Raw genomic sequence first — 144179 nt, 5'->3', positions numbered from 1 at the left:
TTAAGACACGGGTGATTCAAAGCAATAGTCTATCGTTTGACATAAAAAACAATAATACTTCAAGCCTACTAATAAAGCAATCATGTCTTCTCAAAATAACCTGGCCAAAGAAAGTTATCTCTACAAAATCATATAGTCTGGCTATGCTCCATCTTCACCACACAAAATATTCACATCATGCACAACCCCGATGACAAGGTAAGCAATTGTTTCATACTTTTGACGTTCTCAAACCTTTTCAACTTTCACGCAACACATGAGCGTGAGCCATGGACATAGCACTATAGGTGAAATAGAATGGTGGTTGTGGATAAGACAAAAAGGAGAAGATAGTCTCACATCAACTAGGCGTATCAACGGGCTATGGAGATGCCCATCAATAGATATCAATGTGAGTGAGTAGGGATTGCCATGCAACAGATGCACTAGAGCTATAAGTGTATGAAAGCTCAAACTGAAACTAAGTGGGTGTGCATCCAACTTGCTTGCTCATAAAGACCTAAGGCAATTTGAGGAGGCCCATCATTGGAATATACAAGCCAAGTTCTATAATGAAAATTCCCACTAGTATATGAAAGTGATAACTCAAGAGACTCTTTATATGAAGAACGTAGTGCTACTTTGAAGCACAAGTGTGGTAAAAGGATAGTAACATTGCCCCTTCTCTCTTTTTCTCTCATTTTTTTGTTTTTTTCTGTTTTTTTGGTGGGCTTCTTTGGCCTTTTTTTATTTGGGCTTATTTGGCCTCTTTTATTTTGATAACCTCACATCGGACAATGCTCTAATAATGATGATCATCACACTTTTATTTACATACAACTCAATATTACAACTCGATACTAGAACAAAGATATGACTCTATATGAATGCCTCCGGTGGTGTACCGGGATGTGCAATGATCTAGCATAGAAATGACATAAAAAATGGACAAGCCATGAAAACATCATGCTAGCTATCTTACGATCATACAAAGCAATATGACAATGAATGCTCAAGTCATGTATATGATGATGATGGAAGTTGCATGACAATATATCTCGGAATGGCTATGGAAATGCCATGATAGGTAGGTATGGTGGCTGTTTTGAGGAAAGTATATGGTGGGTTTAAGGTACCGACGAAAGTTGCGCAATACTAGAGAGGCTAGAAATGGTGGAAGGGTGAGAGTGCGTATAATCCATGGACTCAACATTAGTCATAAAGAACTCACATACTTATTGCAAAAATCTATTAGTCATCAAAACAAAGTACTATGCGCATGCTCCTAGGGGGATAGATTGGTAGGAAAATACCATCTCTCGTCCCCGACCGCCACTCATAAGGAAGACAATCAATAAATAAATCATGCTCCGACTTCATCACATAACGGTTCACCATACGTGCATGCTACAGGAATCACAAACTTCAACACAAGTATTTCTACAATCCACAACTACCCACTAGCATGACTCTAATATCACCATCTTTATATTGCAAAACTATTGCAAGGAATCAAACATATCATATTCAACAATCTACAAGTTCTATGTAGGATTTTATGGCTAACCATGTGAATGACCAATTCCTGTCATCTCTCTAAATAGATATAACTGAAGCAAGAGAGTTTAATTCTTTCTAGAAAAGATATGCCCATGCTCTAACAAATATAAGTGAAGCAAAAGAGCATTCTACAAATGGTGGTTTTCTATGTAAACAGAAACAAGCAATCCAAACTTCAAATGATATAAGTGAAGCACATGAAGCATTCTATAAAGCCATACTCAAAAGATATAAGTGAAGTGCATAGAGCATTCTATAAATCAACCAAGGACTATCTCATACCAGCATGGTGAATAAAAGAAAAATGAAAACTAAATGCAAAAGATGGTCCAAGATTGCACATATTGCGTGAACGAAACGAATCCGAAAACATACCGATACTTGTTGAAGAAAGAGGGGATGCCTTCCGGGGCATCCCCAAGCTTAGATGCTTGAGTCTCCTTGAATATTTACTTGGGTTGCCTAAGGAATCCCCAAGATTGAGCTCCTGCCTCTCTTCCCTCTTCTCACATTGAGACCTCCTCGATCTTCGAACACTTCATGCACACGAAAATCAACAGAAAGCTCGGTAAGATCCATTAGTATAATAAAGCAAATCACTACTCTAAGTACTGTTGCAAACCAATTCATATTTTGTTTTTGCATTGTAGCTACTGTAATATAACTTTTCCATGGCTTAATCCACTGATATAAATCGATAGTTTCATCAAAACAAGCAAACTATGCATCAAAAAGAGAATCTGTCTAAAACAGAACAGTCTGTAATAATCTGAACATTCACCATACCTCTGGTACTCCAAAAATTCTACCACAATTAGGAAAATAAACAATTTGTATAGAATGACAGTGCAAAAAGAATCAGAACCATTTGACGTTCCAGTAAAAAAAATGTAAAATCGCGCACTACAGCCAAAGTTTCTGTCCTGCACCATACAAACCAACAAGCATCTAAAACATCCTAAAGGCAAACCTTGGCACATTATTTTTATTCTAAACTTCATAAAAGCACATAACAGAAATAATTGACTCTCTAAAACTTCTGGGTTGTCTCCCTGGCAGTGCTTTCTTTAAAGCCATTAAGCTAGGCATATAGTGCTCAAGTAATGGATCCACCCAGATCCCACAGTATATCAAAGCCAATTTTAATCAACAATGATTTGTAATTTAGTAGTGAGCAGAAAGTAACGTATATCATGCAACAACGAAGTCTAACTCTCTTCCTATGCATCGGCATGTCATAAAAGAACAATTCATGCACACATAGTAAAGACCAATGCATACTATAAATAGTTTCTTGCAATTTTATCATATTGGAAACATAGAGAGGGTGAGATATAATTCCTCTCTCATAATAATTGCAAGTAGGAGCAGCAAGCACATGCATATTATATTTATCATAATCATCATGTGTAGTAGTAAAACACAACCCATCAATATAATCCTTAATAAGAGCAAACTTCTCCGATATAGTGTAGTCGGGAGAATTCAAAAAGATAATAGGACTATCATGCATGGGTGCAATAGCAACAATTTCATGTTTAACATAAGGAACTATTGCAAGTTCATCTCCATGAGCATAATATATTAGCATCTTGGCCACAAGCATAGCAAGCATCATCAAAAGGGGATATTTCAAGAGAATCAATGTGATCATATAATCATCATAGCAATCATCCTTCAGTAAGCACGAAGGGAAATTAAACAATGTATGAGTTGAAGAGTTACTCTCATTAGAAGGTGAGCACGGGTAGCTAATCCGCTCTTCCTCCTTTTGTTCTTCGCTCTCGTCATCATCTTTTTCATCCAATGAGCTCACAGTTTCATTAATTTCTTCTTCCATAGACTCCTGCAAAAATATTAGTCTCTTCTTGGACAGCGGAGACTCTCTCAATTAACGCATCAATATCAGAGTTGAATTCATAATTCTCATACCAATATTTAAGGATAGCTAAATTTTCAGGTCTATAAACTGAATCATCCAAAATTTCACACTCTTTAAACAAAGATTCAATTTCATAAGCACCCATAAAAGCAAAAAATTCTTCTATTTCTTCCACATCATAGTAATCATATATACCATTAGCATAAGAAGCCAAGGTTTTATCATCATTAAATTTGCATGAAAAGGGAAGGTGTGGAGCCTTCATCCTAGAGCAACAAGTATAGTCATGTCTCAAGCAAAGTTGCCGAGCATACCAATCCAACATATGAATTTGATCCCATAATAGTTTCCCTTTTTGTGTCAAGCGATAATCCCTAAAGTATTCACGTTGATCCAACGTGTGTCCCATTATATAATTGAATGGGGTTTTCTCAGGATTATCAAAGTAGTACATGATATCTTTCACATAATGAGCATCAGGGGTTTTAGGAGGTTCCCCATCTCCATGATTAGCAAGTAAACCAAATTTTTTTGGTATGTCGTGTTCCATATCCATAACTAAAGATAGAGAACAACTTAGAACAGCAAATAAAAATTACTTAGTGATAAAGAAAACAAGCACACACGAGAATATTCACCCCACGCTATGACTCTCCGGCAACGGCGCCAGAAAAAGGTCTTGATAACCCACAGTATAGGGGATCGCAACAGTTTTCGATAAGTAAGAGTGTCGAACCCAACGAGGAGCTAAAGGCAGAACAAATATTCCCTCAAGTTCTATCGACCACCGATACAACTCTACGCACGCTTGACGTTCACTTGACCTAGAACAAGTATGAAACTAGAAGTATTTCGTAGGTGTTTTTGGATAGGTTTGCAAGATAATAAAGAGCAAGTAAATAAAAAGCTAGGGGTTGTTTAGATAAAGACACGACTAAGTTAGGTTTAATGCAGAGCTTGTTGTTGCAAGAAAGTTATTTGTCCCTAGGCAATCGATAACTAGAACGGTAATCATTCACTAGTGCAGAACCGGGCAATAGCACCGGTTCATAATGCCCTTTAGTGTCGGTTCGGTAACCGGCACTAAATTGTGGGCACTAAAGCCCCCCCTTTAGTACCGGTTCAGCACGAACCGGTGCTAAAGGGCAACCACGTGGCACGAGGCAGCTCCGTGCGCGCGTAGGACATTAGTACCGGTTGGTAACACCAACCAGTACTAAATGTTTGGGTGTGTTTTGGTTTTATTTTTTATTTTTACTTTAATTTTGTGTTTTCAATTTAATTTAGTGATTGTTTTACATTATAATGAGTTGTTAAATCATTAGGTGAATGTACCGTAGATTAGTTTGACTGGATGCGTGGATCCTAGCTAAGTCATCAAGTATATGTCATATCCATATTACATATACTTGATCACCTAATTAAGTGATCGAGGTAATATGGATATGGCATATACTTGATCACTTAGCTAGAATCCATCCAGTTGAAACTAATATGCAGTTTCTTTCATAAATGATATAATAACTCATCATCATATTAATATAAAAACTCTTGCATCATATATATCATCACCAACGGTTTTCATAGCAAAGATATCATCGAGTTCAACATGGTAATGATATTATAAGTGTTCATAACACCACAAAAGCAAATCACTCTTTGAGATTAAGTTTAGGACGAAGAACACGGACATGAGAGGACAAGTACTAAGAGCATGAACTAGCTAATTAATCACTCCTGCTGCTCTCTCTCAGGTAAAATAGCATAGAACATGTATGGCTTTGCTGATTCATCATATTGGAGCATGCAGATGAAACTGTCTCCTAATCGTGGGTTGCGCTTCTGATTGCTGCCCCCTAGTACTTCTCTGTGATCGTTCACAATTTTGCTCCAGTCTTTTACTATTAAGCATTCCTCGCTATTAGAAATCCTGAATGCACTAAAGTGCATTGTAGGATATCTTGGCCGTAAGCTAACAATATTCATGGTACCTTTAGTCTCGATCCAATCAGGCACAACATTCATCGGGAGTCCCTGTTGAAGAACATCGTATAGTAACATACTTAGCAATGAAGTTTAGCTTAAAAAATAATGTATGCAAAAGATGCACTGAGGAGAAATAGTAGAAATCTTACCATCTTTCCTAAATATATGTGACCGTAGTTCAGTACGAACACTATTGGTCGCACGTTTTGAGTACTAACATTTCTAAGTGCAGGAAAGAAATTTGTCTTGACAGCATCAAGATCCTCAAGCCATGAAACATAATGACTTGTCTCCTCGCAGTTTAGTTCAGCCCCGGGACAGTGGACGGTCCTGTCTACCAAGCGCCGGACATGTTTGCTTGATTGGAAGTAAGCTGTCAATATAAATTGAGATCTATTAATTATTCAACTGGTTCAAATAATCTCATATCGAAGACATAAATATGGTTGAGAAACTCACATAATGGTAGAACTGGAGGCGTCTGCACATCGACCCAGATGTCTCTATTACCTTCAATATCATCTTCCGGACGAATATCAAAGGTGATAACCATATCAGGCTCAAATGCATAAGCCTTGCATAGTGCTTGCCAAGTTTTGCATTCAAAATAGGTGTATGTGTCTGCATTGTATAATTTGACGTTGAAGGTATAACCATGCTCGGTCTTCAAGTAAACTCTTTTTACCTCCATAGTTTCGTTAGGACTGAAACCTATCTTATCCAAGACAAAAATTCTTGCATGGCAGGGGATACGCTAGTAGAATAGTGAAAAATTAAAATTAAAAGTTGAAGCAAATGAAGCATAAGTCATGCTTAATTACGAAAAAAGACTTGTCGTTGTGACTTACTGTATCCACTTCGAAGTTCTCATCCAGCTTGATGCTGAAGCGTCTATCATCAACTAGAAAATTTCTGCCGCACAGGCCGCGCTGGTCTTCGCAGTATTCGCACATAATGAAATCGTGTTCGTCGTCAGACGACATTCCTATGTTCATAGGTGAAACATTAAACACTTATTAGTTCTATTAATTCAACTAATTCTGTTAATTCAACTAGTTCAACTAATTAATTGAACTAATTCAACTAAGCACTTACGAAAAATATACCTAATTAATTGAACTAATTCAACTAACTAGTTCAACTAATTAATTCAACTAATTCAACTAAACTAGTTCTATTAATTTTCTTACTAAAAATAAGGTAGCTAGTTCTATATAATAAAATGTTAATTAGATAATGAAATCTCATATAACTAAATTAAATATATATCTAACATATAATTTATATCTAATTCATCTAACATTTGACATTAATATCTAACATATGTTCATATATAGGTGAAACATTAAACACTTACTAGTTCTATTAATTCAACTAAATAAACTAGTTCTATTAATTCAACTAAGCATTTACTAAAAATAAACTAGTTCTATTAATTTCTTACTAAAATAAAGTAGGTAGTTCTATATAGTAATATTTTGATTAGATCATCAAATCTCATATACCTAAATTTTCTTACTAAAAATAAACTTGTTCTATTAATTTTCATACTAAAAATAAACTAGTTATATTAATTCAACTAGTTCAAATCTCATATATATACCTAATTAATATCTAGCTATACTAATTCAACTAGTTCAACTTGTTCTAATTCATCTAAAATTGACATTAATATTTAACACCTTTTCCATATAATTCATCTAACATTAACATTCTAACATTATTATCTACGTAATTTATCTAACATTAATCCAAACAACAGAAAATAGAAAATAAGTAAAAACAATGTGTGTGTGTGTGTATGTGTGTGTGTATGTATGTGTGTACGAGCGGGGGGCGGCGGCGTACGGGCGGCGGTGGACTATGCGACGGGGACGGGCGGCGGGCGAGGCGGCGGCGACGGGCAGCGGGGGCGACGGCGGCGACGGCGACGACGGGTGGTGGGGGCGACGGCGGTGACGGCGACGACGGGTGGCGGGGGCGACGGCGGTGATGGCGACAACGGGCGGCGGGGGCGGCGAGGGCGGCACGCAATGGGCGACGGGCGCGGCGAAGAAGTTGGATCGAGAAGAAGTGGTGGTCGATGAAACTGATTTTTTCGTAAGTGCCATATATATAGGAGGGGTCTTTAGTACCGGTTGGAGCCACCAACCGGTACTAAAGGCCAATTTTCGCCAGGCCAAGGGGCGGGAAACGGCCCCTTTAGTACCGGTTCATGCCACAAACCGGTACTAAAGGCCCAATCATTAGTACCGGTTGGAGCCACCAACCGGTACTAATGGTTGTGCGCTGCCACTAACGGTGCACAATGTTTAGTCCCACCTCACCGAGCGAAGGGCAGCCGCACTGGTTTATAAACCCAGTCGCGGCTGCTCCTTCGAGCTTCTCTATATATCTGTCTTCCGGGGCCTAACTAGGGCACGCTGCCCTGTGAGTCTGCTGGCCCTTCTGGGCATGCATTTGCACACCCTAGGTCTGGCAGGCCAACTCGGCAGCGCCCCAACAAATTTTTTATATAGTATTTTCTTTTCTGCATTATTTATTTTCTTCTATTTATTTTTGAGTAATTTTTTATATAGTTTTTTTTCTTTTCTGCATTATTTATTTTCTTCTATTGTTTTTTGAGTAATTTTTTATATAGTTTTTTTCTTTTCTGCTTTATTTAGTTTCTTCCATTTATTTCTGAGTAGTTTTTTTGTGACCCTCTCTACTCTGATACTCCCAAATTATAATACCATTGCAAGTTTCAACATTTTCAGAATTCATTTTGTAGTGATTTTCAATTTCATGGTCATTTAGCTCTCTAAACAATTAGGTAAATGACCGAAAAACAACAAATGATGTCAGAACATGTTGGAAATTGATGACGTCGCTTTGAATGCTGCATACTGAACACAAAAGAAGTCCGGAGTTCAAATAAGTTTAAAAAACATTGAAGTGCCCGTGTAACAGATGAGTTCTCGTCCGAAACCCTGATGCTCCGAAAGAGTTTGTCCAGTTTTTACACGAAGTGCGTCCAGTTTTTGCCGTGACCCTCTCTACTCTTTCGCACATGCTATGCGGGTGAAATGATGATACCATGCCAAGTTTCAACATTTTTAGAGTTCATTTTGTAGTGATTTTCAATTTCACGGTCATTTAGCTCTCTAAACAATTAGGTAAATGACCGAAAAACAACAAATGATGTCAGAACATGTTGGAAATTGACGACGTCGCTTTGCAAGCTGCTTACTGAACACAAAAGAAGTCCGGAGTTCAAATAAGTTTAAAAAACATTGAAGTGCCCGTGTAACAGATGAGTTCTCGTCCGAAACCCTGATACTCCGAAAGAGTTTGTCCAGTTTGTACACGAAGTGCGTCCAGTTTTTGCCGCGACCCTCTCTACTCTTTCGCACATGCTATGCGGTTGAAATGTTGATACCATGCCAAGTTTCAACATTTTCAGAGTTCATTTTGTAGTGATTTTCAATTTCACGGTCATTTAGCTCTCTAAACAATTAGGTAAATGACCGAAAAACAACAAATGATGTCAGAACATGTTGGAAATTGATGACGTCGCTTTGAATGCTGCATACTGAACACAAAAGAAGTCCAGAGTTCAAATAAGTTTAAAAAACATTGAAGTGCCCGTGTAACAGATGAGTTCTCATCCGAAACCCTGATACTCCGAATGTTTTTGTCCAGTTTGTACACGAAGTGCGTCCAGTTTTTGCCGTGACCCTCTCTACTCTTTATCACATGCTATGCGGGTGAAATGATGATACCATGCCAAGTTTCAACATTTTCAGAGTTCATTTTGTAGTGATTTTCAATTTCACGGTCATTTAGCTCTCTAAACAATTAGGTAAATGACCGAAAAACAACAAATGATGTCAGAACATGTTGGAAATTGATGACGTCACTTTGAATGCTGCATACTGAACACAAAAGAAGTCGGAGTTCAAATAAGTTTAAAAAACATTGAAGTGCCTGTGTAACAGATGAGTTCTCGTCCGAAACCCTGATACTCCGAAAGAGTTTGTCCAGTTTGTACACGAAGTGCGTCCAGTTTTTGCCGTGACCCTCTCTACTCTTTCGCACATGCTATGCGGGTGAAATGATGATACCATGCCAAGTTTCAACATTTTCAGAGTTCATTTTGTAGTGATTTTCAATTTCACGGTCATTTAGCTCTCTAAACAATTAGGTAAATGACCGAAAAACAACAAATGATGTCAGAACATGTTGGAAATTGATGACGTCGCTTTGAATGCTGCATACTGAACACAAAAGAAGTCCGGAGTTCAAATAAGTTTAAAAAACATTGAAGTGCCCGTGTAACAGATGAGTTCTCGTCCGAAACCCTGATACTCCGAAAGAGTTTGTCCAGTTTGTACACGAAGTGCGTCCAGTTTTTGCCGTGACCCTCTCTACTCTTTCGCACATGCTATGCGGGTGAAATGATGATACCATGCCAAGTTTCAACATTTTCAGAGTTCATTTTGTAGTGATTTTCAATTTCACGGTCATTTAGCTCTCTAAACAATTAGGTAAATGACCGAAAAACAACAAATGATGTCAGAACATGTTGGAAATTGATGACGTCGCTTTGAATGCTGCATACTGAACACAAAAGAAGTCCGGAGTTCAAATAAGTTTAAAAAACATTGAAGTGCCCGTGTAACAGATGAGTTCTCGTCCGAAACCCTGATACTCCGAAAGAGTTTGTCCAGTTTGTACACGAAGTGCGTCCAGTTTTTGCCGTGACCCTCTCTACTCTTTCGCACATGCTATGCGGGTGAAATGATGATACCATGCCAAGTTTCAACATTTTCAGAGTTCATTTTGTAGTGATTTTCAATTTCACGGTCATTTAGCTCTCTAAACAATTAGGTAAATGACCGAAAAACAACAAATGATGTCAGAACATGTTGGAAATTGATGACGTCGCTTTGAATGCTGCATACTGAACACAAAAGAAGTCCGGAGTTCAAATAAGTTTAAAAAACATTGAAGTGCCCGTGTAACAGATGAGTTCTCGTCCGAAACCCTGATACTCCGAAAGAGTTTGTCCAGTTTGTACACGAAGTGCGTCCAGTTTTTGCCGTGACCCTCTCTACTCTTTCGCACATGCTATGCGGGTGAAATGATGATACCATGCCAAGTTTCAACATTTTCAGAGTTCATTTTGTAGTGATTTTCAATTTCACGGTCATTTAGCTCTCTAAACAATTAGGTAAATGACCGAAAAACAACAAATGATGTCAGAACATGTTGGAAATTGATGACGTCGCTTTGAATGCTGCATACTGAACACAAAAGAAGTCCGGAGTTCAAATAAGTTTTAAAAACATTGAAGTGCCCGTGTAACAGATGAGTTCTCGTCCGAAACCCTGATACTCCGAAAGAGTTTGTCCAGTTTGTACACGAAGTGCGTCCAGTTTTTGCCGTGACCCTCTCTACTCTATCGCACATGCTATGCGGGTGAAATGATGATACCATGCCAAGTTTCAACATTTTCAGAGTTCATTTTGTAGTGATTTTCAATTTCACGGTCATTTAGCTCTCTAAACAATTAGGTAAATGACCGAAAAACAACAAATGATGTCAGAACATGTTGGAAATTGATGACGTCGCTTTGAATGCTGCATACTGAACACAAAAGAAGTCCGGAGTTCAAATAAGTTTAAAAAACATTGAAGTGCCCGTGTAACAGATGAGTTCTCGTCCGAAACCCTGATACTCCGAAAGAGTTTGTCCAGTTTGTACACGAAGTGCGTCCAGTTTTTGCCGTGACCCTCTCTACTCTTTCGCACATGCTATGCGGGTGAAATGATGATACCATGCCAAGTTTCAACATTTTCAGAGTTCATTTTGTAGTGATTTTCAATTTCACGGTCATTTAGCTCTCTAAACAATTAGGTAAATGACCGAAAAACAACAAATGATGTCAGAACATGTTGGAAATTGATGACGTCGCTTTGAATGCTGCATACTGAACACAAAAGAAGTCCGGAGTTCAAATAAGTTTAAAAAACATTGAAGTGCCCGTGTAACAGATGAGTTCTCGTCCGAAACCCTGATACTCCGAAAGAGTTTGTCCAGTTTGTACACGAAGTGCGTCCAGTTTTTGCCGTGACCCTCTCTACTCTTTCGCACATGCTATGCGGGTGAAATGATGATACCATGCCAAGTTTCAACATTTTCAGAGTTCATTTTGTAGTGATTTTCAATTTCACGGTCATTTAGCTCTCTAAACAATTAGGTAAATGACCGAAAAACAACAAATGATGTCAGAACATGTTGGAAATTGATGACGTCGCTTTGAATGCTGCATACTGAACACAAAAGAAGTCCGGAGTTCAAATAAGTTTAAAAAACATTGAAGTGCCCGTGTAACAGATGAGTTCTCGTCCGAAACCCTGATACTCCGAAAGAGTTTGTCCAGTTTGTACACGAAGTGCGTCCAGTTTTTGCCGTGACCCTCTCTACTCTTTCGCACATGCTATGCGGGTGAAATGATGATACCATGCCAAGTTTCAACATTTTCAGAGTTCATTTTGTAGTGATTTTCAATTTCACGGTCATTTAGCTCTCTAAACAATTAGGTAAATGACCGAAAAACAACAAATGATGTCAGAACATGTTGGAAATTGATGACGTCGCTTTGAATGCTGCATACTGAACACAAAAGAAGTCCGGAGTTCAAATAAGTTTAAAAAACATTGAAGTGCCCGTGTAACAGATGAGTTCTCGTCCGAAACCCTGATACTCCGAAAGAGTTTGTCCAGTTTGTACACGAAGTGCGTCCAGTTTTTGCCGTGACCCTCTCTACTCTTTCGCACATGCTATGCGGGTGAAATGATGATACCATGCCAAGTTTCAACATTTTCAGAGTTCATTTTGTAGTGATTTTCAATTTCACGGTCATTTAGCTCTCTAAACAATTAGGTAAATGACCGAAAAACAACAAATGATGTCAGAACATGTTGGAAATTGATGACGTCGCTTTGAATGCTGCATACTGAACACAAAAGAAGTCCGGAGTTCAAATAAGTTTAAAAAACATTGAAGTGCCCGTGTAACAGATGAGTTCTCGTCCGAAACCCTGATACTCCGAAAGAGTTTGTCCAGTTTGTACACGAAGTGCGTCCAGTTTTTGCCGTGACCCTCTCTACTCTTTCGCACATGCTATGCGGGTGAAATGATGATACCATGCCAAGTTTCAACATTTTCAGAGTTCATTTTGTAGTGATTTTCAATTTCACGGTCATTTAGCTCTCTAAACAATTAGGTAAATGACCGAAAAACAACAAATGATGTCAGAACATGTTGGAAATTGATGACGTCGCTTTGAATGCTGCATACTGAACACAAAAGAAGTCCGGAGTTCAAATAAGTTTAAAAAACATTGAAGTGCCCGTGTAACAGATGAGTTCTCGTCCGAAACCCTGATACTCCGAAAGAGTTTGTCCAGTTTGTACACGAAGTGCGTCCAGTTTTTGCCGTGACCCTCTCTACTCTTTCGCACATGCTATGCGGGTGAAATGATGATACCATGCCAAGTTTCAACATTTTCAGAGTTCATTTTGTAGTGATTTTCAATTTCACGGTCATTTAGCTCTCTAAACAATTAGGTAAATGACCGAAAAACAACAAATGATGTCAGAACATGTTGGAAATTGATGACGTCGCTTTGAATGCTGCATACTGAACACAAAAGAAGTCCGGAGTTCAAATAAGTTTAAAAAACATTGAAGTGCCCGTGTAACAGATGAGTTCTCGTCCGAAACCCTGATACTCCGAAAGAGTTTGTCCAGTTTGTACACGAAGTGCGTCCAGTTTTTGCCGTGACCCTCTCTACTCTTTCGCACATGCTATGCGGGTGAAATGATGATACCATGCCAAGTTTCAACATTTTCAGAGTTCATTTTGTAGTGATTTTCAATTTCACGGTCATTTAGCTCTCTAAACAATTAGGTAAATGACCGAAAAACAACAAATGATGTCAGAACATGTTGGAAATTGATGACGTCGCTTTGAATGCTGCATACTGAACACAAAAGAAGTCCGGAGTTCAAATAAGTTTAAAAAACATTGAAGTGCCCGTGTAACAGATGAGTTCTCGTCCGAAACCCTGATACTCCGAAAGAGTTTGTCCAGTTTGTACACGAAGTGCGTCCAGTTTTTGCCGTGACCCTCTCTACTCTTTCGCACATGCTATGCGGGTGAAATGATGATACCATGCCAAGTTTCAACATTTTCAGAGTTCATTTTGTAGTGATTTTCAATTTCACGGTCATTTAGCTCTCTAAACAATTAGGTAAATGACCGAAAAACAACAAATGATGTCAGAACATGTTGGAAATTGATGACGTCGCTTTGAATGCTGCATACTGAACACAAAAGAAGTCCGGAGTTCAAATAAGTTTAAAAAACATTGAAGTGCCCGTGTAACAGATGAGTTCTCGTCCGAAACCCTGATACTCCGAAAGAGTTTGTCCAGTTTGTACACGAAGTGCGTCCAGTTTTTGCCGTGACCCTCTCTACTCTTTCGCACATGCTATGCGGGTGAAATGATGATACCATGCCAAGTTTCAACATTTTCAGAGTTCATTTTGTAGTGATTTTCAATTTCACGGTCATTTAGCTCTCTAAACAATTAGGGAAATGACCGAAAAACAACAAATGATGTCAGAACATGTTGGAAATTGATGACGTCGCTTTGAATGCTGCATACTGAACACAAAAGAAGTCCGGAGTTCAAATAAGTTTAAAAAACATTGAAGTGCCCGTGTAACAGATGAGTTCTCGTCCGAAACCCTGATACTCCGAAAGAGTTTGTCCAGTTTGTACACGAAGTGCGTCCAGTTTTTGCCGTGACCCTCTCTACTCTTTCGCACATGCTATGCGGGTGAAATGATGATACCATGCCAAGTTTCAACATTTTCAGAGTTCATTTTGTAGTGATTTTCAATTTCACGGTCATTTAGCTCTCTAAACAATTAGGTAAATGACCGAAAAACAACAAATGATGTCAGAACATGTTGGAAATTGATGACGTCGCTTTGAATGCTGCTTACTGAACACAAAAGAAGTCCGGAGTTCAAATAAGTTTAAAAAACATTGAAGTGCCCGTGTAACAGATGAGTTCTCGTCTGAAACCCTGATACTCCGAAAGAGTTTGTCCAGTTTGTACACGAAGTGCATCCAGTTTTTGCCGTGACCCTCTCTACTCTTTCGCACATGCTATGCGGGTGAAATGATGATACCATGCCAAGTTTCAACATTTTCAGAGTTCATTTTGTAGTGATTTTCAATTTCACGGTCATTTAGCTCTCTAAACAATTAGGTAAATGACCAAAAAACAACAAATGATGTCAGAACATGTTGGAAATTGATGACGTCGCTTTGAATGCTGCATACTGAACACAAAAGAAGTCCGGAGTTCAAATAAGTTTAAAAAACATTGAAGTGCCCGTGTAACAGATGAGTTCTCGTCCGAAACCCTGATACTCCGAAAGAGTTTGTCCAGTTTGTACACGAAGTGCGTCCAGTTTTTGCCGTGACCCTCTCTACTCTTTCGCACATGCTATGCGGGTGAAATGATGATACCATGCCAAGTTTCAACATTTTCAGAGTTCATTTTGTAGTGATTTTCAATTTCATGGTCATTTAGCTCTCTAAACAATTAGGTAAATGACCGAAAAACAACAAATGATGTCAGAACATGATGGAAATTGATGACGTCGCTTTGAATGCTGCATACTGAACACAAAAGAAGTCCAGAGTTCAAATAAGTTTAAAAACATTGAAGTGCCCGTGTAACAGATGAGTTCTCGTCCGAAACCCTGATACTCCGAAAGAGTTTGTCCAGTTTGTACACGAAGTGCGTCCAGTTTTTGCCGTGACCCTCTCTACTCTTTCGCACATGCTATGCGGGTGAAATGATGATACCATGCCAAGTTTCAACATTTTCAGAGTTCATTTTGTAGTGATTTTCAATTTCACGGTCATTTAGCTCTCTAAACAATTAGGTAAATGACCGAAAAACAACAAATGATGTCAGAACATGTTGGAAATTGATGACGTCGCTTTGAATGCTACATACTGAACACAAAAGAAGTCCGGAGTTCAAATAAGTTTAAAAAACATTGAAGTGCCCGTGTAACAGATGAGTTCTCGTCCGAAACCCTGATACTCCGAAAGAGTTTGTCCAGTTTGTACACGAAGTGCGTCCAGTTTTTGTCGTGACCCTCTCTACTCTTTCGCACATGCTATGCGGGTGAAATGTTGATACCATGCCAAGTTTCAACATTTTCAGAGTTCATTTTGTAGTGATTTTCAATTTCACGGTCATTTAGCTCTCTAAACAATTAGGTAAATGACCGAAAAACAACAAATGATGTCAGAACATGATGGAAATTGATGACGTCGCTTTGAATGCTGCTTACTGAACACAAAAGAAGTCCAGAGTTCAAATAAGTTTAAAAAACATTGAAGTGCCCGTGTAACAGATGAGTTCTCGTCTGAAACCCTGATACTCCAAAATACTTTGTCCAGTTTGTACACGAAGTGCGTCCAGTTTTTGCCGTGACCCTCTCTACTCTTTCGCACATGCTATGCGGGTGAAATGATGATACCATGCCAAGTTTCAACATTTTCAGAGTTCATTTTGTAGTGATTTTCAATTTCACGGTCATTTAGCTCTCTAAACAATTAGGTAAATGACCGAAAAACAACAAATGATGTCAGAACATGTTGGAAATTGATGACGTCGCTTTGAATGCTCCATACTGAACACAAAAGAAGTCCGGAGTTCAAATAAGTTTAAAAAACATTGAAGTGCCCGTGTAATAGATGAGTTCTCATCCAAAACCCTGATACTCCGAAAGAGTTTGTCCAATTTGTACACGAAGTGCGTCCAGTTTTTGCCGTGACCCTCTCTACTCTTTCGCACATGCTATGCGGGTGAAATGTTGATACCATGCCAAGTTTCAACATTTTCAGAGTTCATTTTGTAGTGATTTTCAATTTCACGGTCATTTAGCTCTCTAACAATTAGGTAAATGACCGAAAAACAACAAATGATGTCAGAACATGTTGGAAATTGATGACATCGCTTTGAATGCTGCATACCGAACACAAAAGAAGTTCAGAGTTCAAATAAGTTATTAAAACATTGCAGTGCCCGTGTAACATATGAGTTCTCGTCCGAAACCCTGATACTCCGAAAGAGTTTGTCCAGTTTGTACATGAAGTGCGTCCAGTTTTTGTCGTGACCCTCTCTACTCTTTCGCACATGCTATGCGGGTGAAATGTTGATACCATGCCAAGTTTCAACATTTTCAGAGTTCATTTTGTAGTGATTTTCAATTTCATGGCCATTTAGCTCTCTAAACAATTAGGTAAATGACCGAAAAACAACAAATGATGTCAGAACATGATGGAAATTGATGACGTCGCTTTGAATGCTGCTTACTGAACACAAAAGAAGTCCAGAGTTCAAATAAGTTTAAAAACATTGATGTGCCCGTGTAACAGATGAGTTCTCGTCTGAAACCCTGATACTCCAAAATACTTTGTCCAGTTTGTACACGAAGTGCGTCCAGTTTTTGCCATGACCCTCTCTACTCTTTCGCACATGCTATGCGGGTGAAATGATGATACCATGCCAAGTTTCAACATTTTCAGAGTTCATTTTGTAGTGATTTTCAATTTCACGGTCATTTAGCTCTCTAAACAATTAGGTAAATGACCGAAAAACAACAAATGATGTCAGAACATGTTGGAAATTGATGACGTCGCTTTGAATGCTACATACTGAACACAAAAGAAGTCCGGAGTTCAAATAAGTTTAAAAAACATTGAAGTGCCCGTGTAATAGATGAGTTCTCATCCAAAACCCTGATACTCCGAAAGAGTTTGTCCAATTTGTACACGAAGTGCGTCCAGTTTTTGCCGTGACCCTCTCTACTCTTTCGCACATGCTATGCGGGTGAAATGTTGATACCATGCCAAGTTTCAACATTTTCAGAGTTCATTTTGTAGTGATTTTCAATTTCAGGGTCATTTAGCTCTCTAACAATTAGGTAAATGACCGAAAAACAACAAATGATGTCAGAACATGTTGGAAATTGATGACATCGCTTTGAATGCTGCATACCGAACACAAAAGAAGTTCAGAGTTCAAATAAGTTATTAAAACATTGCAGTGCCCGTGTAACATATGAGTTCTCGTCCGAAACCGTGATACTTCGAAAGAGTTTGTCCAGTTTGTACATGAAGTGCGTCCAGTTTTTGCTGTGACCCTCTCTACTCTTTCGCACATGCTATGCGGGTGAAATGATGATACCATGCCAAGTTTCAACATTTTCAGAGTTCATTTTGTAGTGATTTTCAATTTCACGGTCATTTAGCTCTCTAAACAATTAGGTAAATGACCGAAAAACAACAAATGATGTGAGAACATGTTGGTAATTGATGATGTCGCTTTGAATGTTGCATACTGAACACAAAAGAAGTCCGGAGTTCAAATAAGTTATTAAAAATAAAAAAGAGGTGCAATGCTGGGTAATTTGCTTCAAGCCTTTCGGAATAGTGTAGACTGCACTGCACATAGCTCAGTGCAATCTATGCTATTCCGAAAGGCTTGAAGCTAATCAACGTGCAAGTGAGCATTGCACCTCTTCATCATTGTCTCTGCACTCACGGCTTATAAACCGCTCATACTGCCTCTCTCTTGGCGAGGTGGGACTAAAAATCAGCTTACTAAGAAACTCTAGTACCGGTTCATGCCATGAACCGGTACTAAAGGTCTTCGTGGGGGCCCCAGCCTGACCACAGCCGCACTGGCCTCATTAGTACCGGTTCGTGGCATGAACCGGTACTAAAGGTTTCCCACGAACCGGTACTAATGTTGCCCGCCCGCCTAGCCGTTGGAACCGGCACTAATGGTTACATTAGTGCCGGCTCAAATTCAAACCAGCATTAATGTGCTTCACATTTGACCCTTTTTCTACTAGTGATTATTGCAATTTTATATGAGGGAGAGGCATAAGCTAACATACTTTCTCTACTTGGATCATATGCACTTATGATTGGAACTCTAGCAAGCATCCGCAACTATTAAAGATCATTAAGGTAAAACCCAACCATAGCACTAAAGCATCATGTCCTCTTTATCCCATACGCAACAACCCCCTTACTCGGGTTTGTGTTTTAGTCACTCACACAACCCACTATAAGCGAATCATGAACGTATTGCAACACCCTACAGCGGAGATCCCTCACGCTTGCGCGACATGGAGAGAACCTTAGGACAACACCAATAATAAAACATGCAAGTCAAACTAATCTTGATCATCAAATAGCCCATAGGACAAAACGGATCTACTCAAACATCATAGGATAGCCATACATCATTCGAAAATAATATATAGCATTGAGCACCATGTTTAAGTAGATATTACAGCGGGTAAGAGAGAGGTTACACCACTGCATAGAGGGGGGAGAGTTGGTGATGATGGCGGTGAAGTTGTTGGTGAAGATTGCGGTTATGATGATGGCCACGGCAGCGTTCCGGCGCCACCGGAAGAGAAGGGGAGAAGGGGCCCCTTCGTATTATTCTTCCTTGACCTCCTCCCTAGATGGGAGAAGGGTTTCCCCTCTGGTCCTTAGCCTCCATGAAATGGGATGGGCGAGAGCCCCTCCGAGATTGGATATGTCTCTCTCTATTTCTGTGTTCTCAGGTTCTGCCCTTTCACCGTTTCTTATATTCCCAGAGATCCGTAACTCCGATTGGGCTGAAATTTTAAGACGATCTCTATCCGGATATTAGCTTTCTTGCGGTGAAATAAGGGAATAAACCGCCTTACGGGGTGGCCACGAGGCCCCAGGGCGCGCCACTGCCTCGTGGCCCCCTCGAGCATCGTCTTGCTTTGAGTTTTCTTCCCAAAATCACATATATTCCAAAAAAAATCTCCGTCAGTTTTCATCCCGTTTGGACTCCGTTTGATATGGATTTACTGCGAAAAAAAAACATGCAACAAACAAGAACTTGCACTGGGCATTGGATCAATATGTTAGTCCCAAAAATAGTATAAAAAGTAGCCAAAAGTATATGGAAGTTGTAGAATATTGGCATGGAACAATAAAAAATTATAGATACGACGGAGACGTATCAGCGAGCAGTGGGCGGGGGGGAATGGTGTGTGGCCGACGATGGGGAAGAGAGGAGGAAGAAGAGTGAAAGATAGGGAAAAAAGTGCATTAAATCTCAATTCTACTAGTACTACTACCAGGATATACCATCCTTCGGAGTGTAAATAGTTACGCAGATGACATGTGGGTCTACCTCAAGAGGGCCCATATGTTAGTTAATGGAGGAGAGAGGTGCGTACACTACAAAAAATACACTTCCTTGATGATACGTGTTTGTCACAGTAGGTCGCTTTTTTTGTCATGCATGTACATCCATGACAAATTTATGACAGAATCAAGATAGTCATACCCGTGCTGTCGTAGAAGTGTTCCATGACATTACCAAAATTATCATCATGGAAGTGTCCACTTCCATGACGATAAATCGCGCGTCACAGAAGTGCTTTCATCAAGGGTGACCGACACATGGCATCCACCGTAACGGAACGTCGTTAAGCTATCGGGTCGGGTTTTGTATCCGATAACCCGTCAACAGCCCCGACCAATGGGGATTTACCACGTGTAAAATCATCATTGGCTGGAGGAAACACATGTCGGCTCATCGTTTGGACAGATGTCAACCACTCATTGGACAGAAGGCGCCTATGATACGTCGACATGTGGCATGGCCCAACAGAGGCCCATTCCTGTGAAAAGGCCGACCCGTTTGACTTGGTCAAAAGGTGGCGGGCCGGCCCATGGAAAGCCTGTTAACGGCCTGTTCGCATATAGCCCATTTACAGCCCGCTAACCCAAGGCCCGTTACGCCCTATCCGAATTAGTCCCAGTAGCGTCATTTGTGCCATCCAATATGATTCCAGCCCGTTTTCACTTCTGGGCCATGTATGGCCCATGACGTCTTTCGGCCCATATGAGGCCCTATGTAACTCTTGGCCTATTAACGGCCCGTGGTGAAACTGGCCTGTAATGAACAGTGTATCACTTTACACCCATTAATGGCCCGTGGTGAAACTGGCCCATAATGAACAATGTATCACTTTATACCCATTAACAGCCCGTTATTCCGTTGGGTCGTTTCCAGCCCATGTTATCTTTCGGCCTTCTCAAAGCCCATTTATTCTTGGGATCATTTCCAACATTCGTTTACTTACGGCCCGTTACTGTCATTTTCTCCTTGTGGGCCAAATTCAGCCCGTGGTTACAGTCGGCCCGTTTGTGGTCCGTTAATACGTTGGGCCGTTTTCATAGCGTCATCAAATACGACCTATTAACGATGGCCCGTTACGGTCGGCCCATGAACGGACGATTCCAACTCTAGCCCGTTTACGACCATATTGCAGCCTGTTATTGGCCCATGTTTGGCCAATCGATCATACGGCCCGTATAAGGCCCATTGATGATACGGCCCGTAGAAGGCCCATTGTTTCTATGGCCCGTAGAAGGCCTACTGTTTCTACGGCCCGTAGAAGGCCCACTGTTTCTACGGCCCGTAGGAGGCCTAGTGTCACTACAGTAAATAATAGCCCATGGTTATTGTGGCCTAGTTTTTAAAAAATAGGTTATTGCAGCCACTAGTTAACCGCGGAAAAAGAACTGCAATGACTACAAGCAAACAAATAAACAAGACAACAAGAAAATAAATAAGCAAGCAACTAACGCTAGGCTATCACGGCTATTACACATATTACATCCACTGGGCATCAAAGTTCGCCACCAGTGCAAATATTGGGAACAAAGCAGCATATCATATACACTCGCCGTCAAAATTGGCCACCAGTGCAAATAAACGCGGCAGCAAAACAAGAGCATAACTGAAACAACTTCAGAAGAGCTCAAGAAACGTTATCCTAGATATCCACCATGCTGGCAATAAGCTTAGCAAGCTGATTAGCTTTGTCCTGTTTGGCGCTAAAATCCTCCAACGCTTGCTGTTGCACCAGAAAGTATGCATCTGAATGCTCCAGGGACTTCCGCAGTCCTTCCGCTTCTTGTCGCAGCACAGCTGATCGTTGTCTTTCAGCTTGTAGTTGAGACTCAAGAAACTGAACTGATTCAGACAGTGAGTTTGAATAGCTTGTGCAAGCGGTAGTGGCCAGTAACTCCAACACTAAGCCAAGACAGGATGTGTCACTATCCTGAACCTCATCTGCATTACTTCCTTTACCGTTGCTTAATAAGGCACTCTTTTATCAGCATTCTAAAAGAACAAACAAGCAGACACATAACAAGTTTAGCATGTACTAGTATATGAAACTCATTTCGGTGAACCAGTTCATTAGTAAGGTGGACAGAATTAAACTACCAAGTCTTCTATTGCCAAGTACTAGTACATAATAAAAGCATCAAACAAACATATATCTATGTCCTATGGTAGCAATGGAATCTTAAATTAGAACAGTTGTTCTTCAGGTTTAGGCACTTGTTCTACATGAACAGAGTACAGTAAGACACAAGAATATAATACTTAAAAATAGAAAATGGGCTCATAGACCTTACCACATTCTTGGTTCGGGACCAGTACAGAACAAGGTGTTCCCAGTCATCGTCCAGTAAATGTGTCTCAGGAGAACGTAAGGGAATTTGATGAGTTTCTTTGCCAGTGAAGTATGTTTTCTTCAGGTAATTCCGATACTGCCACCAAGCATTCTTGAAGATAGCAGTGGTATTAGCACAGGTTACCTCATCCCGAGTTTCCAAATCAGTCCTTCTCTATAGAGAAAAATGGGAAAATTTTCTGTATTATAACCATCATGGAGGTAGGATGTATGGGACGAACCAAAGTAATTGCCATGAATAACATTACTTACACATAACTCCTGGACAAACACCTGCAACTGGCATTTTCCTTCATCTTCAGTATAATATTTCCAAGATGGGAAGATACGCACATACGATTTAACAACATCAAATGCGATAGATGCTAAACTACGACTAGCTAGTTGTGCTTCCTCCACAGGAATAGGCGTACTAACTGGTGGAGTTGGGGTTCGCCGTGATGGTACTGGCCCTTTGGGCACTGGAGCTGCCTTACTAACTTCTCTTGTTTGGGAGCTCTGTGGTGGAGATGGTGCTGTGTCAACAGGAACCGGGTTACTATCGGCTAGGGTTGGGGTTAGATTGGGTGAAGCTGGTTCTTTGTCCATCGTAGTAGGGGTACAATCTGCGAGAGTTTGGGTTATGTGTGGTAGGGCTGGTTCTTGTGCATGTACAACCGGGGTGCTATCTCCACCAAGAGGTAGCACTATTTTATTTGAAGACCGTGTTTTTAGTTCGCTAGATACTGGCATCACCCGCTCCAATTCAAATGGCTGATAAACAGGAAACATAGTTGAATGTACAGACATTGTATGAGAGACAGATGCAATAGATAGTGTGGAAAAAAGAGGGCATGAAATAGTTGACATGTATATTGTTTAACTAAAACGGATAGCATGACATAATTTCACATATATGATGTCTATCTAAACTGGATAGCATGGCATAGCATAATTCAAAGATATGATGAATAACTAAACAAGATCGCATGACACAATTCACCTACATGTTATCTAAGTAATCAGGATCGCATCATTTAATTCACATATGTGATTTATATGCTAAGCAGAGGGCATTCGATATGATGTCTAAACTAAGAACATGGTGTTGAATATTGTGAATATGATGTCTAAACTATGCAATGCATGACACCATATGCATGATATGAGCATTATAACCGTGCCAAGTTAGAGCATACACCTCAGTGGGGGAATAAGACTGGTCATCTGTCTCTGAATCCATCTCTGAGGAGCTATTGGGACCCAACAAGAGATCTGCTTCGACAGGTAGCACTGTCTGCTCTGAAGGCCTTGTTTTCACTCCAGATTTTTCCATCTCCCACCTAAATGGCTGATTCACAGGAAGCGTAGTTTAATGTACAAACATTGTCGACAAATGGAAATGTAATGATGAAAAGGATGGGCAAGATATCATTCAAATATATGATGCCTGGTTAAACAGGATGGCATTGCACATTTCACATATATTATGGCTGGCTAAAAGACATGAGACTGCATAATTCCCATATATGATATAGAAACTAAACAGGTGCATTACAGAACATGTCTAAACTAAGCAGATGACATATATGATGTCAAAAGTAGGCACTGTAAGGCAACATATGCATGATATGACTAACATCATCATGCCAAGGTAGAGCAAACACCTTGGGGGGTAAATAGGAGTGGTCAGCGGCATCTGAATCCGCCTCAGAGCAGATATCTTCCTCTGGATTACAATCTGGAGAGGGGTGGGGAGGGTTTTCCATTGAACCCACCATGGAGCGATGCCTGCATGACATTGTATTGCCGCGAAAAACTCAGCATGACTGTGTACAATATCTGACATGCATACGAAAAAAATATGGTGAGATTATGTAAGGAGAGCATGCAGAAATTTAGAGTGATGGTAACAACCACTGGATCGATGTTTTTCCGTTGAACCAAAATAGCCCTAATGGATCGACGTGAATGTATAGTAATAAGTGATGCAACAAGTGAACAACCTCTTTGCTGTAGCCATGTCGACCTCAGCATCATTGGGTTGGTCGCTGAAGCAGTTGAGGCAGAGGTGGCTGTCGAAGGTGTGGAGGAAGATCTAAGGGCGATGCAGACGGCGTCCAGGGCACTGCTCTATTGTGACGTGTCGTTCTGTCATTGGAGCAGCTCCGGTGAGCCGTAAGACGTCAAGGCTGAAGCAGCACAAGACAGACATCATCAATCTCAAGTGGGATTCTAATAGCATCTCCAATAGATGATGTAAAATGGATGTAAAATTAACATCACCAAAAACCACCTGACTACAACAGATGAGGTAAAAACTGTTGACTCTGAACTTAACTGTCGAAACTGAAATTTACTGTGGAATCTGAATGCTACTGTCGAAACTGAACGCAATGGTAGCAGAGAGGCACTTGACATGTAGTTTAGGGAGGGCATGCAGTTCATCTTCAACCTGCACCCCCCTGAGCCGCCAGCCACCACCTACCGAACCGCCGGCCCCAGCGCCGCCTCGCCGCCCCGAAACAACTCGCCACCACCGCCCCAGCCAGCCCTCTAGGCCCCCCGCCCCCACCCTAAACCCTAAGATAGATAGTGGGGTACCTCTCCGGCGAGCCCCCGTCCCCGCTGCGGGTGGTTCTTCCTTAACTCCGTGAGCCCCCCCCCCCAACCCCTGAAAATCGACTGACCCAAAAGTCAATTCAGTCGACTGAAGTGTGGCTTAATCGGAGCAGAGCAGCAGCATGAGCGAGGGGAAGAGCAGCAGCAGCAGCTGGGCGAGCGAGCGATCGAGCGAGAGCCGGAGCAGCAGCAGCAGATCCGGCTGGTATGGACGCCGCCGCCGAAGGGGCCTCGCACTGGGGGAGAGCCGCCATGGAGATGTTGCCCGCGGCGCCGACTTCAAGGTAGCCGCTCCATGGGGGTGCGGGATGGAGCACCGTCGGCACCGAGAGGTCGAGTTAAGGAGAAGGTGTGATGCGATGAGTGTACAACCTCTTTGGTGGCGCCGAGTAGGCCTTGGCTTCGTCCGAGGAGTCGGTGAGGATGCTGCGGTTCTGGTGGAGCAGGTTAAGGCGGCGATGTGGGGATGGAGCAGCCGCGATAGACGAGGCGATCGTCGGAGCGGCTCCTTGGAGGTGGAGGATGGGGCGGCTGAACCGGCGGGACGACGAGATGGACGACAGATCCTCATCCGGGGAGGTGGACGAGGGACGTCGAGCTGTTGCGGTGGACAACGTCGTCGGGGAAGAGGCTCCGGCTGGGCAGCGGTGACATGGCGGACGAAGGAGGGTGGGGTTTCGCGGCTGGAGCGGAGGGGTTATGGCGACCTGGGATTTCGAATGGCGAAAAGGGGGCGATGGGAGGGGGTGAAGCATGACTTAGGAATGCGCTTGTCCAAAATGTAGGGTGTGTTACAAAAGTACCCCCCACCGATTTGAACTAGCGGCCCTTTCGGCTCAGGGTTAGAAGGGGGATTTCGCGTGTCGGGATTTGGCAGTTGGAGGGAGTTTTCGCGCGCGTTGTAATTTCGGGATAGCAAGGCGCGGGTTGTGAAGGCGCCAGTTTTGGGAGCACGATATCTGAATTTTCGGGATATAACAAGACGCGGGTTGAATTTTAGGGACAAGCCTAACGTGTAGTAATATTGTACTTGTACATACCAAATCAATTCGCACCTCCCTCAACCAGAAAGAAAACAAAAAAATAAAACTATTCACACCACACAAAGAGAGAATCTTGCCCCTTTTTACTATACAAATGCTATTCAAAGCTACTCCCTCCTTCCATCTATATAGGGCCTAATGCATTTTTGATGCTAACTTTGACCAAATATTAGAGCAATGATATATGACATGTAACTTATACAAAGCACACCGTTAAATTCGTTTGTGAAAGGTTCTTTCAATGATATAATTTTCACATTGTGCATGTCATGTACTATTAATCTTGTCAATAGTCAAAGGCGGTCTTAAAAATCTCATTACGCCCTATATAGATGGAAGGAGGGAGTATGAATCCATGTTATGTCCGATTAAATTTTTTTGCTTGATGTATAATGCATGTAACCTACTCATACCAACATTTTAGTGCATTCCAAATGTCTATACTACCGCTGCAATTCGAACTAAATTTGAATTCGTTTCTCTATTTCAATAAGAATCTACAATCATGATTGTTGCCAACTTCAACCATCATAGTTTCCTTGCTATCCACAGATATAAATCAGACGGCCTATAATGCAGGATGGCAGGCACACCATCATCAACAACTCCATTTTTTATAAGAGTAGAGATAAAATATATTAAATGTAGTATACCATGTACATAACCACACCATGTGTATCACCGTTATATATACTAGATGATACCCCGCGCGTTGCCGCGGAACATGTAAACTCTACTTTTCGCAAACAACTTGGGAGGAGCGCATTATAGTACTGCAAAAGTTGGCATCTAATAAAGATCTGATGGTCTATTGTTATTTCCATTTGTAATGGTGAATGATAAATGGATGCATGGAACTTGGACTTAGCACTAATATGACATAGTTATGTATGTCTGTCCATGGTAGTCAAGCTAGATTTTGTAAGAGCATTGAAACAATTGAAGTTTGTGAATGGTATTTTTAGTTTAGACTATATGTTCAAAAAAGGCACTTAAATTCATGTGTAGAGAGTTAACCCTGTTGAATTAAAGAAGAAAATAGGGCCATATGAAATTGGAGATTGCTTTCCACTATTGGGTGCTCTGAAGTCAAAAGAATTAATTTAAAAATCCAAATAATTCACCATGCAAATATTGCAATACCATGTTTCAACAACAAACTATAATAATAACACTAAGCGAATCATTGCTATTTGGTATTGAGCTGCCTATTTTCACAACCCACAAATGAATGCATACTTTCCACCAAAATAAAATGAATGCATATATAACAAAAACTATAACATGTATTATTTTTCTTAGAAAATGTACGGTGCTAGCATTACCACATATGATTATTTGAGAATGCGAAATGATAGGAAAGGACAAACACATGAGAACGTTTGACATGAAGCCACCGAGAGAGGCATGAGCAGCTAAATGTATGATTTAAACAACCAAAGGAATCATCAATATGTAGCTGAGCTATTTACCTCTGAAAGCTGCAAAGGCAGCCTGATTTGAAACCTACATAATTTGCCGAATCAGATACTTATCTAATTTGTTATATAGAAAGCAATGACTAAAAATCATAATAACCAGCAAAGGGAAGAACTTGGTATGTATTCCAAATCCAGTTAGCTCATATATGATTATGATGACAACATGGGGCTAGCGCTCCTGCTATGTGCATGGGATGTGATTGACACTCTTGGAGAAAATGTTGGTGCACCTTGAAACTAAGATGATATAAGAGTAGACTCAAAAAATAAAAAAGGGAAAGGATAAACCAACACAACACAAATGGAAAAGAAGATCTTCATGTCAACTTTATTAGGTATGAATTGCAATGGAGCCTGCAGTGTTTGATTTCTCTCGAAAGATGCCCGGCCTTCACAAATGCAACGAACTAATAAAACAAAAGATAAGAACAAATCATAACATTGGTATCGATTTTTTTCTTCAAATTATCAATCTGCAGAAAGAACAACTATATATAATATAGTAAATCATGGAAATATAAACATTCTAAATCCAAATTCTTCAAATATTTTGGTTCATAACCATTTAACCGCATCGTCAATGTTACCAGCATAATGTCGAGACTGCGATATCTACAGGTGAAGGTAAGCCCATGACAGCAAGGCAATATGTAGTACATGTGGGGTGATTTTAGCAGCACATGAACAAACCCCCGGTCTCGAGAGTAGACATATATGTCATGGCGCATAGTATTGTTTAACGCAGCAGGCCCGGCGCATGGTGGACGTCGGCAATAGCAGGGCGTGGCGAGACGGTATGCATGGCCGGCGGCAGCAGCAGGGCATGGCCGGCAGTAGCAGCAGGGCATGCCGGCATGGCCGGCAGCAGCAGCACGACCACATGCACGGCCATGGCTAACAGTAGCAAGGCATGACATGCAGCAATAGGGCACGACCAGACCAGTCACGGCCAACAGTAGCAGCAGGGCATACCCACCTCACCGCCGGCGCCCGCGCACGTCGCCCACCGCGCCACGACGCTCGCACATGTTGCCCAGCTCGCCGCAACATCTGCGCACGTCGTCCAACTCGCCGCCGGTGCTTGCGCACATCACTGCCGGTGAGGGTTGGCCGGTCCTCTAGATCCAGCCCGGGCCAGAGTGTCGCCTCTAAAATCCATTCGCCGGCGGGCCGTACCGGACCAGACCATGTCCACCCTGCGGAAGGACGGAGCCAGGTCCAGGTAGTTACGGTCCCAGGATAGGCATCGTCTACTCGGTGGATGGTACCTCGAGGAGTGCCGTGGATAACATATCCGATGAGGAAATAAGAGAAAAAGCTGATTAAAGATCAAATGTAGTCTATCTAATAGAAGAACAAAAATTGATGGAGGGAAAACTTACGGTTGCATGATGAACCTCGGAAGAAGAGGAATGACAAGAAGAGAGAGAAGGACGGGTCTGTTTGTCCTCCTCGTGGATCTGAAAAAACTAAAAGCTATCAGGCAACAAAATCTCCCTCAGATTTATGTAGGAACACATTGGAGTATTTAGGAATAATGAGAGAGGGGGAGGGGAAGAAGAATCAGCATGAGGAAGAAGAGAGGATTGCATATTAAGGGGCAGCCGAAGAGACCTGAGGAGTCTGTCGACCACAACCCAGGACTTGTGTGATTATGTGCTAGACAAAACGATGAAACCATCGGTGCTACTGTTTATGTGAGAAAGATAGCATCAGTGGTAATTGAACTCATGGATGAACTAATATTGTGTACCATGGCCAGAATGCCAGATGGGATTGCCTACCAGCTTCTATTGCCCTGCCTTGTCCGAGTCCGAGGCCGCCGGTGTGAGGAGGCTTGGAACAGAGCGTCCCACTGGAATCAGGGCCACGGTAGCGATGGCCATGTCTGGTGCATCCGAGCTCACCAGCGTGAGGAAGGCCCAGAGCAGACTGCACGGAGGTGGCCACATCAATCACTTCTTCCATGGAAAGCTTAGTGTGGATCCAACCCGAGCGCACGGGAGGCAGTACCTTGGTGAGGGAGTGTTAGACTGTATTTACATGTGTATATTGTAACGTTGTATACCACCTCATTATATATATATATATATATGTGATAGACCACCCTTAGAGGGTTGTGCCGGTTCCCCCCAAAGCCTATTGTCTTACATGGTATCACGCTAGGTTACGTCCGCTTCCGCCTAAAAACCCTAAACCGCCGCCGCCGCCGCCGCCGCCACCGCCTCCGCCGCCGCGCCCGCCGTCGCCGTCGCCCGACTGTTATGACGTCCGCCGCTGCGTCCGGCTCCACCGCCACCGGTTTTCTGCCGGCCTCCCTCGCGGCACTTCTCTCGAGGCCGCTGGATGCCGCCTCCCTTCAGGCGCCGATCGGGACACGGAGCGTCGGCTCCCTCTTCGCGCTCCCGCCGGCTGCTACTTCGCCCGGGCAGGCGCTTGTGGCCCACACCGCCGCCGCCCCGTCAACCGCGGCTGTCGCGCCCTCGGCCACTGCGCCGCTGGTGGCGGAGGACGTCGCGCTGGCAGGCTTCACGGCGTCAACCGCGGCCATCGCGCCCTCTGTCACCGCGCCGGCTGCCCCTCTGACTGTCTCCACGGTGGTCTCACCTCAGCCAGTCTCCTCGATGGGATCGCAGCCACCACCGCCGTTTCACTTCAGCCATCTCATCACCATCAAGTTGTCGTCGGACAATTACATCTTCTGGCGCGCGCAGGTTCTTCCGCTTCTTGGGAGTCACTATCTGCTTGGCTATGTCGACGGCTCTCTTCCTTGCCCTCCTGCGCTGGTTGACAGCGTGCACGGTCCGGTCTATAATCCGGCTCACCGTGTCTGGACAGGGCAGGATCAGGTGAACCTCTCCTCCATCCAGGGGTCGCTCTCTCCGGCCGTTGCTGGGCTTGTTGTCTTCGCCAAGACGTCCCACGAGGCATGGACTATTCTTGAGCGCTCGTTTGCGGCACAGTCGCAGGCTCATGTATCTGGGCTCCGTCGCCAACTTGGGGAGTGTCAGAAGCTTGACTCCACCGCCACTGAGTTCTACAACAATGTCAAGAGTCTCGCCGACACGCTGGCCTTCATTGGACAGCCCCTCACCGACTCCGAGTTCAACTCGTTTATTGTCAATGGTCTTGATGAGGAGTATGACGCCCTAGTCGAGATCATCAATGAGAGGGGCAACTCCACGCCCATGCCAGCACACGAGGTCTTTTCACGCCTCCTGCTTACTGAGCAACGAGTCGAGACGCGCCGATCCAGGGGCAACGGCGCCCTCTCGGCAAACGCCGCCACCAAGGGTGGTCGCTCCTCTGCTTCATCCAGGGCTCCTTCGGGGCAGTCACCACCACCCGCCTCGGCCCCTCCTCCTACTGCGACGCTACCAGGGGCTGGCGGTCCACGTGTGTGCCAGCTTTGTGGTCGCGATGGGCACTGGGCCTCGAAGTGTCACAAGCGCTTCCAGCGGGGTTTTCTTGGTCTCGGCAATGACGGGAAGGATACACGCAACTTTGCTCATCAGGTCGCCATGGCTGATCGTCCGCCGCCGCAGAAGCCACAGGGACACATTCAGTCCTACTCCATTGATCCCCACTGGTACATGGACTCTGGGGCGACAGAGCACCTGACCAGTGAGATGGGGAAGCTTCACACTCGTGAACCCTACCATGGCTCCGACAAGATCCACACCGCCAATGGAGCAGGTATGCACATCTCTCATATTGGTCAAGCATCACTTCTCACTAGACATGCCAATAGGAGTCTTCAACTTCGCAATGTTCTTCGAGTTCCATCTGTGACACGTAATCTTCTTTCAGTTCCTAAACTCACTCGTGATAATAATGTGCTTTGTGAATTTCATCCTTTTGATCTTTTTATTAAGGATCGGGGCACGAGGGACATTCTTCTTAGTGGGCGGCTCTGCCAAGGTCTCTATCGTCTGGAGCATCCTGGCGTCGCTCGCGTCTTTAGTGGAGTTCGGGTATCTCCGTCACAGTGGCATGCTCGTCTTGGTCACCCGGCCACACCTATTGTCCGGCATGTTTTGCGTCGTCATGAGCTTCCTAGTGTGTCTAGTAATAAAGATGTAGCAGTGTGTGATGCTTGTCAGCAGGGGAAGAGTCATCAACTTCCCTTTTAGGAGTCCAGTCGTGAGGTGAAACATCCTTTAGAACTTGTGTTTTCAGATGTATGGGGTCCTGCTCAGACTTCTGTTAGTGGTCATAATTACTATATCAGTTTTGTTGATGCTTACAGCCGCTTTACCTGGCTTTATCTTATCAAACGTAAATCTGATGTGTTTGACATTTTTGTTCAGTTCCAAAAACATGTTGAACGCCTTCTCAAGCACAAAATTGTTCATGTTCAGTCGGACTGGGGTGGCGAGTATCGCAACCTCAACTCCTTCTTTCAGTCGCTTGGGATCACTCACCATTTAGCATGTCCACATACACATCAGCAGAATGGTTCAGTAGAACGTAAGCATCGTCACATTGTTGAAGTTGGTCTGACTCTTTTGGCCCATGCATCTGTTCCGTTTCGTTTTTGGAGTGATGCTTTCACCACTGCATGTTTTCTCATCAATCGTACTCCCACTCGTGTTTTGAATATGAAGACTCCTATTGAAGTTCTCCTTAATGAACAACCGGACTACACCTTTTTCAAGGTGTTTGGGTGTGCTTGCTGGCCCCATCTCCGTCCATATAACAAGCGTAAGCTCGAGTTTCGTTCCAAGAAGTGTGTTTTTCTTGGTTATAGCTCTCTTCATAAAGGATACAAATGTCTTCATGTGCCCACTAATCGTGTCTACATCTCTCGGGATGTTGTGTTTGATGAGCATGTTTTTCCTTTTGCCAAACTCCCTGTGTCCACTACCGAGCCACCTGTCATGCATTCATCCTCTGTTGCTTCTGACCAATTTGATGATGTTGCATATTCTCCTCTATTGTTGCCTAACCATGGTGCAGGCACTGGTCGTGGGGCTCGTTTGGAGATTCTGGAAGTGCCATCTTCCTCTTCGTCGCCATCGCCTTCATCCTCGGCACCTTCTGTTGTGCATGAGGAGCACATGGCGCCCCTGCATGGCCTCGGTTTCCGTGCTCATGCACGGCCGATCGACGCCCTGGCCCGGTCGCCTCTGGCTTCTGGGCTGCCTTCGCCATCGTCGCGCCCTGCAACCCCGCCGACTGGGCCGGCCTCCTCGGTCCCCGTCTCGCCCAGGGCGTCGGGGCAGTCATCACCAGGCCTGGCCTCGCCCACCCCTGCCTCGCCCAGGGTGTCTGGGCCCTTCTCACCATGGCCGGCCTCGCCTGCTCTCGCCTCGCCAAGGCCGTCTGGGCCGGTGTCACCGGAGCTGGCCTCGCCCACTCTCGGTTCGCCCATGGCCTTTGAGCCCCTGTCGTCGGGCCAGTCTTTGCCATGCAGCCCGGAGTCATCTGTCCCGAGCTCGCCTGAGGTGATTCCTGCATCTCCGGCGACCGTCACGTCTCCGTCACCTTCGCCTCCGCCGGCTCCTGCTGCTGCTCTACGTCCACATACGCGCAGTCGGAGTGGCATTTTTCAGCCTAAGCAACGTCACGATGGCACAGTTGCTTGGTTAGCGGCGTGCATGTCTGCTGCTCTCGCAGATCCATCCTCTGAGCCACGCACGTATCAAGCTGCTATGCGCATTTCTCATTGGAGAGAGGCCATGGAGCAGGAGTATCAAGCGCTTCTTCGCAATCAGAGATGGACTCTTGTTCCTCCACAATCACGGGTAAATGTCATTGATTCCAAATGGGTTTTCAAAGTGAAGAGGCATTCTGATGGGTCCATTGAGCGCTATAAGGCTCGTCTGGTTGCTCGTGGTTTTCGACAGCGTTTTGGACTTGACTATGAAGACACCTTCAGTCCAGTGGTCAAGCCTACTACCATCAGACTTCTTCTCTCTCTGGCTGTTACTCGAGGTTGGTTTCTTCGTCAGCTTGATGTTCAAAATGCTTTTCTTCATGGTGTCTTGGCGGAGGAGGTTTACATGCGCCAGCCTTTGGGTTTCTCTGATCCGGATCGCCCTGATCATCTCTGTCGTCTGTCCAAGGCAATTTATGGTCTGAAGCAGGCTCCTCGTGCTTGGCATGCTCATCTTGCAATGGCTCTTCGTGCTCATGGTTTTGCATCATCAACTGCTGACTCCTCATTGTTTCTTCTTCAAAGGCCTGAGGTTACTATGTACTTGTTGGTCTATGTAGATGATATCATTTTGGTCAGCTCCTCTCAGTCGGCTGCTACTGCGCTTGTTCGCTCACTTGGTGCTGATTTTGCGGTCAAGGACCTTGGGAAGCTTCATTACTTTCTTGGTGTGGAGGTTACTTCTCGTGATGCTGGCCTTGTTATGACGCAGAAGAAGTACTCTCTGGATTTGTTGCAGCGAGCTGGGATGCTTAAGTGCAAACCGACGACTACACCCATGTCTACCACTGATAAGCTCAATGTTGTTGATGGTGTGCTTCTTTCTTCTTCTGATGCGACAGAGTACAGGAGTATTGTTGGTGGGCTCCAGTACTTGACGATCACGCGACCAGACATTTCCTATGCTGTTAACCGAGTCTGCCAGTATCTGCAGTCACCCCGTGACACTCATTGGTCTGCTGTTAAGCGGATTTTGCGCTATATTCGTTTCACGGTGGCTCATGGTTTGCATATTCGGCCGTCTGACTCTGGTTGTCTTTCAGCATATTCTGATGCAGACTGGGCTGGCAATCCGGATGACAGGCGATCCACGGGGGGTTATGCTGTCTTCTTTGGCTCTAACCTGATTGCCTGGAGTGCTCGGAAACAGGCTACTGTCTCGCGTAGCAGTACTGAGGCTGAGTATAAGGCTGTGGCCAATGCCACATCAGAGATCATCTGGGTACAGTCCTTGCTTCAGGAGTTAAGTATACCCCAATCACAGCCTCCTGTTCTTTGGTGTGATAACATCGGTGCTACATACCTTTCTGCAAATCCGGTATTCCATGCCCGAACGAAACACATTGAAGTTGACTATCACTTTGTGCGTGAACGTGTCTCTCAGAAGCAACTACAGATCAAGTTTATTTCTTCCAAGGATCAACTTGCTGACATCTTCACCAAGCCATTGCCTTTGCCACAGTTTGAGACTTGCAGGCGCAATCTTACCCTTCTAGATTCATTAGAAAGTGGCTAAGATTGAGATAGGGTGTTAGACTGTATTTACATGTGTATATTGTAACGTTGTATACCACCTCATTATATATATATATGTGATAGGCCACCCCTAGAGGGTTGTGCCGGTTCCCCCCAAAGCCTATTGTCTTACAGGGAGGAGGCGTTGGAGGGACGGGGAGTTTGGGGAAGGAGGAGGGGATGCAGAGGGGATGGGGAAGAGGAACGGACGGTGGAGGGGGAGAGGGAGGGGAAAGGGAAGGGAGGCCAACCTACTCGTTCGGGCATCGAAACTTCCAAATTATTGGCGCAGCTCGGGAAGCTGGAAGGAGAAGTGGGGTGGTCGTAGGATTCTGTTCATTCCCTTCTCTATGTTGGTAACAGAAAGGCATGACCTCACATTATTTACGGCAAGAATGGCTGATGTGGACACTGCTGAGGTGGATAGCTTGCATGTAGAGATAAATCAAATAGTAAGGATGAACTTCTTAAGTATATAAGATTCACACATCTGTCGGTTTGAAACACTATGATAAATTCTTCAAATATCCAAATTCGCTTTTTATAATGAAGTATATATGATCTCTATTCGTCTTTTACACCCACACAACCCTCTTATCTTTGTAGCTAGCGCTAACTTTCTCTTGTGCATGCACACTCCCGCATCCCTCTCAAGCTCCCTCAGCATTCTCTAGCTCCATCGCGCAAATTCGTCTTTTCACTTTAGGTCATTCACCCACGGTGTGTGTAGGCCCCCTAGCTCTTTCTTTACGGCACACATCGATCGATATGCCTCTCTAGCCAGGTGTGCCTAGCACAAACACAAGCTTCACCTCTTCTCTTGTCACCGTCCATGCCTCACCCCCACCACTCTTTTCATCACTCTCGTACTCGCACACTCCTCCCCCTCGATATAGTATGCCTCTCGTACCACCTCCTACATGCATCCCTCTCTCTCTATCCTTCTCCTCGTGCCTCATTTGCTTCTAACACACACATGCATGTATACCGATTGATCTCCCAATACCTAGATCGACTTTAACTACCCCCCCCCCATCGATCAACGTACCTCACAAGTTATGTCTCTACTTTCCCTTACAAAGGGCGATTGATCTTCCTATGTAGTTACGTCTTCTTACCACAGCCACATCGTCCCCCCTCATCATTCGTGCATGCCTCCTGACCCGTCTCTCACACGCACGTGCACAGACAACAAGCAGCCATCTCCTCTCTTATTGATATTGTGGGCGTGCACTCCATTTGTCTAGCAAGCCTATCCCACCATTTGTTAGAAGCAACTCCACTACCACCCCCTGCAAAACTCTAGCTCTATCTCTCTCTGAACCTTATTCATCTCCTGCACATATGCATGGATGCCGATCAATCTCCCTTAATACATGAGGCAGATCGATCTCCTTAATACATGAGGTAGGCCTCTCTCCTCCTCCACACATATACCAGCCATTGTACCTCTATAGTTAATTGGGCCTCCCTCTTCCGCCACCACACACCGATAGTCGAGCGCTGCAGGTAGGTATCCATGCCACAGAGACAAACTGTACATGTCCCATCTCACGTTCCAGTAGGCCAACCACTCTATATCTTTGACGTGGGCACACACAAATTCGACGGCACTCTTTATCGATCGTGCGCGCGCACACACACACACACACACATCATCCCTCTCTTCGATTCTATGGACACCTCAAGCCGATGATACCTCCACTCTCTTCTCGTGGATCGCCCCCTCTATATATATGTTATATCCAGGACTCTATTTCACACACATTGCATATGTTAAATTTTTTGATTGACCCCCTCCCCCCACAAAAAAAAAACTCTCAAGAACCCACACACTATATCTCTCTAGGTTTGTATCTCTCTCACACAACCCCACGTAGGTGGTGTACGTATACAAGAAGAGAATAGGTGCACCGTGCACGTACTCACGCTTTGTGCCCAGCCACACCCGCGCGGGTACACGGTGGAGCTCATTTCTTTACGAAATGGCAGCCCACGTTCGGGCCCTCTTGAATAATGTCGGTGTCAAAACCGGCGGATCTCGGGTAGGGGGTCCTGAACTCTGCGTCTAGGCCGGATGGTAACAGGAGGCAAGGGACACGAAGTTTTACCCAGGTTCGGGCCCTCTTGATGTCGGTAAAACCCTATGTCCTGCTTGATTAATATTGATGATATGGGTAGTACAAGAGTAGATCTACCACGAGATCGGAGAGGCTAAACCCTAGAAGCTAGCCTATGGATGATTGTTGTTCTGTATCTTGTCCTACGGACTAAAACCCTCCGGTTTATATAGAAACCGTAGAGGGTTAGGGTTACATAGAGTCGGTTACAATGGTAGGAGATCTACATATCCGTATCGCCAAGCTTGCCTTCCACGCCAAGGAAAGTCCCTTCTGGACACGGGACGAAGTCTTTAATCTTGTATCTTCATAGTCCAGGAGTCCGGCTGAAGGTATAGTCTGGCTACCCGAACACCCCCTAATCCAGGACTCCCTCAGTAGCCCCCGAACCAGGCTTCAATGACGATGAGTCCGCCGCGCAGATTGTCTTCGGCATTGCAAGGAGGGTTCTCCTCCAAATTCCATGTACCTGTTGAATAAAGTCTGGTTTCTTGTAAATGTTGCGCTCATTGGATTCTACGCCCAATAATAGCCGTCTCCCACGTGTCAAACGAATATGAAAAGTCTGAGTGTTTTTACATCCACACCCCTAGCCGTGTAAATGAGCCGCCCATTTAAGGGGACGAGGATTTAGATCCAAATCACACCTTCTCCCCTTCGCGAGTGTTCATCAGAGCGCATCCGACAAAGGTCCATTCCACCATGGCCAGCCGTCGCAACTCCTCCTTTCGCCCTTCCAGTCCTCAGCCTGGATATTGGGAGAGATGCTCCATCCTGCATAGCGAGCTAGTGACGCTCCAGACCAAGGGATTTCTCCCCCTGGCCTATATGGTCCCGGTTCGAGCCGGTCTTGCCATCTATAACGACGGAGAGCAAGCGGAGAGTGCCCCTAATCCCTCCAAAGGAGAGAGAGTATGCCTTGTCCCTTATTTAATAAGAGGGCTCGGATTTCCAATCCATCTGTTTCTTTGGGGGCTCCTGGAGTTCTATGGCCTCCAGCTACACAATCTTACGCCCGCCTCCGTATTGCATATCGCGGGCTTCGTAGCCCTCTGCGAGTTGTTTTTGGGTGTTGAGGCTCATTTCGGGCTATGGAAAGAGCTATTCTGCCTTGTGCCCCGTTCTCAGATGGGGTCAATATATCAAGTGGGCGGAGCCGAAGTGTGGCGCATCGCCGGGACCGGATATCTATCGGAACCCCAAAGAAGGCATCTGAGGACTGTCCTTCGGAATGGTTTTACATAGAGGACGTCCCGCTGCCGGATCCTGTCCGGACCGGCCTCCCTGAGTTCGACGGTGCTCCACTAAAGAAGCGCCTAAGTTGACGTCCACGGAGCTCTCAGAGGGAAAGTGACAAGGACGTTCTTTACCTGATGGGCCGGATAAGATTGTTAGCTCATTCTGGACTGACCATGATCGTGGTCATGGCCGCATGCATCATGCGAGGGGTGCAGCCGCTACAGTATAGAGGCCACCCCATGTGGGACTTCAACGGGGAGGACGACGCCACCCGCTACGGCCGTAAGGGGCCGGATTCGGCTGCGGCTCTAACAAAGACCTTGTCCGCTTTGTACAAGGGAGAAGAGGAGGAATTTCTCCGCGTCAACCCACAGGGTGGATTTTCTATGTACAATCCCCCAAGCTGGGTAAGCGGTCACATTTACTTGCACATCCATTTTATATTCCCATTGTTAAATATTCAGTCTAACGACTTCAACGCGGGAACTGCGCCAGGCTGTTAAAGAAATAAACAGCCCTCCTCCACAACCCGAGGACCCAGGACGGTCCCTCGACCCAGTCTCTCAAGAGGATCTGAACTTATCTGTGGAGCTGATTGATGGAGTGTTCCATCAATTGAGCAAGGACAACGCCTTGGTGGCCATTACGGCCGATTACCTAGGGCTAATCCCGGCCTCCCAGGTAACTGAGATCGAAGTCCCAGTACCCCGAATAGGGGTTCGCGCTCTCGCGTTTTCAGTTTCCTGATCACAGCCGAGCTTTGCAGGGGAGGTTTTTGAGACGGGGGGCCGAACCTGCTGCGACAAGCCAACGAGGGGTCACAGGGCCCCGTGGGCAGAAAAGAGGTGCAGTCCGGACCGAGGCATCAGCGCAAAGGTATGGCGCGCCCCCTTATCCCAGGTGTTATACCTTCAAGGCATATTAACACTCGTGCTCTCTTCAGGACAAAGAGACCTCGCCGGACTATATCCGGAGAGGCTGCCAATCGCGCCTCCACCAGCCAGGCTCCAAAGCCTGGTTCGGAGGCGGAGGCGAACACAAGGCGCGCACCGGACGCTCCTCCGATGGAGGATGTGGACAGGTTGTCTGCCACCAACTCTGAGGTGGAGAGTGTCATGAACCACAGGCGTCGCCGGACAATTCTTCACGACGCTTGTTTCTCCCAAGAGGCATTAGATGCCTTCAATTCGGGAGATGCATACCTCCGTGCCGCTCAAAATGGTCTAGCCAGACCCACAGAGCAATATGTAAAAGACATACGGGTAAGAAATTTTTGGTAATTACATATATATACCAGTAGCCGCCGAGACATGAAACAGTTAGAATAACTGATTTAAGGATCATTTGTTATGCAGGTTCTTACAGAAAAGAATTCCCTACTGTCCCAGGAGCTGGAAGAGTACAAAGCCCAACTTGAGGCCGCACTAGCCGCGGCAGGGGAGCCGAAGGAGACCCCCTCTGGTAATATACACTTCGAAAGATAAGTATTTTGTGAAGCACGGCATGAATGCGAATCTGACAAATGAAATTGCAGATGGCGCCGGATTGAATCCGGAAAGGCAACACCTCCTACGCCAGCTGAAGGCTGGTGAGAAGGTGCTGACAAAGGTGAGGCGGGAGAAGAACAATCTCCAAGATGCCAATACCAAGCTGGGCGTTGACCCGAAAGATGTTCGTGCCCAGCTGTCAGACTCCGTTAAGGAGAATCAGCAGCTTCGGCGCGGCATATTTAGTAAGTGCTTGAACGAACCTTTTGAAAAAAAGTTCGGCAGGGAAGTCGACTAACAGAGTAATGTCTGTAGGTGTGCTAATAGGTCGTCCTGCAGAGGAGATGCCCGGTTCTACGGGTGACCTTCTTCCCGAGCTCTCGCAACTGCTCGAGCGAGTTCGGCAGGCGATGCAAGGCGTCGCCCAGGCCTTGTGGCCATCCATCTCCATGCCCGAAGGTCTTGGAGAGCTTGCGGAGAAGCTAAAGGGAGCACGACGACGCTTCCAATTGTGGAAGATATCGGCCTGCCGTCAAGGCGCTAGGGAGGCTTGGGACATGGTGAAGACGCGGTATACAAAGGCTGACCCCAACCACTTGGCCGAGGTCGGTCCTGTGGGGCCCGATGGGAAGGAGATCCCTGTAAGCTTAGTATACGGCCAAGTAGAATTGGCCGCAAAGTATTCCCAACAGGACTGTAAGTTAGACAGCCTGTTAGATGGTATTGAAGAGGAATACAATTAGTCAGAATGACTATGTAATTTAATTGACATTTATAATGCCTTCTAGCCGGATTGTAGATCGTTTGTCATGGCCGACCTTTTCGCTTCAGCCTCGGGACCTGACGGTCCGGAGTGTGTCCGAATTCCCATGCGGTTATATAAGAACCGGGGAATGCATGGAGACCAGGCGTAGGGGTCATTAGTGCGTGAACAGACAAGTGCCTGACTAGTTATGTTATATTACATGGTTAGTAAGAAACATCTTCCGGGGAGAATAGTTCCGTTAAGGGTTCCTTTCCCTGGGAGGCATGCCCTAAAGTGCATACCCATTCTACGAAAAAGACGTGGGAAAAACCTCTGGGGGCGCATAAGTAAATAAGTGAAAAGATCATCTTTTAGGTCATCGACCGAATATTCCCTTAAGAACGCTAGCTTTCGGCTTCACCCAGTCTGAGGTACACATCCAGCTGATCCGACAGTAACAATCGCAGAGGTGCTCCCTTTACCGCCTAGCCGAATAATCGAGAACGTAGGGGTAAGCACAGGAGCCAGGCAACCCAGCTTGGCCAAAACTTAAGTCATATTGATGCATATAATGGTGAAATAAAAGGTACATGCAGAAGTGTAACACATGTGTTGGGCATGAAGCCCGTATAAATAAGCTTCTGTTAAAAGAAGCCCCTAGGTTTAATGAGTGCGAATAGCATGTCATCGGATGAGCCTTTAAAGGCTATAAGAGAAAGGAAGGGGAGAAGGAGAGAAATGTAAGACAGACAGTATATAAGAAATGGACAGAGGAAGGAGATGAACACAGAGTCCAACGTTAGGCACAGAATCTTCGGAGACGGGCTGCGTTCCATGGGTTTGGCTCGAGTCGGTTATCCGATGCAACACGCAGGCGGTACGGTCCACCAGTCAAGACTTGGTCAATTATGAAGGGACCTTCCCACTTGGGCTTGAGTTTGTCCTTTTTCTTGTCTGGCAGGCGTAGAACTAATTCGCCAACATTGTAATTTTTGGCCCGTACTTCTCTGCTTTGGTTCTTCGAGCTTGTTGTTGATAGAATGCAGAACGGGCTTTTGCCACGTCACGCTCCTCCTCCAATGCGTCCAAACTATCCTGCCGATCGAGCTCGGCTTCTCTTTCTTCGTACATGCGCACTCGAGGTGAGTCATTAATTACGTCGCAAGGCAAAAATGCCTCTGCGCCGTACACCATAAAGAATGGTGTGTATCCGGTGGTGCGATTCGGCGTGGTCCGCAGCCCCCAGAGTACGGAGTCGAGCTCCTCTACCCAGTGCATGTTAGATTCCTTCAGGGACCGCACTAATCTGGGTTTGAAGCTGCTCATGATAAGACCATTTGCATGTTCGACCTGGCCGTTAGTTTGTGGGTGATAGACGGAAGCATAATCGAGCTTGATGCCCATGTTTTTGCACCAGAGTTTTACCTCGTCGGCCGTAAAGTTCATGCCGTTATCAGTGATGATGTTGTGAGGGACGCCGTAGTGGTGTACAACCCCGGATATAAACTCTATCACCGGTCCGGATTCGGCCGTCTTAACAGGCTTGGCTTCTATCCATTTGGTGAACTTATCCACCATGACCAGTAAGTATTTTTGTGGGTTCCACCTTTAAGGGGTCCAACCATGTCAAGCCCCCAGACCGCGAAGGCCCAAGTGATGGGGATGGTTTGGAGGGCGGTGGGTGTCATATGGCTTTGGTTTGCAAAGAGCCGGCAACCAACGCATCGTTGGACTAAGTCCTGGGCGTCTGCCCGGGCCGTCGACCAATAAAAGCCTGTACGGAAGGCCTTGCTTACAAGGGACCGAGCTGCAGCGTGATGACTGCCGAGTCCGGCATGAATTTCAGCCAGGAGGTTCCGCCCTTCCTCTTCGGAGATGCACCTTTGAAGGACTCCGGTAGTGCTTTTCTTATAAAGCTCTCCCTTGTGGACTTTGTAGGCTTTGGATCGCCGCACTATGCAGCGTGCCTCATTTTGATCCTCGGGGAGTTCCTGCCTAGTAAGGTAGGCGAGGAATGGTTCTGTCCACGGGGCGATGACGGCCATTATTACATGGGCTAAAGGTGTTATTTCATTGGCAGAGCCTCCGATTGTGTCAGAATGTTCGGTGTCGGGCAGTGCGGTTGGGTCCGGGCTGTTATTGTTCGGCTCCCCTTCCCATACTACGGATGGCTTGAACATCCTTTCCAAGAAGATGTTGGGGGGGACTACATCGCGTTTTGCGCTGATGCGTGCCAGGACATCTGCCGCCTGATTATTTTCCCGGGCTATATGGTGAAATTCAAGCCCTTCGAACCAAGCTGACATTTTTAGGATGGCGTTGCAGTAAGCTGCCATTTTTGGATCCTTGGCATCAAAATCTCCATTTATTTGGGATATTGCGAGGTTCAAGTCCCCGCGCACTTCTAGGCGTTGAATGCCCATGGATACTGCCATCCGGAGACAATGTAAAAGGGCCTCATATTCGGCTGCATTGTTGGAGTCTGTGTACATAATCTGGAGTACGAATTGAACTGTGTCTCCTATGGGGGACGTCAAAACGACGCCAGCGCCTAGTCCGGCCAACATCTTGGAGCCATCAAAATGCATGATCCAATTTGAATATGTGCCGTACTCTTTAGGGAGTTTGGCCTCCGTCCATTCTGCGATGAAGTCGGCCAAAAGTTGCGACTTGATGGCTCGCCGTGGCTTATAAGTTATGTCGAATGGGAGGAGCTCAATGGCCCATTTTGCAATCCGGCCCGTTGCGTCACGGTTGTTTATAATATCGTTAAGTGGTACTTCCGAGGCTACTTTTATTGAACACTCTTGAAAGTAATGTCGTAGCTTCCGTGATGCCATGAATATCGCGTACGCAATCTTTTGATAATGCGGGTACCGTGATTTGGACGGAGTGAGGACAGTGGACACATAATAGACCGGCTTTTGAAGGGGGAATTTGTGTCCGTCCGTTTCTCGTTCGACGAAGAGTACTGCGCTTACAACCTGATGTGTTGCTGCAATGTACAATAGCATTGGTTCGCCAATGTTTGGTGCGACCAGGATTGGGTTTGTTGCCAATATGGATTTTATTTCGTCGAGTCTAGTCATGGCTGCATCCGTCCATTTGAAGTGTTCGGTGCACCGAAGGAGGCGGTAAAGGGGTAGGGCCTTTTCTCCCAAGCGGGAGATAAAGCGGCTTAGAGCCGCCACGCATCCGGTTAACTTTTGTATTTGTTTGAGGTCCTTTGGGATATCCAGTTGCGACAGAGCTCGGATCCTGGCTGGATTTGCTTCAATTCCTCTACCGAATACAATGAAGCCCAAGAGCTTTCTGGCTGGAAAGCCGAAAACGCATTTTTCTGGGTTGAGCTTGATGTCGTATGTTCGGAGGTTACCAAATGTGAGCCTCAAGTCGTCTACTAGAGATTCGACATGTCTTGTTTTGACGACCACATCATCTACATATGCCTCCACTATTTTGCCGATCTGGTTTGCCAGACATGTCTGAATCATGTGCTGATATGTTGCGCCGGCGTTTTTGAGCCCGAAGGGCATTGTGTTGAAGCAGAATGGGTCGTATGGTGTGATAAATGCCGTTGCGGCTTGGTCTGATTCTGCCATCTTGATTTGATGGTAGCCGGAATATGCGTCGAGGAAACACAACGAATCATGTCCTGCGGTAGCCTCGATAATTTGATCGATGCGGGGGAGGGGGAAGGGATCCTTCGGGCAAACCTTGTTAAGGTCTTTAAAATCAACGCACAGGTGCCAAGATTTGTCCTTCTTTGGTACCATGACCAGGTTTGCTAGCCAGTCCGGATGTTTTATATCTCTGATGAATCCGGCCTCCAATAGCTTTGCTAGCTCCTCTCCAATGGCCTGTCTCTTAGGTTCAGAAAAACGTCGAAGATCTTGTTTGACAGGTTTGAATCCTTTTAGGATATTTAAGCTGTGCTCGGCCAGCCTGCGTGGGATTCCTGGCATGTCTGAAGGGTGCCAGGCAAAAATGTCCCAGTTCTCTTGTAGGAACTCTCGCAGTGCGGCATCTACATCAGGGTTTAACTGTGCCCCAATGGAAGCTGTTTTATTGGGGTCCGTTGGATGGACCTGGAATTTGACTATTTCGTCCGCCAGTTTAAAGGAGGTGGACTTGGATCTTTTGTCGAGTACCACATCGTCCCTATTCACCATGGAGCGCAGCGCAGTCAGTTTCTCAACCGCTAGGGCTTCGGATAGTGCCTCGAGGGCCAGTGTGGCTATCTTGTTTTTGGCGCGGAGTGCTATGTCCGGATCACTAGCGAGAGTGATGATCCCGTTAGGCCCGGGCATCTTGAGCTTCATGTACCCGTAATGGGGTATTGCTTGGAAGATTGTAAGCGCTTCTCGCCTGAGCAGAGCGTGATAACCGCTGCTGAACGGAGCCACATGGAACGTGACCTCTTCGGACCTGTAATTAGCCGGCGTGCCGAACACCACATCTAGTGTGATTTTTCCTGTACAGCGCGCTTCCCTACTGGGGATTATTCCTCTAAAGGTTATGCTACTTCGCTCAATGTGGTTCCAGTCTATTTCCATTTTTTGAAGGGTTTCCTCATAAATGAGGTTCAATCCGCTGCCGTCATCCATGAGTACCTTGGTAAGACGAAAGTCGTCCACTATTGGACTGAGGACCAATGCGGCTGGTGCTCGGGCTGTTCGGAATTTAGGTTCATCACTGGCGTTAAAGGTAATAGCCGTGTCACTCCATGGGTTTATTGTTGCTACTTGGTAGACTTCGGCAAGGCTGCGGAGTGTCCTTTTTCGCATATTATTTGATGCGAAAGTCTCGAAGACTGTTAATACCGTATTGGTGTCTCTGGGGTGGCTTTCTGTGGCCTCCGGAATTAGGAGATCTTCGCCAATTTTGGCCACCTGCCAGAGTATCCAACATGCTCTAAGGCTGTGAGTTGGTGTGGCGTCCTCTGTACTATGAATTTTACAGGGTCCATTAAGCCATCCTTCCAATACGGTTCCATGCCCTGTAGAGGGTTTTTGCTTTTTGGTGTTTGACCCGGGTGTCTGGCGATGATGCACCCTTTTATTTTGGACTGGGTTTGTATTCAGGGCCGGATCGTCCCAAAATTTTATTTCGGTTTTCCAGGCGCTTTCCATCGCACAGTACTTTCGTTCAATGGACGCCAAGTCAGCGAAGCGTGTAATATCACGGCGACTTATGGCGTTGAGGATTCCCTTGTCCGTGCAATTATTGCAGAAGATTGAGATTGTGTATTCCTCGCGGCAGTCCCTTATCCTGTTCCTAACCAGGAGGAATCTGGCCCAGTAATGATGTACTATTTCTTCGGGCTCTTGCCTGATTTGGGATAGATCTCTTATGTTCAGGTGGGTGGGTGGAATTAAATCCGAAGCCTCACCCAATCTGAGGCTCAGAGGCCGAGGAATTTCCGAACTAAAAAATTTGGATTCCTGGATGTTGTCCAATGAATCCAACCCGTCGCCTGACTCTAAGTTCAGGTCTTGAGTGATATCCTCCCCTCCGCGGGTTTCCGGCTTGGAGGGATCGGGAATCTGGACGTAGCTAGTGCTTAAGATAGATGAAGGGTCGCCGCACTGTCCCTCTACCACGACAACATGATGGGTGACTTGGGGAGAGTTAATCTCTCTCAGATCGGGTTTAGGCCCAATCTGGTCATAATCGTAGCGACTCCTAGGGCGACGATGCGATCCAAGAGCTCGTTTATGGACGAGAGCTCCATTGGATCTAACTGCTCGGCGAGTTCCGAGCTAACACGAATATTGTTTTCGATGGCTCGAGAGCTCATCGTCAACGCAGAAGCTGAACATGCGGTCATAAGAAAACCACCTAGCCGGAGGGTTTGGCCGACAACCAAAGCTCCCTTAGCAACGGTGCCGTCTTTAAAGATGGGGCGAGGCATCCTTCCTGATGGCGACGACACAGAGGAACTCTCAATGAAAGCACCCATGTCGGTGTCAAAACCGGTGGATCTCTAGTAGGGGGTCCTGAACTGTGCGTCTAGGCCGGATGGTAACAGGAGGCAAGGGACATGAAGTTTTACCCAGGTTCGGGTCCTCTTGATGGAGGTAAAACCCTATGTCCTGCTTGATTAATATTGATGATATGGGTAGTACAAGAGTAGATCTACCACGAGATTGGAGAGGCTAAACTCTAGAAGCTAGCCTATGGTATGATTGTTGTTCTGTATCTTGTCCTACGGACTAAAACTCTTCGGTTTATATAGACACCGAGAGGGTTAGGGTTACAAAGAGTCGGTTACAATGGTAGGAGATCTACATATCCGTATCGCCAAGCTTGCCTTCCACGCCAAGGAAAGTCCCTTCCGGACACAGGACGAAGTCTTTAATCTTGTATCTTCATAGTCCAGGAGTCCGGCTGAAGGTATAGTCCGGCTACCCGAACACCCCCTAATCCAGGACTCCCTCACCCCCCACAAAAAAAACTCTCAAGAACCCACACACTATATCTCTCTAGGTTTGTATCTCTCTCACACAACCCCACGTAGGTGGTGTACGTATACAAGGAGAGAATAGGTGCACCGTGCACGTACTCACGCTTCGTGCCCAGCCACACCCACGTGGGTACACGGTGGAGCTCATTTCTTTACGAAATGACAGCCCATGTGCTAATTTGAACGCCTGTAGTGGTTGTTTACCTAGGGAGGTCGTGTACCACGCGTGCACGAAACAAAGTTTTACTTGAAGCGTTGCCGCGTTATTTTTAAATAAAGTTATAGCTCTCAATGGCACGTACACAGAATATAACACGATTTTTATGGAGGAAAAGGTAGTCCGCTCTTCAGAGTATCTCACACAAGGCTCCGGTGGCCTCTCTCTCTCTCATCGTTGGTCATTGATCCGGCCGCATCCCGTCCGTCGGGGGAAAGGGAGTGCGTTGGCCTCTCTCTCTCTCACCGTTGGTCACTGATCCGGCCACATCCCGTCCGCCGGGGGAAAGGGAGTGCGGTGGCCTCTCTCTCTCTCACCTTTGGTCACTAATCCGGCCGCATCCCGTCCGCCGGGGGAAAGGGAGGAAGTGCATCGTTTCTCCGTTCGACGGTGCCGAGGCAGCACGTCCCGATCTGCGGTACACGCTGTTCTCTTTGACCAAGCTCCAGCGCGGCAGGGCCTACGCCACCTGCTCGCAGATTCCGCCAGCCACCGCTCACCTAGTTACATCCCGACGACCTCCAGGTATCCCCTCCGGCCTTGCTCCACTGCCAGTTTTCCCACGTCACCGCATGTGGATCTTCGATAGTTCTTTTCCCAAAACATAGCTCGTCCGGCGTACTTTCCATGTTGCATTCTCGTCCTCACACCGTTTTAGACAAACACAACCGTGTTGTTATCTTCCCTTAGGACAAGGAATATGCTTCTTTTTTGTCGTCGCATGTGTCATCAATTGTTATTGGCCAATAATTGTTTCCTTTCTACCTCTTTTTTGCAAATAAGGCTATCCATTTCACGTCGTTGCTATTGCGACCTTTTGGTGAACTGCACAAATCACTTTTTTCTTAAGAGTGTTTTGTGCAGTCGTACTAAAATGTCACACGGGCAACGTCTCTACATTTCAGTGCGACTGCACAAAGGGAGATTGGTTTTGCTCTATCCTCCTCATCCAACTCCGAGCCTAATCTTCTCCAACTAGTTAGTCTTAAGAGAGACTGCAAAGGTGACCGGCTTCTATTTGTGTGTTTGTTGTTTCATCAGCAGTCCTATATTATCGTAATCACACTTGATATCTTTGGAACAGGGACGCTCAGCTCTATTTTAGTGGAACTGCACAAAATGATTGGAATGTTGCATGCTCCAGACAGCTACTTTTTTTCCCAACATGCCTTGTTGATTTAGACAGAGCTGGGGGGACGTTGCTGCCAATGAAAGCATGGATCAATTTTAATTTAACACCTTCTCACAACTTTGTCTTTAGTTGTGATGTAATTATTAGCTCTGATCTGCTAATAATTGACATGCATTAGCAAGGAAGTTAGTTTTTTATTGTTTCCGAAAGAGCATCGATGGCAAGACACGCGAAACAACAGCTCAAAGCTCACACCATTGTACAATTTCATGTCGCTGGAAAATTATTTGTATAGTACGTCAATTATGTAAACAAATGATGGAATCTTGATAGCATTGCCAGAAGCCTCTTCATCATCCGGGTCCATGTGCCATGCACAAAATTATACTCCTTCGTTCCTAAATATTTGTCTTTTTACAAATTTCAAATGGGCATATTTTAGAGTGTAGATTCACTCATTTTGCTTCGTATGTGTACTCCCTCCGTTCCTAAATATTCTATTCGTCTTAACGGAGATTTCAACAAGTGACTACATACGGAGCAAAATGAGTGAATCTACACTCTAAAATATGTCTATATACATCTGTATGTGCCGGTCCATTTGAAATCTCTAGAAAGACAAATATTTGAGTAGTCACCCGTTGAAATCTCTAGAAAGACAAATACTCTGGAGTATATTTAAGAACCGAGGGGTAGTGCACAACCGCATGGGAGACTCAGCCCGGTCATTGCGCCACATTAATAGTGAGTAATGAGTAGTCAAATCATAAGCCCCAGCTTTCCCACTGTAAGTTGCTCTGAAGAAGCAACCACCAATACGCTCTTCTTTGAATCCGCTCATACTACTCCATCTGTCACTGTTTATACAGCGCGCTTTAGAAAAAAGAAAAAAAAATCTGTGGGACCAAGGCGACTAGCGATCGGCCTAAAAAATAGCATTGGTAGTTATAGCACGGCGTCTATTACTAGAGGGAATAATGCATACACACATGCATGCAATGCTTCCACCCCAGATACACACATGCATGCACTCCGTAGTAGTACAATACATGGAGAGAAAATTGTGGACTTGATTGCGGTTACCACACCCTAATTAATTGAGCATTAAACCAAACGCGTCTAAAGTCTCTCTGGTGGTGGAAATGCATTGAGAGAAATGCATCATAATGAAGCGCGCCCTGTAAACTGTGACGGAGGGTGGAGTAGTATGAAGGTGCAAAACCAAGTACGCGTACTACTGCGCTTGGGTCTTCGCCCCTTCGTGAAGTCGAACTGAAGTCGAACAATGATGGTACTCCGCATGTTGGGTACTACAGTGTATGCCTCTGACAATCTGACACCGAATGGACTGATGCATGTCCAGTGAGGGTAGGTTGCATTAGTCAAAAGGCGTAAGCGAGCTTCACCTTGTCCTGCAAGCTTCTCCTCGTTCTGCGAGTTGAAGGGACACACCAAAAAGTAGTGCTAGTCCATACTCCCTCCTTTCCGGTTAATTTGGCTTAATCTTTTTTTGTAACATCCCAAATTTTCAATTTGGTATGTTATACATTAGATCATCATTGCATAGCATATTTTATTTTGCATTTTGGTTGATCCTAGAAATTCTACGCAACTCAAGGACCCACGGAGAGAGTTGGGGATTTCGTTATTTTCATATTTGAGTTCTCTCAAATTTTGAGAGTAGGATCATTTGATTTTATTTATTTTATCATCAATTATTTCTACAAAAATATGAGAGAGGGAATAAAATGACTTTCCCAAAATAAAGAAATATTGAGGATTTAATAATAAAATCAAATAAGATTTTATTTCGGAGTTTTTGCGGTGTTTTATTTGAATTTAGGAAAAATGTGCGTTTTTCAAAATTGCATTTAGGTCCCAAATAAATGTTCACCTTGTGCGGCTTGATTTTAGAAGCCTGTGAAAATTTATTTCGGAATATTTGGAGTCCGTTTAGTATTTCTTTTTATTTTTTCTTCCGAGCGGAATAATTTAAAAAAACAAACCGACCTAACGGGCCGTGTCCGACTAGGACTCTGGCCCGACTAGGCAATATAAGCCGGCCCAGCCCCCCCCCCCCCCCAAGAGAAACCCTAGCAGCCGCCTTGCTCGCCCTCGAGCCCCGCGCCGTCGCCGCTTGCCCCCACGCGTCGCGCCACTGCCGCCACGCGCCGCCGCCGGACGCCGCCGTCGAGGTTCGCCGCCGCCTCGACTTCCGTGCCAGCGTTTTTTTAAAAAAAAATCGGTTTTCGTCTGTTTTTTTTGTTTCATTTTTTTAAATAGATCGGTTTTTCTGGTTTATTTAAATAGCGAGCATTTGTCCGTTCGTTCGTTCTAGCGAGCGTTCATCGTTTTTCTTTTTCTCGGATTAAATCCGTGATTTTTCTGATCACGGTTCCTAATCCGATTTTCGTTTTAGTATAACTTTTCGCTCGTTTATCGGAATCAGGCGATTCAAGCAACTAGAGATTCGTCTCGAAACCCTCTATCCGTTTAACCAACTTAAACAAGATTTTGCTACTGTAAAATTTGCCCTAGATCCAGATTACTAGAACGAAGTTGTTTTTTTTCGCCGTTTGACTTTCGTTGCTTCGTTCGATTTGATTCTTTTGCAAACAGGAGTTCTTAAGTTGAACCTTCTGGTTAGATCTCTTATTTGAGTTTTACCCGTGCATTAGATGATTACTTATTGTATGCTTGTTTGTTTGTCTGCGATAGAGTACCCGGAGTGCGCCGCCTATTACTTTGAATCGTTAGGTTTCGCGGATCATCAGCAAGGCAAGTAACACTTTGATCATACCTTTTCTACTACCCAGTTTTATTGCATTAGATCAATCCTCACACATTGCATGATTAGGATCTAATTAAATTGTGGGATGGGAAGTAGATGAGGTAGTACCTATTACCTGTTATTATCAAACCTTTGGGAGTTACTTCTACGTTTGCTTATTATGCCATGCTATGATAGTAGACGTGGATTGGGTGAGTGTTATCCATGACAGATGTGAGATTGTTAATTAATGGTTTATCTAAGGTGGCAACTTAAACACACATCTGGGTGGATTGAGGCACCTGGGTATTCCAGGACTTGCCTGTTTTCTTTTGGACCGCCACCCAGGCTCAAAGGGATCATGAGACTATTCATACTAGAAACTTCTGTGTGCAGCCACAAGCTATTATGGGCTCTAGCATAGTTGACTAAGTCGTGCGAACTCTTACAGTGGTAGACTAGCAGATGTAGGGGATGTAGGTGGTACGGTATACCCGATCGTAAGGTGCTAGCCCTTCTGAAAGACTATGTCTCGGTCATCCGTCTTCTCAAACACCATGTAGTGCGAGAAACCAAACGGAGGCGATCGAGTCTTGTGGGGAAAAGTGCGCAAACCTCTGCAAAGTGTAATAAACTAACCATGATTAGCCGTGTCCCCGGTTATGGACATCTTGAGTATCTAGTACCTGGATTTTCATGTGAATCCCAACATGTTACTCTAAATTAATTTTGTTGGGTTATGTTTAATGATGATGCTTAATTGGGATTGAGAATGCTGTCAACCATTCTCAATGTTTAACAACTACCATGATAGTTAAATAAATTTATTCCTTTGAAGTAGGAAAAAATTGGCTTTACGCAAAACCGTAACCATAGAGCTTTCCACCAGCCAAATATGCATATAGTATAGTTATTTCATTCCATTACTCTCTATGTGTTACATTGCCAGCATATTCCATGTGCTGACCCGTTTCGGGCTGCAACGTTAATGTTGCAGACTTTTCATACGACGATTAAGGAGTTTTTAGGTTGTGGTTCTATACTCAGTGATGCCGTTGGAGTTGATGGACTCACGTATCTCCAAGCCTTCCGCTGTTATCGTTATTAGATGGCCTTAAGCCATATTTATTGTAATAAGTTCTCTTATGAGACACTCGATGTAATAAGTGTGTGATTGCTACTCAGCTATAAATCCTCCGAGTACTGTGTGGTGTCAGCATTACTGATCCAGGGATGACACCGGAGCACAGAGATCAGACTGTTTGAGGTCTGGTCGCTACAAAGATGGTATCAGAGCACACGCTGACTGTAGGACACGACCACTAAACTAAAAGACCTAGATAACTATTCATTCTCTTCTCCTATGATCTCTCATCTTTTCTACTCTTTAGGATGGCGGATGCAAGGAACAAGTTCACACAACCGGATGAAGATACACCCTTTGGACGACACTTGAAGTAAGTCACTAGATACCTGAACATAGGGGTACCAAGCTTCACGGGAACCTACAACGCCACTTTACCTGAAGAAGAGCGCTGGATGATTCAAGTTCAAGTTCCAGGAAGGACGTTCATGCTAGTCACTGAGCCCATAGAGTTTTCTTTTGATGCACGAACTTGGAGTCTAGGAAAGAGCATGGCAGCTCACATCGCCATGGGACGCATTGGAGAAGTCTACCGCAAGGATCTCAAGGATACTATCTACCAGATTTGTGGGCGTTGAGATGAGCACTGGGAGATGATCAGCACCAAGAAGGATAGATCAATCGCAGCTTTTATCCAGGAGCTAAACCAGCACATTCGACGACAGAAGAATCAGATGTGCGCCGACATGATAGACCTGAAGAAGGCTAATACTAGAATCAAGGAACTAGAGGAAGAACTAAAGGCTACATGTGAAGATTATGAAGAGGAAATTGAATTATTGGTGGAGAAGAATGACGACCTAATCAAGAAGATTGGAATATTTATGGTAGGCCCTACGCCAGTAGATGAAGACGAAGAACCCCATGAGATTAGCCCGGAAGACTACATCATCATCGACGGCACCGACTCGGAACCAGATAGTAGCGATGATGATTATGTTGATGAAGCTGGAGCAGATATCATGGAGTCTGCAACCGAAGAATATTTCTAGTAGACCACCTCATTAGTAGTAGTAGTCCACCATGTAAATATAGTAGTCCGAGCACTTTCACGATAGATAGATCGATTGTATGCCCTTGTTTGATTGAATGAAGTAAATTGTTTGTTTTGCCTCATGTGCATATGGGTAGTGTTTTCTCTTTAGACCCCCTCTATTCTTATATCTCATCTTTTCTAAACCCTCAGATGCCTCCGAGACGTGACCCCGGATTTGCCTTTCCACCGGAGCTCACCCAGTTGATCCAGCAGCAGAACACATTGATGCAGTTGCTAGTCCAAAATCAGAATCAGGGGAACAACAACAACAATCCACCACCACCATCACCACCTGTTGACCACTTAGCCCGTTTTCTTAGGCTAAATCCGCCGGTGTTTTCCAGTAGCACCAAGCCGATAGTAGCAGATGATTGGCTCCGCAAGACAGCTAGGGAATTGACCACAGTAGGATGCACATCAGCTAGAAGGACCCGCAGCATCATGGTGGGAGAATTTCACAGCCACTTTCCCAGTTGACACTGTCACATGGGACCAGTTTCAGGAGGCTTTTCGTACTGCACATGTTTCAGCAGGAGCTATGGCCATGAAGAAGCGTGAGTTTCGTAACTTGCGCCAAGGAGGAAGGATAGTTGGCCCGTATGTGGAGGAATTTAGTAAGTTAGCACGTTATGCACCAGATGACGTTGCTACGGATGCAGCTAAGTAGGAGAAGTTTCTAGAACGACTGAATGATGAGTTGAGCATGCAGTTGATGGTAGCCACCTTCAACAACTACCAGGAGTTGGTAGATCGTGCTCTTATGATTGAAGGGAAGCAGCAACAAATTGAGAATCGCAAGAGGAAGTATGGACAAGGAAAGTACAATTCAGGAGCTCAGCAGAAGCCACGTTTTACCCCTAGACCGGGAGGACATTTTCAGCATACCCATGGAGGAGGTAGCTCGCACAATCACAATGGCACCAAGAATGGTAATGGCAATGGAGGAAGCAATGGCCAGAACCGCACCAACCCATCAACCCCGGCCAAGAAGGACCTGAGCCAGTCACTTGCTTTAAGTGTCAGAAGACCGTACATTATGCCAATGAATGTCCTGAAGGCCAAAATGGCAATGGAAGTTCTGGGAAGAAGCCGAACCCTTTCAACAGGGGACAGGTGAACCACGTTAGCATGGAGGAGGTTGAAGCTCAGCCCGATGCAGTAATAGGTAAGTTTTTGGTTAAGTCATTTACTGCACTCGTTCTTTTTGATACTGGTGCATCGCATTCATACATCCCAAGGGGATTTGTGGATAAGTATAACCTATCAACCCAAGCCCTTAGGTCACCCATGTTAGTAACTTTGCCTGGAGCAGAGTATGTGGCTAGTCTATGGTGTGATCGGTTACCATTAAGGATTGGTAACTATGTTTTTCCCTCAGACCTAATAGTATTGGAATCCCAAGGATTGGATGTGATATTAGGCATGGATTGGTTATCAAAGTATGAAGTGAATATAGAATGTGCTAGTAAGTCAATTTTGCTTACCACCCTAGAAGGGAGAAGGATCAAGTATGTATCCTGGCATGTGCCAAAGAGGACTCAAGTAAATTTCTTAACAGGAGTTGTGCAGGAGGAAGTCCCAGTGGTAAGGGATTTCCCTGATGTATTTCCAGAGGAGTTGCCAGGCATGCCACCGGATAGAGATATTGAGTTTTTGATTGAGTTACTGCCAGACACAGGGCCAATATCAAAGAGACCTTATAGGATGCCAGCAAAGGATTTGGTGGAAATTAAGAAGCAGATTAAGGAGTTACTGGATAAGGGATATATTCGGCCAAGTTCTTCGCCTTGGGGATCGCCAGTACTACTAGTGGAGAAAAAGGATGGATCGTTAAGGATGGTTGTTGATTATCAAGGATTGAATGAAGTAATGATCAAGAACAAGTACCCACTACCAATGATCAATGATCTATTTGATCGATTGCAAGGAGCTAAGGTATTTTCCAAGATCGGTCTACGATCAGGATACCACCAGTTGAAGATTCGAGAACAGGATATTCCGAAGACAGCTTTTACCACCAGGTATGGGCTGTATGAGTATACCATTATGTCACTTGGTCTGACTAACGCATCTGCCTATTTTATGAACATGATGAACAAAGTGTTTATGGAGTTTTTGGATAAGTTCGTCATAGTGTTCATTGATGATATCTTGGTTTATTCTAAGAATGAAGAGGAGCATAAGGAGCATTTGCATTTGGTACTTGGAAAGCTCAGAGAACATCAATTATATGCCAAGTTCAGCAAATGTGAGTTTTGGTTGAAGGAAGTAGGATTCCTCGGACACGTTATATTCGGAGAAGGTATAGGAGTTGATCCCACGAAAGTGGAAACCGTGACCAAGTGGGAAGCCCCAACAACAGTTGGAGAGATCCGGAGTTTTCTTGGACTCGCGGGATACTACCGGTGATTTATTGAGACTTTCTCAAAGATTGCGATGTCTATGACGGAGTTGTTGAAGAAAGATACCAAGTTCATATGGACAGAGGAATGTGAGGCTAGTTTCCAAGAGTTGAAGAAACGTTTGGTTACCTCACCAATGTTGATTTTGCCAGACCAGACCAAAGATTATGAGGTGTATTGCGACGCTTCATGTCGAGGACTTGGAGCAGTGCTTATGCAGGAAGGGAGAGTTGTTTCATATGCCTCACGACAGCTTAAGCCTCATGAGTTAAATTATGCTACGCATGATTTGGAGTTAGCAGCCGTAGTGCATGCATTGAATACATGGAGACATTTCCTCATTGGAAATCACTGTGAGGTGTACACGGATCATAAGAGTTTGAAGTACATTTTCACACAGAAGGAGTTGAATCTCAGACAAAGAAGATGGTTGGAGCTTATCAAGGATTATGATATGAAATTGCATTATCACCCCGGAAAGGCTAATGTAGTAGCTGACGCATTAAGCCGTAAGAGCCATGTCAATACGTTAATGACGGGAGAAATACCCAAGGAGTTAGCAGAAACTCTTCGTGAACTATGTGTGGGAATAGTTCCGAGAGGCTATGTAGCAGTATTGGAGATTCGGTCAACTTTGATGGATAGAATTAGAGAAGCTCAAAGGACTGACAAGGAGATTGCCGCTATAAAGGAGAAACTTAGCAAAGGAAAAGCTAAAGGATTTCGTGAGGATGAGCATGACACCCTATGGTTTGAAGACCGCGTTTACGTGCCCAATGACCCGGAGATCGGGAAGTTGATTTTGCAAGAGGCACACGATTCACCATATTCGATTCACCCAGGAAATACCAAGATGTATTTGGATTTGAAGGATATTTTCTGGTGGACCGGAATGAAGAAAGATATTGCGGAGTATGTAGCAGTTTGTGATGTATGTCAGAGAGTAAAGGCAGAGCATCAGAAGCCAGCAGGACTGTTACAAACATTGCCGATACCCAAATGGAAGTGGGATAAGTTAGGCATGGATTTTATCACGGGATTGCCCAGGACTCTTTTAGGCTATGACTCGATTTGGGTTGTAGTCGATCGATTGACGAAAGTAGCTCATTTCATCCCAGTAAAGACCACTTACACCAGTGCTAAGTTGGCAAAGATATACATGACCAGGATCGTATGTCTGCATGGAGTTCCAAGGAGTATCGTATCAGATAGAGGAACCCAGATTACCTCAAAATTTTGGAAGCAGTTGCACGAAACTTTGGGTACTAGGCTAGAATTCAGTACATCTTTTCATCCACAGACAGATGGACAGACCGAGAGAGTCAATCAGATTTTGGAGGATATGCTGAGAGCTTGTGCGCTAGATTATGGATCTAGTTGGGACGATAACTTGCCATATGCAGAGTTCTCTTACAACAACAGTTATCAAACCAGTTTAAAGATGGCCCCTTTCGAAGCTTTGTACGGAAGGAGGTGCAGGACACCGTTGTCGTGGGACGAAGTTGGAGACCGCCAATTGTTTGGACCTGACTTGATTAAAGAGTCTGAACAGAAGGTGAAGTTGATTCGCGATAGGCTCAAGGTAGCCCAGTCCAGGCAGAAAAGTTATGCAGATTCTAAACGCAAGGAGACAGTTTACGAAGTCGGAGATAGAGCTTATCTTCGAGTATCCCCACTTCGGGAACAAAGCCTTTTGGAGTTAAAGGAAAGTTAGCGCCATGATTTGTAGGACCATATCGAGTTTTGGAGCGTATGGGAGAAGTGGCCTACAAGTTGGAATTGCCCGAAGGATTGTCAGGAGTTCATGATGTGTTCCACGTTTCTCAGTTAAAGAAATGTCACGCGGAGATGGCTGACATACCGTTGAGAGACACAGTACCGTTGGAAACTATTTAGTTGGCTAACGATTTGACCTACGAGGAGAAACCAGTTAAGATCCTCGAATTTGCCAGCCGAGTTACTCACAGCAAGGTTATCAAGTTTTGCAAAGTTCAGTGGAGCCACCACACAGAGGATGAAGCCTCCTGGGAACGAGAGGAAGATTTGCTCAAGGACCACCCTCACCTATTTTCTAGCCAACCCGAATCTCGAGGGCGAGATTCATCTTAAGGGGGTAGGTTTGTAACATCCCAAATTTTCAATTTGGTATGTTATACATTAGATCATCATTGCATAGCATATTTTATTTTGCATTTTGGTTGATCCTAGAAATTCTACGCAACTCAAGGACCCACGGAGAGAGTTGGGGATTTCGTTATTTTCATATTTGAGTTCTCTCAAATTTTGAGAATAGGATCATTTGATTTTTATTTATTTTATCATCAATTATTTCTATTACAAAAATATGAGAGAGGGAATAAAATGAATTTCCCAAAATAAAGAAATATTGAGGATTTAATAATAAAATCAAATAAGATTTTATTTCGGAGTTTTTGCGGTGTTTTATTTGAATTTAGGAAAAATGTGCGTTTTTCAAAATTGCATTTAGGTCCCAAATAAATGTTCACCTTGTGCGGCTTGATTTTAGAAGCCCGTGAAAATTTATTTTGGAATTTTTGGAGTCCGTTTAGTATTTCTTTTTATTTTTTTCTTCCGAGCGGAATAATTTAAAAAAAACGAACCGACCTAACGGGCCGTGTCCGACTAGAACTCTGGCCCGACTAGGCAATATAAGCCGGCCCAGCCCCCCGGAAGAAACCCTAGCCGCCGCCTCGCCCGCCCTCGAGCCCCACGCCGCCGCCGCTCGCCCCCATGCGTCGCGCCGCCACCGCCACGCGCCGCCGCCGCTGCTGCCCGCCGCCGCTGCCGCCGGACGCCGCCGCCGAGGTTCGCCGCCGCCTCGACTTTCGTGCCAACGTTTTTTTTTAAAATCGGTTTTCGTCGGGTTTTTTTAGTTTCGGTTTTTTAAATAGATCGGTTTTTCCGGTTTATTTAAATAGCGAGCGTTCGTCCGTTCGTTCGTTCTAGCAAGCGTTCGTCGTTTTTCTTTTTCTTGGATTAAATCCGCGATTTTTCTGATCGCGATTCGTGATCCGATTTTCGTTTTAGTATAACTTTTCGCTCGTTTATCGGAATCAGGCGAGTCAAGCGCCTAGAGATTCGTCTTGAAACCCTCTATCCGTTTAACCAACTTAAACAAGATTTTGCTACTGTAAAATTTGCCCTAGATCCAGATTACTAGAATGAAGTTGTTTTTTCGCCGTTTGACCTTCGTTGCTTCGTTCGATTTGATTCTTTTGCAAACCGGAGTTCTTAAGTTGAACCTTCTGGTTAGATCTCTTATTTGAGTTTTACCCGTGCATGAGATGAGTACTTATTGTATGCTTGTTTGTTTGTCTGCGATAGAGTACCCGGAGTGCGCCGCCTGTTACTTCGAATCGTTAGGTTTCGCGGATCATCAACAAGGCAAGTAACACTTTGATCATACCTTTTCTACTACGCAGTTTTATTGCATTAGATCAATCCTCACACATTGCATGATTAGAATCTAATTAAATTGTGGGATAGGGAAGTAGATGAGGTAGTACCTATTAACTGTTATTATCAAACCTTTGGGAGTTACTTCTACGTTTGCTTATTATGCCATGCTATGCTAGTAGACGTGTGTTGGGTGAGTGTTATCCATGACAGATGTGAGATTGTTAATTAATGGTTTATCTAAGGTGGCAACTTAAACACACATCTGGGTGGATTGAGGCACCTGGGTATTCCAGGACTTGCCTGTTTTCTTTTGGACCGCCACCCAGGCTCAAAGGGGTCATGAGACTATTCATACTAGAAACTTCCGTGTGCAGCCACAAGCTATTATGGGCTCTAGCATAGTTGACTAAGTCGTGCGAACTCTTATAGTGGTAGACTAGCAGATGTAGGGGATGTAGGTGGTACGGTCTATCCTATCGTAAGGTGCTAGCGCTTCTGAAAGACTATGTCTCGGTCATCTGTCTTCTCAAACACCATGTAGTGCGAGAAACCAAACGGAGGCGATCGAGTCTTGTGGGGAAAAGTGTGCAAACCTCTGCAGAGTGTAATAAACTAATCATGATTAGCCGTGTCCCTGGTTATGGACATCTTGAGTATCTAGTACCTGGATTTTCATGTGAATCTCAACATGTTACTCTAAATTAATTTTGTTAGGTTATGTTTAATGATGATGCTTAATTGGGATTGAGAATGCTGTCAACCATTCTCAATGTTTAACAACTACCATGATAGTTAAATAAATTTATTCCTTTGAAGTAGGGAAAAATTGGCTTTACGCAAAACTGTAACCATAGAGCTTTCCACCAGCCAAATATGCATATAGTATAGTTACTTCATTGCCAGCATATTCCATGTGCTGACCCGTTTTGGGCTGCAACATTAATGTTGCGGACTTTTCAGACAATGATTAAGGAGTTTTTAGGTCGTGGTTCTATACTCAGTGATGCCGTTGGAGTTGATGGACTCACTTATCTCCAAGCCTTCCGCTGTTATCGTTATTAGATGGCCTTAAGCCATATTTATTGTAATAAGTTCTCTTATGAGACACTCGATGTAATAAGTGTGTGATTGCTACTCTGCTATAAATCCTCCGAGTACTGTGTGGTGTCAGCATTACTGATCCAGGGATGACACCGGAGCACAGAGATCAAACTGTTTGAGGTCTGGTCGCTACATTTTTGCGGGTAAATGAAAGAGCTTTATTCATATATAAGCATTCTTAGGACGATCAGCCAAGACACTGGTCACTAGGAAGCGAGGTACCCCGCAAAAAAAGATGTAGGAAGCGACGTGTTTCATCAAGCCAGCTCTCAGCCACATTCAAAGTGCAGCAAGCACGGTTCGCATGAAGATGCGCCGCAAGGTTTGCTGACCTTTTTACATGCTGAGTAACAAAAAAGAGGAAATATTACTAAGCGCTACTATTTGTAATAGGATATGAGCCAGAATTAAGCGAGAATTGTGGTGAGTGTTCCATGCAATCAACTTCCATTATCACATGCGAGGACCCTCGAAGAGAACCAAATATGTTGAAGATTGCTTTATCACATTTTAAAATTATAATAAGAGTGCAGACGCTCCTCCATCCGGTTCCTAGTACTAGTATAGTACATACCTTTATGGACTATAGTAGTAGTACTAGTAAACTTTGCGCTTGGATGTTCGGGAAGTCGAATAATAATAGCACTAGTAGTATAGTGTATGCTTCTGGCAATCTGACACCGAATTAACTGTTGCACGTCCACCGCCTGAGCGAGGGAGAGCTTGCATTTGTCAAAAGTTTCTCCTTGTCCTGCGAGCCACCGCGCGCAAGCTTCTCCCGCCCTGCAACCTTCTCCTCGTTTGGCAAGTTGACGGGACACAGCAAAGTAATGCTAGTCCATGCTGCCTCCTCTCTAGTTAATATGGCTTAATTTCAAATGAGATAAATACATTGTCTGTCACTTATTTGTAAAAATACAGTCAGTGGACTTCATAATACGCTCATTGAACTCAATATATATATTTTCCGGTGTTCGTACGGTCACTAGCTCACCCTGACTGAGTATGTGTGTGCATGCACGTGTAGGTTGAGCACTTGAGCGTGACTGTGTGTGTTCCGTCATGTGCCCGGACATGCATGCATTAGGGCATCGCGTGCGTTTTTGCGTCCATGTGTACATGTGACTGTTGCATACACGTAGGGGGAGTACGTGTAGGGGCCACTAAGGAGCTGTCAAATCACACAGTAAGTTAGTCGGAAGAAGCAACCATCATTTCACTCTTGAATGACACGTACGTAATATAAAATGGTTGATATGGAGAGAAAAAGAAAACCACTATATATACACTAGCAGGAGCCTAAGCTACAAGCCTGCTTGCTTACGTTGCTCTCTTCACAAGCATAGAACGACGGGCCTGATCCCGCAGCTGGGGGAAGGGAACAATGTTCTGCGTAGACGCGGTCGACATCGGCGAGGGACAAAACCCACAGTCGGTGCGTCCCAATCGGGGGTCACCACGGTATGGGCCGATGCCGCGTCCGAACCGCCCTTCTAGCTACAACCCGACGTCCCAGGTAGTCCATCTTCCTTTTGGAGCCGGCTTGCTCCACTGCCGTAGCTCCATCTCCATGTCGATCTTTCTCTACTTCTATCGCCTTCTATTTGTGATGAGTTTATGTCTCATGAACTAGTGCGAGTACTATTATTTTAATCACACTTCTTCAATATCTTTGCCATCAGGGATGCTCAGGTCGATTTTAGTGGAACTGCATAAAAGCATCGTATGATCTGAGGGTGCCAGCCGTCTTTCCTTCCCGACATGGAAAGTTCTATGGAACAAGAGGTACCAGAAGGTGGAGAACCAAAGAGTGCTGCTTCTATTGTTGCTGACATTCTCACTAAAGAATCTCCCTCTAGCACATTCCTTCGACAGGTTCTACCTGGCCAGGAAATTAAATCATGTTTAGGGTTTAGGGTTTAAGTCGTAGTGACCCCATCAGTAGTTTTTCTATCGTACACGCTCTCACACCTTTTTTCTTTAGTTGTGAACTAAATATTGGCTATGATCTTTGAATCATTGAGATGCATCAGCATGCGTGTTAGTTTTCCTTTGTATTTGATGGAATGTTGTAACGGGGCAACCTTGGAATAGGAATGAAAATGGAGTGGACAAGTTTCCGTTTTTCCGGAGAAAAAATGGAAACGGAGAGAAACCAACGTTTCGTTTTGTTGGATCGCGCCATCGAGCAAAACCAACGTTTAAATCACGCCTGTCGTGTGCGTGTCTCACCCTCCTCCACGGCTCGACCCCACACGGTCGCTCGGCATGCCACTCACCGAAAACCGAGTAGTATACCATAACTTTCTCGCCTGCTTGTCGATGGATCGTGCCATGGAGTACTAGCACTACTGGAAGAGATTGACGAGTTGGGGGAGGACAACTAGCTGTAGCATGGACTCCCAAGAACTTACTACTGGAAGAGATCGCGCATGTTGTAGCCGGCTATTGTGACCTTTGAACACGGACCAGCCGCGTGCACCCGGAAGCGAGGCGGGCAACGCTCTCTCGGCTGGCGCACCGCAATCAATGTCGGCACAAGTGAGAGGTCGCGTCCGCTCTAGCCGGGCATGAATGCGGCACTGACCATTTTGGGCGGGAAGCACGCGTGGGTGATGAAGAGGGTTCGGGTTGGTCAGGACCGGTCGTGGCAGCATTCCGGACGTGCGCAAACAAGAGATGTTGTATGTTAACATTGTTGCCTATATAATTAACAACGTAAATAATGTGCCAGTTGGACAAATATGATTGGATATGGAGATGGAAATGGAATTTTACGTAAACACGGATATGCATGTCTATGTCTATGTGTGTGTGCGCGACGACTCTCGCGACCTGGAAGCGGGGGCGTGTTTTTGATCGAATTTTCTTTCTTGGTACGTTAGAAAATCAGTTTGTCTAATTCACATCTAGATGTTATTTAAGGATATCACATCTAAGAAACAAAAAAACTAGGAAAAGACCACAAACAGAGTGGACATCAACTTATATGTGACATAACTATGTCACATCTAGATGTGTCCTAGACAGACCCTTAAAAAATTGTCCGCCAGTTTTCGTTTCTTTTTTCCAGGAACACACGTATTCTATTTAAAACCACTGCTATGGAGAGATTTTTTTACTCCATTATAGCCTCTTGTTTGATAGAGTTTCTCGCGTCTCGCTCTCTCACCCTCTCCATATTAAAACAAGATGGCAGTGTCCACTCTATCTCTCTCCTCACCGGTGGTCACAGATCCGGCCGAATCCCATCCGCTGCAGGAGGTGTGGAGGTACAGCGTTGACGTTGTCGCCATCGGCGACGGAGGAAGCCGATGCGCACCATCCTCTCGGAGCCGACACTGGCGCGGATGAAGATCCTCCGCGCCCTTGTTCGCTGCCGTCGTGTGGGAAGATCCCGCCCGCCCACCTAAACGACATCTCGCCCACCTGAGGTATAACTTCTTGTACTGGTCCAGCTCCCAAGGTCACGGCGTGCAGGTTTTCTTCTATGCGACTACTCCCTAGCTCCCCATGCATAGTAGCTAGGGTTCGTCAGCTGGTCCAACATCACCTACTAGTACTATTATAGAGGAAAGGCCACTCAAAAAGTTGTCTTGATTTATGCCTCGCTGGAGGTATACATGTTGTTTTGACAAAAAGTACATGGTGGTTGTGCGGTCATTGTCCATTTGGTGGTAGTACTATCACTGGTTAAATGAAGAATTGCTTTTTTTCTCGGGTATCCTGGTTTAGTTCCCATCAAGATAATTATGATGCTTCTGTTTGTTGGTGTACTTTTCATTAATTCTTATTGACAATTGAGATGTTGTTGCTAACCCTTTTTTATATTTTTGGAAACAACGATGCATGTCTCCATACCCGGGCATGTCTTCCTCAATTTTAGTGGAGCTGCACAAAATTGGATGGACATTGTTGTTCCGCCTCACTGTCCTCTGTCACGTGGTTCTTCCTTCGTCGAGCTTGATTACTGAGAAGAAACAGACCATAGTGAGGATTTGTCAAACTTCTTAGGTGCCTCACCCAAACTTGATGCCAAATGGATGATGCATGACCACGATGACCTATCAATGCTCATGGTTGCGTCGGCTGGTGAAGCTGATCGATTTTCGACGAAAAACAAGTTGTCTTCCATCAATGCTCTTTGCTTGTTATGCAAAAAGATGATATCCTTCATTAGTTCACCTTGGTTGCGTTGGAGACGCAGTCGTCTTTCACGTTGGTGCAATTTTCGCTAGGGTTTTACGACAGGTGGGCCCAAAATGTGGCTGGCTCACCTGTCATACAGCCAAAAGCAGGTGTAGTGAAGGCACCGAAGCTCAGTCCGTACTACAGTAGTATATATATATATAAGCGGGAGCCTCAACGCTTGTTCGCTAGGGTTTGCACTCTCCACACGCTCGCCGCACTACATATATGTTACTCCCTCCGTTCCGAATTACTTGTCTTAGATTTGTCTAGATACGGAGGTATCTAGCAGTAAAATGAGTCTAGATACATTTGCTAGGGTTTGCTATATTCACAGTCTCTCACCCTCTCTTCACCAGATCTAAACAAGAATGCGTTGTCCACTTGTCTCTCTCTCCCCCTCATAGCTGGTGCAAGAGGCGTCCGTATCCCGTTGCACCGAGAAGGGGAGGAGGTGCATCATTCACTCTATCGCCTTTGGCGAGGGAGGCAATCCACTGCCGGCTACGCTGTTCTCTTTCACCCAGCGCCTGTGCGAGAGGGCTACCGACCCCTTCTTCCTCGCTGCCATACGTAGTGTGGGCAGATCCGGCCTCCCGCTGCACTCCTTGCCACATCCCGACGACCCTAAGGTATAAGTTTCTTTGAAATTGTCGTTGCTCTAGCTGCATGTGGATCTTTTTTGATCTGTAGTCGAATCTAGGTCTTGGTTCAAAGAGGAAAGAAGGGTGCGGTGGGCTGGAGCAAGAATCTAGGACGTGGTTCAATGAGGAAAGGAGGGGCGGAAAGTAGTATAGACCGGCTATCCAGCCGCTTTGTAGGTCAAAAAGGGAAAAAGGGGGTAACCCAATGAACACATCTGTAAGGAACCGATCTCTTTGTTGAAAGGGAAAGGAACTGGGGGGTCGGGTAGTTTGTGCACGATTAGATTTGCTGCCCTCACATAGGAAGAAGGTTCAAAGGGAACAAATATGGGACTAGCGCATATATGCTGCTTGGCTACATACTCTGCATCACCCATTTATACGTGTGGACGCACATGGTGCTGGCATGTCCCATGCAGCTATTTTGCTGTTGCTAATCTCAGAATTAACTACTGATCTGTTTTAAAAGAATTTCTCTGTTAATATGAATCAATGCAACCGTTTTAGAAATGCCACTGTCCTATACTTTGTTTTCCATCAAGATAAGGTAGATGCTTCTTTTTGTGGCTGCATGTTTCATCCTCCTTTATTGGCCAGTAATTGTTTTCTTTTTTGCCTCTTAAAACAGGGATATCTATTCAACTTGTTGCTATAGAAAACTTAAATGTCACACCGGCAACTTTGCTTGATTTCAGTGCAACTGCACAAAACTTGATTGGATTTCCTATTCGTGTTGGTAGATTCGTATTTTATGTTGGTCATCTCATGAAAGGTCAGTACAGGACTTCATCCACATGATTGTGCAATGTGCTTTGAGATGCTGTGCTACTTGTATTGGTACTGTTTTAAATAAATGATGAATTGAAGCTATTGTATTGCTGTCTTTTCCCATTAAGTAGTGAACAAAAATGGGACCAACCCAGACATGATGCTTGTTGCTTTGTTACAACAAATTCAGCATCACCCCCTTTATAAGCCAGTAATTGATGCCACTCTCAGAATTAACTACTGAATCTTATTTCAAAATTGCAACACTTGTTAGGGATTGGCGGGATTACCATTTTTGTGGCCGCATATTTCATCCTTCCTTATTAGCCAGTAATTGATTCCTTTTTTGCCTCTGTTTATATAGGGATATCTAATCAACTTGTTGCTATTGTGACATTTTTCTTCGCTACGCGAAACACTTTGCTTGATTTCAGTGCAATTGCACAAAATGAGATTGGATTTCCTATTCGTGTTGGCAGATTCATACGTGATCTTGTGTGCGTCATGACAGGTTGGTACTTGCCTTCATCCACATGATCGTGCAGTGTGTTTTGAGATGTTTTGCTACTTGTATTGGTACTATTTTAAATAAATGATGAATTGAAGCTATTGTATTGCTGTTTTTTCCCATTAAGTAGTGAACAAAAATGGGACCAACCCAGATATGATGCTTGTTGCTTTGTTACAACAAATTCATCATCATCCCCTTTATTAGCTTTGTCGTTCTTTATACATGTTGAAACAAGGCATTGTTAAGATAATGTCTCAGTCAATATGAATGAATCACACTGATGGAGAATTGCTACTCTCCTGCTTTGTTTCCCATTAAGATAAAGTAGATCAGTAGATGCTTTTCTTCTGGGAGTACAAGTCATCAACCGTTATTTCTTAGTAATTGTTTCCCTTATACCTATTGTTGCTTACAGGGATATCAAAATTAAAGCTCGGTTTTATTCCGACTTCGATTTTAGTTGAACTGCACAAAAGGAGCCAATGTGTAACACAAACTGTGCATTACTGGGTCTAGTTGGTCGTTCAACTTTGCAGAAAGAAGCAGTCACTGTTTGCGCTACATTACAGAAGGAATGACCGATAAGCTTTACAGAGTATTATTAGATACCGGTGACATGACTAGTCTGCAGAGACCATTGGCAATTTAACAATACGTGGAGTGCCCTAGGCAATAAGTGCCCAAACAAGTATAAAAGCTATGACAGGACTCCACGATCATAGGCATTACATATTTTGAATGGGAAAAGCTTGTCAAAGTTTAATCATTGATGTTAGCAAGAAGACGTTAGTTTAATATATTGGAATTGGAAAACCTTGTCAAAATTTGCTCATTGATGTTAGCCAGAAGACATGCATTTGATATTTTTCAGTGGGAATCAGCCCCTGAGGCAATCCACCACACCACACACTGGAGTAGGGTATTACACCACAACGGTGGCCCGAACCAGTATAAACCTTGTGTCCCTTGTGTTGTTTGTTGTTTCTAGCTCAAATCACGTGAGGAGATCGGACGTAGATTGGTAGGGGAGAGATCTTCGCGCACACCCCAGTGTTCAAACCTCAAGGCCTGCCAGAACCCGAAATCCGACATTTGGCGCGCCAGGTAGGGGTGCGCCGGAATCTTTCTTCCATTGTTCGCGTATGATCTTCCGTCGTGTCCATGGCTGACGCTCGTCGGGCTCGCGCCGAGCGCCGGGCTGCTCTCGCCACCCACGTCGCCCAGACGGCGCCCGTCGGCGGATGCCCTCATCGTTCCCCGTTCCCTGCCGCCAACGCCGCCACCGGCCCTATGGGGAACGAGCAGCAGGCCTCATCCCAGCATCCTTCGGTACGGCGGGAGGGCCGCACTGCCACACTGTCGCTGACTCCAGCCGCTTCGTCGTCCCATGCCCGTCGCGCCCCCACGGACACGCACGCTGCGCTGCTCCTGGTAAGAGAACTCATGCACTACTGCCCCGTCGACGACCTCTACGAAGACTGGCTCGCCCGCATCACTGAGCTCGTCAGCGCCGCAGGGGGCTCCCCCTTGCCGTCCCTCTCGCTGCCTCGCCCTCCATTCCACGTAGGAGGCGGGGATCAGGAGGCACCTCCACCACCTCCTCCCCAAGAAGGCGCCCTAGCTCCAAGGCGCGCAGTCCCAGGGCGAGACCCTCCGCGTCCGGCGCCTGCGCAGCAAGAAAGGAGCTGCCAAGAGATCCCTCGTCCCCAAGAAGGTGCTCGCGCGCTCCCAGCGCCGGCGCGCCAAGATCGCGTCCCTGCACCTCCACGCCAAGACCCCGCGCTGATCCAAGCGGCAGCGCGCGGTAATCCCCATGAGCAAGCCCAGTACCAGTAGAAGGCACCGGTGGCCACAGCAGGCTGTCGTCCCCTCACCCCCGAGCTACGCGGCGTCGCATGGCCAGGCAAGTTCAAGCCTGACCTGCCCCCTGGCTACGATGGCACGGCGGAACCTGCGGAGTTCCTACAGCTCTACGAGCTATGCATCGAAGCCGCCAACGGAGATGAAAGGGTCTTGGAGAACTGGTTTCCCATGGCGCTCAAGGACGGGGCCCACACCTGCCGCCTGAACCTGGCTCCTGGAACAATCTCCTCCTGGGACGAGATGTGCACTCGCTTCATCGCCAACTTCCAGGGCACTCGCGACCGGCCCCCGGCCGTGAGCGATCTGCGCCGCATCAAGCAGCAGCAAGGGGAAACCCTGCAGAAATACATCCAGCACTTCAACAATGCTCGACTCAAGATCCCCAAGGTGACTGAAGAAGCCATCATCTCGGCCTTCTCCGATGGCGTACGCGACATCAAGATGAAGGAGGAGCTAGCAATCCATGAAGACCTGTGCACATCCCTGGAGTTGTTCAACTTGGCGACCAAGTGCGCCAGGGCTGAGGAAGGGTGCCTTTCCCTCCTCGAACTCCCGGCTGCCGACCCAAAAGAGAAGAAGCCCAAGGCCAAGGACGTGAAGCGCAAGGGGGCTGCCGTGCTTGCAGCGGAACCAGACACCAAGCGAGGCAGGGATCAGCCTAAGTCATCCAAGGGCAGCCGGTACTGCGTGTACCACGACCTCCACACTCACAACACCAACAGATGTCAAGAGCTTAGGGCCGTGAGAGATGGACGTGTCGGCCGACGCCCCAAGCGCAACGACAGGGGCTATGGCCGAGGAGGAGGAAGAGGTGGCCCTCGCCAAGGGTGGCGTGACCGACCTCGCGAGGATCACTCGCAGGACCAGCCTCGCGAGGGAAGCTAGAGAGGTCAGCCTCGTGAGGATCGCCCGCGTGGCAACGCAGGCCTTCCTCCTCTGCCGCCACCACCGAGGAGGAACGAAGATCAACATCAAGACGAGGGGGCTGGGGGCTTCCAGGAGCCGCGCGCAATCGCTTGCATCTTGGGTGGCGCGCAGGCCCCAGCCTCACAGCGCATTTTCAAGCAGTTTGCTCGTGAGGTGAATGCAGTCCTCCCCAAGCTTGAGGCCACGCGCCCTCTCTGGTGGTCTGCATGCGCTATCACGTTCAACTCAGCGGATCAGCTCATGTGCGCGGCAACGGCCGGAGTCCTCCCGATGCTTTGCTCCCCAGTCATCAGCAACGTGCAGGTCACCAAGATCCTCATTGACGGCGGAGCGGGACTTAACGTCTTGTCCGTCGAGACGTTCGACAATCTCCAAGTGTCGTACGATCAGCTTCAGCCAACCAAGCCATTCTCAGGAGTCACTGATGGTTCCTGTCGGTGTCAAAAACGGCGGATCTCGGGTAGGGGGTCCCGAACTGTGCGTCAAGGCTGGATGGTAACAGGAGACAAGGGACACAATGTTTTACCTAGGTTCAGGCCCTCTTGATGGAGGTAAAACCCTACGTCCTGCTTGATTAATATTGATGATATGGGTAGTACAAGGGTAGATCTACCACGAGATCAAGGAGGCTAAACCCTAAAAGCTAGCCTATGGTATGATTGTTGTATGATGAAGTTGTCCTACGGACTAAAACCCTCCGATTTATATAGACACCGGAGAGGGTTAGGGTTACACAAAGTCGGTTACAATGTTAGGAGATCTTGAATATCCGCATCGCCAAGCTTGCCTTCCACGCCAAGGAAAGTCCCATCCGGACACGGGACGGAGTCTTCAATCTTGTATCTTCATAGTCCTGGAGTTCAGCTGAAGGTATAGTCCGGCTACCCGAACACCCCCTAATCCAGGACTCCCTCAGTTCCACTGTTCCGATAGGGCAGGTTCGCCTTCCAGTCACCTTCGGGCAGCGCAACAACTACCGCACCGAGCTCATCGACTTCGATGTTGCCCACATCCGTCTGCCATACAACGCCATCCTCGGGTACCCGGCCCTGGCCAAGTTCATGGCAGTGACTCACAATGGGTACAATGTCCTCAAGATGCCAGGAAGCGGTGGAGTCATCACCGTACCCTGTGAAGAAAGGGACGCGGTGTGTTCACTTGAGCATGCATTCCAAGCCGCAGCAATCGAAGACCCGGACCACAGGAACGGAAGGCTTCCCGAGGCAACCCCTAAGAAGAAGAACGTTTCGCCTGACCCAAGCCATAAGGAGTCAGGCGCCTCCGGAGGTGTTGCGTCAGGATCTGCGCCCAATCAGGTTGCGCCACCCTCTTTCGCATAGGAAGGCGCGCCCGACGCCCTCCTCAGGCAGGGCTCGGGGGCTCTTTCTTGGAGAGCCACCGACTTTTCCAAGGTCGCAAGGGAGGAGCTCGGGCACCACCTGGAGGGGTGCTTCCAGGCATGTTTCCCTCATGAAGGTACAAGGCAAGGAAGACCAAACCCTCAGGAGTTCATCACAAGCAACACTCAGGAGCTACAGGAGTCGAGAGTCATGCGCGGCAGCCGCCACTTGCCCGCCATGGCCCCACATCCAGGCGAGGATGGTGGGCTGCGCGTCTGCATCGACGTGCCAGGGCTCAACCGAGCCGCGTCTCAGGAGCGCCTTGATACGTCTCCAACGTATCTATAAGTTTTGATTGCTCCATGCTATATTATCTATTGTTTTGGACTATATTGGGATTTATTTTCCACTTTTATATTATTTTTGGGACTAACCTATTAATCGGAGGCCCAGCCTAGAATTGCTGCCTTTTGCCTATTTCAGTGTTTCGGAGAAACAGAATATCAAACGGAGTCCAAACGGAACAAAACCTTCGGGAACGTGATTTTCTCACCGAACGTGATCCAGGAGACTTGGACCCTAACCCAGGGAGTCAAAGAGGAGGTCACGAGGGTGGGGGCGCCCCCCAGGGCGGGCCCCCTGCCTCGTGGGCCCCTCGGTGCTCCACCGGCGTACTCCTTCCTCCTATATATACATACGTACCCCCAAACGATCAGAACAGGAGCCAAAAACCTAATTCCACCGCCCCAACTTTCTGTATCCACGAGATCCCATCTTGGGGCCTGTTCCGGAGCTCCGCCAGAGAGGGCCGTCATCACGGAGGGCTTCTACATCATCATAGCCCCTCCAATGAAGTGTGAGTAGTTTACCTCAGACCTTCGGGTCCATAGTTAGTAGCTAGATGGCTTCTTCTCTCTCTTTGAAACTCAATACAAAGTTCTCCCCCTCTCTTGTGGAGATCTATTCGATGTAATCTTCTTTTTGCGGTGTGTTTGTTGAGACCGATGAATTGTGGGTTTATGATCAAGTCTATCTATGGATAATAATTGAATCTTCTCTGAATTCTTTTATGTATGATTGGTTATCTTTGCAAGTCTCTTCGAATTATCCGTTTGGTTTGGCCAACTAGATTGGTAGTTCTTGCCATGGGAGAAGTGCTTAGCCTTGGGTTCGATCTTGCGGTGTGCTTTCCCAGTGACAGAAGGGGCAGCAAGGCACGTATTGCATCATTGCCATCGAGGATAACAAGATGGGTTAGGGTTACACAAAGTCGGTTACAATGGTAGGAGATCTTGAATATCCACATCGCCAAGCTTGCCTTCCACGCCAAGGAAAGTCCCATCCGGACACGGGACGGAGTCTTCAATCATGTATCTTCATAGTCCTGGTGTTCGGCTGAAGGTATAGTCCGGCTACCCGAACACCCCCTAATCCAGGCCTCCCTCAGTAGCCCCTGAACCAGGCTTCAATGACGACGAGTCCGGCGCGTAGATTGTCTTCGGCATTGCAAGGCGGGTTCCTCCTCCAAATTCTTCATAAAAGTTTTGTAAACACCAAGAGTAGTGTCCGGCTCTGCAAAATAAGCTTCCACATATTGCCATAGAGAGAATAATATTAACACCAATCTAATCTGCAGACGTATTCCGCAGCGTGACATCACACTACGGCAAAGCCTTTATTCGAATCGTTTTCACTTCTCCACCTCAGCGTGTTTTGCGAGGCGGTTTCCTTGGCACGTCTTGTCAAAGCAGAGATCGTGTCCCCTTTGTTTACGGGATTCTCGTTAATACGGACGTGGGTAACCCAACCGTGCCACTTATCACGGCACTTGGGAGGCAAGCGAGTTTTACTAGGCTGGTGGGGACGCATAGTCGCATCCGCCCATATAAGGGGATAAGGATCCACCTTTTTACCTACGCCTTCTTCCTCCTTTGCCTATCCATCTTCTGCGCACCCGAGCTCTAGCGCCCGAGCCCGCACTTCCTACCTCGACCCTCTCCAACAATGGCCGGAGCGGGAGGCAAGTGGATGGTCTCCTCCATCACGGAGGGCCATGTCAAAAGGTTAAGGAAGGCTGGATACTTGTCCAAAGACATCGCGCACCGGCTTCCTGAGGAGGGGCAGCTTCTCCCCACCCCAAGGCCCCATGAGAGGGTAGTATTTCTTCCCCACTTCCTCCGCGGACTGGGTTTTCCTCTCCACCCATTTGTCTGCGGGCTCATGTTCTACTGTGGCCTAGATTTCCACGATCTGGCCCCGAACTTCATCCTCAATATCTCGGTGTTTATCATCGTGTGCGAGGCTTTCCTCTGCATTCGCCCCCATTTCGGCCTCTGGCTCAAGAACTTCAACGTCAGGCCAAAGGTGGTGCGCGGCAACCAGGCAGAGTGCGGAGGTGCCATGGCGGGCAAAATTGCCAACGTCCTATGGCTCGAGGGCTCCTTTGTGGAGACTTTGAAGGGGTGGCAGTCAGGGTGGTTTTACATCACTAAGCCACGCGATCCGAAGTGGATCACAGCCCCTGAATTCCGATTCGGACCCCCTACGCGGCTCACGTCCTGGAAGGAGACGAGCTTGTCGTGGGGCGACGAAGAAGAGTTGACCGGACTGCAAAAATGCATCCATTCCCTGGTGAACAAGCAGCTCAAGCTTGTCAACGTAATCCAGGTCGTGCTCGTCCGCCGGATCCTTCCGTGTCAAGAACGGGACTTCAATTTGTGGGAGTTCAACCCGGCGCAACACTGCACTTTGAGAAGGCTCTTCGACACGACGTACGAAGATGTCTAGAGGGGGCTAACCAAAGGCGCCGAGGCTTCCACATCCGCCTCCGAAGACCGCGGATTCAGCTCGCAGCGTCATGCTGGCGAGGTAAGATATTTCCATCTTTTACAGGATGTTAAGTTTTTTTCATAGTTTGACTCTATGCGGGATCTAAACTCCCTCACCTTTGACAGGATTGGCGGGAGAAGTCCGGACAGATTAACTGTCCGGCTCCCTTGCCCGAAGACCCAGCCCCTGCTCTCCTAGAGAAGCTGCTGGTTCCGGCACCTTATGTGGTGCCGGAGAAGAAGGCCAAGAAGAAGAAGGCCACGGGGACTTGAAAGAGGTCCCGGCATATGGTGGTGTCGTACTCGTCGTCCGACGAGTCTGAGATGCACTCCTCTCGTGAAGGCGAGGAGGAGGAAGAAGAAACCTCTCCCCCTCCAGCGGGGGGAGGAAAGAAGAGGGAGGCCGCCCCAGTAGGGGAGGCCGAGGGATCCAAGAAGAGGAAAACCCCTCCACCGGACTACGTCCCCGACGCCGACGAGGGCGAAGAGGAATGGCCGGACAGGGCCAAGCGTCCGGCGAGATCGTAAGTGTTCGGATACCAAAGTAACTCGTGATATTCCTTTTGTTGCACAGCTTTCCCTAATGTCGGATATACTCATGTAGTCCGCCCAAGGACGGGCTCGACGAGTCGTCGAGCGGCTCCCTGGATTCATCGGACATGAATTCAGTTCCGCCCACTGCTTCCCCCTGTGCTGCGGATGACGCCGAAGTGGCGTCGCGACAAGCTCCAGGGCGAGAGGGGGTGGTCCAAGGGGAGCCGCGAGGCGACCTCCCGGACTCCAGGAGTGAAGGGGACAAGACCCCCCTGGGCTCCAAGTCCGGCTTTAAGCCGGACACTGTGCCGGAATCATCAACGGTTCCGGACCGCGGTAGGCGAACTCCTGCCAAGAGGAGCAAGCCTACTGAGCCGGCGTCCTCCGTCCAACCGGAAGCGCTGGACAATCTACTGGAGGAGCTTAAGGGCGCCTCCATCGACGAGGAGCACCGTGCCATCATGAGTACGGTGGTCCAGAAGGTTCGGTCCGCCAAAAGCGAAGTGAATGAAGCTTGTGCTAGCCTTCTAATAGGCTTCGAGGTAAGTAAAAATACGTAAAAATATTACCGTATAGACAGTAGCCCCTGATGCTCTATTTGGCGTTCGGAAAGAAAAGCCGAATAGAGGATCTATTAAATATCGTAGGAGTCTAACTAAAAAGGAGTCAATATACGTATGCAGGCTTCGCTGCTGGCCACCGTCGCACTGACTGCGGAGGTGGGTGCCCTGAAGCAGGGCCTCGAGCGGACCGAGCAAGAGCTCGGCCTTGCCAAACGGAAGCTCGAGGAGAAAGAAGGTAAGAGATACCTTATAGAAAAAATGCCTATAGGAAGGTGCAATTGCAAAAAATGACAGGAGTATACTGCTTATTGTAGGGGCCACTACTGAGGTGGCGACCCTCAAGCAGGCGCTGTCCGAGGCCGAGAAGAAAGCGGCCACGGAGCGCACCGAGCGGGAGAAATTTGAGGCGCAGGTCGGCGAGGTGCGGTAAGAGCTTCAGGTTCTCATGCAAAAACATGAGAGTTTGGAGCTCGACTCGAAGACGCGAGCGTCCGAGCTTGTTGCGGCCCTTAAAACTGCCAAATCTGCCAAGGCCGAAGCCCAGAAGGCCCTCCAGGAATTGGATGCGGTGAAAAAGATAGCGGCGGGTAAGGCATTCTATATGCAAAGCAGACATATAAAAGTAAACTACTTGTTACTTACCTGAATCCGATGCCGCCGCATTCTACCGAGCCGAGGAAGGCAGCTCGACGGAGAAGGTGTTCTGGTCTCAGTATGCTGAGGCCGGACACCCTGTGCCCTTGAGCGACCAGCTGAAGCAGCTAGTCGAGCTCCACAAGGCGGCCGAACAGGCCCTAAAGGGCTTCATAGTTCGGCTGTGGCCTAGAGAGGCCCTGCCTAGGAGCTACTTCGGACTGGTGCGGCGGCTGGTGGAGGCTTGTCCAAAGCTCGAGGTCATCAAGCGCTCCATCTGCATCGAAGGTGCCCGTAGGGCCCTTGCCCGTGCAAAGGTGCATTGGGGTAAGCTGGACGGTGAGAAACTTGTGAAGGACGGGCCGCCGCCAGGGAAGGAGCATCGCAAGCCCGAGAACTATTACAAGGATGTTCTTGCTGGTGCCCGCCTTGTGGCGGATGAGTGTACCAAGGATGTAATTTTTGAATGAACTCGCTCGTGTTATCCTGTGCGCTGAAAACTTGTTCATATGCGCTAAGCCATGCTTGAATTTAAAATATTACTTTCTGTGCGGCCGTTTATCAAAAAATTGAGAGATGGCCAGTCGTCGGCTTCTGCCCCCATGCCACTAGTGCTGGGGTGTTCGGGATAAACCTGAGCGCTCTTTTTCCCATGATTGGGTCCGTCGAGGGAGGCGGTCAGCACAACGAACAAGGCAATCGGACTATAATGCTTGAACACTCTCACTTAGCCATAGAACTCTATAATTTTAAATTTCGGCGAAGCCCCTAGTATTCGGAAGACCGAGTTCGGGGCGCTATCCACGCCTTGGCCGGACAAAGCCGGTTCCTCGCTCGAAGCGGCATAAGCCTTTAAGGACTCGAAAAACCTCTCGAACAGCGACCGGTCTCTCGCCTCATCATGACAGTCAGTTTTAGCTTTCTCCACTGAGGTGCTCGGCCCAGCTCAACTGGGGCACAATCGCAGTGGTTCTCCTAGTGCTACCTTAGCCGATATAGCGGAACGTAAGGCACCAAAACATAGGAGCCGGGCAAACCCAACTATTGACCCAAATCATGATTCGGAGCCGATGCATATAGTGCTATAAGTTCGGGGTGCCGCACTTGTGAAAGTGGACGGACTTCTCACGCCATATTGATGGGTACTGAAGCCCCTGGCGTATTTTGCCGTACCACAGTGTACGGATGCAGCATGTTATTAATAAACATATATATAAAAAGAGGGTAATGCAAAAAATAGACAAAAAGCTATGCATTGTTTATAGAAAGGCTGCTATGAAAGCGGAACGATACAAATAGTGCGATAAGCAAAATAAATTGGACTATTTAACATGTCCTGGCCAGGGGCAGGCCGCGGAATTGTATTAAAAAACAGGTATACTGCTCGCAATAGAGACCACCTGGGAGTTCCATAATGCGGCGTGGCTTGTCTGCTTCCCTGGATCTTGCATCGTTTGTGCGGCAGTTGAATTGCCGAACGGGTCGTCCGAAGTATGGAGTCCTGAGAGTAAGAGAAAAAAAGAAGGAATCCGGCAGCCCCTGGTGCGGTTTAAGCCGTATTTCGGGCGTGCCGTGATAGTGCCCCTTCCCCTGTGCCCATGGTATTTCAAGAGCGTAGTTATGTACGCGAAGCGCTGGTTTCGCTATATCGCGAGGGCTAGGGTTGGGGCCGCATTGCTACGCTAGCTCGGAACGTGCCAGGCGGTCTTGTTGTAGGGTACTCCGGGCGCGCTTGACAGTGTCCGGCTTTTTGAAGGCCGAACTGGAGAACTGCCTAGAGAGGCTGCTTTGTACTTCTGCTGCGAGCGCTGCCGTGTGCTCCTCCGTTCGGAGGGAGCGTTCAGTGTTCCCATTGACCGTGATTACTCCTCTAGGGCCTGGCATCTTGAGCTTGAGGTATGCATAGTGCGGTACCGCGTTGAATTTTGCGAATGCGGTTCGCCCGAGCAGTGCGTGATAGCCACTACGGAACGGGACTATGTCGAAGATTAACTCCTCGCTTCGGAAGTTATCCGGAGATCCGAAGACCACTTCCAGTGTAACTGAGCCTGTACAGTTGGCTTCTACACCTGGTATGACGCCTTTAAAGGTCGTTTTGGTGGGCTTGATCCTCGAGGGATCTATGCCCATCTTTCGCACTGTATCCTGGTAAAGCAGGTTCAGGCTGCTGCCGCCGTCCATGAGGACTCTTGTGAGATGAAATCCGTCAATGATTGGGTCTAGAACCAATGCGGCGAAGCCGCCGTGACGGATGCTAGTGGGGTGGTCCCTTCGATCAAAGGTGATCGGGCAGGAGGACCATGGGTTGAACTTTGGGGCGACCGGCTCCATCGCATATACGTCCCGTAACGCACGCTTCCGCTCCCTCTTGGGGATGTGGGTTGCGTATATCATGTTCACCGTCCGCACTTGCGGGGGAAATCCCTTCTGTCCACTGTTGTTCGGCGGCCTGGGCTCCTCCTCGTCGTCGCTATGCAGCCCCTTGTCTTTGTTTTCGGCTCTTAACTTGCCTGCCTGCTTGAACACCCAACAATCCCTGTTGGTGTGATTGGCTGGCTTTTCGGGGGTGCCATGTATCTGGCACAAGCGGTCGAGTATTCGGTCCAAACTGGACGGGCCCTGAGTTTTTCTTTTGAATGGCTGTTTCCGTTGACCGGATTTGTAGCCTCGGAATCCGGCATTAACTGTCGTATCCTCGTTGCTGTCGCTGTTAACGCGGCGCTTTTGTTTGTTCCGACGCGACCTGTCACTTTTGTCCTTGGTATTCGAATTACCAGTGTTCTTGGTTAAGTTGTTACTGCGAGCTAGCCAGCTGTCTTCTCCCGCGCAAAAGCGGGTCATGAGTGTCGTGAGGGCTGCCATAGATTTCGGCTTTTCCTGTCCCAGGTGCCGGGCCAGCCACTCGTCACGGATATTATGCTTGAAGGCCGCTAAGGCCTCTGCGTCCGGACAGTCGACTATCTGGTTTTTCTTTGTTAGGAACCGTGTCCAGAATTGCCTGGCCGATTCTTCTGGCTGCTGAATTATGTGGCTTAGGTCATCGGCGTCCGGTGGTCGCACATAAGTGCCCTGGAAGTTGTCAAGGAATGCGGCTTCCAGGTCCTCCCAAGAACCGATTGAGTTTGCTGGCAAGCTGTTAAGCCAATGCCGGGCCGGTCCCTTAAGTTTGAGTGGGAGGTATTTGATGGCGTGTAGATCATCGCCGCGGGCCATGTGGATATGAAGGAGATAATCCTCGATCCATACCGCAGGATCTGTTGTGCCATCGTACGATTCGATGTTTACGGGTTTGAAGCCCTCAGGGATTTTATGATCCATTACTTCATCTGTGAAGCATAGTGGGTGTGCGGCGCCTCTGTATTGGGCTATATCACGACGCAGCTCGAAGGAGCTTTGTCTGTTGAGTTCGGCCCGGCCGGATTCATTGCGTCCGGAGTGACGATCACCGTCACGTGCCGTGGGGCGCCTGCGCGATCCGTAGATCGATCTTGTTTGCCTTGCCTTGTCCTCCAGGATGTCGCGCAGGTCGGGCGCATTTTCCCGTGCCTTAGTATGCTTGACGCGGTGCCGGGGCATGGCTTGAGTGGAGGGCCAAGAGGCCTCTCTGTCGCGGCCACGAGGTGGCCGGTCGGCCATGTCATGCGCTGGTGATGTAGGTGCTTCCTCCTCTAGTCGGGGTAGCAGCCTGCGCTTTGGGTAACTCTTGGAGGGGCGTTCGAGTTCATACTCTTCGGCCGCAAGGACTTCAGTCCATCTGTCAGCTAGCAAATCCTGATCAGCTCTAAGTTGTTGCCGCTTTTTCTTGAGGCTGCTTGCCGTGGCCATGAGCCTGCGTTTAAAACGCTCTTGTTCGGCAAGATCCTCTGGCACGACGAACTCGTCGTCGTCGAGGCTTGCCTCGTCTTCGGAGGGAGGCGTATAATTATCGTCCTCAACCTCTTGGTCCGCCGCCCTCTCGTGAGGGCTGGCTTCTCTGTCCTCCTGTGCCGAATTTTGCTGGAGGGGGTGTTCTTCGGCGCTATCCGGAGTAGTATTATCTCCCGTGCCGGAATCACCGTTTTTGCTTTGGCGGGATTTAGAGCGGCGCCGCTGACGCCGGCGCTTGGGCTGTTTCTTAGAGGTATCGTCCACCGCTGTTCCATCGCCATCTCTATCCTTTGGAGTGTCCACCATATATATGTCATATGACGAGGTGGCCTTCCAACGCCCTATAGGTGCTGGTTCTTGTTCGTCTCCTGCATCGTCGTCCATGTCGTCGATGTCTTCGGAGTCGAAGTCAAGCATGTCAGTTAAGTCATCGACAGTGGCTACGAAGTGGGTGGTGGGTGGGTTTTGAATTTCTTCATCGTCCGTATCCCAACCTTGCTGACCGTAGTCCGGCCAGGGCTCTCCTGATAAAGAGAGAGACTTTAGAGAATTCAGGATGTCGCCGAAGGGCGAGTGCTGAAAGATGTCCGCGGCGGTGAACTCCATTATCGGCGCCCAATCGGATTCGATCGGTGGGGGCGCGGGGGGCTCGGAGTTCGGAGAGGAATCCGGCTCCTCGGAGTCACGGGCCATGCGGAGTGCGGGGCTGGAGTTCGGCTCGATCGCCTCTGAGATCGCAGCCCCTGAGGTAGCGTCCAACCGCTGATCCTCGATTGGCGTAGTGGGCTCCGAATCAATGGTCGGAACCGATGCGTGTGCGGCCTCCAAGGCGCTGTTCGGCGGCAGAGCTATATCATGCCCATCGAGACAGTGCGGCACGCTTGGCTGTGGCTCGAATCCGTCGAAGATCAAGTCCCCGCGGATGTCAGCCGTGTAGTTTAGGCTTCCAAACCTGACCTGATGGCCAGGGGCGTAACTTTCGATCTGCTCAAGGTGACCAAGCGAGTTGGCCCGCAGTGCGAAGCCGCCGAAGACGAAGATCTGTTCGGGGAGAAAAGTCTCACCCTGGACTGCATCGTGGTTGATGATCGAAGAAGCCATCGGGCCTGAAAGCGACGACACAGAGGAACTCTCAATGAAAGCACCAATGTCGGTGTCAAAACCGGCGGATCTCGGGTAGGGGGTCCCGAACTGTGCGTCTAGGCCGGATGGTAACAGGAGACAAGGGACACAATGTTTTACCCAGGTTCGGGCCCTCTTGATGGAGGTAAAACCCTACGTCCTGCTTGATTAATATTGATGATATGGGTAGTACAAGAGTAGATCTACCACGAGATCAAGGAGGCTAAACCCTAAAAGCTAGCCTATCGTATGATTGTTGTATGATGAAGTTGTCCTACGGACTAAAACCCTCCGATTTATATAGACACCGGAGAGGGTTAGGGTTACACAAACTCGTTTACAATGGTAGGAGATCTTGAATATCCGCATCGCCAAGCTGGCCTTCCACGCCAAGGAAAGTCCCATCCGGACACGGGATGGAGTCTTCAATCTTGTATCTTCATAGTCCTGGAGTTCAGCTGAAGGTATAGTCCGGCTATCCGAACACCCTCTAATCCAGGACTCCCTCAGTTCCACTGTTCCGATAGGGCAGGTTCGCCTTCCAGTCACCTTCGAGCAGCACAACAACTACCGCACCGAGCTCATCGACTTCGATGTTGCCCACATCCGTCTGCCATACAACGCCATCCTCGGGTACCCGGCCCTGGCCAAGTTCATGGCAGTGACTCACCATGGGTACAATGTCCTCAAGATGCCAGGAAGCGGTGGAGTCATCACCGTACCCTGTGAAGAAAGGGACGCAGTGTGTTCACTTGAGCACGCATTCCAAGCCGCAGCAATCGAAGACCCGAACCACGGGAACGGAAGGCTTCCCGAGGCAACCCCTAAGAAGAAGAAGGTTTCGCCTGACCCAAGCCATAAGGAGGCAGGCGCCTCCGGAGGTGTTGCGTCAGGATCTGCGCCTAATCAGGGAGCGCCACCCTCTTTCGCATAGGAAGGCGCGCCTGGCGCCCTCCTCAGGCAGGGCTCGGGGGCTCTTTCTTGGAGAGCCACCGACTTTGCCAAGGTCGCAAGGGAGGCGCTCGGGCACCACTTGGAGGGGTGCTTCCAGGCATGTTTCCCTCAGGAAGGTACAAGGCAAGGAAGACCAAACCCTCAGGAGTTCATCACAAGCAACACTCAGGAGCTACAGGAGTCGAGAGTCATGCGCGGCAGCCGTCACTTGCCCGCCATGGCCCCACATCCAGGCGAGGATGGTGGGCTGCGCGTCTGCATCGACGTGCCAGGGCTCAACCGAGCTGCGTCTCAGGAGCGCCTTGATACGTCTCCAACGTATCTATAAGTTTTGATTGCTCCATGCTATATTATCTATTGTTTTGGACTATATTGGGCTTTATTTTCCACTTTTATATTATTTTTGGGACTAACCTATTAACCGGAGGCCCAGCCCAGAATTGCTGCTTTTTGCCTATTTCAGTGTTTCGGAGAAACAGAATATCAAACGGAGTCCAAACGGAATAAAACCTTCGGGAACGTGATTTTCTCACCGAACGTGATCCAGGAGACTTGGACCCTAACCCAGGGAGTCAAAGAGGAGGTCACGAGGGTGGGGGGCGCCCCCCCAGGGCGTGCCCCCTGCCTCGTGGGCCCCTCGGTGCTCCACCGACGTACTCCTTCCTCCTATATATACATACGTACCCCCAAACGATCAGAACAGGAGCCAAAAACCTAATTCCACCGTCGCAACTTTCTGTATCCACGAGATCCCATCTTGGGGCCTCTTCCGGAGCTCCGCCAGAGAGGGCCGTCATCACGGAGGGCTTCTACATCATCATAGCCCCTCCAATGAAGTGTGAGTAGTTTACCTCAGACCTTCGGGTCCATAGTTAGTAGCTAGATGGCTTCTTCTCTCTCTTTGAAACTCAATACAAAGTTCTCCCCCTCTCTTATGGAGATCTATTCGATGTAATCTTCTTTTTGCGGTGTGTTTGTTGAGACCGATGAATTGTGGGTTTATGATCAAGTTTTCTATGGATAATATTTGAATCTTCTCTGAATTCTTTTATGTATGATTGTTTATCTTTGCAAGTCTCTTCGAATTATCCGTTTGGTTTGGCCAACTGGATTGGTAGTTCTTGCCATGGGAGAAGTGCTTAGCTTTGGGTTCGATCTTGCAGTGTCGTTTCCCAGTGACAGAAGGGGCAGCAAGGCATGTATTGCATCGTTGCCATCGAGGATAACAAGATGGGGTTTATTTCATATTGCACGAATTTACCTCTCTACATCATGTCATCTTGCTTAAAGCGTTACTCTGTTTTTAACTTAATACTCTAGATGCATGCTGGATAGCGGTCGATGAGTGGAGTAATAGTAGTAGATGCAGAATCGTTTCGGTCTACTTGTCACGGACATGATGCCTATATACATGATCATGCCTAGATATTCTCATAACTATGCTCAATTCTGTCAATTGCTCAACAGTAATTGTTCACCCACCGTAGAATACTTATGCTCTTGAGAGAAGCCACTAGTGAAACCTATGGCCCCCGGGTCTATTCTCATCATATCAATCTCCATCACTTTAATCTTGCTTTGCTTTTTACTTTGCTTTTACTTTTTACTTTGCATCTTTATACCAAAAATACCAGAAATATTATATCTATCAGATCTCACTCTCGTAAGTGACTGTGAAGGGATTGACAACCCCTAATCGCGTTGGTTGCGAGTAGCTATCGTTTTTTGCATGTACGAGGGACTTGAGCGTGGCCTCCTACTGGATTGATACCTTGTTTCTCAAAAACTGAGGGAAATACTTACACTACTCTGCTGCATCACCCCTTCCTCTTCGGGGAAAACCAACGCAAGCTCAAGACGTAGCAAGAAGGATTTCTGGCGCCGTTGCTGGGGAGTCTACGTAAAAAGTCAACATACCAAGTACCCATCACAATCCCTATCTCTCGCATTACATTATTTTCCATTTGCCTCTCATTTTCCTCTCCCCCACTTCACCATTGCCGTTTTACTCGCCCTCTCTCTCTCTCTATCCTCCCTCTCTATTTGCCTATTTTGCCCGTTTGCTCTTGTTTGCTTGTGTGCTAGTTTTCTTGTTTGTCGTGATGGTTCAAGATACTACCAAATTGTGTGACTTCACCAATACCAATAATAATGATTTCATTATCACTCCGATTGCTCCTCTTGCTAATACTGAATCTTGTGAAATCAATGTTGCTTTGTTGAATCTTGTTATGAAAGATCAATTCGCCGGCCTTCCTAGCGAAGATGCCGCTACTCATCTGAATAGCTTCGTTGATTTATGTGATATGCAAAAGAAAAAAGATGTCGATAATGATGTCGTTAAATTGAAGCTATTTCCTTTTTTGCTTAGAGATCGTGCTAAAGCTTGGTTTTCGTCTTTGCCTAAGAATAGTATTGATTCTTGGAACAAGTGCAAATATGCTTTTATCTCTAAGTATTTCCCTCCCTCTAAGATCATCTCTCTTAGAAACGATATTATGAATTTTAAGCAACTTGATCATGAACATGTTGCACAAGCTTGGGAGAGAATGAAATTAATGATACGTAACTGCCCTACTCATGGTTTGAATTTGTGGATGATCATACAAATTTTTTTATGCCGGGTTGAATTTTGCTTCTATAAATCTTTTAGATTCGGCCGCAGGAGGCACTTTTATGGAAATCACTTTAGGAGATGCTACTAAACTCCTAGATAATATTATGGTTAATTATTCTCAATGGCATACTGAAAGATCTTCTAATAAAAAAGTGCATGCGATAGAAGAAATCAATGTTTTGAGTGGAAAGATGGATGAACTTATGAAATTATTTGCTACTAAGAGTGTTTCTTCTGATCCTAATGATATGCCTTTGTCTGCTTTGATTGAGAATAACAATGAATCTATGTATGTGAATTTTGTTGGTAGGAATAATTTTGGTAACAACGCTTATAGAGGGAATTTTAATCCTAGGTCATATCCTAGTAATCCTTCTAATAATTATGGGAATTCCTACAACAACTCTAAAGGAAATTATAATAAGATGCCCTCTGAATTTGAGAATAGTGTTAAAGAGTTTATGAATTCACAAAAGAATTTTAATGCTTTGCTTGAAGAGAAATTGCTTAAAGTTGATGATTTGGCTAGAAACGTTGATAGAATTTCTCTTGAGATTGATTCTTTAAAGATTATATCTATTCCTCCTAAGCATGATATCAATGAGTCTCTCAAAGCCATGATAATTTCCATTGATGAGTGCAAGGAAAGAACCGCTAGGATGCGTGCTTCCAAAGATGCCTTTATTAAAGCGTGTTCTTCCAATTCCTATGAAAATCAAGATGAAGATCTAAAAGTTATTGATGTGTCTCCTATTAAATCTTTGTTTTGCAATATGAATCTTGATGAAGCTGAATATGATCTTCCTTTACCTAGAAGGCGTTCTAAAAATTCGGAGTATTTAGATCTTAATGATGAAATTGATGAAAGTGGGATTGAAAGAAATAAAAATCTAGATGTTGCTAAACCCACTATATTGGATTTCAAGGAATTTAATTATGAAAGTTGCTCTTTAATTGATTTTATTTCCTTGTTGCAATCCGTGCTAAATTCTCCACATGCTTATAGTCAAAATAAAGCCTTCACCGAACATATTGTTGATGCCTTGATGCAATCTTATGAAGAAAAACCTGAGTTGAAAGTTTCTATCCCTAGAAAACTCTATGATGAGTGGGAACCAACTATTAAAATTAAAATTAAATATCATGAGTTTTATGCTTTGTGTGATTTGGGTGCTAGTGTCTCCACTATTCCCAAAACTTTGTGTGTTACTAGATTTTCGCGATTTTGATGATTGCTCTCTAAACTTGCATCTTGCGGATTCTACTATTAAGAAACCTATGGGAAGGATTAATGATGTTATTATTGTTTCAAATAGGAATTATGTGCCCGTAGATTTCATTGTTCTTGATATAGATTGCAATCCTTCTTGCCCTATTATTCTTGGTAGACCTTTCCTTAGAACGGTTGGTGCGATTATTGATATGAAGGAAGGGAATATTAGATTTCAATTTCCATTAAAAAAGGGCATGGAACACTTTCCAAGAAATAAAATAAAATTTCCATATGAAACTATCATGAGATCCACTTATGGATTGCCTACCAAAGATGGCAATACTTAGATCTATCCTCGCTTTTATGCCTAGCTAGGGGCGTTAAATGATAGCGCTTGTTGGGAGGCAACCCAATTTTATTTTTATTCCTTGCTTTTTCTCCTGCTTAGTAATAAATAAATTATTTAGCCTCTGTTTTGGTTGTGTATTTTTGTGTTTAATTAGTGTTTGTGCCAAGTACAACTGTTGGGAAGACTTGGGGAAAGTCTTGTTGAACTTGCTGTAAAAAACAGAAATTTTAGCGCTCACGAGAACTGCTGTCATTTTTATTTGAAGAGTGATATTTAGTTAATTATTTTTGCAGATGATTAATAGATAAATTCCTCACTTCCAGCAATGTATTTTAGAATTTTTGGGGTTCCAGATCTTGTGCTAGCTACAGATTACTACAGACTGTTCTGTTTTTGATAGATTCTGTTTTTCGTGTGTTGTTTGCTTATTTTGATGAATCTATGGCTACTAAAATAGTTTATAATCCATAGATAAGTTGGAATACAATAGGTTTAACACCAATATAAATAAAGAATGAGTTCATTACAGTACCTTGAAGTGGTCTTTTGTTTTCTTTCGCTAACGGAGCTCACGAGTTTTCTACTTTGAGTTTTGTGTTGTGAAGTTTTCAAGTTTTGGGTGAATTCTTTTGATGGATTATGGAACAAGGAGTGGCAAGAGCCTAAGCTTGGGGATGCCCATGTCACCCCCAAGATAATCCAAGGACACCAAGAAGTCAAAGCTTGGGGATGCCCCGGGAGGCATCCCCTTTTTCGTCCACTTCCATCGGTAACTTACTTGGAGCTATATTTTCATTCACTAACATGATATGTGTTTTGCTTGGAGCGTCTTGTATTATTTGTGTCTTTGTGTCTTAGTATGCCACAATCATCCTTGCTGTACACACCTTTTGAGAGAGCCATACATGAATTAAAATTTGATAGAATACTCTTTGTGCTTCACTTATATCTTTTGAGCTATGTAGTTTTGCTCTATGTGCTTCACTTATATCTTTTGAGCTATGTAGTTTTGCTCTATGTGCTTCACTTATATCTTTTGAGTGTTATAATTTTGCTCTATGTGCTTCACTTATATCTTTTAGAGCACGGTGGTGGATTTGTTTTAAAGAAACTATTGATCTCTCATGCTTCAGTTAAATTATTTTGAGTCTCTTAATAGCATGGTAATTTGCTTAATAATAATATGCTTGGTATTCAAGATTTGTGAAACTTTCATTTGAGTGTGTTGAATACTAAGAAAATATTGAAGAATGATAATTGTTTTGAGATATGGAGGTGATAATATTAAAGTCATGCTAGTTGAGTAGTTGTGAATTTAAAGAATACTTGTGTTAAAGTTTGTGATTCCCGTAGCATGCACGTATGGTGAACCGTTATGTGATGAAGTTGGAGCATGATTTATTTATTGATTGTCTTCCTTATGAGTGGTGGTCGGGGACGAGCGATGGTCTTTTCCTACCAATCTATCCCCCTAGGAGCATGCGCGTAATACTTTGCTTTGATAACTTCTAGATTTTTGCTATAAGTATATGAGTTCTTTATGACTGATGTTGAGTCCATGGATCATACGCACTCTCACCCTTCCACCTTTGCTAGCCTCTCTAATACCGCGCACTTTTCGTCGGTATCATACACCTACCATGTACCTTCCTCAAAACAGCCACCATACCTACCTATTATGGAATTTCCATAGCCATTCCGAGATATATTGCCATGCAACTTTCCACCATCTAGTTCATCATGACACATTCATCATTGTCATATTGCTTAGAATGATCATCTAGTTGACATAGTATTTGTGGCAAAGCCACCATTCATAGTTTCTTCATACTTGTCACTCTTTATTCATTGCATATCCCGGTACACCGCCAGAGGCATCCATATAGAGTCATACTTTGTTTTAGAATCGAGTTGTAATCCTTGAGTTGTAAATAAATAAAAGTGTGATGATCATCATTTAATAGAGCATTGTCCCAAAAAAACAGAAAGGCCAAAGAAAAAAAAAGAAGGCCCAAAAAAAAGATAAAATAAATAAAAAGGGGCAATGCTACTATCCTTTTACCACACTTGTGCTTCAGAGTAGCACCATGATCTTCATAGTAGAGAGTCTCTCATGTTATCACTTCCATATACTAGTGGGAATTTTACATTATAGAACATGGCTTGTATATTCCAATGATGGGCCTCCTCAAGTGCCCTAGGTCTTCGTGAGCAAGCAAGTTGGATGCACACCCACTAGTTTCTTTTGTTGAGCTTTCATACATTTATAGCTCTAGTGCATTCATTGCATGGCAATCCCTACTCACTCACATTGATATCTATTGATGGGCATCTTCATAGCCCGTTGATACGCCTAGTTGATGTGAGACTATCTTCCCCTCCTTTTTGTCTTCTCCACAACCACCATTCTATTCCACCTATACTGCTATATCCATGGCTCACGCTCATGTATTGCGTGAAGATTGAAAAAGTTTTGAAAAAAGTTAGAGTATGAAACAATTGCTTGGCTTGTCATCGGGGTTGTGCATGATTTAAATACTTTGTGTGGTGAAGATAGAGCATAGCCAGACTATATGATTTTGTAGGGATAACTTTCTTTGGCCATGTTATTTTGAGAAGACATAATTGCTTTGTTAGTATGGTTGAAGTATTATTATTTTTTATGTCAATATAAACTTTTGTCTTGAATCTTTCGAATCTGAATATTCATATCACAATTAAGAAGATTTGCATTTAAATTATGCCAAGTAGCACTCCGCATCAAAAATTCTCTTTTTATCATTTACCTACTCGAGGACGAGCAGGAATTAAGCTTGGGGATGCCTGATACATCTCCAATGTATCTATAATTTTTGATTGCTCCATGCTATATTATCTACTGTTTTGGACTATATTGGGCTTTATTTTCCACTTTTATATTATTTTTGGGACTAAGCTATTAACCGGAGGCCCAGCCCAGAATTGCTGTTTTTTGCCTATTTCAGTGTTTTGGAGAAATAGAATATCAAACTCAGTCCAAACGGAATAAAACCTTCGGGAACGTGATTTTCTCACCGAACGTGATCCAGGAGACTTGGACCCTACTCCAAGGAGTCAAAGAGGAGGTCACGAGGGTGGGCCCCCCCTAGGGCAAGCCCCCTGCCTCGTGGGCCCCTCGGTGCTCCACCGACGTACTCCTTCCTCCTATATATACATACGTACCCCCAAACGATCAGAACAGGAGCCAAAAACCTAATTCCACCGCCGCAACTTTCTATATCCACGAGATCCCATCTTGGGGCCTGTTCCGGAGCTCCGTCGGAGAGGGCCGTCATCACGGACGGCTTCTACATCATCATAGCCCCTCCGATGAAGTGTGAGTAGTTTACCTGAGACCTTCGGGTCTATAGTTAGTAGCTAGATGGCTTCTTCTCTCTCTTTGAATCTCAATACAAAGTTCTCCCCCTCTCTTGTGGAGATCTATTCGATGTAATCTTCTTTTTGCGGTGTGTTTGTTGAGACCGATGAATTGTGGGTTTATGATCAAGTTTTTCTATGGATAATATTTGAATCTTCTCCGAATTCTTTTATGTATGATTGGTTATCTTTGCAAGTCTCTTCGAATTATCCGTTTGGTTTGGCCAACTGGATTGGTAGTTCTTGCCATGGGAGAAGTGCTTAGCTTTGGGTTCGATCTTGCGGTGTCGTTTCCCAGTGACAGAAGGTGCAGCAAGGCATGTATTGCATCGTTGCCATCGAGGATAACAAGATGGGGTTTATTTCATATTGCACGAATTTACCTCTCTACATCATGTCATCTTGCTTAAAGCGTTACTCTTTTTTTAACTTAATACTCTAGATGCATGCTGGATAGCGGTCGATGAGTGGAGTAATAGTAGTAGATGCAGAATCGTTTCGGTCTACTTGTCATGGACATGATGCCTATATACATCATCATGCCTAGATATTCTCATAACTATGCTCAATTCTGTCAATTGCTCAACAGTAATTGTTCACCCACTGTAGAATACTTATGCTCTTGAGAGAAGCCACTAGTTGTTAATCTCAGAATTAACTACTGATCTGTTTTAAAAGAATTTCTCTGTTAATATGAATCAATGCAACCGTTTTAGAAATGCTACTATCCTATACTTTGTTTTCCATCAAGATAAGGTAGATGCTTCTTTTTGTGGCCGCATGTTTCATCCTCCTTTATTGGCCAGTAATTGTTTTCTTTTTTGCCTCTTAAAACAGGGATATCTATTCAACTTGTTGCTATAGAAAACTTAAATGTCACACCGGCAACTTTGCTTGATTTCAGTGCAACTGCACAAAACTTGATTGGATTTCCTATTCGTGTTGGTAGATTCGTATTTTATGTTGGTCATCTCATGAAAGGTCAGTACAGGCCTTCATCCACATGATTGTGCAATGTGCTTTGAGATGCTGTGCTACTTGTATTGGTACAGTTTTAAATAAATGATGAATTGAAGCTATTGTATTGCTGTCTTTTCCCATTAAGTAGTGAACAAAAATGGGACCAACCCAGACATGATGCTTGTTGCTTTGTTACAACAAATTCAGCATCACCCCTTTATAAGCTTTGTCGTTCTTTATACATGTTGAAACAAGGCATTGTTAAGATAATGTCTCAGTCAATATGAATGAATCACATTGATGGAGAATTGCTACTCTCCTGCTTTGTTTCCCATTAAGATAAAGTAGATCAGTAGATGCTTTTCTTCTAGGAGTACAAGTCATCAACCGTTATTTCTTAGTAATTGTTTCCCTTATACCTATTGTTGCTTACAGGGATATCAAAATTAAAGCTCGGTTTTATTCCGACTTTGATTTTAGTTGAACTGCACAAAAGGTGCCAATGTGTAAGGCAAACTGCTGCATTACTAGGTCTAGTTGGTCGTTCCACTTTGCAGAAAGAAGCAATCACTGTTTGCGCTACAATACAAAAGGAATGACCGAGAAGCTTTACATAGTATTATTAGACACCGGTGAGATGACTAGTCTGCAGAGACCATTGGCAATTTAACAACGCGTGGAGTGCCCTGGGCAAAAAGTGCCCAAACAACTACAAAAGCTACGACAGGACTCCACGATCATAGGCATTACATATTTTGAATGGGAATAGCTTGTCAAAGTTTAATCATTGATGTTAGCAAGAAGACGTTAGTTTAATATATTGGAATTGGAAAACCTTGTCAGAATTTGCTCATTGATGTTAGCCAGAAGACATGCATTTGATATTTTTGAGTGGGACGCCCTTGCTGTGAGCAGCGTCGAGTGTTTTTTCCTATTCATGTGTTCAGTTTAGAAGTAAATAGTTACTCTGCTGAGATATTCCTGTGTTAAGAGTTTGTTGTAAATATTGTCTATGTAATGCCAGGCCTTGTGTTTGATTGCAAAGTTGAGCTTGGAATGTTGTGGCATGCGGCATCACGAGCTGTTCACCGTGCCTCCTAGGAATAATGCTTCGTATTGTTTTGCATGTCGATCTAATGCCAATGATTTGCTTGTTAAGAAGATCATCCTCTTCTGTTGTTTCCATGCTTAAGAAGTTCATCATCTGATGTTTCATTCATAGCCTATACGACAAGTCGGGTAGGTTAGACGTGAAACCATATGATCTTCCGACCAACTCATGATATTAGGTCATGATTGGATCGTCGTTTTCCAACCAAAACCGCTTGTAAAACTGACGCTTGTAAATTAAAGCAGATGGTCTCGGGCGAAGGCGCTTGGTTGGTCGATTTCGACTAGTAAAATATCGGAAGTACTTGACACATGATAAAAACGCTGAACGACACTAGGACAATTGCTAATCCAGCCGTTAGCTGCTGTTTCAGCCTTGCCCATGGATGGCATGATATGCACGTCGTGCATGTATCGTCTGGTAATGTTGTTCATATAGCAGTGCTCGTAAAATATACACTGGTCTCTTAAATTACACGCGTAACCCGCCGGTTTTACTTACAAACCTCGGGCCCTCGGTTTCATTACGCCTGTATTTTACGCGCTGTTTTCGATGACGAGTAAATTACACTTGTATGTTAATACAGGTTTGAAATAAACTAGAGCTCCCAAACGCGGCCTTACCGTTTCATCTCGTCTCAGTTTCTCGAAGGTGCTCATAGGTATCCAATGATCCTAGCTTCATGAATGATTAGCGGGCACTGTATCAGACCATCCGTAGGGCCCGCGAGGCCCTCTCCGTTGTCCTCCGAGTTGTTGCACTCGCCGTGGCGCCGAGCATTGTTAACATCGTCAACGAACATGAGGATTCAGGAGATGACTTTATTTTGACTGGATGACACTAGGGACCCACTAGGGCCATAGCCGTACGTACGCAAGTGCCTCCTTATTATGTACAACTATATTTTTTTTGCTTTCTCCTGGTTTCCTGACATCACGGTCCCACACCATTGTAAACCTATGTAGTCAATATAAACGAGAGAATTGCACAAGGTGCGGCCGACAGCTGGGACCAAGCAGCTCGAGCAGTATTTGTGTTTTTGAGGCGTGAGCACTGCAGAGTTTTTCTTGGCGATGATTTCGTTGTTGTTTAGAGGAGAGCGGGGTATTAACTGGGCGGGCTGTGGCTGTCTAGCCCAGGCCAGATATCTAGCCCAGATACTAATTTTTTCAAGATGAAAATGGCTAGCCCGGCTATACGTATTTTTGAGGAATACCCGGGCAAGGTCAACTTGTTATTCTCCGCCTCGCTAGGCTGCAAATCTTTCCTAGGAGGGATGCATTAGGCTTAACAGGAAAATGGGCTTTAAAATAATAAATGGGATGTAATTATAAAAACTGGGCAGTAACTATAAAAAAATGAACCAAACACGAAATTAGTTTACAAAATATTATTTGTGGATTTTGAAAATCTTAAATTTTCATTGTTGCACGCGCAATGTTTCGTTGGATTTTTACGTAATACAAATTTATATTTAATATGACTAGAAATTTCGGGATAAAAATATTTCGGAGCTCATCAAAATGTGAGAGATTTTATTGAATTCTGTCTTCAACGGTTGGTTGAAATTATTAATCATTGTCCTAGCTAGAAAATGGGTTGTACTTTTAACAAACTGTAAATGGGCTATTGTAAATTCCATTAGAATTCCAAAATGGCCTGTACATTCTTACGAAACGCAAATGGGCTATAAGTTCTCTGCCACACACTTGTGGGCCTACTAAGTGACGCGTCCCCTAGAAAAATAAGTTGATGCGTATGCAAGGCTTTGCCAACTTATTATAGTCAACACACGGTTCTAGCAGCAGTGGCCGTTGGATGTCTATCCAACAGATGTCTTGCTTCTTCTTCAATCTCGGATATTCTTAGCTTCGGCCGCCCAAAAAAATTATTCCTCCCCTGACATCTGGGGCGCACCGTTTCGGAGGCTGACTTGTGGGCCTACTAAGTTGGAGCGTACCAAGGGCTTTGTCAACTTAGTCAATAATAAATGTTTCTAGCTTCAGTGACCGTACAATGTCCATCCAACGGCTGTATTGCTTCTTCAACCTCTGGTCTTCTTGGTCCAGCCGCCCAAAGCAGCGCCGGTCATGCCGCCTGCTCCTGCCTCTCGTGGCCGGCTGTGCTGCCGCGAAGGCCTCCCCGCCCCCATACCTACTCCCACCGCTGGCCAGGCCATCCCTCCACTCACCCACACCCCCTGTTATTCTGCGGTGACGGTAGCCTCACACCACAGCCGAACCAGTGAACCCTCGTACTCCTCTTCGCGTGGGCTTCCTCTGTTGCGTCTTCCCCGGCTCCGCGTCGTCCCCTTCCTAGGCCTCGCCATCATCCAGACCACCGCCCTGGTGCTCTCGGCGCGGCGTGGTCAACGTGGTCAATGACCGACTTCCATCGGAAGAGTACTATACGTGGAGAGGCTGACAGCTGGGTCCAGGCGGCCGCAAGGAAGTGTCTCCTTATTACGCGCAAAATAATTATCCTCCACCTTACAGCAGGGACCCACCGGACGGGCCACCTTATTTCATGAAAAAAATGTTTCCCGCCTGACTGCTCAGACCCACCGGATGGGCCAGCGTATTTCACGAAAAAACATTCCCCCCGCTGTCATCTCGGACCCACCGGAAGTGTCTCCTTATTACGCACAAAAAAATGAATACTCCCCCTGCTAGCTGGGACCCACCATGGTGGGAGGCTGACTTGTGGGCCTACTAAGTTGACTGGGACGGGGGCCTTTGTCAACTTTAGTAAATATGAACGATTCTAGCTCCAGTGACCGTACGATGTCCATCCAACGGCCGTAGTGCTTCTTCAACCTCTGGTCTTCTTGCTCCAGCCTCCCAAAGCAGCGCCGGTCGTGCCGCATGCTCCTGCCTCCCATGGCCAGCTGTGCTGCCGCGGAGGCGTCAGCGCCCCGTACTATTCCCACCGCTGGCCAGGCCCTGCAGCGACGACAGCCTCACACCGCAGCCGAACCAGTGAACCCTCGTACTCCTCTCCGCGTGGGCTTCCACTGCCGTGTCTTCCCCGACTCCCCGGCATCCCCTTCCTAGGCCTCGCCGTCGTCCACCGCCCTGGTGCTCTCGGCGTGGCATGGTCAACATGGTCAAGGAACGACTTCCATCAGACGTGGACTGTACGTGGAGAGGCTAACAGTTGGGTCAACGGCCGCAGCAAGGAAGTGCCTCCTTATTACGCGCAAAATAATTATTCCTCCACCTGACAGCAGGGACCCACCGGCCGGGCCACCATATTTCACGAAAAAACGTTTCCCCCCTGACTGCCGGGACCCACCAGCTACACCTTCGCACGCAAGGAAGTGCGTCCGGGCAAAAAAAACGATTCGCCCCCCTGACTGCTGGGACCCACCAGCTACATCTTCGCTTGCAAGGAAGTGCCTGACAGTCAGGACCCACCTGGTCGAAGCGTACGTAGCGTTGTCATTCTGGTCGCGAACGTGTACGTACATATATACTGGTCGATGTAGAGGCGCGCACGTGTCGTAGTAGAGGCGCGCACGTAGCATGTACACGTATGTACAGCGGTCAAGGTGCAAGAAAGAAAATACGGCCATGTATGTGTACATACGGGCGGGGTCTCGAACGCCTACTCACACATACGTACGGCGAGGGCTCGTGTAGATGGCTGGGTTGGAACCGAGAAACAGCGTCGTCGTCGTGTTCATGGGGAGGCAACGGAATGCGTCGTGTTCATGGGGAGGCAACGAAATGCGTCGTGTTCATCGGGAGGGCTTGGACGAAACAGGCGATGGAAACGAGGCATGGCGTACCGCAGAACGGAGGAAACAGCCTTGTGTTCAACCGGCCACATTCAAAATGTGATCCTGTTCATCAGGAGGGGTGTGGCGTACCGCAAAATGGAGGAAACGGACTTGTGTTGGAGCGCTACGGTCGAAACAGGGGTCCTGTTCATTGGGAGTGGTGTGGCGTACCACAAAACGGGACTCCACGGGATACTGTTCATCTCCACCGTCGACCTCCTCCAGCCTCCATGGGCTCCTGTTCATCCAGCCTCCACGGGCTCCTGTTCATCCAGCCTCCCCCGCGCGCTACTCCATCGGCTACTGTTCAACCACCCCTCCACCGTCTACTGTTCATCCAGCCCTCCACACCACGGGGTCCTGTTCAACCACCCCTCCACGGGCACTCCTCCATCGTCTACTATTCATCCAGCCCTCCACACCACGGGGTCCTGTTCAACCACCCCTCCACTGTCTACTGTTCATCCAACCCTCCACACCACGGGTCCTGTTCATCCAACCCTCCACGGGCACCCCTCCACCGTCTACTGTTCATCCAGCCCTCCACCACACCACGGGGTCCTGTTCATCCAGAGGCAACGCCACCGCTCACTGTTCATCCAAAGCCCCCGCAACGCTCACTGTTCATCCTATCGATCGGCTTCAGTTAGCAGCAGTAGCGAAGGAATCGCTCGATCGGGTTCAGTTAACAGCCATCGATCGATCGCTCGGGTTCAGTAATGGATAGCCTACAGTGCAATCGCTCGGGTTCAGTTAGAGCCCAACGCGCTCGGGTTCAGTTAGAGCCAATGCCTCGCACACACACGCACGTACGTGTATGAGAGAAACGTGCATCGCTCGGCCCCCGACCTCCCACCGTAACTAGGAACTCCCTGAAATTTTCCTCCCCCTCGCTTCTACCATGGTTTTTTCCATCATGGACGGCCCAAAGAATGTCATGCAGCTGCATCTCCGGCCCGCCCAGGACGAAAAGCCCATTTTTTGTCATGATTTTTTGTCATAGAAGTAGGAGCCCACCACATCTATGATGATACCGGGTTTTGTCACAATTATCGTTATAGAAGTGTCATATGTATGACAGCAAATTTTTTGGTTCGACCCAAAATGTCACGGATGTGTCTTTTTTGTAGTGGTAGTCGTATTTGCGGAAGCGTGCTCCACTGGCAAACATGATGGCAGTACTGGGTAGGACTGATTTAGTAACACCAACACGCTGGTTCAGCTTATTAATCAAGTGTCCCATCTACTGCAGCATGTATTGTCACTTCACTGTGAAGACGAGATGAATGGTTCCCTCTAACCAAGATGGGGAATAATGGATCATGAAGACTTCCTATCTATAGTATCCCTATGCATGTACGCTCGGGCCCCTCCCAATGCTCCGCCTTGTACAGGTGCTACGGCTGCCATGTGGGCAAAAAGTCTGATGTGGCAAGGTAATTAAGAGGAGAGATAAGTGTGGTGACCCTAGTACTAAGCGTGAGAACCTAGACAAAAGACTTAAATGGAATAATCCCACCAATGCATGAAGAACTTTAGTTACAAAATCATTAAATAGAGGATGCTTAGCACCAACAAGTTAAGCACCTGTACATGTAGCATTGGGAGCTTTAGTTGCTAAAGTTTTTAATGTGCTTACCACCCCATGTAAGCATCGATGCATCCTGTCCAACAAGATGAAACATTGGCCAAGGAACCCGGAACCAATAATGTAGGAGTACTAGTACTATAGTACCTCCTTTCCGGTTTATAGGGCTCAATTCAAAAATCTCATCAACCAAGGTAGATGATGAGTGGTGGAATAATTTTTGTAGTTTGCAAAAACACTCAATTAATGCACTCGTTTTCCTCCACAATGGAGAGTAACATACACTAGTAACATACACATATCCCTAGGCTATGTTACTACCTTCATAGTGGGTAGTAACTTAGGTGCGGTGTCATGCAAAGCTTTATTTATTAGGTTATAGACTCATATTGTTTTGGGATATGTGATGTTATAGTAACTAGCTAAGTTACTAGAACTACCTCTCTCTTCATTAACTCATTGCCACATAGACAAATTTGCTGAATTGGACTCGAAGTTACTGCTGAAGTTACTCCCACTGTGGCTAGTCTCAAAAAATTATGTTTACCAATGCATTAATTTTGTTTCAAACTCTGACCATCTACTCCCTCCATCCAGGTGAGTCATATTTGGTTGTGCACCGTGACCAAGGAGGGAAAAATAAGAGAACTTAATGTTTATTTGCTACTCCCTCTGTTCCTAAATACTCCATCCATTCCCTTATACAAGGCCACTATCAAAAATAAATTTTGCATTAATATAAGGCCACCAAAAGAAACCGTGGCAAAAATTAATGATGTTTTCTCGTACTAGCAACTTTTTAATACCTACATGCATGTAGTCATAATGACACTTAGCTACTTCCTTCCCATTCATTCGTTGCATGCTTGTGGCGTCTTAATGATCCCGGTTAACGAAAAGAAAAGTGGCTTGCAAAGCAGTCATTAATTTTTCTCTTGGTACCTGCAATCTTAGTTTGTGGCCTTGTATAAGGGAATGGAGGGAGTATTGTCTTTTTAGACATTCAAATGGAATACAACATACGGATGTATGTAGACATATTTTAGAGTGTAGACTCACTCATTTTGCTCTGTACGTAGTCACTTGTTGAAATCTCTAGAGAGACAAATACTCCATGGGAACAGAGGGAGGATTTTATTCTGTATTTGGGAACAGAGGGAGTATCACAATATGAAGGGAACAGAGGAAGCTTGAAATATGAACATGTCAATGGGAGGGAGTAAAAGCCTCATGCATGCATGCAACATGCAACACTCACATGTACACATGGACGCACGCAACACTCACACACCCATGCCGCACACAACACGCGACGCAACACACACGCTCATGCTCAAGTGCTCAACCTACTCCCTACGTCCGTGAAAGACTGTACATTTAGAGATTTACACATTAACCAAGGCATAATTAACGCCCAAAAGTAGCAGATTTATGTGTGTATGCGACCATTGAGAGAAGAAGATTAAATGAAGGTTGTTGCATGCTATAATTAAGGATAGACATGTAGCCTATAGCTAGAGCACAAGTTAGTCAATCAATATTGATTTTAGATTAAAGGCCAAATGCATTGGAAGTGTAGATGTACACTCTTTGTTTTTTAGCTGATGTACACTCTTTGTTGGAAGACCGAGGGAGTACACATGCATGCACTCACATACACAGCCAGGGTGGTTCGTGCGCAAGGGTTGGACTCCTGTCGCGCATGCGTAAAGTTTTGTTCAACTGATTTGTTTGCTCTCCCAACTGACAGGTGGGACCCAGAAACCAGGTGACAATTTAACCAGTCAACAAAGTGCCACGTCGACTATGTGGCCGGTCAGTAGGGTGCAATCCGGTGCTCTACGATGAGCTAGCAATCGTATAATCACTGCAAAACCATATATAGTGACTAAAGAGAGTATTGTTACATATGTTGACCGCCAGTGTATTTTTCTCGTTTCAAATTAAGCCATATTTAACTGGAAAGGACTAGTACTTGTATTGCTTTGATGTGTCCCGTCAACTCGCCAAATGAGGAGAAGCTTGCTTACTATGCCTCTCCCTCGCCCATGTGCGCGGTGGCTCGCAGGATAAGGAGAGGGTTTTGACTACAGCGCCCTCTCCCTCTCCCTCTCGCTCGCCCTCGCCCACGCGGTGGATGTGCAGCAGTTCAATCGGTCTCAGATTGCCAGAAGCATATTGTATTGTAGTATCATCATTGTTGGACCTTCCGAAGAGGCGAAGAGCCAAGTGCAAGGTTCACACGAGTATGAACTATTGAATCTCCCAAAGAGGCAAAGAGCCAAGCGCAAGGTTTTATAGGAGTTATCGTCCTAGTAGGAGTATTACAACTATAGCGAACGATGCTACTGTATGACGCCGCCACGTCACCTATATCCAAAGCTGTGCCACCTTTTTTCTCAATGAGCATGTTGGATCCCATGCAACAACCACACAAGTTGCATGTACAAATAACACATTTACTAGTAATAAATTCTAAAGGACAAATGCCAGTATGCCACACATTCATTAGATAAATTTGTGCACGACTAGTCTACATATATTCACAGCGCTACCGTTCACAATTTACCATACCCCACTTACACGTTATAGATGGGCTACATGTCCTCCTCCAGGTTCCAGTCCCAGGTGTTCTTCATGGATGGCATGATCGATAGCGGTGGGCAACGGGAATCATTGTCATAGCTTTCTAGTCCGGTTCCACACGATGGAGACTCATCCAAGCTGAAGCGGCATAAATCAGGGATAGCGTGTCCCAGCATGTCGTTCATCCGGCGGTGTGCACTAAAGACACAACCATGCTTCATGAACGGTAGGCCTTCGGTGTCGTGCACGGAAGGTGGCATCCGCTTCACAATGGGGTAGTTGTCCCCAATGAAAAGCAAGTACTCTCCAAGAGTGTTCCTCGGCACCCATGTAGCATCACGGGGGTCGAACTCGGCACCGTTCATCTGGTACACACGGCATCTTAGATCTGTACACATGGTGACGTACACAGTCAAGGTCCATGCATAATAATATTATGGTCAAATATGGCGGTCAGTAATACTATGCATCAAATACTACTACTCCGGTATAGAGGAAGTAAAATAACCGGCTTATTATATATAGCCGCTCTTGGCTACATGGATAAGATAGTAAGACATGGAAAAACAAAAATGGTGGCAGCTAGTGGGTTCAAGTCTTCAAGGGCCTAGCTAGCTATACGCGTCCTCCAAGGTAAAAAGTACTCCTACGGCCGGTCGTAATGGTAGTATCACAGGTAGTATCATGCATGCCAACTAGGCAATTTTGATGAGGTGTCATAGAATTAAATGAAGACGGAGAGGATTGAGTATCATATCATTATACCATATCATAGTAAATGCTATGCTACTATCTGTCATGCATGGCAATAAATAAAGTACTACATGATACTAGTATATGATACTATGCATTAGGAAGGTAGTATCATACACTGGTATCATATGCATGATACTAGTATATGATACTCCCCATTACAACTAGCCTACTAGTAAGTAGTACAACAACAAAAGAGAAGGCGAGAGGGTTAAAAAATATAATACTAAATGAAATACCTGGGTAGATGGTGACGGTCCGATCGTGGTAGATTGTGTGACCATGTTGCACATCAGTGGTACCATGGGTAACGACTGGTAAGATAGTTGATCCCAATATGCCAAAGTCAGCTACAAGGTTCCAGGTTAGACCGAATCGCGGATGCAAATGCACATCCATGATCGGTGATCTTATTTTGATCGGGGGATGACTGGCCCCTGCAAAATTGTGGAGTACCGTTAGGGATGCAAATGATGGTTTGTGCATTACATTTGTAATCTCCCGTACCATAGGATGGCAACCGGATGAAATAAGTCCCCTGGCTTGTCACAGTGAAGATGCGGCCTAGATGGCGCACGGCGTCTTCGAATGTGTAGGGGTACAAATCTGTCGTGGCCAACATGCGCCAGCCTCTGCCGTTACTGCCTCTTGCATTGATGGCAAAACTTATGTCGAACACCGCGATGAGATAGTAATCGTCATAGCCGCATCACTTTGTTGGCGGGTCCGCAATTGCTATCTTCTTCAATCTCATGTAGGCATCATCATACGTATTCAAGCCCAGCCAGTTCGGAAGGCCGATCCCAATGGCTGAGAAGGGGTCTACAGGAATGGCCGCACTGCTATGGATGTTGTGCAAAATGATGGTGGTATCCGGCCGGAGGTATGCAAGCCAATCTTCGTTGGCACGGACCCAGACCTATATATAAGACGGTGGGCAGCGGAGAAATTACGGGATGGAAATGGAATAACTAAGTACTACATGATCAAACTCCATGACTGACCTGCTCATTGGACAAAATCCGACTACCTCTTAATGTCGGCAACTCTAGAGGAGGCAACGTGCAACCATGGCCAGGGAGCGGTGGACTGTTCGAAGGATTGTCCCATAGAAGAACCTTCTCCTCGAGGACGCATGGAAGACCAACAAGCATGGCCTTTTCCCAAGCCTGTTTAAGCACCGTCTTGAAAAAGTTAGTGCAGGAAGCACCGAGTCTGTGGCGGTGAGGACATCGGAGCGGCGTGTGATTTCTCCCACAGGATCGTCGTCCAAGGTCTCCCAGCCCCAACAAGGAGGAGAACCTCCCAACGAATCCTTGGGAGCAGCGACGAACTGCCTTCTCTTCGGGGCGAGGGGAACTGGCGAGGAGGAGATAAGAGCGCAGTAACCGCAGGGCCTCATCCCTTCCAAATGTAGCTCCTCGATCGTTCCTTAGCGAAGGGTGAGGCTATTATTTACTACGTACTCGTACTGTAGCAGTACTAGTACTACTTTCTCAACTAGTATTGCGATGTACTGTGCTTCTCGTTTAGTGCACCCATTTTGAACTCTTAATCTCAGGGCCAAGGAGCTATAGTTGGAAGTGGAGGGTAGTACTGTTCTCTAGAACCATCACTGTACTATCAATGCAGGTAAAGTACACCTGCATAGTGGGTACTCTCGGTGCTCTATTCAAGCGTGTAGCTGGCCTACTCAGCTGCTCCTCTCACGCACACACTAGCAGCCTGTTTATGAGTGATGGTTACTGCGGGGGCACACCATTTGAGTTATTTGATACAGCGAGACTAGTATTTTCGCTTCCATTTGTGGAGGTGTAATGGATCTCGTCAAACTTTGTTAGTAGTTCCTTCTTTATGAATGAGATGAGGCAAAGCTTTTGCCTCCGTTTCAAAAAAAACATGTCAAGAGGAATTTCTTTTATAGAGCCGATAATGGAGTGAAGTACATGCGTGCAACGCCACAAGCTACAGAGTACTAGTAGAGTACTATCACTTTACCTACACAGCCATATTGCATAGTTCCCAATGCCGCACCAGGCTTTTCTGGCTCCTCGAGCTTAATTGGGAGGCGCTAGTTTAAATATGCTACTAGCTGACGAGGAAGCTGCAAGCGAGGTGTGGCTAGGGCGAGCACGCGAGCCACGAGATGATGGGAAGGAAAACCCATTCACATGGCTGGGCTATCCAGTGCACGCAGATTGGGTGTGACATGTCCATTCGATTTCAAAACTCAAACTACCCGTGTACAATATTGGCTCGCAACGAAGTTACTTTTTCAAAAAAAGGCCGCCGTGCGTTCGGCCGGGATTGAACCCACAAAACAAGGTATACACTCATGCGACCACTAGTAGTACTCGTTGGAGTACAATGCAACCAAGAATCGCCTTTTTTCGCTAGTAGTACATTGTTCCTTACAAGAAACCACTAATAATGCCAAGAAACTACTAGTACCATTTGCATACGTGGCAAACTTAGATAAGACTACCTTATCAACCATTGTACATGCCCTTACCAACCAGCCCTACCAAGAAACGACTACTCTAAAAGTGTCGTTATAGGCATGTTTCAACCCATGTCGCCCCTTAAGTCAACGCCTTCTATTCGACCGACAAGTTTGGCATTATGACTTATGGGACCTGCATGTCAGTCTGCACAAAAATCCCTGAGTGACCTCCTACCTCTGGCCCATCCACCTAGTCATCCTCGGCCATGGGACGCAGCTACCGCCGCCGGCGGAAGGCGAAGTCAAAACCGCTAGCGGTGCAGAGCCCATCTTGCGGCAGCCCGGATGCCAGCTCCGTCCGGCGCTCGCGGCTGCTAGCTAGCCAAGATAGCTCCGTCCAGCTGCTTGTGTGCAAGGTTTGCTAGCTAGATTGGCACGGCGGCGCGGCGGCTTGCTCGCACGCGCCGCGCTAAGGCCAGCCATCTGGCTCGAGCGAAGGCCAGCGCGGTGGCTTGCTCGCTCGAGTCACGCTCGGGCCAGCCTGCCAACCCGTGGGGAGGCCAGCGCGGCGTCGGCCCGTCCGGCGGAGCGGCGGCCAACTCGCTCATCACCGGCGCCACCGACGAACACGCATCAGTACTGTTTGAAGTAATGTTCAGGAAAAATAATGATTTGAGGGGGAATAACAGGATAGAAGGTCAGATGTGGGTCCCTCGTGTCAACGGTCAAACAAAATGTGTTGGTTTAAGCTGCCTCGTCAGCACGGACGTGTGGGCCAACCCTATCATAAACGGGTTTAAACGAGCCTAATCGGCACTAGGTAGTAGTTTTTGGCGCGGATTAAGAAATTTTGGGTATGTTTTTTGCTATTTTTTGTACAATAGTTTCTTCCTAGGCTGGTTGAAAGTGGTAGTTTTTTGTTAAATACTCTACATATTGTAAGTAGGAGTGAAAGTTAAGCTTTGGAAGCCAATAAGCAAGGCTAGTTACATAGTGCATATTTGTACGTGATTGAAAGTAAATATCAACCATGAGTGACTAATATCTTGATGGAAAACTCGAAACTTTGGAAATACTAGCACTTTTTGCATGGTTGGAAATACTAGCAATGTTCATGTGCATTGGAACGGATCATAATTAGAATAATACTTATTCACAAACTTGATACAAAACACTTTAATTTTGATATACATATATCACCAGAGATATATTATGTTTCAACCAGAATATATTCCTTGGGCTGTTTTGGTGAGGTGAGGGAGGGATGTGGTTGGTTTTAAGATACTAATTATGGGTTTTCCGCAAATTGGTAGAGAAGTGGGATGTTGGTGAGAAAAGGCAACAACTTACCTCATAGTCGTTAGATGTAGATCTAATGGTCAGAAATGACGGATGACAGATACACCATCATCACCAACTTAGTCTTCTGTAGGAGTACCAGCAAGATGCCTGTGCATTGCACGGAACATCAAGATGCATTTTTTTATAAAACACTTGTTGTGATTGACCCATGCGGGAGTAATCCCATGTGTAAAAACTAATGATATCTTGAGAAATAGGAGATAAGGCGAAGAGGAGTGGGGCGTGGTGGTGATTGGTGGTCGGACTGAGCGGAGGCATGGGGATGGACGACGCCGGTAGCGGCCACCAGGACAGTTTGTTCCAAAGGCTTCCTTTTTAATTGGTCAAGAATGAGGTTGTTGGAGATAAGGATATACGAGGGAAGGCTTTGTGTGCAAGTGTGGAGAGAGGTGTGGGTATCTTTTAGTTTAATTTCCATCCATAAGATATAGATCGGACGGTCTATATTGTAAGATGGCACGCGTACCATCATCACCAACTCAGTTTTTATAAGAGAAGAAATATAAGTATGGAGATACAAACGTATTACCGATACTTGATTCTGTAAACTAGGATCTACATTCTATTCAACGCCTCAGCATGTGGGGCCTTAGCACAATGACTTCTCGACTATGTAAGACAAAGGTTTTCCCGTTGCCGATAAGGAGGGGGTGACGGTGGCGCGTTTTCGGCTTGCTCTAGTCCTAGTAGTCATACTAGGTGGTCTACAAACGTGTAGATTTATTCTTTTTCACATCTCGTGTTCCCCGTACTGCCACGACTGTTGATGAATAGATGGTAAGTTATTCACGGGGAAACCCTTGTTGGGGTGTTTGCGAGAGAGAGAGAGACAGTGTGCGTGTGTGATATTTCTAGAGACTGAGGCAATGATAAGAGATTCTTTGTGTCTATGCGTGTGGAGGATAGAGAGAGACATGTACATGGGGCTTTGTGTTGTGTAACATGGAGACACATAGAAATAATCAGAGAGTGTGTGTGAGAGATACACATGCAGACATGGGGAGAGATGAGGATCCAGATAAATGGGTGTTTGTGCATGTCTGTGTGTGTTTGTGTGCACGTTTGTGTGTGAGAGGGAGTGTGTGCATGTGGAGTAGAGAGACCACTAATGATGTAAACCTAGTATAAGGGAAGGGGGAATGGTGTGACATGTGTGTCACAGAGAGACAAAGGCATGTGTAGTAGCGGTATAGCATGGGTGCCGGCGGGGAGCAGACTATTTGGAAGAGACATCGAGTGTGTGTGGGAGAGGGGTGTGAGAGCGAGCGAGCGAGAGAGAGAGAGAGAGAGAGAGAGAGAGAGAGGGAGAGAGAGCGACGGAGAGAGAGAGAGGAAGAGAGGGGGGCGAGGGGTCGTTTGTGTCCATAAATGCCATATAGATAGGGAGACAATGTTGATGTTGTTTGAAATTGGCCTATGTACGGAGACGCAAGGGAAGCGAGTCATCATGTGTGTGATAGGGACTTCATGATAGATCTAGAATAGGTGGTGTACAGAACAACATGCGAGATTGAGAACAATGATACATTAGGGAGCTATGGAAAGAGTCACGGCATATATGTATACAGGGAAGGAGCCGGGGAGGGTTCGCGTGTGGGAGAGATAGAAAGAGGAGAGTGGTGCACAAGGAGACAAAGTGTGCTTGTTTGCAGTGGGGGTGGTGTGTGAGGTGAGTGTGCGAGAACCACATAACTAGGGAGATAGACGTTTGGGGGCGACGTTTTCTGTGTATGGGAAAGATACACCCTACATAGTGTGTGTGCTTGGCAAAGAGAGATGCTGGGATACCTAGAGAGTGGGGGAAGAGATGTGTGCATGCTCGAGAGACAAGATAGAGACCTATATTGCGGTCCGGACTTTCGAAGAGAGGGGGGTGTTAATGTGCTCATGTGTTCATGTCTGGGGGAGAGAACGACTTGTGTAATTGAGATATATATGGTCAATAGTGTGTGCACTCATGGTTGATCAATTTGTTTCACAGTTTGGACTATGAGATAATGATACTTTTGAACATGCGTGATATACCTTGATGTACTAGAATTACAAACCTAAGATTGGAATTTTGGAATTCGAGTCCATCGTTAGCTTTTGTAATTCATTTAAACGAAGGTACATTTTTTAAGCCGGGATTTCGTGCTTTCAAATTCATATATTAAACCTAGAGATATACACATACGGGCATGTTCAAACTTTATAATCATCCACTTTATTCATACACATACACATTTTTGCTTTTGTCATCATATTTAGGATAAACACATTTGGAATTTCATTTGAATATGACCGTATGATGGTATTTGCTTGTACTAGCTCAATGATCCATATTTGAATTGAATGGACAATCTAAGTTTCGAGTTGGATACATTGATTTTCAAAACTTGCACTTTTTTGCGTGCCAAACAAATAAATTCTCGGCCATGGTATCATAGTCGGCCATACAAGAGCAGAACACTTATAATTTCAGGCGCCAAAAGCTTCGAAACTTCCCATTCACATCGAAATATCTCGCGCCCGAAAGTTTAGCCCTGCGATATTCCTGTTTTACCCCTGCCACATGAACGGAAAAGGGCTGTTTTGGTAACTCCATTGTTTTCCCCTCTTTGCCCCCAACATTCTTCCCCAAAGCCCCTCCCCTTCCCCTCCCCGACCCCCCCAACCCCGGCAAGCCGCCAAATCTAGTCCTCTGCCGCAGCGGAGGACCTCACACCCCGCCGGATCTACCTTCCGCACCTTGGAACCCCCAACTGCAAACTCACCACTTCACCGGAGCCCCTTCAGCGACTGGCTTGTCCACCGCTCCAGATATCCTTGACCGCCATCATGGTCCACCGCACCAGATCTGCTTAACCGGTGCCCTCGTCCACCACAGTGTAGGCCCTTCCTTGACTCCCTCGTCCGCCCCATCACTATCCCAGCATACAAGCCCTCATCCGCTGCAACAGATCCGCCTCACCGAAAGCACTATACACCACGCCCGCCGAAGCCTTCGTCCAATGCATCAGACCTGCTCCACGGACGCCATATTCAACTCCATCGGCCCTGCTTTACTGACGTCGTAGCCTCATAAGGTTATTTCGATTTGTACTCCTTAGGTTTTTCTCTTCTTGATCATGCAACTGTTCACTTACCACATATGAGCTTTCTTGCATGTCGACAGGCTCCGCAATCGAAGCACCATAGCCACTTGAGCGACGGCGACAGCCGGCCCAAACTCAACCGCAACACGAGCACCATCAGTGATCCTTAGCTATCAAGTATGAAAGCGATACCCATACGCCACCGAGAATCAGGTACTATTATCCAATGGCCGGCGCCTACATTCACTTTCTTAGCATAAGCACAACACCTTTGAATTTCTTCAGGACATCATTCAATTTTTCATGAGACGCGTTATTTTGCTTGCCCCTGTAGGGCCATACTTCTGGCAGTGAACATGTTACATGTGCTAAATTACATACCAATGCACATATAGTTAATATGCTTTAGTTTTGTCCTAAGTATTATTGTACTTCCTAGATATCACTCCCTACTATTTTACTTCTTGCATGCTATATTTATGATAATGGTGTTGTTCTGACGCCACCTGTTGGTTCCATCAGACTGCTTCATGTTCTCTATGCTTAATTACACATCAGCAAACTAGCATGTCATTCCGCTGCTTTTTGTTTGTTTTACCCTACATTTTCTGATGCTAGCTATTACATCACTGCTCCGAGCCTCTGTTCATTACTTTTTTGTGTGTTCTTGATCTTCCCAAGTTGCATGACTAATTTGATGCTTCTGTTTGTTATGGAACTTGTCAGGACCCTGACTCAATGCCACATCGATCTAGCATGTAACACCTCATATCACTTTGCGGCCTCACGCACGGTATTCCCACGGGTGTCGCCTTACCTTTGCCCGGGACCGTTTGCGCCTTTTGGCACACGTATATGACAGTGTCGCTAGCATCCATATGATAAGGAGCCCGGGCTGACATGGCTAGTCGTAAACCCAAAGTGGCACAGACTTACAGGGACAGGCATTCATGACCCAGCATCGAACGTGTCGGTATCAGCGAGTGAATCCAGGCTGTAGCACTGGGCTAGCAGGACTCCGGTGAACCGGGCTGTAGCGGGCTAACAGGACTCCGGTATTCATCGCGTGACATTTCCCCGAAGGGACAGACACAGGAACGAAGAAGGACACATGCCGGCCAGCCTAAGTGTTCCGGAGCAGTAGCAAGCTACCATGGCTCGGTGGAAACACTAGGAGACATTTCCCGGTAAGAGAGGCTACTAAAGATAAACAACTAGATAGTCAGATCCCACACATACCAAGCATTTCAATAACATACACACAATATGCTCGATATGTGCAAATACAACATGGCATCACAACATGACTCTACGACTCAAGTAATTTATTCAATAGGCTCCGAGGAGCGAGATATTACAAACATGGGTCTCATGACCCAACAATCAGAGCATACAAGTCAAAGCACAAGCGGAAGCTATCATGTCTGGGTACAGACATCTATAAATGAAAAAGGCTGAGAAGCCTGACTATCTACCAGATCCTGCCGAGGGCACAAGATCGTAGCTGAGGTAACAAGCTAAACGTCGAAGTCCACGCGGAACTACTAGTGAGACCGAAGTCTCTCTGCAAAAACATAAAATAGGCAAACGTGAGTACAAATGTACCCAGCAAGACTTACATCAGAACTAACTACATATGCATCATTATCAACAAAGGGATGGTGGGGTTTAACTGCAGCAAGCCAGCTTTGACTCGGTGGCTATCCTGAACTACGACTGCAAGTAACTCTTTTGAGGTGGCGCACACGAGTCCACATATTCACCATATCAATACACCACTATGGATCCGCTCCCGTCTCCCTACGAGAACGCCATCCATAGCACTCACGCTTATCTTGCGTATTTTAGAGTATCCACTTTCACTTGTCTATGAACTGATATAAGCAACCCAGAAGTCCTTTACCGCGGACACGGCTATTCGAATAGATGATGTTAACCCTGCAGGGGTGTACTTCTTCATACATGTTTCCACCACTTACGCGTCTGCACACGACATGTGCTCGGCAGACTTCAAGCGAAAGCCGACGTGGGTGTAGACCACGACCTACCTAAACACTCAAGTCTCTAGTCCAGGTTTATCGCCTATTCGGGTTCCATCCATGAGGAGATCCGGCCGGAGTTTCGCTCACAGCCCCAAACGATGTGAACAGGGTTCCGTGACACCAAACGGGCGCCCGGTATACCCGGCCACGTGCCTACCGCATCACAGCCCACCCCTACGGTCAGCGCTGTCCACGGCCTCCAGCATACTACAAACACCAGAAACTACTTGCAACTCCTGGACAGAGGACTAGGGTGATTAAGAAGCCGAGAGGGTCCATGGTTTCAGGGCCCAATGTATGGTAGTAGCTGAATCATGGATCACAAACACAGAACTCAGTTCCTGAGGACGGCTGCAATGAGACAACCCACCATGTACTCCTACATGGCCTCTCACCGCTACCTTTACCAAATCGTGTTCACACGCTTAGCTCACACACAGTAGGACATGTTCACACACCTCTGATTCATCCCCGATGAATCAGACCTGACTCAACTCTAAGCAGTAGCAGGCATGACAAACAAGCATGAATGAGTAGGCACATCAGGGCTCAAACAACTCCTACTCATGCTAGTGGGTTTCATCTAATTACTGTGGAATGACAGGTCATGCAGAGGATAAAGGGGTTCAGCTACCGCAGCAAGTAACAGATGAATCGATGTTGTCCTAATGCAGTAAAAGAGAGCAGGAGCGAGAGAGTGGGATTTTATCGGAATGAACAAGGGGGTTTTGCTTGCCTGGCACTTCTGAAGATAACATTGAGTCTTCATCAGTGTCAACGATCACATCATCGGTATCACGTCTACCGGGAGGGAACAGATACCGGCAACAAAGAAGAACACAATCAATGCAATGCACAATATGATGCATGATCATGACATGGCAAAATGAATGTGTTTTGAGCTAATGCAACTAGCAACAGATTAAATGAAGTTGGTTTGAATACAAGATTCAAATTCAAACTCCATATGTGATTATTTAAATGCCCTTTAATTGATTTGTGCTAAACAGCAGCTATAAGTTGTTCTAACATGCATGAAAATGGTACAGATGGATTCCTTGAATTTTTCTGATAATTTTTCATATATAAATTATTTAATTTGGAGTTACGGTTAATTTTCTATGATTTATTGAAGTTTATATAATTTTCTGGAATTATAAATCATTTCCTAATTTATTTTAATTCCAGAAAGGAATTATTGCGTCAGCATGACCTCATGCTGACCTCAGCAGGTCAACGGGCGCCGTCCAGGTCAAACTGACCTGTGGGACCCATATGTCAGCGTCACAGTTAGTTAACAGGGGGTTATCTGCTTAATTAAAGGATTAGGGGGGGTCGGGGCCCACTGGTCAGTGTTAGTGGCTAATTAGGTTTAGTTAATGGCCTGGGGCCCACACGTCAGTGAGAGAGAGGGGAGGGTCAAACCCGGGTCAACTCGCCGGAGTTGACCCGAGGCTCGTCGCCGGCGAGGCCAGGGACGGCGGAGAGCGTCGGGATTCGCCCTCCGATGACCAAAAGAGCGGCGGAGGGGCTCTACGGGATGCCCAGGCCCGCGCGCATCTAACAGGGCCAACGGGAGAAGCTAGGGTGGCCGGAGGCGACGGCAATCATGACGACGGCGGCGGCCGGAGTTCGGGTGGTGGCGGGTTTGGCGCTACGAGCGGTGGTTTGGCGCGCTGAGGGCACTAGGGAGAAGCTCTTGCTCCTACGCATCCAAAGGAACGGACGGGAGGCCGCGAGGTGGCCGGAGTTGAGCACGGCGTCGACCTCGGCGGCGGCCGGAGCTCGGGCGAGCTCGGGGTCGGGGTTAGGGAGCACGGCAGGAGGAGCTGGGGCGTGCTACGGACTCCTGAGATCGCGGTGAGCACGTCAGTGGGCTCGGATACGAGCTGGGGTGGCTGTGGCCACGGCCACGCCATGGCCGGCGGCGAGAAACTCTCGGCCGCGGTGGAGGAAGAGGCTAGGGGATGAGTGCGAGCTTGAGGGAAGGGGGAAGAGGAAGAGGGGCTCACAGTGGACTGGACGGAGGGGTCGGCGAGCTCGGGGAAGCTTCTGCGACGGCGAATTTACGGCGGCGATCTCCGGGCACCGGGGATGAAGACGACGATGCTCCGGTCGACTGGGGCCTCCTCTGGTCGCGTGCGTCGGTGTGCAGCTCCATGGGGTCGGGACGGAGCTCCTGAGCTCATCGGAAGGGCGAGGGGTGGCCGGTGGCTATGGATGCGACGGCGGCGCCCTCCGGTGGCTCTCGGTGGTGCTCCAAATCGAGAGAGGGAGAGAGCCAGAGCGAGCAGAGAGAGGGATAGCGGTCGGGGACGACTCCGTGGCGTCGCTAGAGGGCTCGGGGAGGAAGCAGGAGGTGGCCAGGGGAAGCAGGAGGTGGCGCGCGCGGCGGCGTCGCGGTGTCTGTCCTCCTGGCAGGGAGGAAGACGACAGGGGGGTGGAGATGGGCTGGGCCGTGCTGCTGGGCCAGGTGGGCTACCAGGTGAGCGTCAGGTAGTCCTTCTCTCTTTTATTTCTGTTCTGTTTCTCTTTTCTATTTCTGCAATTTGTTTTTGATTTGATTTAAAATATCAAATCATTTTATAAAATCCTGGAAATAATTATGGGTGCTTTCTGAATTATTTCAGTGACCCTTAACAATTTCCAACATTTATTTGAACATTTAAATTATTTATAGTATTTAAATGCCCAAAGTCAAATACAATATGGTTTATTCAAAAAAATCCAAAAAGGTCTTGGAAAAATATCCATCATCTCTGGATATGGTTTTCACCCTTTTCCAGTAATCATGAACATTTTTTGCAAACCAATTTGGGTTCTGTGAAAATATTTTGAAGTTGAACCTATTTGCAATGCTTTGGTGCTAGGGCTTGGTCATCCCCATTTCAAATTTCATAAAATTTAAACATGTTGCATAGATGCTAAAACAAAAACAAACAAGGGCTGATCTGGGGCTGTGACAGCTCACCCCCACTAAACAAAAATCTCGTCCCGAGATTCAAGCGTAGGGTAAGGTGAAGGGGAAACGCAGACTAGCACAATCTTCACGATCCAGGTTGCACTTCATAGGAACATTGTTTCGATCACCATCTTTGTCTTGTCATCTAGCTCTGAGAGATCCTGCCAACATGACATGGAGGGAAGAAGGAGACTCTAAAAGGGTCGATCTTCTCGAAGATCGAACAACTCAGGATTAACTCGCGGAATGAGACATAGCAACATCTCTCGAGCTGAGGGACGAAGCACACATCCATAAGAATGGAGTGAGGCAGATGATGAAGGTTCACTAGGTAGACAACAATTTCACGCTTAAGAAGGTGGTAAACGATTGCCCACGTAGCGAGGAGTTGAGTTGCCATGATACCACGACGAAACATCCTGGAGGAGGGTGATTCGTAGATCATTTCCTTAAGTGGCAAAAAGAATTACCTTTGATTCAGAGATCATTGAAACTCTTTAAACCAGCCTAAGGCAATTTTCGAGCAATCGTTTGGAGGGGGTCGGTGGAATGGCATACTCGGACTTGGATGATGTGGATTACCTTGTTGAAGACAACGTAATGGATGATTTTTGCTTATCACCGGAAATGGAAGAAACCCATGGTAGAATGGCACATTGGCGGTGCAAGCTGGGAACAAAATGCAAATGCTGGGAATGATTCTGGTAACTGGGGAAGAACCCAACAATAGAGAGTGAATTCACTGTTGAATAGATCATAGCATTGCCGAGGGAACTGAGAGCAACCCAGCTAGTGCCGATGATAACACGTAGCGCTTGTGCGTGCTCTCAAGAACTTGAGCATTTCCACAATCATCAAGATCCTACCAATATCCGTGTCAAGGATCCTGGCAACACAACTTGCTACCATGATGAATGATGATGGATGATGCAGATGCAAAGGAAGATAACACCTTCTCAGATTTCACCCTTGGCGGGGCCAAGGAAATAAAATCTGGATGATCGACCGAGAGACATTTAGCACTCCGCTTCTAATGTTCTCATTGATGTGCTAGCGTAACCCATTCATAGATATGGTTTGATATCTAGAACATCAAGTAAAAGGTCGGACTTCGGGATCTCAAAATCCATAGGGGCAACTAGGGAGTAAATCCTACGAAATCCATATGGGGAGGTGGCCAACTTCCTCAATCAAGATATTATAATAACAGGTCTTCCGGCTGGGTGTGTTGGCCACGACATCCACTTTACCGGTTTTCGCGCGACCAATATTATAATTCTTGGGAAATATTCCAACCATCATATCTGCCTGAGATTCAGATCTGGTTGGTGTCAGGATATTCCAGACTCATCGAGTCCAGGAAGAAAAACGGAAGTTTGCAACACGAATTGACGAGATGGCGTTGCGAGATTCTCGGGGAATGAACTACGATAGTAAGCTCCAAAACATGAGCTGGTTCTGCTACAAACATGTGAACACGTTGTCCCAGACAAGCATGGCCATGTAGTAGTCTTATAATTAAACACCACCGAGTTCAGGTGGGGAACCATAATCGAGGATATCGAAGTCTTTACGCAAGTCCATGGATTAGATCCCAAGCATAGACTTCTTTTCCTTGAACGAGTCAATCAGTGGCTTGGTGTGCTAGGATATACATATAGAATGGAGGTTGCAAATCTCCAGACCACAGAATACTTCGCACGTATGCATGACTGACTTGGGATGATTCCAGAGGAAGCAAAACTAACTTTCTCAAATTCACGGCGGCAACTTTCACCAAATGCACGTGTATAGGAGGAAGTCACTCCTTTCATCAAACAATTACTTCATGAGCTAGCATGAAGAAAATGCCTTCAAAAGTTTCCGACACTAGCTTAATGTTCAACAAAATCATGGAGGAGATAAGGATGTTGTCAATGGGCTCAACAACAATTCTTCCGGGTTTCCTTTTAAAAGAAATTCCATAGTTAAGTGAACACGGTGATAGCATTGGTCAGACCAAAGATGTAATGGTGTATGCTCGAGGGATCAACCACGAATAAGACAACATTACGAGCATCGTTGGTACTGATTTGATTTGACGATAGCCCACACTCAAATCAAAGGATTGATAAGACAATAGGTCTAGCAACTGATCACAGGGACCAATCGATGAAGATATCATCTTTCTTCAACACACACTACACAAGGATATCCTTAACATGAACTAAGTCGGACAAGATTTTATCTTCCAACTCTCCAAGTTGTTGTCTAGCTTAACCAACTAGCTCAGGGATATCTAACACCGACTCTAGGAGAGAAGGTGGTTCACAAGAAACCAACTTGATCACGAGCTCAACATAACGGTCAGGTGACGACCTGGTGATACTTCCGAGAAGACATTCAGAAAATCACGAACCACCGGTATGTTACTAAGCTCGAGAACAATCTTGCTTTTGAGGGCAAGACGATATGATCAAATGAGTGAGGACTTGACAAGATCCTAACTCATCAATCGAAGGGTGCACCGAAATAAGTACTAGGTAGCACGATCAGTCTTAGAAGGATGATTCAAAAACCAACACGCTAAGAATGAGGTTATCGTCCATTTAACTACCAAGCAACGAGGTTGCTGGGAGTATTGATTTCACACATCACAATTCATTTGTCGGTATTCCGGTTGCATCAACGCGAGGGCCGAGGAATGACTAATGATGGTGAGAAGTATCACTACGTCAAAATTCATGAGAGTTGGTGTAGTTCTCATGACAATTCTGACATAAAGGGGGTAATACTCCAAGGTAGAACAAAACCAAAAGCTGGATTGGCATTTGATCTGCGGAATACAACTACTTTGACCCAATCCTAGATATGGATGAGGTACTGGAGTTTGTTTCTCCTGGTCATTCTGTGATAGAATGGCTTGACGGACCACAAGAATAATAGACATCGATAAACGAACGCCCGCATACTCTTGACTATCAATTGATAGACGAGGGTCAGAATGCAACTAAAGAGAACAACTCAAAGGAACATACGATTTTCTGAGTTGTGGATGCATGGTTTGGCATGTCGAACGAATTCAACATATTTCTTCCGGATAACCCATGCAGAAAGGTAGAACTGGCAGAGCCACAATATATAATGGAGAACTCATCAAAAATAATCCTGTTGTGATATTTCAGTTCAACGAGGAACTTCTGCCATAAGTAGTCCATGGTATTTGGAAGAAGAAGACACCACGGACTTCAAGGACTATCGCAAAGGTTACTAATATCCTAAAGGCACTAGCAAATACTATCAACATGAAGTAAGTAGGGTGAATCTTGGGTTCAAGAACCCAGGAATAGAATACCTACCACTAAGTAGCATCACAGGATGCTTTCGAGAATGATGGCCAGAATCATCACACTGGGAACACAAATCATGGCTAAATTACTAGGTGATCCCCTAAGACACCTAGGGTCATAATAATATCTCCAACATATATGTCAAGGTAACGGAGTACCTCAACTCACTGATTAGTGTGGTTAATCTGGCCCATGGGAACATTGAAACGGGAAGAAAGGATTTGCAAATGCATCAGACTACTTAGAAACCTGGGATGACTCGGACAGCATGACGGCTGTAAATGCTCAAAAAGGTTTGAGACATTCACAAAAATGGTGGCATAACCACTCAGAAGCACAATATCAAGGTTTCGAGATCAACAATTAACATACGGAAGATAGTAGGAACTGAACTGGGGCTTGAATCAACAATCTTATAAGTCTACAGGTTAGTAACACGTGATCCTGATAGAAAGAAGAGATAGCCTAGTTCTTAATCCCTGTAGAAGAGAAGATGATGACTCAGATCAGAAGGGCATAAGGTATAAGGAGTAAAAAGAGCCTTACGTTCCATCCCACAATCAATTCCCTTACATAACTAAAGAATATCTAGACTCAACTTCGACCAGTTTGGCTTGGTAAACCTACAGGCAGTCAAGCTCTGATACCAACGCTGTCAGGACCCCGACTCAATGCCACATCGATCTAGCATGTAACACCTCATATCACTTTGCGGCCTCACGCACGGTATTCCCACGGGTGTCGCCTTACCGTTGCCCGGGACCGTTTGCGCCTTTTGGCACACGTATATGACAGTGTCGCTAGCATCCATATGATAAGGAGCCCGGGCTGACATGGCTAGTCGTAAACCCAAAGTGGCACAGACTTACAGGGACAGGCATTCATGACCCAGCATCGAACGTGTCGGTCATCAGCGAGTGAATCCAGGCTGTAGCACTGGGCTAGCAGGACTCCGGTGAACCGGGCTGTAGCGGGCTAACAGGACTCCGGTATTCATCGCGTGACATTTCCCTAAAGGGACAGACACAGGAATGAAGAAGGACACATGCCGGCCAGCCTAAGTGTTCCGGAGCAGTAGCAAGCTACCATGGCTCAGTGGAAACACTAGGAGACATTTCCCGGTAAGAGAGGCTACTAAAGATAAACAACTAGATGGTCAGATCCCACACATACCAAGCATTTCAATAACATACACACAATATGCTCGATATGTGCAAATACAACATGGCATCACAACATGACTCTACGACTCAAGTAATTAATCAATAGGCTCCGAGGAGCGAGATATTACAAACATGGGTCTCGTGACCCAACAATCAGAGCATACAAGTCAAAGCACAAGCGGAAGCTATCATGTCTGGGTACAGACATCTATAACTGAAAAAGGCTGAGAAGCCTGACTATCTACCAGATCCTGCCGAGGGCACAAGATCGTAGCTGAGGTATCAAGCTAAACGTCGAAGTCCACGCGAAACTACTAGTGAGACCGAAGTCTCTCTGCAAAAACATAAAATAGGCAAACGTGAGTACAAATGTACCCAGCAAGACTTACATCAGAACTATCTACATATGCATCATTATCAACAAAGGGGATGGTGGGGTTTAACTGCAGCAAGCCAGCTTTGACTCGGTGGCTATCCTAAACTACGACTGCAAGTAACTCTTTTGAGGTGGCGCACACGAGTCCACATATTCACCATATCAATACACCACTATGGATCCGCTCCCGTCTCCCTACGAGAACGCCATCCATAGCACTCACGCTTATCTTGCGTATTTTAGAGTATCCACTTTCAATTGTCTATGAACTGATATAAGCAACCCAGAAGTCCTTTTCCGCGGACACGGCTATTCGAATAGATGATGTTAACCCTGCAGGGGTGTACTTCTTCATACATGTTTCCACCACTTAGCGTCTGCACACGACATGTGCTCGGCAGACTTCAAGCGAAAGCCGACGTGGGTGTAGACCACGACCTACCTAAACACTCAAGTCTCTAGTCCAGGTTTATCGCCTATTCGGGTTCCATCCATGAGGAGATCTGGCCGGAGTTTCGCTCACAGCCCCAAACGATGTGAACAGGGTTCCCGAGATACCAAACGGGCATCCGGTACACCGTGCCACGTACCTACCGCATCACAGCCCACCCCTACGGTCAGCGCTGTCCACGGCCTCCAGTAAGCTACAAACACCAGAAACTACTTGCAACTCCTGGACAGAGGACTAGGGTGAATAAGAAGTCGAGCGGGGTCATATTTCAGGGCCCAATGTATGGTAGTAGCTGAATCATGGATCACAAACACAGAACTCAGTTCCTGAGGACGGCTGCAATGAGACAACCCACCATGTACTCCTACATGGCCTCTCACTGCTACCTTTACCAAATCGTGTTCACACACTTAGCTCACACACAGTAGGACATGTTCACACGCCTCCGCGGACACGCCCCGATGAATCAGACCTGACTCAACTCTAAGCAGTAGCAGGCATGACAAACAAACATGAATGAGTAGGCACAACAGGGCTCAAACAACTCCTACTCATGCTAGTGGGTTTCATCTATTTACTGTGGCAATGACAGGTCATGCAAAGGATAAAGGGGTTCAGCTACCGCAGCAAGTAACAGATGAATCGTTGTTGTCCTAATGCAGTAAAAGAGAGCAGGAGCGAGAGAGTAGGATTGTATCGGAATGAACAAGGGGGTTTTGCTTGCCTGGCACTTCTGAAGATAACATTGAGTCTTCATCAGTGTCAACGATCACATCATCGGTATCACGTCTACCGGGAGGGAACAGATACCGGCAACAAGGAAGAAATACAATCAATGCAATGCACAATATGATGCATGCTCATGACATGGCAATATGAATGTGTTTTGAGCTAATGCAACTAGCAATAGATTAAATGAAGTTGGTTTGAATACAAGATTCAAATTCAAACTCCATATGTGATTATTTAAATGCCCTTTAAACGTTTTGTCCAAAACAGAGGACAAACATTGTTCAAACATGCATGAAAATGGTTCAGATGGATTCCTTGAATTTTTCTGTTAATTTTTCATATATAATTTATTTAATTTGGAGTTACGGTTAATTTTCTATGATTTATTGAAGTTTATATAATTTTATGGAATTATAAATCATTTCCTAATTTATTTTAATTCCAGAAAGGAATTATTGCGTCAGCATGACCTCATGCTGACCTCAGCAGGTCAACGGGCGCCGTCCAGGTCAAACTGACCTGTGGGACCCATATGTCAGCGTCACAGTTAGTTAACAGGGGATTATCTGCTTAATTAAAGGATTAGGGGGGGTCGGGGCCCACTGGTCAGTGTTAGTGGCTAATTAGGTTTAGTTAATGGCCTGGGGCCCACACGTCAGTGAGAGAGAGGGGAGGGTCAAACCCGGGTCAACTCGCCGGAGTTGACCCGAGGCTCGTCGCCGGCGAGGCCAGGGACGGCGGAGAGCGTCGGGATTCGCCCTCCGATGACCAAAAGAGCGGCGGAGGGGCTCTACGGGATGCCCAGGCCCGCGCGCATCTAACAGGGCCAACGGGAGAAGCTAGGGTGGCCGGAGGCGACGGCAATCATGACGACGGCGGCGGCCGGAGTTCGGGTGGTGGCGGGTTTGGCGCTACGAGCGGTGGTTTGGCGCGCTGAGGGCACTAGGGAGAAGCTCTTGCCCCTACGCATCCAAAGGAACGGACGGGAGGCCGCGAGGTGGCCGGAGTTGAGCACGGCGTCGACCTCGGCGGCGGCCGGAGCTCGGGCGAGCTCGGGGTCGGGGTTAGGGAGCACGGCAGGAGGAGCTGGGGCGTGCTACGGACTCCTGAGATCGCGGTGAGCACGTCAGTGGGCTCGGATACGAGCTGGGGTGGCTGTGGCCACGGCCACGCCATGGCCGGCGGCGAGAAACTCTCGGCCGCGGTGGAGGAAGAGGCTAGGGGATGAGTGCGAGCTTGAGGGAAGGGGGAAGAGGAAGAGGGGCTCACAGTGGACTGGACGGAGGGGTCGGCGAGCTCGGGGAAGCTTCTGCGACGGCGAATTTACGGCGGCGATTTCCGAGCACCGGGGATGAAGACGACGATGCTCCGGTCGACTGGGGCCTCCTCTGGTCGCGTGCGTCGGTGTGCAGCTCCATGGGGTCGGGACGGAGCTCCTGAGCTCATCGGAAGGGCGAGGGGTGGCCGGTGGCTATGGATGCGACGGCAGCGCCCTCCGGTGGCTCTCGGTGGTGCTCCAAATCGAGAGAGGGAGAGAGCCAGAGCGAGCAGAGAGAGGGATAGCGGTCGGGGACGACTCCGTGGCGTCGCTAGAGGGCTCGTGGAGGAAGCAGGAGGTGGCCAGGGGAAGCAGGAGGTGGCGCGCGCGGCGGCGTCGCGGTGTCTGTCCTCCTGGCAGGGAGGAAGACGACAGGGGGGTGGAGATGGGCTGGGCCGTGCTGCTGGGCCAGGTGGGCTACCAGGTGAGCGTCAGGTAGTCCTTCTCTCTTTTATTTCTGTTCTGTTTCTCTTTTCTATTTCTGCAATTTGTTTTTGATTTGATTTAAAATATCAAATCATTTTATAAAATCCTGGAAATAATTATGGGTGCTTTCTGAATTATTTCAGTGACCCTTAACAATTTCCAACATTTATTTGAACATTTAAATTATTTATAGTATTTAAATGCCCAAAGTCAAATACAATATGGTTTATTCAAAAAAATCCAAAAAGGTCTTGGAAAAATATCCATCATCTCTGGATATGGTTTTCACCCTTTTCCAGTAATCATGAACATTTTTTGCAAACCAATTTGGGTTCTGTGAAAATATTTTGAAGTTGAACCTATTTGCAATGCTTTGGTGCTAGGGCTTGGTCATCCCCATTTCAAATTTCATAAAATTTAAACATGTTGCATAGATGCTAAAACAAAAACAAACAAGGGCTGATCTGGGGCTGTGACAGAACTGTCAACCCCATCAAGCAAAATATGTGTTCTTTTGGGGCTGGCACCTCGAACAAGCATAAAAATAGAGGGAAGCAGATATATTGTCGTGTATGCACACACCCTTCTTTCATTAGTTTAGATGAACCACTGATGATCAATTTGAACCAGTGCATGCGATTAAAATTAATTTTACCTAAATATAGGGTGCAGAATAAACTACAACAGCTAGATTTGCAACCATGGGATGCCGACGATATCTTCAAAGAACATTGCAACAACAGCATATGGTAAGCTAGTGTATTTTAGTACATGTGAAATGTAGTGCGTGTGGGCTTCTTTCTTGGCTTGTGCCCTCAACCTGTAATCCTACAGAATTACAAATAGTTCAGTTGTCTGCTTTGATGTATTGCTTGATTCGAATGCTTGTTTGTTACTTGTTACGCTATACCCGAGTTGGCCAATATGTTAGTAGTGCCTACTGTACTATCATAAAGAAATGCATGCCTAGTTCATTTGAGTCCTTAACTTTTCCTCGGAACTTCATCACAAGATTGTCTTCGTAGTTTATATGAGGCCGCACTGTTAAGTGTTTTCTCAGATTATTTCAACTGCTTAGATGCCTTGGCAACTTAAATATTGCGGTGGTACACTCCCTTTCAACTAGGGATGTCAACTGGGTCCTGTTTAATCCTGATTAAAGTCCACTAGTGGTATGATAGTTCAAAAGAGTTTTCGTTTTTTGCGGAAAATGAACTAGGGAGCTAGCAAAAACTAACTAGATGGGACTGGTGGATGTCGTTTGTTTGCCACTTACATCCCTAGTTTCATCTTACCATTTTAATCTCTTTTCGGCTGATGCGGCTTCGAACCATTTAAATATAGCTTTCCATGCTTGGCAATAATTCATATGTCGTTTACCATGTAAGTTTACTGCCTGGATCATGCGATAACCATCTCTTACTTATGTCCAGTGGAAACCTTTCAGGATGCCATTCACACTAGGACACAATGTACAACCCCAAAATCTATTTGTGGAAGCAGTGCGCCATCCATGTTACCATATGGTAGCAGTTCAGAGGCAACACCGCCGGAGAGCAGTCTGAGCACATACATTATAGTTCTTGAGGCGCTACTAGAGGCAGAAAGAGATGGTGTGGCTGCCATGAATGAGGTAATCTCGATCTTGAAGCTGGAAATCATGCAATTAGCTGCACGCATTATGCAAGCAACCCAGGAATTGGAGGAAGTAAGAATGTTGCATTTGAAGATGGAGGAGGTCCTGCTGCTTCTGCTATCCGAAGCCCAGGGTAAATCCAGTTCTTCTTTAGATACCAGTTGAAATTGTCATTAGATTATTGTACTTGCATGTTGTGTCATGTCTCTGAATGGATTATGTTGTAAGACCCCCTATGTTGTCCATGAGTTGTAATGATCCAAATTTTGTAGGCGAGGTAATCCTCAATACTTGTATGATTGACATAAGGTGAACTGTTTTTCGTGTGAGCATATTGTATTGTATGAAATAACTGTTTGACTCAAAGTGTATCCAACCTACTGAATTTGAAGATCATGTCATGTCTAAATCATAATCATATATAAAGGTGGAATAAATCTTTGTTGTGGTTTTGAAGAAATAAATAACAAAACATAGAATTATATGTGGATATTCGTAATCGAATAAAAATTGGATTTGGATTTAGTTGCCAGGGCCCAGGGAAAACGTGAATGCTAATTCTCCCATGTTTTGAACGAAGCGGCTAAACACCCACTATCATTTGTGGGCTGCCCGAAGCAAGTGTTTGCGAGATGGAAATTACTGTCTACCCATGACACTTGACATCCTTATCGACCGGATTTACACTGCTATCGATAGGGGTAGACTAGTAACTTCAATCAGACGTGACACGACGGCCTCTGAGCCCATTCAGACACGGTGGGCGCCAAACCTGGGCGGCAAAACACATTTGATTCAAGCTCGTACGAAAGACATGTGTCTATCCCTCCATTTCCCCATTCATCCACGGTGGGCGGCAAAGCAAACTCTCCTCGTCCGAAATCGATGTAGGCTAATATTTTAAATAGGGGCAGATGTGTAACTTCCCTCAGACGTGACACAACCGCCCTACCTGTCAGCCCTGTTCATACACCGTTGGCGTCAACCATGGGCGGCAAAACACCCTCTCCTCGCTCGAAATCTGTCAGGACCCCGATTCCAAGTCACATCCATCTAGCCGGTAACACCTCATATCACTTTGCAGCCTCACGCACGGTATCCCACGGGTGTCGCCTTACCATGGCCTGGGACCGTTTGTGCCTTTTGGCTCACGTATATGATAGTGTCGCTAGCATCCATATGACAGAGAACCCGGGCCGACATGGCTAGTCATGAACCCGAAGCGGCACAGACCTATGGAGACAGGCATACATGAATCACATCGAGCATGTCGGTCATCAACGAGTGATTCCGGGCTGTAGCACTGGGCTAACAGGACTCCGGGGAACCCGGGCTGTAGCAGGCTAGGAAGGACTCCGGATGACACCGCGTGACATTTCCCCGAAGGGACAGACATAGGAACGACGTGAAACACATGCCGGCCAGTCAAGTGTCCTGAGCAGTAGTGCTGGGCTAGCAGGACTCCGGTGAACCGGGCTGTAGCGGACTACTATGGCTTGAGGAACACTAGACTACATTTCCCCATAAGAAAGGCTGCCAAGGATAAAAAAACTAGATTGTCGGATCCCACTCATACCAAGCATTTCAATCATACACACAATATGCCCGATATGAGTACATACAACATGGCATCACAACAAAACTCTACAACTCAAGTACTTTATTTAAAGGCTCTAGAGAGCCATACATAACAAGTGCATACAGGTAGGGGCCACATGACCCGACACTCAAAACATACAAGCATACAAGCACAAGCGGAAGTAAATAGTCTGAATACAGACACTAGAAAGCAAGAAGGCTTCTGAAGCCTGTCTATCTACATAGGGCCCTCCATGGCCAGGATCACCACATGGGTGGCTGGTCACTCGTCGACATCAAGGTCTACGTAGAACCCATCAGAGGGGGCGGTGTTGTCGTCTGAAAACAGTAATTAAGCAAACATGAGTACAAAGGTACTCAGCAAGTCTTACAACAGAACCTACTATACATGCTCATTCTCAAGAAGGTGGTGGGGTTATTGCAGCAAGCCAGCTTTGACTCTTGGCTAGGCTATCCTATGGAACTCCACTAGTAAAATAGTTTTCGCACACGAGTCCACTACTCACCAACACAATACTCCACCGGGGATCCTCCCTCGTCATCCTATGAGAGGGCCATCCTCGGTACTAACACTTATCTTGAGTCTTTTAGTAGTAACCATTAACTTGTCTATGAACTGTATAGGCAACCAAGTAGTCCTTTACGGCGGACGCGGCTATTCGAATAGTTTATACCCTGCAGGGGTGTACTTCTTCATACACGCTTTCACCACTTACCGCCGTTTACACGACATGTACTCGGCAACCTTCAAGCGGAAACCCAATGAGGGTGTCGGCCACGGCTTACCCAAACACTCAAGTCTCTAGTCCAGGTGTATCGCCTATCCAGGTTCCATCGGCAGGGAGTCCGGCTGAGGTTTGCACATACGGCCCCGAACGATGTGAACAGGGTTCCTGAGACACCAAACGGGTGACTCGGTACACCGTGCCATGGTGTATCTACCGCAACATAGCCCACCCCTAGGGTCAGCACTACGCACGGCCGCCAGCACATAACCTACAAACACCAGAAACTATTTGCAACTCCTAGACAGAGTACTAGGGTGATTAAGAAGCTGAGAGGGTCAATTAAGGATCCCAATGCATGGTAGTAGCTGATTCTTAAAATCACACATACAGATCTCAGTTCTTAGGGACGGTCTCAATGAAACAACCCACCATTTACTCCTACATGGCCTCTCATTGATACCTTTATCAAGTCATGTTCAACACATCCCTCACATTACCGACATAATCCTTTCACTCTAGCCCATCACCCAGATGAACCAGACCTGACACAACTCTAAGCATAGCAGGCATAGCAAGGTAGGAATCACATACATGGCTCAATCAACTCCTACACATGCTAGTGGGTTCCATCTAGTTACTGTGGCAATGACAGGTCATGCAGAGGATAAGGGTTCAACTACCGCAGCACACAGCAGTTTGAATCACGTTGTCTTAATGCAGTAAACAAGAGCAAAAGCGAGAACATGGGTTTGTATCGAAATGATCAATGGGTTGCTTGCCTGTTGTAGTGGTAGTAGGGTACTGCCCTTCAGACGGATACTCGGGGTTATCCTCGGAGGTAGAACCTACCACGAAAGACACACCGAACATAATCAACACATGGAAATATGCAATAGTATGATGCATGCTATGACATGGCAAAATGAATGTGTCTTGGCCTAATGCAAGCTAAAACAGGATGGAATGAACTCATTTGAATCAAAGATTCAAATGTTAGCTCATTTAACATGGCCTTATTAGTGCATTATCTTATTCTGCTTAAACAGCAAGGTTAACTTGTTTTGTCATGCATGAAACCATTACAGATGGATAGATTGAATTTTTCTGATCATTTTTCATATATAAATCTTTGCATTTGGAGCTATGGTTGATTTTCTATGATTTTTAGAAGTTTTGGCTATTTTCTGGAATTTCCTATTAAAGAATAAATCCAGTAATTGAATTAATGCGTCAGCATGATATAGGTGTGACGTCAGCGGGTCAACTGGGTCGGCCAGGTCAAACCTGACTTGTGGGCCCTGTCTGTCAGTGACTTAGCTAATTAACAGAATTAAATTAACACTAATTAGCTGTCAGTGGGGCCTAGGCCCACATGTCAGTGACTAAACAAATTAAAATTAGTTAAAACTAATCCTAAACTAATTAGCAGACCGGCCCCACCTGTCATAGACTCAGGGGAGTCAACCTGGGCCCACACGGGGTCAAATAGGGTCAACTCGCCGGCGTCTAGTCGCCTGCGAGGCCAGACGCGGCGGAGCAACACGGGATTTGCACTCCGGCGACCAAAAGGACAGCGGAGACTATCTACGTGGTGCGGGAAGGAAACCGCATCGAGTGGTGGCAGTGGTGGAGCTGGGGTGGCCGGAAACGTCGCCGGCGACGAGTTTGGCGGCGGCCGGAGCTCGGGTGAGGTCGAGCTAGTCGCTAGGGGGCACGGGGAGGCCCGAGGTTTGGTGCGTTGAGCTCCTGGAGGTGTGGTAGGACTAGTGGACAGGGTGGCGTGGCCATGGGGTGGCCGGAGCCTCGTCGAGCAGTCAGAGAGGTCGGGGATGAGCTGATGCGGCGGGACGGCGAAAGGGATCTCCGGTGGCCGGAGTTGAGGGAGAGCTCGGTGCAGCGTCTCCGGGGCGAGCGAGCACTCGGGGCTCGATCCACTTGATGTAATCGACGACGGCGGAGCTCGTGGACACGATGTCGCGGCACGAGGACGACGGAGGGCACGGCTACGACGACGGTGCGGCGACAGGAGCGTCGGCCATGGTGGGGAATGGCGAAGGGAGAGAGATAGGGGCAATGGCGTGTCCAGGGGCTTCAGGGTGCGACGTGGAGGCGTCCAGGCGTTCAGGGCGCGGGCGGCAAGCAGGTGATGCCGTGGCGAGCTCGGGTACGCCGGCGTCACCTCCCTGCCTGCCTGGCGGGGAAGAAGGAGCTGGCTGGCGCGGGCCAGCACAGTGCTGGGCCGCCAGGTGGGCCGGCTGGTGAGTTAGCTGGGCTGCGCCAGGTAAGTTTCTCTCTCTCTTTTTCTGTTTTTCTTATTTGTTTATTATTTCTGTAACTTCGGGGCTTTACTAGAAATGCCAGGACATTATCATAAATCATAAAATTAATCATGGCCACTGCTTAGAATATATCCAGCAGCAAACATTTTAGTTTATGATTATTTGAGCATTTAAAATATTTTATAGCATTTAAATGCCCAAATGCAAATACCATAAGGATTAATCCAATGACCTTAGATGTCCTAGAAAAATGTGCACCATTTTTGTCAAAGGTTTTAACCCAGAACAAAAAGGGTGGGCTTTTTAGAAGGGCATTTCAGGTTCATTGAAAAAGTTTTTAGTAAACCCTAGTTGTTCCAGGGGGGTGCTGGGGGTTCTATCATCCCCATTTCAAATTTAAAAAGAATTTAAACATGATGCACACTCTAATGCTTGAACTAGCTAGGGTGTGACAACTCACCCCCACTCAAAAGAATCTCGTCCTTGGATTTAGGATCCTCCGAAAAGAAGGTGGGGTACTCGAGTCGAAGACGATCCTCCATTTCCCAAGTGGCTTCTTTCTCGGAATGGTGTGACCATTGAACCTTGAGAAACTTGATATTATGACGTCGAGTGGTACGCTCGGCTTCTTCAAGGATACAAACGGGATATTCCCGATATGAGAGGTTATCTTGTAGATCAAGCGTTTCGTGGTCCACTCCATGGATAGGATCCGTGAAGCAACGCCTGAGTTGAGAAACGTGGAAGACATCGTGAACTCTAGAAAGATGCGAAGGTAGTTCCAATTGGTAGGCAACTTCTCCTCGTTTGGCAAGAATGCGAAAGGGACCGATGTAGCGGGGAGCCAATTTGCCTTTGATACCAAAACGATGGGTTCCCTTTAACGGAGTAACCCAAAGGTAAGCCTTCTCGCCGACTTCAAAAGTCATGAGCTTATGTTTACGATCATATTGGCTCTTTTGACGAGATTGGGCTGTTTTCAATTTCTCACGAATAACGCGAACCTGCTCTTCTGCTTACTGAATCATATCCGGGCCAAAGAGTTGTCTTTCCCCGGTTTTTGACCAGTTAAGAGGCGTTCGACATTTTCGTCCATAGAGAACTTCGAAAGGAGCCTTTCCCAAGCTAGCTTGATAACTATTGTTATAAGCAAACTCCATGAATGGAAGGCAATTCTCCCAACCCATTCCGAACGAGATGACAGAAGCTCGGAGCATATCTTCCAGAATTTGATTGAATCACTCTACTTGACCACTTGACTGAGGATGGAAGGCGGTGCTAAAAGAGAGACGAGTTCCCATAGCATTTTGGGAACTTTTCCCAAATCGAGAGGTGAAGAGAATCCCACGGTCTGAGTTAATTTCCAATGGAACACCATGAAGAGACACTATTCGGGAGATGTATAAGTCGGCTAGCTGGCTAGCGGTGATACTCTCACGAACAGGTAGAAAGTGGGCTACTTTGGAAAGACGGTCGATCACGACGAAGATGGCATTATTCCCTCTCTTGGTCCTGGGAAACCCAGTGATGAAATCCATACTGATTTTATCCCATTTCCACTCAGGAATAGCCAAAGGTTGAACGGTGCCAGCAGGCCGTTGATGCTTTGCTTTAACACGACGACAGACGTCGCAGCTAGCAATGTATTGAGCAATTTCTCTCTTCATCCTGGTCCACCAAAACCTCTGGCGTAGGTCTTGATACATTTTAGTACTACCGGGATGAATGGTGAGAGGGGATTCATGAGCTTCCTTAAGAATCAACTGGCGTAGATGTTGTTTCCTGGGAAGCGATTCTCGAAGAAGACAGCACCTCGCTCATCCATGGAAAAACATTTAGCAACTCCGCTAGCGATGTTTTCCTTAATCCGGGATATGCCCTTACCATACCGCTGGGCGGTTATGATCTGATCCATAAGATTAGGCTTCGCCACCAGGGTGGATAGGAATCCTCGAGGAACAATGTGAAGATTAAGCTTAAGAAATTCCTCATGGAGAAGTGGTTGACTTTGCTGTAACATCAGGTTGTTACAATAGGACTTACGACTTAGCGCATCAGCCATGACATTGGCTTTGCCCGGGGTGTAAGTTATTCCTATGTCGTAATCCGAGATCAACTCGACCCAACGTCTTTGCCTGAGATTCAAATCTGGTTGGGTGAAGATATATTTCAAACTTTGGTGATCGGTGAAGATCTCGCAACGATTACCGAGGAGGTAATGTCGCCAAGTTTTAAGTGCATGGACTACAGCTGCAAGCTCTAGATCATGTGTGGGATGATTTTCCTCATGTGGGTGTAATTGCCGTGAAGCATAGGCAATTACCTGACGATCTTGCATGAGTATGCAACCTAGCCCTTGTCGCGAGGCGTCGCAATAGATAATAAAGTCCTTGGAGAAATCTGGTGGTACCAGTACGGGAGCAGATGTCAGGCGTCTTTTCAGTTCCTGAAAACTGAACTCGCACTGTGGAGTCCACTCGAACTTTTTATCTTTCTTAAGGAGTTCAGTTAGAGGTTTAGCAACCTTGGAGAAATTCTCGATGAAGCGATGGCAATAGCTCGCTAAGCCAAGGAAGCTCCGAACTTGCTTGACCATCTCAGGTGGAATCCAATCAAGGACAGCTTGAACTCGCTCGGGATTGACAGCAATACCCTTACGAGAGATTACATGGCCTAGATAGGTCACTTCTGGCAACCAAAATTCACACTTTGAGAATTTTTCATAAAGGCGATGCTCTCGAAGTTTCATCAATACCAGCCTTAGATGTTCGGCATGTTCCTCTTCATTCCTGGAGTAGATGAGTATGTCATCGAGGTATACTACGACGAATTTATCCAAATACTCCATGAAGACCGAGTTCATTAACCGAGAGAAGGTAGCTGGGGCATTGGTTAAACCGAAGGGCATAACGGTGTACTCATATTGGCCATAACGAGTAACAAAGGCCGTTTTGGGAATGTCCCCATTTCTGATTTGATTTGATGGTAGCCCAACCTCAAATCCATCTTGGAAAAGACTGAGCATCCAGCGAGCTGATCATACAGATCGTTGATCCTGGGAAGCGGATACTTATTCTTGATGGTGACCAAGTTGACAGGTCGGTAATCTACAACCATTCGATCCGTTCCATCCTTCTTCTTGACGAAGAGGACGGGGCAAGCCCAAGGAGAGGAACTAGGACGGATGAAACCCTTTTTCAAGGACTCATCGAGTTGGTTCTTAAGCTCGGCTAGTTCTAAGGGTGCCATCTTATAGGGTCTCCTAGAAATTGAAACGGTTCCTGGAACAAGGTCTATCACAAACTCGACATCCCTGTCAGGTGGAACACCTGGTAGTTCTTTTGGAAAGACATCCGGAAAGTCTCGGACTACCGGAACATCTTCAAGGTCTGGAAGGTGGTTGGCATTTAGGGAGTAAAGCTGGCGCTTGGCCACTCAAGTTAAGACATTGACTGTCTTGCCCGATGGGTGAGTAAGTTGAACGGTTCTCGTGGCACAATCAATCTTAGCATAATGAGCTAACATCCAGTCCATACGCAAGATGATGTTTATGTCCGAGGACTTGAGAGCTATTAAGGATGCAAGGAAGACAAGTCTATCGACAAGAATTTTGTTCCCATGGCTTACTCTAGAAGTTTGCCATTTGGAACCCGGAGTTTGAATTACCTTGGAAGTGGTCATGTCACAGAAAGTCATATTATGCAATCGAGCATAGTTCTCGGATATGAATGAATGAGATGCTCCAGTATCAAAAAGAACAGATGCCGAATGGTAGTTAACAAGGAGAGTACCAAGGACGACGTTAGGATCCTTGTGAGCCTCCTCGGCTGAAACATAGTTGACATGGCCACGTGCAGTGGTGACTGGCTTGGTGCAGAATGTCTTTCCCGCTGGCTTACCACGGCCAACGGACTTTCCAGATTGATTGGGGTTGTTGTTCTGGGGACACTCTCGGCTATAGTGACCCGGCTCTCCACACTTGAAACACGTCACCACACTGGGACGTGGAGCAGCATTAGCAGCGGGGCGACCATAGGGCTTGAGCGGAGCAAACTGCTGGTTCGGACGAGGCGCCTCAAAGGATGGCCTCGGAATGAACCTGGGTGGCAGTGCCATGCTCGGGATCCACACCCGGCGCTTCTGAGCTCCAGAGCCGGATGAAGAGCCAAAATCACGGGAGTGCTTGCATGAAGCGTCATAATCAGTCTGGCCTGTCTCAGCGTTGATGGCTTTATTGACCAACTTCTGAAAAGAGGTGCACTCGTGCAGACGAAGATCGCGGCGAAGCTCAGGGCTAAGTCCCTTGCGGAACATTGCCTGCTTCTTAGCATCGGTAGATACTTCTTCAGGAGCATATCATGCCAGATTCCCAAATTCACGACTATATGCATCCACAGTCAGTCTTCCTTGGGTGAAATTGCAGAACTCTTCCCTCTTGCAATCCATGAGACCTTCCGGAATGTGATGCTCACGGAAAGCCTCACTAAATTCGGCCCAAGTAGTGATTTGACCGACCGGGCGCATAGCTTCAAAGTTTTCCCACCAAAGGCTAGCAGGGCCTTCGAGGTGATAGGCAGCATAAGTAACCTTGTCGGCTTCGGCTACGTTGGCAGAACATAGCTTGTGGGTGATGCTGCGAAGCCAGTCATCCGCATCGAGGGGCTCGACAGAATGGTTAAACTTTGGTGGGTACAGCTTGATAAAGTCATTGATTGACACCAAGTCATTTCGCTGATGGCGTGCAGTGTTCTGCTCAATTTGCTCTAGTAAGCGGCTAGTCTCACGCTTGTTTCTTTCCGCCTCCAGCATCACCTCAGCCAGAGAGGGCAGGTGAGGCAGATTTTCACCCCTAGCTGCACTAGCTTCCCCCTGCTCCGGGGCAGCAGGGTTGCTGCGGGTGTTGACTATCCTAGGAGAAAACAAGACAACGGTTTAGATAAAGATGGCTCAAACTTAGCAAGGAAGTGTAGAATGTAATGGATAACACGGAATGCAGAGATGTTCATCCGTATGTCATGGTAATATAAAACTGCCATATATATACCAACGGTCATACACGCCATACATAGTTTAGTACAAGCCCAGGCTACAGTACAACTATGATGAAAGACGTTACATCTCATCGGAGGCATTCCAAGCTCCTATACATTATTTATCTACACCTCCGGGATTGATTAGACACAAAGTCATATTCCACAAGTCACACAGGACAGTGGAGATACAACTATTACAATACTAGTGATACTACTACTAACTCAGACAGCTCCGTAGTAGTCCTCATAGAAGTCACCTCCATAGCCTGGAAGTTCAACGTGATCATCCGGGAACAGACGGTCCTGAGGAGCTTGTGGACCAAAGGGGCTAGGATGAGGTCTTGGACCAATAAACGGTGGCCTGCGAAGACCACGGGGTCGGGTGATGCCTCCCACATCATGCCAATCCACCATGTCTGGCAGAGCAGATCTCACAGGATACAGATCCCTTGTATCCATACATCCAGCTTGTACTGCAGGTGCAAACCGAGTCAATGTGGCCCAATGATCAACACGGGTATTGAAAAGCTCCAGCCTCAAGGCCCGATTCTCTCGGTCCTAATCTTCGAGCATCTCGGCAGTGGTACGAGTTAATGAGTCCTCCTGAGTGGAGTCAGCATAGATAGCCTGAAGATACCCTTGCACTCCCGAAAGTGAAGCTGGCATGTAACGGAAGTCGGTGTTCCGAAGCAGGCCAGTCCGGACTTGCATGATGGTCATCATGGAATAGGCAGCATCCTGCACAGCCATCTCAACAGTAACCCCGAGTCCATAGGAACAGTGTAGGGGCTCGGTAGATCCAGGATAAGAAGGAAATATCCTGACGGTGCAGAAATATTGGCTTTGATTAATGTCTCGGAACTGCTCTTCAACAGTGTATTCAGGATACCAACGGTAATCCGTCTCGATCATTACCCGGACTAACATAGCAGTATGACCGGGCACGTCGAGGCACCGGGTCAGGCGAACCACTTGGTTCTGAGCATGGTTGGCCATCTGAAAGCACAACCACAATGCAAAGACATTAGAATTTCTAGGGAAAATTGGACAACATAACAGTTGTAATTGTTCAGAAAAAGATTTGAGACATCCACAACAGTTTGCAATACCACTCAACAACATCATATCAAGGTTCTGATTCAACTGGCAACATACTAAAAGTAGTAGAAACTGTACTAAGGCTTGTAACAACAATCCTATAAGCTACTATGGATTAGTAACACGTGAACTAGATAGAAGAAGAGAGCCTAGTCCTTAACCCACGTTGAATGAGAAGAGAATGACTCAGATCAGAGGGCATAAGGTAAAGAAGTAAAAGATCCTTACGTTCCCTCCCACAATCAATTCCCCTACATATAACTAAAGCATTTCTAGACTCGACATTGACCAGTTTGGCTCAACGAACCTACAGGCAGTCCAGCTCTGATACCAACGCTGTCAGGACCCCGATTCCAAGTCACATCGATCTAGCCGGTAACACCTCATATCGTTTTGCAGCCTCACGCGCGGTATCCCACGGGTGTCGCCTTACCATGGCCCGGGACCGTTTGCGCCTTTTGGCTCACGTATATGATAGTGTCTCTAGCATCCATATGACAGAGAACCCGGGCCGACATGGCTAGTCGTGAACCCAAAGCGGCACAGACCTATGGAGACAGGCATACATGAATGACATCGAGCATGTCAGTCATCAGCGAGTGATTCCGGGCTGTAGCACTGGGCTAACAACACTCCGGGGAACCCGGGCTGTAGCAGGCTAGGCAGGACTCTGGATGACACCGCGTGACATATCCCCGAAGGGGCAGACATAGGAACAACGTGAAACACATGCCGGCCAGTCAAGTGTCCTGAGCAGTAGTGCTGGGCTAGCAGGACTCCGGTGAACCGGGCTGTAGCGGACTACTATGGCTCGAGGAACACTAGACTACATTTCCCCATAAGAAAGGTTGCCAAGGATAAACAACTAGATTGTCGGATCCCACTCATACCAAGAATTTCAATCATACACACAATATGCCCGATATGAGTACATACAACATGGCATCACAACAAAACTCTACAACTCAAGTACTTTATTTAAAGGCTCCAGAGAGCCATACATAACAAGTTCATACATGTAGGGGCCACATGACCCGACACTCAAAACATACAAGCATACAAGCACAAGCGGAAGTAAATAGTCTGAATACAGACACTAGAAAGCAAGAAGGCTTCCGAAGCCTGTCTATCTACATAGGGCCCTCTGTGGCCAGGATCACCACCTGGGTGGCTAGTCACTCGTCTACATCAAGGTCTACGTAGAACCCATCGGAGGGGGCGGTGTTGTCATCTGAAAACAGTAATTAAGCAAACATGAGTACAAAGGTACTCAGCAAGTCTTACAACAGAACCTACTATACATGCTCATTCTCAAGAAGGTGGTGGCGTTATTGCAGCAAGCCAGCTTTGACTCTTGGCTAGGCTATCCTATGGAACTCCACTAGTAAAATAGTTTTCGCACACGAGTCCACTACTCACCAACACAATACTCCACCGGGGATCCTCCCTCGTCATCCTACGAGAGGGCCATCCTCGGTACTCACACTTATCTTGAGTCTTTTAGTAGTAACCATTAACTTGTCTATGAACTGTATAGGCAACCAAGTAGTCCTTTACCGCGGACGCGGCTATTCGAATAGTTTATACCCTGCAGGGGTGTACTTCTTCATACACGCTTTCACCACTTACCGCCGTTTACACGACATGTACTCGGCAACCTTCAAGCGGAAACCCAACGAGGGTGTCGGCCACGGCCTACCCAAACACTCAAGTCTCTAGTCTAGTTGTATCGCCTATCCAGGTTCCATCGGCAGGGAGTCCGGCCGAGGTTTCCACATACGGCCCCGAACGATGTGAACAGGGTTCCTGAGACACCAAACGGGTGACTCGGTACACCGTGCCACGGTGTATCTCCCACAACATAGCCCACCCCTAGGGTCAGCACTACGCACGGCCGCCAGCACATAACCTACAAACACCATAAACTATTTGCAACTCCTGGACAGAGTACTAGGGTGATTAAGAAGCTGAGAGGGTCAATTAAGGATCCCAATGCATGGTAGTAGCTGATTCTTAAAATCACACATACAGATCTCAGTTCTTAGGGACGGTCTCAATGAAACAACCCACCATGTACTCCTACATGGCCTCTCATCGATACCTTTACCAAGTCATGTTCAACACATCCCTCACATTACCGACATAATCCTTTCACTCTAGCCCATCACCCAGATGAACCAGACCTGACACAACTCTAAGCATAGCAGGCATAGCAAGGTAGGAATCACATACATGGCTCAATCAACTCCTACACATGCTAGTGGGTTCCATCTAGTTACTGTGGCAATGATAGGTCATGCAGAGGATAAGGGTTCAACTACCGCAGCACACAGCAGTTTGAATCACGTTGTCTTAATGCAGTAAACAAGAGCAGACGCGAGAACATGGGTTTGTATCGAAATGATCAATGGGTTGCTTGCCTGTTGTAGTGGTAGTAGGGTACTGCCCTTCAGACGGATACTCGGGGTTATCCTCGGAGGCAGAACCTACCACGAAAGACACACCGAACATAATCAACACATGGCAATATGCAACCATATGATGCATGCTATGACATGGCAAAATGAATGTGTCTTGGCCTAATGCAAGCTAAAACAGGATGGAATGAACTCATTTGAATCAAAGATTCAAATGTTAGCTCATTTAACATGGCCTTATTAGTGCATTATCTTATTCTGCTTAAACAGCAAGGTTAACTTGTTTTGTCATGCATGAAACCATTACAGATGGATAGATTGAATTTTTCTGATCATTTTTCATATATAAATCTTTGCATTTGGAGCTATGGTTGATTTTCTATGATTTTTAGAAGTTTTGGCTATTTTCTGGAATTTCCTATTAAAGAATAAATCCAGTAATTGAATTAATGCGTCAGCATGACATAGGCGTGACGTCAGCAGGTCAACTGGATCAGCCAAGTCAAACCTGACTGGTGGGCCCTGTCTGTCAGTGACTTAGCTAATTAACAGAATTAAATTAACACTAATTAGCTGTCAGTGGGGCCTAGGCCCACATGTCAGTGACTAAACAAATTAAAATTAGTTAAAACTAATCCTAAACTAATTAGCAGACCGGCCCCACCTGTCATAGACTCAGGGGGGTCAACCTGGGCCCACACGGGGTCAAATAGGGTCAACTCGCCGGCGTCTAGTCGCCTGCGAGGCCAGATGCGGCGGAGCAACACGGGATTTGCACTCCGGCGACCAAAAGGATGGCGGAGACTATCTACATGATGCGGGGAGGAAACCGCATCGAGTGGTGGCAGTGGGTGGAGCTGGGGTGGCCGGAAAGTCGCCGACGACGAGTTTGGCGGCGGCCAGAGCTCGGGTGAGGTCGAGCTAGTCGCTAGGGGGCACGGGGAGGCCCGAGGTTTGGTGCGTTGAGCTCCTGGAGGTGTGGTAGGACTAGTGGACAGGGTGGCGTGGCCATTGGGTGGCCAGAGCCTCGTCGAGCAGTCGGAGAGGTCGGGGATGAGCTGATGCGGCGGGACGGCGAAAGGGATCTCCGGTGGCCGGAGTTGAGGGCGAGCTCGGTGCAGTGTCTCCGGGGCGAGCGAGCACTCGGGGCTCGATCCACTCGATGTAATCGATGACGGCGGAGCTCGTGGACACGATGTCGCGGCACGAGGACGACGGAGGGCACGGCTACGACGACGGTGCGGCGACAGGAGCGTCGGCCATGGTGGGAAACGGCGAAGGGAGAGAGATAGGGGCAATGGCGTGTCCAGGGGCTTCAGGGTGCGACGTGGAGACGTCCAGGCGTCCAGGGCGCGGGCGGCAAGCAGGTGACGCCGTGGCGAGCTCGGGTACGCCGGCGTCACCTCCCTGCCTGCCTGGCAGGGAAGAAGGAGCTGGCTGGCGCGGGCCAGCACAGTGCTGGGCCGCCAGGTGGGCCGGCTGGTGAGTTAGCTGGGCTGCGCCAGGTAAGTTTCTCTCTCTCTCTCTTTTTTCTGTTTTTCTTATTTATTTATTATTTCTGTAACTTCGGGGCTTTACTAGAAATGCCAGGGCATTATCATAAATCATAAAATTAATCATGGCCACTGCTTAGAATATATCCAGCAGCAAACATTTTAGTTTATGATTATTTGAGCATTTAAAATATTTTATAGCATTTAAATGCCCAAATGCAAATACCATAAGGATTAATCCAATGACCTTACATGTCCTAGAAAAATGTGCACCATTTTTGTCAAAGGTTTTAACCCAGAACAAAAAGGGTGGGCTTTTTAGAAGGGCATTTCAGGTTCATTGAAGAAGTTTTTAGTAAACCCTAGTTGTTCCGGGGGGTGCCGGGGGTTCTATCATCCCCATTTCAAATTTAAAAAGAATTTAAACATGATGCACACTCTAATACTTGAACTAGCTAGGGTGTGACAACTCACCCCCACTCAAAAGAATCTCATCCTGAGATTTAGGATCCTCCGAAAAGAAGGTGGGGTACTCGAGTCGAAGACGATCCTCCATTTCCCAAGTGGCTTCTTTCTCGGAATGGTGTGACCATTGAACCTTGAGAAACTTGATATTATGACGTCAAGTGGTACGCTCGGCTTGATCAAGGATACAAACGGGATATTCCTGATATGAGAGGTTATCTTGTAGATCAAGCGTTTCATGGTCCACTCCACGGATAGGATCCACGAAGCAATGCCTGAGTTGAGAAACGTGGAAGACATCGTGAACTCTAGAAAGATGCGAAGGTAGTTCCAATTGGTAGGCAACTTCTCCTCATTTGGCAAGAATGCGAAAGGGACCGATGTAGCGCGGAGCCAATTTGCCTTTGATACTGAAACGATGGGTTCCCTTTAACGGAGTAACCCGAAGGTAAGCCTTCTCGCTGACTTCAAAAGTCATTAGCTTATGTTTACGATCATATTGGCTCTTTTGACGAGATTGGGCTGTTTTCAATTTCTCATGAATAACGCGAACCTGCTCTTCTGCTTCCTGAATCATATCCGGGCCAAAGAGTTGTCTTTCCCCGGTTTCTGACCAGTTAAGAGGCGTTCGAAATTTTCGTCCATAGAGAACTTCGAAAGGAGCCTTGCCCAAGCTAGCTTGATAACTACTGTTATAAGCAAACTCCGCGAATGGCAGGCAATTCTCCCAACCCATTCCGAACGAGATGACAGAAGCTCGGAGCATATCTTCCAGAATTTGATTGACTCGCTCTACTTGACCACTTGAGTGAGGATGGAAGGCGGTGCTAAAAGAGAGACGAGTTCCCATAGCATTTTGGAAACTTTCCCCAAATCGAGAGGTGAAGAGAATCCCACGGTCTGAGTTAATTTCCAATGGAACACCATGAAGAGACACTATTCGGGAGATGTATAAGTCGGATAGCTGGCTAGCGGTGATACTCTCATGAACAGGTAGAAAGTGGGCTACTTTGGAAAGACGGTCGATCACGACGAAGATGGCATTATTCCCTCTCTTGGTCCTGGGAAACCCAGTGATGAAATCCATACTGATTTTATCCCATTTCCACTCAGGAATAGCCAAAGGTTGAAGGGTGCCAGCAGGCCGTTGATGCTCTGCTTTAACACGACAGACGTCGCAGCTAGCAATGTATTGAGCAATTTATCTGTTCATCCTAGTCCACCAAAACCTCTGGCGTAGGTCTTGATACATTTTAGTACTACCGGGATGAATGGTGAGAGGGGATTCATGAGCTTCCTTAAGAATCAACTGGCGTAGATGTTATTTCCTGGGAACCACCAAGCGATTCTCAAAGAAGACAGCACCTCGCTCATCCATGGAAAAACATTTAGCAACTCCGCTAGCGATGTTTTCCTTAATCCGGGATATGCCCTTATCATACCACTGGGCGGTTATGATCTGATCCATAAGATTAGGCTTCGCCACCAGGGTGGATAGGAATCCTCGAGGAACAATGTGAAGATTAAGCTTACGAAATTCCTCATGGAGAAGTGATTGACTTTGCTGTAACATCAGGTTGTTACAATAGGACTTACGACTTAGCGCATCAGCCATGACATTGGCTTTGCCCGGGGTGTAAGTTATTCCTATGTCGTAATCCGAGATCAACTCGACCCAACGTCTTTGCCTGAGATTCAAATCTGGTTGGGTGAAGATATATTTCAAACTTTGGTGATCGGTGAAGACCTCGCAACGATTACCGAGGAGGTAATGTCGCCAAGTTTTAAGTGCATGGACTACAGCTGCATGCTCTAGATCATGTGTGGGATAATTTTCCTCATGTGGGTGTAATTGTCGTGAAGCATAGGCAATTACCTGACGATCTTGCATGAGTATGCAACCTAGCCCTTTTCGCGAGGCGTCGCAATAGATAATAAAGTCCTTGGAGAAATCTGGTGCTACCAGTACGGGAGCAGATGTCAGGCGTCTTTTCAGTTCCTGAAAACTGAACTCGCACTGTGGAGTCCACTCGAACTTTTTATCTTTCTTAAGGAGTTCAGTTAGAGGTTTAGAAACCTTGGAGAAATTCTCGACGAAGCAACGGCAATAGCTCGCTAAGCCAAGGAAGCTCCGAACTTGCTTGGCCATCTCAGGTGGAATCCAATCAAGGACAGCTTGAACTCGCTCGGGATTGACAGCAATACCCTTACGAGAGATTACATGGCCTAGATAGGTCATTTCTAGCAACCAAAATTCACACTTTGAGAATTTGTCATAAAGGCGATGCTCTCGAAGTTTCATCAATACCAGTCTTAGATGTTCGGCATGTTCCTCTTCATTCCTGGAGTAGATGAGTATGTCATCGAGGTATACTACGACGAATTTATCCAAATACTCCATGAAGACCGAGTTCATTAACGGAGAGAAGGTAGCTGGGGCATTGGTTAAACCGAAGGGCATAACGGTGTACTCGTATTGGCCATAACGAGTAACAAAGGCCGTTTTGGGAATGTCCCTGTTTCTGATTTGATTTGATGGTAGCCCAACCTCAAATCCATCTTGGAAAAGACTGAGGATCCAGCGAGCTGATCATACAGATCGTTGATCCTGGGAAGCGGATACTTATTCTTGATGGTGACCAAGTTGACAAGTCGGTAATCTACAACCATTCGATCCGTTCCATCCTTCTTCTTGACGAAGAGGACGGGGCAAGCCCAAGGAGAGGAACTAGGACGGATGAAACCCTTTTTCAAGGACTCATCGAGTTGGTTCTTAAGCTCGGCTAGTTATAAGGGTGCCATCTTATAGTGTCTCCTAGAAATTGAAACGGTTCCTGGAACAAGGTCTATCACAAACTCGACACCCCTGTCAGGTGGAACACCTGGCAGTTCTACTGGAAAGACATCCGGAAAGTCTCGGACTACCGGAACATCTTCAAGGTCTGGAAGGGGGTTGGCATTTAGGGAGTAAAGCTGGTGCTTGGCCACTCAAGTTAAGACATTGACTGTCTTGCCCGATGGGTGAGTAAGTTGAACGGTTCTCGTGGCACAATCAATCTTAGCATAATGAGCTAACATCCAGTCCATACGCAAGATGATGTTTATGTCTGAGGACTTGAGAGCTATTAAGGATGCAAGGAATACAAGTCTATCGACAAGAATTTCGTTCCCATGGCTTACTCTAGAAGTTTGCCATTTGGAACCCGGAGTTTGAATTACCATGGAAGTGGGCATGTCACAGAATGTCGTATTATGCAATCAAGCATAGTTCTCGGATATGAATGAATGTGATGCTCTAGTATCGAAAAGAACAGATGCCGGATGGTAGTTAACAAGGAGAGTACCAAGGACGACGTTAGGATCCTTGTGAGCCTCCTCGGCTGAAACATAGTTGACATGGCCACGTGCAGTGGTGACTGGCTTGGTGCAGAATGTCTTTCCCGCTGGCTTACCACGGCCAACGGACTTTCCAGATTGATTGGGGTTGTTGTTCTGGGGACACTCTCGGCTATAGTGACCCGGCTCTCCCCACTTGAAACACGTCACCACACTGGGACGTGGAGCAGCATTAGCAGCGGGGCCACTATAGGGCTTGGGCGGTGCAAACTGCTGGTTCGGACGAGGCGCCTCAAAGGATGGCCTCGGAATGAACTTGGGTGGCAGTGCCGTGCTCGGGATCCACAACCGGCGCTTCTGAGCTCCAGAGCCGGATGAAGAGCCAAAATCACGGGAGTGCTTGCGTGAAGCGTCATAATCAGTCTGGCCTGTCTCAGTGCTGATGGCTTTATTGACCAACTTCTGAAAAGAGGTGCACTCGTGCAGACGAAGATCGCGGCGAAGCTCAGGGCTAAGTCCCTTGTGGAACCTTGCGTGCTTCTTAGCATCGGTAGATACTTCTTCAGGAGCATATCATGCCAGATTCCCAAATTCACGACTATATGCATCCACAGTCAGTCTTCCTTGGGTGAAATTGCAGAACTCTTCCCTCTTGCAATCCATGAGACCTTCCAGAATGTGATGCTCATGAAAAGCCTCACTAAATTCGGCCCAAGTAGTGATTTGACCGACTGGGCGCATAGCTTCAAAGTTTTCCCACCAAAGGCTAGCAGGGCCTTCGAGGTGATAGGCAGCATAAGTAACCTTGTCGGCTTCGGCTACGTTGGCAGAACGTAGCTTGTGGGTGATGCTGCGAAGCCAGTCATCTGCATCGAGGGGCTCGACAGAATGGTTAAACTTTGGTGGGTACAGCTTGATAAAGTCATTGATTGACACCAAGTCATTTCGCTGATGGCGTGCAGTGTTCTGCTCAATTCACTCTAGTAAGCGGTTAGTCTCACGCTTGTTTCTTTCCGCCTCCAGCATCACCTCAGCCAGAGAGGGTGGGTGAGGCAGATTTTCACCCCTAGCTGCACTGGCTTCCCCCTGCTCCGGGGCAGCAGGGTTGCTGCGGGTGTTGACTATCCTAGGAGAAAACAAGACAACGGTTTAGATAAGGATGGCTCAAACTTAGCAAGGAAGTGTAGAATGTAATGGATAACACGGAATGCAGAGATGTTCATCTGTATGTCATGGTAATATAAAACTGCCATATATATACCAACGGTCATACACGCCATACATAGTTTAGTACAAGCCCAGGCTACAGTACAACTATGATGAAAGACGTTACATCTCATCGGAGGCATTCCAAGCTCCTATACATTATTTATCTACACCTCCGGGATTGATTACACACAAAGTCATATTCCACAAGTCACGGAGGACAGTGGAGATACAACTATTACAATACTAGTGATACTACTACTAACTCAGACAGCTCCGTTGTAGTCCTCATAGAAGTCACCTCCATAGCCTGGAAGTTTAACGTGATCATCCGGGAACAGACGGTCCTGAGGAGCTTGTGGACCAAAGGGGCTAGGATGAGGTCTTGGACCAACAAACGGTGGCCTGCGAAGACCACGGGGTGGGGTGATGCCTCCCACATCATGCCAATCCACCATGTCTGGCAGAGCAGATCTCACAGGATACAGATCCCTTGTATCCATACATCCAGCTTGCACTGCAGGTGCAAACCGAGTCAATGTGGCCCAATGATCAGCACGGATATTGAAAAGCTCCAGCCTCAAGGCCCGATTCTCTCGGTCCTTATCTTCGAGCATCTCGGCAGTGGTACGAGTTAATGAGTCCTCCTGAGTGGAGTCAGCATAGATAGCCTGAAGATACCCTTGCGCTCCTGGAAGTGAAGCTGGCATGTAACGGAAGTCGGTGTTCCGAAGCAGGCCAGTCCGGACTTGCATGATGGTCATCATGGAATAGGCAGCATCCTGCACAGCCATCTCAACAGTAACCCCGAGTCCATAGGAACAGTGGAGGGGCTCGGTAGATCCAGGATAAGAAGGAAATATCCTGACAGTGCAGAAATATTGGCTTTGATTAATGTCTCGGAACTGCTCTTCGACAGTGTATTCGGGATACCAACGGTAAGCCGTCCCGATCATTACCCGGACTAACATAGTAGTATGACCGGGCACGTCGAGGCACCGAGTCAGGCGAAGCACTTGGTTTTGAGCACGGTTGGCCATCTGAAAGCACAACCACAATGCAAAGACATTAGAATTTCTAGGGAAAATTGGACAGCATAACAGTTGTAATTGTTCAGAAAAAGATTTGAGACATCCACAACAGTTTGCAATACCACTCAACAACATCATATCAAGGTTCTGATTCAACTGGCAACATACTAAAAGTAGTAGAAACTGTACCGAGGCTTGTAACAACAATCCTATAAGCTACTACGGATTAGTAACACGTGAACCAGATAGAAGAAGAGAGCCTAGTCCTTAACCCACGTTGAATGAGAAGAGAATGACTCAGATCAGAGGGCATAAGGTAAAGAAGTAAAAGATCCTTACGTTCCCTCCCACAATCAATTCAACACATATAACTAATGCATTTCTAGACTCGACATTGACCAGTTTGGCTCAACGAACCTGCAGGCAGTCCGGCTCTGATACCAACACTGTCAGGACCCCGATTCCAAGTCACATCGATCTAGCCGGTAACACCTCATATCACTTTGCGGCCTCACGCACGGTATCCCACGGGTGTCGCCTTACCATGGCCCGGGACCGTTTGCGCCTTTTGGCTCACGTATATGATAGTGTCTCTAGCATCCATATGACAGAGAACCCGGGCCGACATGGCTAGTCGTGAACCCAAAGCGGCACAGACCTATGGAGACAGGCATACATGAATCACATCGAGCATGTCAGTCATCAGCGAGTGATTCCGGGCTGTAGCACTAGGCTAACAGGACTCCGGGGAACCCGGGCTGTAGCAGGCTAGGCAGGACTCCGGATGACACCGCGTGACATTTCCCCGAAGGGACAGACATAGGAACAACGTGAAACACATGCTGGCCAGTCAAGTGTCCTGAGCAGTAGTGCTAGGCTAGCAGGACTCCAGTGAACCGGGCTGTAGCGGACTACTATGGCTCGAGGAACACTAGACTACATTTCCCCATAAGAAAGGCTGCCAAGGATAAACAACTAGATTGTCGGATCCCACTCATACCAAGAATTTCAATCATACACACAATATGCCCGATATGAGTACATACAACATGTCATCACAACAAAACTCTACAACTCAAGTACTTTATTTAAAGGCTCCAGAGAGCCATACATAACAAGTTCATACAGGTAGGGGCCACATGACCCGACACTCAAAACATACAAGCATACAAGCACAAGCAGAAGTAAATAGTCTGAATACAGACACTAGAAAGCAAGAAAGCTTCTGAAGCCTGTCTGTCTACATAGGGCCCTCTGTGGCCAGGATCACCACCTGGGTGGCTAGTCACTCGTCGACATCAAGGTCTACGTAGAACCCATCGGAGGGGGCGGTGTTGTCGTCTGAAAACAGTAATTAAGCAAACATGAGTACAAAGGTACTCAGCAAGTCTTACAACAGAACCTACTATACATGCTCATTCTCAAGAAGGTGGTGGGGTTATTGCAGCAAGCCAGCTTTGACTCTTGGCTAGGCTATCCTACGGAACTCCACTAGTAAAATAGTTTTCGCACACGAGTCCACTACTCACCAACACAATACTCCACCGGGGATCCTCCCTCGTCATCCTATGAGAGGGCCATCCTCAGTACTCACACTTATCTTGAGTCTTTTAGTAGTAACCATTAACTTGTCTATGAACTGTATAGGCAACCAAGAAGTCCTTTACCGCGGACGCGGCTATTCGAATAGTTTATACCCTGCAGGGATGTACTTCTTCATACACGCTTTCACCACTTACCGCCGTTTACACGACATGTACTCGGCAACCTTCAAGCGGAAACCCAACGAGGGTGTCGGCCACGGCCTACCCAAACACTCAAGTCTCTAGTCCAGGTGTATCACCTATCCAGGTTCCATCGGTAGGGAGTCCGGCCGAGGTTTCCACATACGGCCCCGAACGATGTGAACAGGGTTCCCGAGACACCAAACGGGTGACTCGGTACACCGTGCCACGGTGTATCTACCGCAACATAGCCCACCCCTAGGGTCAGCGCTACGCACGGCCGCCAATACATAACCTACAAACACCAGAAACTATTTGCAACTCCTGGACAGAGTACTAGGGTGATTAAGAAGCCGAGAGGGTCAATTAAGGATCCCAATGCATGGTAGTAGCTGATTCTTAAAATCACACATACAGATCTCAGTTCTTAGGGACGGTCTCAATGAAACAACCCACGATGTACTCCTACATGGCCTCTAATCGATACCTTTACCAAGTCATGTTCAACACATCCCTCACATTACTGACATAATCCTTTCACTCTAACCCATCACCCAGATGAACCAGACCTGACACAACTCTAAGAATAGCAGGCATAGCAAGGTAGGAATCACATACATGGCTCAATCAACTCCTACACATGCTAGTGGGTTCCATCTAGTTACTGTGGCAATGACAGGTCACGCAGAGGATAAGGGTTCAACTACCGCAGCACACAGCAGTTTGAATCGCGTTGTCTTAATGCAGTAAACAAGAGCGGACGCGAGAACATGGGTTTGTATCGAAATGATCAATGGGTTGCTTGCCTGTTGTAGTGGTAGTAGGGTACTGCCCTTCAGACGGATACTCAGGGTTATCCTCGGAGGCAGAACCTACCACGAAAGACACACCGAACATAATCAACACATGACAATATGCAACAGTATGATGCATGCTATGACATGGCAAAATGAATGTGTCTTGGCCTAATGCAATCTAAAACAGGATGGAATGAACTCATTTAAATCAAAGATTCAAATGTTAGCTCATTTAACATGGCCTTATTAGTGCATTATCTTATTCTGCTTAAACAGCAAGGTTAACTTGTTTTGTCATGCATGAAACCATTACAGATGGATAGATTGAATTTTTCTGATCATTTTTCGTATATAAATCTTTGCATTTGGAGCTATGGTTGATCATTTTTAGAAGTTTTGGCTATTTTCTAGAATTTCCTATTAAAGAATAAATCCAGTAATTGAATTAGGCGTGACGTCAGCAGGTCAACTGGATCAGCCAGGTCAAACCTGACTGGTGGGCCCTGTCTGTCAGTGACTTAGCTAATTAACAGAATTAAATTAACACTAATTAGCTGTCAGTGGGGCCTGGACCCACATGTCAGTGACTAAACAAATTAAAATTAGTTAAAACTAATCCTAAACTAATTAGCAGACCGGCCCCACCTGTCATAGACTCAGGGGGGTCAACCTGGGCCCACACGGGGTCAAATAGGGTCAACTCGCCGGCGTCTAGTCGCCGACGAGGCCAGACGCGGCGGAGCAACGCGGGATTTGCACTCCGGTGACCAAAAGGACGGCGGAGACTATCTACGTGATGCAGGGAGGAAACCGCGTCGAGTGGTGGCAGTGGGTGGAGCTGGGGTGGCCGGAAACATCGCCGGCGACGAGTTTGGTGG

Source organism: Triticum aestivum, chromosome 5A (assembly GCF_018294505.1).
Source record: "Triticum aestivum cultivar Chinese Spring chromosome 5A, IWGSC CS RefSeq v2.1, whole genome shotgun sequence".
Lineage (NCBI taxonomy): Eukaryota > Viridiplantae > Streptophyta > Magnoliopsida > Poales > Poaceae > Triticum > Triticum aestivum.
This window is presented reverse-complemented; position numbering follows the sequence as displayed.